The 105593-nt window shown below is 41.0% G+C and overlaps 9 protein-coding genes and 3 non-coding genes across 24 annotated transcripts in view; 6 read left to right on the top strand and 6 right to left on the bottom strand.

The window, feature by feature from the left end:
- The first annotated feature begins 3001 nt into the window (after positions 1–3001).
- Positions 3002–16987, top strand: LOC147317809 (UDP-glucuronosyltransferase 2A2-like). The gene is made up of 7 exons (XM_086315150.1): positions 3002–3134; positions 3246–4004; positions 4165–4313; positions 4458–4589; positions 11904–11991; positions 12353–12572; positions 16504–16987. The coding sequence occupies exons 2-7, from the start codon at positions 3287–3289 to the stop codon at positions 16787–16789; spliced, it is 1593 nt and encodes a 530-aa protein (XP_086171276.1). The 5' UTR covers positions 3002–3134; positions 3246–3286; the 3' UTR covers positions 16790–16987.
- A 38-nt stretch (positions 16988–17025) lies between these two features.
- LOC147317808 (uncharacterized) lies at positions 17026–30067 on the bottom strand. Of its 5 annotated transcripts, none has more exons than XM_086315145.1 (16): positions 29805–30067; positions 28053–29449; positions 27869–27964; positions 27222–27471; positions 26416–26771; positions 26184–26327; positions 25969–26083; positions 25270–25341; positions 25045–25185; positions 24803–24916; positions 24454–24527; positions 24260–24364; positions 23913–24028; positions 23521–23659; positions 17585–17705; positions 17026–17387 (listed from the first exon to the last, which is right to left on the bottom strand). In XM_086315145.1, the coding sequence occupies exons 1-16, from the start codon at positions 29956–29958 to the stop codon at positions 17299–17301; spliced, it is 3483 nt and encodes a 1160-aa protein (XP_086171271.1). In that variant the 5' UTR covers positions 29959–30067; the 3' UTR covers positions 17026–17298. The 5 variants fall into 5 exon arrangements, with proteins under 5 accessions (XP_086171271.1, XP_086171268.1, XP_086171269.1 ...); XM_086315142.1 differs by having other exon boundaries at positions 27222–27474; positions 29805–30066; XM_086315143.1 differs by having other exon boundaries at positions 25045–25182; positions 27222–27474; positions 29805–30066.
- On the top strand, positions 29394–37624 carry poli (polymerase (DNA directed) iota). 2 transcript variants are annotated; one of them, XM_086315149.1, is made up of 11 exons: positions 29394–29492; positions 30212–30461; positions 30582–30701; positions 30790–30954; positions 32049–32195; positions 32392–32628; positions 32875–33053; positions 33645–33736; positions 33819–33952; positions 35025–35245; positions 36695–37624. In XM_086315149.1, exons 2-11 carry the CDS (start codon positions 30368–30370, stop codon positions 37466–37468), a joined length of 2163 nt encoding a protein of 720 aa, XP_086171275.1. In that variant the 5' UTR covers positions 29394–29492; positions 30212–30367; the 3' UTR covers positions 37469–37624. The 2 variants fall into 2 exon arrangements, with proteins under 2 accessions (XP_086171275.1, XP_086171274.1); XM_086315148.1 differs by lacking the exon at positions 29394–29492 and having other exon boundaries at positions 29794–30461.
- Positions 37625–37852: 228 nt separating this feature from the next.
- Positions 37853–46273, top strand: LOC147317806 (ras-related protein Rab-27B-like). 3 transcript variants are annotated; one of them, XM_086315155.1, is made up of 6 exons: positions 37853–38417; positions 39166–39285; positions 40573–40658; positions 42920–43023; positions 43163–43286; positions 44412–46273. In XM_086315155.1, exons 1-6 carry the CDS (start codon positions 38391–38393, stop codon positions 44599–44601), a joined length of 651 nt encoding a protein of 216 aa, XP_086171281.1. In that variant the 5' UTR covers positions 37853–38390; the 3' UTR covers positions 44602–46273. The 3 variants fall into 3 exon arrangements, with proteins under 3 accessions (XP_086171281.1, XP_086171280.1, XP_086171279.1); XM_086315154.1 differs by having other exon boundaries at positions 39113–39285; XM_086315153.1 differs by lacking the exon at positions 37853–38417 and having other exon boundaries at positions 38453–39285.
- A 5295-nt stretch (positions 46274–51568) lies between these two features.
- On the bottom strand, positions 51569–60197 carry LOC147317805 (alpha-N-acetylneuraminate alpha-2,8-sialyltransferase ST8SIA3-like). The gene is made up of 4 exons (XM_086315151.1): positions 59684–60197; positions 56645–56767; positions 55751–56308; positions 51569–53847 (listed from the first exon to the last, which is right to left on the bottom strand). The coding sequence occupies exons 1-4, from the start codon at positions 59839–59841 to the stop codon at positions 53565–53567; spliced, it is 1122 nt and encodes a 373-aa protein (XP_086171277.1). The 5' UTR covers positions 59842–60197; the 3' UTR covers positions 51569–53564.
- Positions 60198–60543: 346 nt separating this feature from the next.
- trnac-gca (transfer RNA cysteine (anticodon GCA)) lies at positions 60544–60615 on the bottom strand. The gene has a single exon. It is a non-coding gene; the product is annotated as a tRNA-Cys (tRNA).
- Positions 60616–61459: 844 nt separating this feature from the next.
- On the top strand, positions 61460–61531 carry trnac-gca (transfer RNA cysteine (anticodon GCA)). The gene has a single exon. It is a non-coding gene; the product is annotated as a tRNA-Cys (tRNA).
- A 3394-nt stretch (positions 61532–64925) lies between these two features.
- trnac-gca (transfer RNA cysteine (anticodon GCA)) lies at positions 64926–64997 on the bottom strand. Its single transcript has one exon. It is a non-coding gene; the product is annotated as a tRNA-Cys (tRNA).
- Positions 64998–65653: 656 nt separating this feature from the next.
- Positions 65654–71697, bottom strand: LOC147317801 (cyclin-G2-like). 2 transcript variants are annotated; one of them, XM_086315139.1, is made up of 8 exons: positions 71134–71694; positions 70514–70636; positions 70249–70386; positions 69890–70140; positions 69680–69758; positions 69503–69601; positions 68233–68435; positions 65654–66492 (listed from the first exon to the last, which is right to left on the bottom strand). In XM_086315139.1, the coding sequence occupies exons 2-8, from the start codon at positions 70634–70636 to the stop codon at positions 66381–66383; spliced, it is 1005 nt and encodes a 334-aa protein (XP_086171265.1). In that variant the 5' UTR covers positions 71134–71694; the 3' UTR covers positions 65654–66380. The 2 variants fall into 2 exon arrangements, with proteins under 2 accessions (XP_086171265.1, XP_086171266.1); XM_086315140.1 differs by lacking the exon at positions 70249–70386 and having other exon boundaries at positions 71134–71697.
- Positions 71377–86178, top strand: LOC147317800 (uncharacterized). Of its 4 annotated transcripts, none has more exons than XR_015131883.1 (23): positions 71377–71987; positions 72070–72127; positions 73897–74036; positions 74354–74520; positions 74646–74755; positions 74835–75138; positions 75232–75284; positions 75530–75640; positions 75777–75858; positions 76016–76138; positions 78695–78910; positions 79051–79287; positions 79629–79797; positions 81054–81206; positions 81556–81668; positions 81886–82044; positions 83296–83388; positions 83584–83706; positions 84058–84221; positions 84521–84571; positions 84766–84827; positions 85115–85600; positions 85789–86176. XR_015131883.1 is itself a non-coding variant. In XM_086315137.1 (23 exons), exons 1-22 carry the CDS (start codon positions 71855–71857, stop codon positions 85228–85230), a joined length of 2937 nt encoding a protein of 978 aa, XP_086171263.1. In that variant the 5' UTR covers positions 71378–71854; the 3' UTR covers positions 85231–85273; positions 85789–86169. The 4 variants fall into 4 exon arrangements, 2 of the variants coding, with proteins under 2 accessions (XP_086171263.1, XP_086171264.1); XR_015131884.1 differs by having other exon boundaries at positions 71378–71987; positions 85188–85273; positions 85789–86169; XM_086315137.1 differs by having other exon boundaries at positions 71378–71987; positions 85115–85273; positions 85789–86169.
- Positions 85393–91537, bottom strand: fam47e (family with sequence similarity 47 member E). The gene is made up of 4 exons (XM_086315141.1): positions 91261–91537; positions 87355–87682; positions 87109–87234; positions 85393–86760 (listed from the first exon to the last, which is right to left on the bottom strand). The coding sequence occupies exons 1-3, from the start codon at positions 91293–91295 to the stop codon at positions 87112–87114; spliced, it is 486 nt and encodes a 161-aa protein (XP_086171267.1). The 5' UTR covers positions 91296–91537; the 3' UTR covers positions 85393–86760; positions 87109–87111.
- Positions 91538–102953: 11416 nt separating this feature from the next.
- The window catches only part of scarb2a (scavenger receptor class B, member 2a), a 16575-nt gene continuing 13935 nt past the window's right edge, over positions 102954–105593 (top strand). Inside the window, exon 1 of one of the 2 annotated variants that reach the window (XM_086315136.1) lies at positions 102954–103585. In XM_086315136.1, coding sequence (XP_086171262.1) covers positions 103463–103585 — 123 coding nt within the window. In that variant the 5' untranslated portion in view covers positions 102954–103462. The remainder of the gene's footprint in view (positions 103586–105593) is intronic. The other variant, XM_086315135.1, reaches the window with a different exon arrangement.

Genomic DNA, 105593 nt, shown 5'->3' with positions numbered 1-105593 from the left:
AAGACGACAACGACGACCTCGACCCGCCAGGACGAGGCCCCACCGAAGAGGCCATGGCGGCGGCGCGAGACGAGGCCTCCGCGTTCATGGCCTACTTCCCGCCGGATGTAGAGGACTTGGTGATCGCCATGACCAACCTGGAAGCGGACAGGCGCGGGCCCGCCATCGACGGATGGAAGCCCATGGGCCGCGTCGAGTTCGAGCCTACGTGGGACTGCTCGTGCTCGCCGGCGTGTACAGGTCCCGGGGAGAGGCCTGCGAGAGCCTGTGGGACGCCGAGAGCGGCAGGTCCGTGTTCAGAGCCACGATGCCGCTCAAGACCTTTCGAGCCTACTCGAGCGCGCTGCGCTTCGACGACAGAGAGACCAGACAGGCCGGGCGAGGCGAGGGCAACGGCGTCGGCGATAGCTACGACAAACTGGCCCCCATCAGAGCCGTGTGGGACGAGTGGTGCGCGAGGTTGGCCGCCATGTACCGCCTGGGACCGGAGGTCACCGTCGACGAGAGACTGGTGCCGTTCAGAGGTACGTGGTGTGTGTGTGTGTGCGTGTGCGCGCGTGTGTGTGTGTGCGCGCATGCGTGTGTGTGTGTGTGTGTGGCTGTGGCGTGCGGATGAGAGGAGGAAGAGGAGCGGGAACAACGACAACACTAGCTTTCTGCTGTCGTCGTCGGGTTCTGCGGCTGTGCTTTTACACGACTTTATCGTCCACCACGCTTGCACGTGTTTGTGTTCCGGCTGTGCTTTTACACGACTTTATCGTCCACCACGGATCAAGATACGGGTGGCGTGCGACGCGCGTTCCAGCTAAGCGTGGAAGATGCAAGTCTACACCGGCAAGCCCGACAAGCGCGGCCCTCCCGAAAAGCACCTGGCCACTCGAGTGGTCATGGACCTCACCGAGGGATTGACACCGGGACGCAACGTCACGTGCGACAACTTTTTCACCTCGCACGAGCTCGCCGACAGGCTCTATCGCGAGAGAGGCCACACCGTGCTGGGCACTCTGCGATCGAACAGACCCGAGATCCCCAGAGAGCTGCGCTGCGTCAAGGGCAGGGCCGTGGGCTCCGTCGAATCCGTAGTACTCGGCGGCTCCGCGGGACGAGGAGGAGGACGAGGGCCCGACACGATCATCCTCTCCTACGTGGCCAAGAAGAACAAGAACGTGCTGCTCCTCACCACCGCTCCTCGCTACCACCACCACCGCCGCCATCGCTCCGGCCCCGAGCCCCGGCCTAGCCGCCGCATCAGCGACAGCAACAGCATCGGCATCAGCAGCGGCAGCGGCAGCAACAGAAGCAGCGCAAAACCGCCCTTGGTGCTGCATTACAACCGCACCAAGGGAGGCGTCGACAACCTGGACAAGGTCGTGAGCACGTACAGCTGCAGGAGAAAGACCCGCAGGTGGCCCGTGGCCCTTTTCCACAACATGGTCGACGTCGCGGCCTACAACGCGTTCGTGCTGTGGAGGGAAATTCACCCCAACTGGATGCCGGGCAAGCTCAACAAACGACGGCTCTTCCTCATCGTCATCATCATCATCATCATCATCACATATGCCCCGTGGGGGTCCTAGCGACCCCAACCCTATCATCATCATCATCATCATAACACATATATACCCCGAGGGGGTCGCTAGGACCCCCACCCTAATCATCATACAACACACATATGCCCCCCCCCCCAGGGGGGTTACCAAGACCCCCCATCACCACCACCACCCCCATCATCATCATCATCAATACCATCCTAATAACAACACACACGCCCCTCGGGGGGTCACCACGAGCCACGCCCCGAGAACAGGCGGGCGCACAAGGGTTAAGTCTAATATATACTCTGGTAAACTATAGTACTTTTTCTGTTCTGTTGAAGAAAGATGTTGAATCTATTTAATTATTGTAGAAAAATAATTGATTTCTGTGCTTTTTATTTTTTTACGCGTGCATTAAATTAAAGTTGATTAAACATCACGAGGCGGAGGGTAGTTCCCTATTTTTTTTGCTGGGAGTCGGCAACCCTATTAGTTAGGTTGTTTAATATTTCTGGTAAGTACTCTTTAAAATACAACAATAGGGAGGATGGAGTAGGTTTAAGTTTATTAGATTGATCAGTTTTGCTGAACTATGAAATGTTTTGGGTGCAGTGTATTTTTTGCATACAGGTATAACAGAATAGCTTTAGTGTTTTGTTATTTAAAACTTGAGTATGAACTTATACAAAATGCAGCGAGATATTAAAAAAACAGTTTTATTGATTAAAAAATACACTATATCGGATTCATATCGTATCAGCAGATATCCAAATTTATGATATCGGTATCAGACATAAAAAAGTGGTATGTGCGATCTCTGGTATATAATGAGGTAAGCTGAAGTGCCATACAGCAGTGCTACACACAACAATCCTGTTGTGTTGTGGATGTTGTTAGATTTGTATTGTTTATTGTCATTTATGCTTAGAAATATCTACTCATATATGCTTAGAGTTGTATAATCAATGCCATGTTGGTAGAGGGTTGATCCTTAATAGTCTGCAAAGACTTTGTGTGCAATCCAGAGTGTTCTGGCATTCACACCTACATCCTGGGAGCAGGGGAGAGGTCCTACCTTGTTTTATTGTTTTATGGTAGGATAAACGTAGCTATGTCAGTCTTAGTCTAAGTGCGTTTTATTTAGATGAACTTCCAGACCAGCAGGTTTAGGGAAGTCATTTATGGGGTCACACACTGACACCCCCCCCCCCCCCCCCCATACACACACACACAACGCACAGGCAAGGTACTCTTTGTGTGTATGTAGACATCATATGTTAATGAACCTATGTGAGCTCAATAAAAGAACAATGTTATGGGGGAGTGGACGAGAGCGACTGGGGTCAAGCGAAGGAACGGCGCTTGTCGTGGTCCTCTCCCTCATGCATGAGTAACACGAAGAACTTTGCCTACTTGTGTCTTGCTTTTGCTGCATAATTAAATTGTCTTGAACGTTCCAGTGAATAGGTTCAAACTACAAACCTATCAGATGTATCACAAAATATACTTAATTAATAATGCCCCCCTGGAATCTGAGGCAGACAGACAAATACCCAGAAGACCTGGGTCATCCACAGCCTCCCTAGCATACTGGTACAGGTTAGAAATCAGTCTTGTTCCTTCAGCACAGTGAACTTTGCTATCAATACCTTTTAACCTATTGTGATAGCACAGTTAATAATTATCTTTCCTGATATACTTTCACCAAAGAATCAGACCACGGGTAGTTTTCCTGCTGACATTCAGACACCATGAATCTGCGTCTCTCTGCCTGCATCCTGCTGGTACTTTGTGCGACATGGAGTGCAAATGGAGGAAATATTTTGGTGTGGTACACTGATGGTAGCCACTGGATAAACATGAAGCCTGTTCTGGAGACGCTGGTTGACAGGGGACACCAGGTAACTGTACTGGTCCCGAGCTCATCAATGTACATGAACACCAATGAACCTGCCCGCTTTCACTATGAGCCCTTCAATGCCTCTTTCTCATTGGAGACTATAGAAGATTTTTTGGAAGAGCTCCTCCAATTTGTATTATACGAGTTGGATTATTTGAACTACTGGGAGATCTTCACCAGATCCGTTAAATATGTGAACACACACATTCAGATTTCTTTTCAGTATTTGGACGGTGTGGTGAAATCAGAAGTCATCATGAAGAAGTTGAAAGAGGGAAATTACGATCTTCTCTTGGCGGACCCCATCAAAGCTGGCAGTGACTTAGTAGCAGATATTTTGGGGATCCCACTCATCTTGTCCTTTCGCAGCTCCCCAGTTAATAACTGGGAGAGGCATTGTGGTCAGATGCCTGCTCCACCATCCTTTGTTCCCGGTGCCATGAGCAAACTCACAGATAAGATGGACTTCTCAGAGAGAGTGTGGAACTTTCTCTTCTACGCTCTCCACGACATTGTGATTGATCACACTTTTTGGAACGTATTAGACAGATATTACTCTGATGTCAAAGGTGAGCAAATAGACATGAAGCACTGACTTAAACTATTTGAAATCTGCTAATAATACAAGCACAGTTTTTTAATATCCCATCAGATCTGATTAAGAAAATATGATGCCTTGCATAAACTATTGGTGATACATTGATGTCCATTACTTATGCACTGCAACAGGAACTCCCACCAGTGCCTGTGAGTTGATGAGTAAAGCAGACATCTGGTTAATCCGAACCTACTGGGATTTTGAATTCCCTCGTCCTTTCCCCCCCAACTTCAAATATGTTGGTGGGATCCACTGCAGACCTGCTAAACCTTTACCAGAGGTAAGGACACTCAACTATTACCATCTGATTAATCATTACATCACAGAATATTCCTGACAGGAGCAGTGAAGCCATCAAAATGTTGAACAAAAATGAGAAAACAGCTGGTTGGCTGGTGGTGGGATAATATTTGACTTGTTACAGGATCTGGAGGAATTTGTGCAGAGTTCTGGAGATGATGGCATTGTGATCTTCACTTTAGGATCCATGATCAACAACGTCACCAAGGAGAAGGCCAACATGATAGCCTCAGGCCTCGCTCAGATCCCACAAAAGGTCAGAGGATAATCTTTGTGTCAACTGTAATCAGTTTGTTCAAACCCTGAAAGCATGGAGTAGTTTTTCATGATTTAGATAACCAGTTTCAGAATGCTCTACTTCTGAAAACCAGAACTACCAAAACTAAAACATTTTAATGACATTGCAGAGTGTGGACATTTCAACGTGCAAGTGCCCAGTTTCCATGTTATTTCCACAATATTTATGTTTGTTTTCCTAATACAGAGTGTGAAAAATCTGACTTTGTCAACAGCTGATGATTTCTAATGACAAGTTAACCTCACGCTTCAATATACAGTTAGGTCTATTAATATTTGGACAGAGACATCTTTTTTCTAATTTGGCTTTTGTAATTTTAAATGATATAACTCGGATGCCATTGTAGTGCAGACTTTCAGCTTTAATGCAAATACCTTGCATGAAAATGTGAGGAACTAAAGCATTAAAAAAAAGGAAAAAGAAAAAGAAAACACACAATCCCTTCATTTCAGGGACTCAAAAGTAATTGGACAAATTACATTGAATAAAAATGAAAATAAAATGTTCATTTCTAATACCTGTTTGAAAACCATTTGCTGGCAATGACAGCCTGAAGTCTTGAAGTCAAGAAAATCACAAGATAGTAGTGGGTTACCTCCTTTTTAATGCTCTGTCAGGCCTAGGGATGGGTATTGATAAGATTTTCACGATTCCGATTCCATTTTCGATTCTGTTTAACGATTCGATTCTTTATCGATTCTCTTATCGATTCTTTTTAAAAAAGGAGAACACTAAGTTCGATTAGCTTAGAACTTTGTTTTATATCTTCTCTTTGAACAAGATAGAAATTTAGGAGTAACATGGCCTTACAAACCCAACAGTGAGATCTTAAGAGATCCAGCCTACGGCTCTTCAATGGGGTGTCACAGGGTCCCCAGGAAAAAAAATTGTAAATGTAAAATAATAAAATAAATATTCTTCTGTAGCAATAACAAAGCATAACATAAATTATTCAGTAGCAATTACACAAGAATATCCAGTAATGTCCCTGCCTACAATTAAACACATTCACTTACCTAAAATTGGGGGCATCTGCTGTGGCAAATGGGTTCAAGCCAGTGTTGCCAACTTAGCGACTTTGTCGCTATATTTAGCGAGTTTTCAGACCCCTTGGCGACTTTTTTTCTAAAAAAAGTCGCTAAAAAAAGACGTGAAAGCGCGTATCGCTTTTACTCTCAACAAGCAGTGGGTGCTGTAACGCAGTCAGTTCTTCTTTTACTCTTTTACTCTTATGCTGTTTTGTGGATCACAAGGTTTAAAACTACTTATAAACACACACACAAAGTAACTCCACCAGAGTGCCTATTTCAGGTCACTTTTGCCGGTCCAAGCCCGGGTAAAGGAGCAGGGTTGGAATTGTGACATTAAAAAAAACAATAATTGCTAAAATAAATTTAATTTGTAGTTCTAAATAAACTCTAAATGCATTTAGGACGTTTTTTACTCACTTTATGTCTCTTCCACGATGTTATTTCTCTCTCCAACAACATAGGTTACAATTAGATTAGCATGACCAATTATGCAAATTAGGCGATGACGTCATTTAGCGACTTCTAGCGACTTCTAGGACAACCAATAGCGATTTTCCTTACTGAGGAGTTGGCAACACTGGTTCAAGCCTTTTACCACAAACTTAGTCACTGCTCAGTGACATTCGTCTATCCTGGCCTGAAAGGAGACGCTACCGGTAGACTGCAGCGAGAACTGCCAGCATCTGAGCCAGCCAGACTCTGTCTGTCTGTCTCATCATGGTCACCTAAATGCACAGTAATAGCAGGTTTTGTAATAAGGTAGATCGCGCTAACATAATATGCACTGTTAGTTGATTATTTACCTGCCGCATTAACGGGAGAGGACGTGCAAACGTTACCGCTGCTGCTGGGTTGAGATTCACGAGTCCGGAGCGGAATTAAAAACATGACATTCATTTAAGGTTATCACGTGTTTTGTGACCCCTCCTTGAATCGCTACCTTATCGTGGTGGAGGGGTTTGTGTGTCACAGGGATCCCAGGGGCTATGTTGTCTGGGGGCTTTTGCCCCCTGGTAGGGTCTCCCATGGCAAATTGGCCCTGGGTGAGGGACCAGACAAAGAGCGATTCATAAGACCCTTATGAAAAGGACACCGAGGGAACAGTTTACCCTGCCCGGGATAGGGTTACCGGGGCCCCGCCCTGGAGCCAGGCCCGGGGAGGGTGCCCAAGGGCGAGCGTCTGGTGGCCGGGCCTTAGTCCATGGGGCCCGGCCGGGCACAGCCTGAAGAGGAGACATGGGCCCATCCTCCCGCAGGCCCACCACCCGCAGGAGGCGCCATAGGGGTCGGGTGCATTGTGTGCCGGGTGGCGGCCAGGAGCGGAGGCCCTGGAGGACTGACCCCCGGCTGCCAAGACTGGCAATAGGGACATGGAATGTCACCTCTCTGGTGGGGAAGGAGCCTGAGTTAGTGCGTGAGGTTGAGAGGTACCGGCTAGATATAGTCGGGCTCACCTCTACACATGGCTTGGGCTCTGGAACCAGTCTCCTGGAGAGGGGCTGGACTCTGTCTCAGTCTGGAGTTGCCCCTGGTGAGAGGCGGCGGGCTGGAGTGGGTATCCTAATATCCCCTCGGCTTGCTGCCGGTACGTTGGGGTTTTTCCCGGTGGACGAGAGGATTTGTTCCCTGCGCCTTAGGGTCGGGGAATGGGTCCTGACTGTTATCTGCGCTTATGCGCCGAGTGGCAGTTCAGAGTACCCAGCCTTCTTAGAGTCCCTGGGGGGGGGGGGGGGGGGGGGGGGGGTGCTGGAGGGTGCTCCACCTGGAGACTCTGTTGTCCTGCTGGGAGACTTCAATGCTCACGTGGGTAACGACAGCGAGACCTGGAGGGGCGTGATTGGGAGGAACGGCCTCCCTGATCTGAACCCGAGTGGTGCTCTGTTATTGGACTTCTGTGCTAATCACAGTTTGGCCATAACGAACACCCTGTTCGAACATAAGAGTGTCCATAAGTGCACGTGGCACCAGGACGCTCTAGGCCGTAGGTCGATGATCGATTTTGTAATCGTATCAGCAGATCTGCGACCATATGTTCTGGACACTCGGGTAAAGAGAGGGGCTGAGCTGTCAACTGATCACCACCTGGTGGTGAGTTGGATCAGGTGGCGGGGGAAGACGCTGGACAGACCTGGTGCACCTAAACGCGTAGTGAGGGTGTGCTGGGAACGTCTAGCAGAGGCCCCAGTCCGCGAGGTCTTCAACGCACACCTCCGGCAGAGCTTCAACAGCATTCCGAGGGAGACTGGGGACATTGAGTCCGAATGGACCATGTTCAGCGTCTCCATTGCCGAAGCTGCTGCATTGAGCTGCGGCCGCAAGGTGGTTGGTGCCTGCCGTGGTGGTAATCCCCGAACCAAATGGTGGACACCAGAGGTGAAGGGAGCCACCAGGCTGAAGAAGGAGTCCTATCGGGCTTGGTTAGCCTGTGGGACTCTGGAGGCAGCCGACAGGTATCGACAGGCCAAGCGGAATGCGGCTCGGGCAGTGGCTGAAGCAAAAACTCGGGTGTGGGAGGAGTTCGGAGAGGCCATGGAAAAAGACTTTCGGACTGCCTCGAAGAGATTCTGGCAAACCGTCAGACGTCTCAGGAGGGGAAAGCGGTGCTCTACCTGCACTGTGTATAGTGCTGGCGGAGCGCTGCTGACGTCGACTGAGAAAATTGTCAGGCGGTGGAAGGAATACTTCGAGGACCTCCTTAATCCCACTGACACGTCTTCCGAGGAGGAAGCAGAGTCTGAGGATGAGGGGAATGACCCGCCAATTTCCGGGGGCGAGGTCACTGAGGCAGTTAAACAACTCCTTGGTGGCAGAGCCCCTGGTGTTGATGAGGTCTGCCCCAAGTTCCTGAAGGCTCTGGACGTTGTAGGGCTGTCCTGGTTGACACGCCTCTGCAATGTTGCGTGGAGATCAGGGGCAGTACCTGTGGACTGGCAGACCGGGGTGGTGGTCCCCATCTTTAAGAAAGGGGACCGGAGGGTGTGTTCCAACTACAGGGGGATCACACTCCTCAGCCTCCCTGGGAAAGTCTATGCCAGGGTGCTGGAAAGGAGAGTTCGTCCGTTAGTCGAACCTCGGATACAGGAGGAACAATGCGGTTTTCGTCCTGGTCGCGGAGCACTGGACCAGCTCTTTATCCTCTCCAGGATACTTGAGGGTTCATGGGAGTTTGCCCAACCAGTCTACATGTGTTTTGTGGACTTGGAGAAGGCATTCGACCGTGTCCCTCGGGGTGTCCTGTGGGAGGTGTTGCGGGAATATGGGGTGTCTGGCCCATTGCTACGGGCCATTCGATCCCTATACAACCGTTGCAAGAGCTTGGTTCGCATTGCCGGCAATAAGTCGGACTCGTTCCTGGTGGGTGATGGGCTCCGCCAGGGCTGCCCTTTGTCTCCGGTTCTGTTCATAATTTTTATGGACAGGATTTCTAGGCGCAGCCAAGTGGCGGAGGGCTTTCGCTTTGGTGGCCTCAGAATCTCATCTCTGATTTTTGCAGATGATGTGGTTCTGTTGGCTTCATCGGGTGAAGGCCTCCAGCTCGCACTGGAACGGTTCGCAGCCGAGTGTGAGGCAGCGGGAATGAGGATCAGCACCTCCAAATCTGAGGCCATGGTTCTCAGCCGGAAAAGGGTGGAGTGCCCACTCCGGGTCGGGGATGAGTTCCTGCCCCAAGTGGAGGAGTTCAAGTATCTCGGGGTCTTGTTCGCGAGTGATGGGAGAAGGGAGCCGGAGATCGACAGACGGATTGGGGCTGCAGCTGCAGTAATGCGGACGCTGCACCGGTCCGTCGTGGTGAAGAGGGAGCTGAGTGTAAAAGCGAAGCTCTCAATTTACCGGTCGATCTACGTCCCTACCCTCACCTATGGCCACGAGCTGTGGGTAGTGACCGAAAGAACGAGATCGCGGATACAAGCGGCAGAAATGAGCTTCCTCCGAAGGGTGGCTGGCCTCTCCCTTAGAGATAGGGTGAGAAGTTCGGCCATCCGGGAGGGGCTCAGAGTAGAGCAGCTGCTGCTCCACATCGAAAGGAGCCAGCTGAGGTGGTTCGGGCATCTGACAAGGATGCCCCCTGGGCGCCTCCTGGGTGAGGTGTTCCAGGCATGTCCCACCGGGAGGAGGCCCCGGGGCAGACCCAGGACACGCTGGAGAGATTATATCTCTCGGCTGGCCTGGGAACGCCTTGGTATTCCCCCGGATAAGCTGGAGGAGGTGGCTGAGGAGAGGGAGGTCTGGGCCTCTTTGCTTAGGCTGCTGCCCCCGCGACCCGGCCCCGGACAAAGCGGATGAAGATGGATGGATGGCTGGATGTGTTTTGTGAGCAAATGCTTTTGCATATTCGTAGTGTTTCCTCCCTTAAATTAAGTATCTACTTTGCAAGTATTGCAAGTTGCCCTGTTGTCATCCGTTCTCGTAAACTTTTGAGCGTTTGAGCCGCTTACGCGCCGTGTTTCCTGCCAGGTAAATGACGCTCCGCAACGTGGTGACGTCATTCGGGGCGACTGGAATCGATAAGGGAATCGTTTGCAAAAATGTCAAACTGTCAAGGAATTGAAACAGTGGGAACCGGTTCTCAACAAGAACCGGTTTTTGATACCCATCCCTAGTCAGGCCTTTACTGCAGCGACTTTCAGTTACTATTTGTGGGCTTTTCTGTCCAAAGTAAGAAATTAATCAGTCTGTCAGAAATTTGTATCAACAGCAGGAATGACCCCACTTTTTAAATTGCTCCTGTGAACCCATTTTTGACACCAGGAACATAAAAACACACTGTTGTGTAGACATGTCCTCACGGTTCAAAGGGTCTTTTTGATAGGAGTTACGGTTTTGGATTTAGAAGCAGTTTTTCAACAGGTGCGGTCAGGGAGATTTGACTTGGTTTTGCTATAGAGTAATAGTATTCCAGTAATTAGTGCAGGCCAACTGGATAGAGCATTCTGATTGGCCTGTTAAATCCAAGCTTGTTGTTCATTGGAGGATTTCTTTACAGCAGACAGGTGGTTCAAATCTGGGCAGTTGGAGTCAGTTGATCGAGTTTAGAATCATCTTTTCTGACTGGATGATCAGACATGAAACTATTTACCTGTCTGTAGTGGATTCACCCACAATTAAACTCATCTAACCTAATTTAATATCTCTGTTATTACTTTGACACACGTGCATAAACGCACACAGACACACACGAACACAGAGACAGATATGTGCACAGATGCAGAAACATTTTTTGCCATTTGTGATTCTTGATTTTAGACATTTAAAATACATAATTCCACTCTTCTACTTTTTAAGGAATATAAGCTGTCAACACTCATCTAGATTTGTTCTGATTCAATTTTTTTTTACATTTCACATATGTACTTCCAAGTCATTTAAAGAATATCAGATTTCAATATTCATTCAGATGTTTTCTGACTCTAAATTTTCTTTTGTCATTACTCAGCTTTTTCTAATGTGTATTTAAACATGTTGAGCTACCTTTCAATTTTGAAACTTCTTCTGTGTCAGCTTTCAACTGTTTAGCACTTTTATTTTCAGGTGAAAAATTCTCTTCTTCAGCTCATTCAGCATTTTTAACTTAACATTCAGGAATCATCACAATCCAGCTCAAAACATTCAACTATCAGCATTCACACTGCATTTTCTTCAGGAAATGCATTCTGTAGCGAACCCCCCCGAATGAAGGATGACACTTTACTGATGACGTTTTGAAGGTTTAATGGCAGTAAACCATCAATCTCACCGTAAGAGCTGGGGATGTATACATAGAAACAGCGTGTAAGCAAAAATAATCCACACTCTTACAATCGTAAACCTTATAACATGAAGTTCGTTTCAACGTAACATTTAACAAATGTAGCGACTGTCACAAAAACATCTAAATGTGTCCTTATTTATATCATAACCATACCTTGTGCCTCTATCAAGGGGGCTGCTAATGACAAAAGAAATCTCCATAGGCTCCGTTAAGCCATCACATTTCAAAACTCCCGCGACTACCGCTGAAAACTGCGCCAAAAACATTTTACAGGAAATCGTCCCATCAAAATAAAAGCTTCTACACCCGAACAGGAAGTTGGTAGTAGAAGACAGCAATGAGTGCCAAAATAAGTTGCAAGGAAAGGCATTCAGGGTTATTTACACATTCTCTAGTTTTTCTATAATACGTTGTGATATATTACTTAAATATACTGGGCTGTGAGTATACTACAAAAGAAAAAATGTAAAGTAAGAAATGTTATTTTTACAGGTGCTGTGGAGGTACAAAGGAGAAAAACCAGAAACCTTGAGTGCCAACACTAGAATATATGACTGGATCCCTCAGAATGACCTCCTAGGTACGCAAACGTGGTACCAAACACAGACTTTCTTAAATCTGCAATGACATAAATTAAACATGCATTCAACATTAAATGCAGGTTGTTAGCATTCTGTTTATTAACAAAAGGAAATTATATTATATTATATACTTTTCTAGCAGATGTGATCTTGATTACATATTGCACCCTGTGCAAATCTACCCTGGCTAATTCTTTTTCTCCAAGAGGTTGCACTAAAGATTAGTTGAATGCACAGAGGTATTAGAACGTGCAAATCAATCTTGGCTCAAAAAACTTGTTCCAGGTTCTTGAAATTCTCCTTTTTATCACATGTGAAAAACTAACTTTCAATGTCACACGGTTATTTGGCATGTGTTAGGTCACCCTAAAACTAGAGCTTTCATCACTCACGGAGGCACAAATGGGATTTATGAAGCCATCTACCACGGAGTTCCCATGGTGGGCATACCCGTGTTCAGTGACCAGCCAGACAACATGATCCACATGAAGGAAAAAGGAACTGCAGTTATTCTCAATTTGAACTTCATGACAGCTGAGGACCTAAGAGATGCAGTCAACACCGTCATCGATGACAAATCGTGAGTTCTCTGAACTATCTGCACTTTAAATTAGGCACTGAAAACAGGCTTTAAAAGGAAAAAAATGGAGCAGGCTCAGAGTATGAAACGTGAAGAATCTACCTTAAACTATTTTTTCTTGAAGCCAGCTAACACAAAAAAGCCCTGCTGAGCTGAACTTTCAATTCAATTTTATTTATATAGCGCCAAGTCACAACAGCAGTCGCCTCAAGGCGCTTTATATTGTACAATAGATCGTACAATAATAGATACAGAGAAAACAACAACAACAATCATATGACCCCCTATGAGCAAGCACTTTGGCGACAGTGGGAAGGAAAAACTCCCTTTTAACAGGAAGAAACCTCCGGCAGAACCAGGTCCAGGGAGGGGCGGAGCCATCTGCTGCGAGAGAAGAACTTTAATGACCTCTGTATACAAATTTCTGGAGTTTTTATGGTCTGGAGTTTTATGGCTTTTTCATTAATGAAAAAGCAAAGAAATGGTAAATAGCCTGTATTTATATAGCGCTTTACTAGTCCCTAAGGACCCCAAAGCGCCAACGAGCAAAATACAAGAATGGCCAACCTGAAACTAATAAATATATGTACAATATATAATAGTGTATGCATTTCTGGATGTGTATACTAAATATTTTCCTACGTGTGTGTGTGTGTGTGTGTGTGTGTATACACATTTTTACAAATTAAATAGTAAAATAATAATAATAATAATAATAATAATAATAATAATAAAATATATAAAATATACAGAGTTGAATATGTGCAAAACAAGTGGCATTTATATACAGTGTGGAGTGCATAATGTTGAAGTTCCAGTAGTGAAGCTGAGGTGTCTATGACGTGTTCAGCAGTCTGATGGCCTGATGGAAAAAGCTGTCTCTCAGTCTGCTGGTACGGGACCGGATGCTGCAGAACCTCCTTCCTGATGGAAGCAGTCTGAACAGTTTATGGCTGGGGTGACTGGAGTCCTTGATGATCCTCCCCGCTTTCCTCAGGCAGCGCTTCCTGTAGATGTCTTGGAGGGAGGGAAGCTCACCTCCAATTATCCGTTCAGAGCACCGCACTACTCGCTGGAGAGCTTTGCAGTTGTAGGCGGTGCTGTTGCCATACCAGGTGGTGATGCATCCAGTGAGGATGCTCTCAATGGCACAGTGATAGAAGGTCCTGAGGATGCGGGGGCTCATGCCGAATCTTTTCAGTCTCCTGAGAAAGAAGAGGCGCTGCTGCGCCTTCTTCACTGTTTTGTTTGTGTGTACTGACCACGTAAGATCCTCAGCCAGATGTACACCAAGGAACCGGAAGCTGCTCACTCTCTCCACAGCAGCGCCGTTGATGGTGATGGGGGTGTGTACTTCTCTGCACCTCCGGAAGTCCACTATCAACTCCTTTGTCTTTGCGACGTTGAGGGTGAGATGGTTGTCTTGACACCAGTGGGTCAGGGCGCTGACCTCCTCCCTGTAAGCCGTCTCATCACCGTTGGTGATAAGACCCACCACTGTAGTGTCGTCCGCAAACTTCACAATGATGTTGGAGCTGTTAGTGGCTGTGCAGTCGTAGGTGTAGAGTGAGTACAGGAGAGGGCTCAGTACACACCCCTGTGGAGCACCAGTGTTCAGTGTGATGGGGGATGAGGTGATGCTGCCCAGTCTGACCACCTGGCGTCTGTCAGACAGGAAGCTAAGGATCCAGCTGCAGAGGGAGCTGCTCAGTCCTAGATCCTGCAGTTTCCTGTCCAGCTTCGAGGGAACGATGGTATTGAATGCTGAGCTGTAATCTACAAACAGCATCCTCACATACGTGTCTCTCTTCTCCAGGTGTGACAGGGCAGTGTGTAGTGTCAGGGCTATGGCATCATCAGTGGACCTGTTGTGGCGGTATGCAAACTGTAGAGGGTCCAGTGAGTCGGGTAGTGCAGAGCAGATGAAGTCCCTGACCAGCTTCTCGAAGCATTTGCTTACGATGGGGGTCAGGGCTACAGGTCGCCAGTCGTTCAATGAGGAGATGGTGGAGGATTTGGGTACAGGGACGATGGTGGCCATTTTGAAGCAGGCTGGGACTACAGACAGAGAGAGGGAAAGGTTGAAGATGTGCGTGAACACTCCAGCCAGCTGAGCCGCGCATGACCTGAGGACGCGGCCGGGAATCCCGTCCGGACCAGTAGCTTTGCGTGCGTTCACCTTCCTGAAGCACTTCCGCACATCCTCCTCAGACACAGTGTGCGCACTGACGTCATCCACGGTGCGCACACTGTCCGGTCTCATGGTGTTCGCTGTGTCGAATCTAGCGTAGAATACGTTTAGATCCTCACACAGAGAGGCCGTGGTCTGCGGTGTGCTGGTTTTCCCTCTAAAGTCTGTGATCGTGTTTAGTCCCTGCCACATACTCCGAGGGTTGTCAAACTGTTGCTCCACCCTGTCCCTGTACTCACGTTTGGCTGCTTTGTTCGTCTTCCGGAGTTGGTAATGTGCGTGTTTGTAGTCCGATGTGTTCGCGGAGGCAAAGGCGGTGTTCCGTGCCGCCAGTGCCGCGCGAACATCTCCGTTAATCCAGGGTTTTTGATTTGGGAAGGATTTGACTGTTCTGGATGGGACGACATCTTCCACGCATTTCCTGATAAATCCACAGATTGAGTCTGTGTATTCATCAATGTCTCTGGCGGCCACGTGAAACATTTCCCAGTCCGCGTGATCAAAACAGTCCCGCAGCGCAGACTCCGATTGGTCCGTCCAACAGTGCACCGCCCTCCGGGTTGGAGCTTCCTGTTTCAGCTTCTGCCTGTAGGCGGGCAGGAGCAGGATGGAGCAGTGATCTGATTGGCCGAATGGGGCGCGGGGGAGGGCTTTGTACGCATCCCGGAAAGAGGTGTAACAGTGGTCGAGTAGCCGGTTTCCACGTGTGTTGAAAAGGATGTGTTGATGGAGTTTTGGTGAGACTTTCTTCAGGTTTCCCTTATTAAAGTCTCCGGCTGTGATAAACGCTGCCTCTGGGTGTGCGGTTTCCTCGCTGCTGATCGCGCTGTACAGTTCCCTGAGTGCACGGTCAGTGTCGGCTTGTGGGGGAATGTAAACAGCCGTAATAATCACTGCTGTAAATTCCCTCGGTAGCCAGAATGGCCGGCACTTAATCATCAGGTACTCCAGGTCCGGTGAGCAGAAGGATTTGACCGGGTGCACGTTCGCATAATCACACCAGCTGTTGTTGATCATGAAACACACACCACCGCCTCTGCTTTTCCCAGTAAGATCCTGTGACCTGTCCGCGTGGTGCACAGAGAACCCCGGCAGTTGTATTGCGGAGTCCGGTACTTTGTCCGATAGCCAGGTTTCTGTGAGGCAGATCACGCAGCAGTCCCGCATCTCTCGCTGGAATGAGATCCGTGCCCGAAGCTCGCACAGCTTGTTCTCCAGAGACTGCATATTAGCCAGTAATAAACTGGGTAACGGTGGTCTGTAAGTGCGCCGTCTCAGTCGAACCAGAACGCCAGATCTTCTCCCTCTGAGTCGGCGTTTGCGGCCTCCAGGGCCAGAGAACAAAGGCGTCTCAGGTGAGATGAATGGGGGGTCTGCAAACGGAGCGTCCGTGTTGCAAAACTTGAACTCCGGAAAGTTATAAGAAAGACCGTCTTTTATGTCCAGTAAGGTTTGTCGGTCGTACACAAGGAGACAAGTGCTGCTCGTGAAAAAATAAAGGAAAAGTAAAATTAAACACAGAAGAAAGCCGTTGCTTGGGGGAGCTCGCGACGAGGCTGCCATACTCGGCGCCATCTTGAAATCTTGCCCAAGGACACAACGACCGAGAATGTCCGAGCCGGGGCTCGAACTGGCAACCTTCCAATTACTAGGCGAACGCCCAACTCTTGAGCCACGATCGCCCCATAATGAATGATATTCATTTTTACAATGTTTTTTCTAATTTATACACATTCACAGGTACAAAGAAAATGCTATGCGGTTGGCCAGCATCCACCACGACAGACCCATGAGTGCTTTGGATGAGGCAGTATTCTGGATCGAGTTCACACTGAAAAACAAAGGGGCCAAGCACTTGAGGGTCCAGGCCCATGAGCTCACCTGGTACCAGTATCACAGCCTGGATGTCCTGGGCTTCATCCTCACTATAGTTTTACTCCTCATATTCATCTTCATCAAGACCTGCAGTTTCTGTCTGCACAAGTGCTGTGTCGGGAGAGGAAAGACCAAAAGGAAGGCTGAATAACAACTGAAAAAGGTGCTGTGAGTGTTGTGCCGGGGCAATATTTGTTACCTACATGAGACTTTCTTTCATGTATGTTGAGTTTCCCACCATCTTATTCTTTATGCATCACCACTGATTACTTTAATTGAAGACAGGTGTACCGATTTGCAGAAGTGTACCTGAAGTTAATCTCACATTAAAAACAGAATGCTGATTGGCTGTTGAGTTTTGCTTTTTTAAGAAAGGAAAACACAAAATTCATTCTATGCCTTTACTTGAGTACTGCTCATGAAAAGTCACCACTGTGGGTCCTCTTGGCACTACATGTGGTCAACATTTATACATATATGGAAGATGGGTTCCAAATTGAAATTTTACATACAGAACACATTAACATAAATCACACTAACAAAAAACAAACTGCCCTCCGTGTCCTGAACGAGGTTTACACAAAATAATACATTTGAGTCACAGCTAGTATTTGTCCCCCCTCCCCCCACATGAAGTGTACAGGAATAATTTTATTTCCATCATTTTTTCAATTTTCCATCTTCTTTGACTTTCCACAGCATCAGCTCCATACAGGCAGTAGCATCTTCTGCAGTGTCATGGCCACAAACTAAGGGGGGAAAAAAAAAAAAAATCTTTTAAAAAAAAATCAATGCAACTGAAGTCAGTATCTTCAGGAATAAATCTGATATCTGCTGCATGAGTCTGTGGCATTTAATGTTATAATAAGTCATATTAATAAGTCATCTTTATTTGGAATGTAATGATATTATAGTGACAGAAACCATTTGCATAGTGGTAACCCACCACTCTCTTGAATGATCCTTCTGAGGTATTCAGCTGTGAGCTTGTTGAGGGTCAGTTTGTGAGGGGGGCCCAGGCGGTGGGGAAAGACTACCGATGTATCCACCACCATCCCGTGGAGCAGCTGCAGTAAACAGGAAGATATCTCAAGCTTTTCTTATAGGTTCAAACTTGATAAATTACTCTGTTTTACTTTCAACATGAACTATAGCTACAGCATATGAACAAAATCTGGAGAAGTAACCAGTGAATCTTACTGCCCAAAACACTTAAAGAGGATATATAAGCTGAAGCTGAAATGGGGCCCAGCAGTACTTTCATGTAATACCACTTTGTGCCATAAAATGGTGCAGTGACTCAATGTAGCATGCTCTCTGCCCTGAAAGATGTAGGAAATATAATGGAGAGTCAGAGGAAGTACTGGCCTTCTAGTCAAAGGGACAGGTTGGTGGCCCCGTCATCACCACTAGATCCTCCCAGAACAACACCATGCTTCGTTCAGGAGAAAATAACTCTGGAGCAGCTTTCAGAGCAGCTTTACAGAGTTTGTCGTTTTTGTTTTGTTTTTTTAATGAGACTACTTCCCGTTTCTACCAGTTCATATATGTTTGCTAAGGTAGCTTTTTGTGAGAAACTTTTCATACAAAAACAATTCCTTTATGTGATTTGCTTAAGTCAGGGCAAATGGTGACTTTTTTTGTATGTAGCTCCCAACTTGAGAGGGGTTGGGAACTACATTACATTAAGACTTTCCAGTAATGTGCTGCCACCTGCTGGTGAAAACTAGATAAAAATTTGGTTTGGGTAATTAGAAATACAGTGGTCCCTCGCTATAACACCTGTTTTGCTGATTTTTTGTGTGTGCAATTTTGCGGGCTTTTTTTATTTTATTTTATTTTTTATTAAATTTAAACAGCACTTTGTGTTCCGCGTCCTGATTAGCTGTAGACCATTGTCAATCCCGTGCCGTGTCTGCTGTCCAGTAGAGAATGCGTTCAGCTTGTCAAATTTACATAAATCTTCAATTTCTACCAGTGTGACTAAAGTGCTGTACTTTGTTGTTTGCTGGGGAGAAAACTTACAAACATAATATCAATGAAATGTTTTGCACTGTCAAAGGCACCTGCAGGGGCCGTTGGTTTCATTCTATAATACTGGACTTATTTTTCTACAAAGGTTTTAAGTTTGAGAGTGTTTAAACAAGAGGAAAAAGTGAAAATGTTCATGCCTGTCTAAGAAAAGTGTATAAAGTGTGTAGTGAGGGGTTTTACAGCCTTAAAACATCTATAATAATTGTAAAAATTAAAGTTGGCTACGTCGCAGATTTCACCTATAATGTAACTGCCGCGATAAATGAGGGACCACTATAGTGCAATTAAGATGGTCAAAATAAAATACTTTTGGAGGACATCTGAGAGAAATGAAGTGAAATTACTGTATTATGACATTTGGACCCTTTTGTCCAAATGTCATACAAAAAATTAAATCTAGGGTATACAAGACAACCAGACCATGATGTAGTTTCAATATCAGTTGGTCTCTGTCAATTATGTGTTTGAAATAAGTTGCCGGTCAAAAGTTTAGAACACCCAAATTTCTCTATTATTTACTGCAATTTATGTTGTTCAAGTTCAATGAACAGGTTGAAATGGTACAAAGGTAAGTGTTGAACTGCCAAAGGTTTTAAATAAAAAAATTAAAAAAAAATTAAAAAAAAGGAAGAAAGGTTTCCCAAAACTGAAAAATAATGTCCATTTCAGAATTCTACAAAAAGGCCTTTTTCAGGGAACACAAAATGGGTTAATAATTTAAAGCGGTTCTACAGCAGTGGAGGTTGATCAGGCCTTGAAAGCTAGAGGTGTTCCAACTTTTCTGGATTAGTTACAACTATCCTGTCTGCATAAAAGCAGTGTTGGAACACACTGTGATACCATACCCTCATGAGCATCAGCTGAACAGTTTTGTGCTGCAGAAAGTACTGTGTTCCTACAAAAATGGTGAGAAAAAGGCAATTAACAATGGAAGAGGGACAGACCATCATAACACTTAAAAATGTAGGTCTTTCCTACAGAGAAGTTGCAAGGAAAGTCAAAATGTCAGTGCGTACAGTTTCCTTTACCATCAAAAGGCACTCAGAAACTGGAGAAAAACTGGCAGAAAGAGGTCTAGCAGACCCAAAGCCACAACTGAATCAGAGGACAAGTTTCTGAGTGTTAACAGCTGATAGGCTGCTCAAAGGACATCAGCTTCAAACACAGCTTAATAGTGGTCGTAGTATTTAAGTCTCAGTTGCAACTGTGAAGAGAAGACTTCAAGCTGCACGTTTGACAGGACCAATTGCAGCAAGAAAGCCATTGCTGAGATTTCAGAATAAGACAAAGAGGCTTGGCTGGACCATGAAACACTGCCATTGGACTACTGAAGACTGGAAGAAAGTATAATGGATTGATGAAAATGGATTTGAAATCTTGGCTTCATCACACAGGATCTTTGTACACCATTAAGTAGGTGCAAGGATCGTTCCACAGTGGTGGCATCAACTGTCAAACATGGAGGAAGTGTGAAGGTCTGGGACTTTTTGCACCCAGAACCAAAACAGCTACCACAGGGTTTTGCAGCACCATGCAGTACCCTCTGGTATGCGCCTAGTTGGTCAGAGGTTCATCCTACAGCAAGATAATGACCCAAAACATAGTTCCAAGCTACGCTAGAAGTACCTCAGGAGAACGAACAGGGTTGTAAGCTTGAAGACATGGAGTGGCCAGCACAGCCTCCAGATTTAAACCCCATCAAGCTGGTTTGGGATGAACTGGACAAAAGGGTGAAAGCAAAGCAACCTACAAGTGCCACACATTTATGGGACAATACCACTTTTTTTTTTTTTTTAATGTCCGATACCGATATCATAAATTTGAATATCTGCCGATACCGATATGAATCCAATAGTGTATTTCTTAATCAATAAAACTATTTTTTTAATATCTTGCTGCATTTTGTATAAGTTCATACTCAAGTTTTAACTAAAGCTATTCTGTTAAACCTGTATGCAAAACATACACTGCACCCCAAATATTTCATAGTTCAGCAAAACTGATCAATCTAATACACTTAAACCTGCAACCACCTCCCTATTCTGGTATTTTAAAGAGTACTCAGAAATATTAAGCACCCTCCGTCTCGTGATGCTTAATCGACATAATCAACTTTAATTTAACTCACGCATAAAAAAAAAAAAAAAAGCTCAGAAATCGATTATTTTTCCACAATAATTAAATAGCTTCAACATCTTACTTCAACAGAATTGCAGACTGCACAGATGGTACATTTCTGAAGGAAAAAGTACTAGCTTACTAGGGTATATTAGACTTATTAGTTACTATATACAGTAATGGACTTCTATACATTTTACATCAGATTAAAACTTTGGTTGTAAGATTCAGATAATTATTTATTAAAGCGAGACATTTTAAATGAGAATAAGAAAGAAAAGTATTTCTTTGTGCCCTTTCCCTGTTAATGCCCTACCTGGCCCCCCCGGCTAAACTTTGCTAGACCCGCCCCTGCACAGTAGAAAAGGATCCTGGTGCTGGTTTCCTCTTTCTGGTACAAAGTGGGCGATAAACTTACAAGAGAGACGAACTCGCGACAGAAAAGCCGATCAGCTGATTATTGATCAGTTTCATGATTGAAGAGAGGCAGTCGCTCCATATTTCGGTTGTTAAGCTTAACGTGGGAATGCTTTACAAACATCCAGAGATGAACTTACACACTTGCTTTACTTCTCTCTGGGATAACTTTCTCGGAGATGAAATGCCGGTTTGGTAGCGAGGCTCCAAATGCTCAACCTGACCACAGACAGGTCTCACACGCCACAGCCGCTCTATCACGTGACGCATACTGCTCCGACGAGTTACGCCATGTCGCAAGTTTTCTGAGGTGCTTTTGTGATATTTAATGGATCGGATTACATTTTTTATTTCTCTCCGATATCCGATCCAGTAATTTAGGTACCGATACGCAATATCGGATCGGTCCATCTCTAGAAAGAACGCAATGGGTGTGTTCAGCTGTTATATCTCCCAAAAGTGGCTACTTTGATGAGTCAAAAATTTAGAATACATTTGGGTCTAATAATTTATTCCTTGATTTCTTTTTTGACTCCAATTGTTTGTTTCTACTATGCTTTCATTTCAGACGGCAATGAGACATTAAATTGCATAATTGTCAATAAAAAATTTTTTTTTTTTTTTAAAAAACCCTGAAATTAGTATTGTAAAACCAATAGGTTTTTTTTTTTGTTTTTTTAAGAACACCCAGTAGTGTATAGCATCTTATCCAATCGAATAGCTCGGAAGGTTGTAAAGGTAACATTTTTCTAAAAACTTGAAAATCCTAGGTCTTTTCATAATAGCTGACCTCTGACCTTAATGTTGAGGCCACGGGGTTTCAAAGTCTTAAAATATTATTAACAAATTCACCTATGCATGTATTTGAAAACCCTAGGTGACTTCTTTCTTGATTTATAACATTTACAAGATTTTCAGAAAATCTGATGTTAAGGTCACTGGGATTCAAACATTCAGATTTTTAATAGCTACACCTAGGGTATCAATTTCAAACTCCTACGTTGCCTCAATCTCGAATTACTCAATTCACAAACTGTGTCCACGCTGCCTGTCCAGCAGGGTGTTGAAAATACCCCATCACTTTTTTTATTTTTATAAAACCGCCTGGGTGGTAAGAAATGCCTTATGTAGTTACAGAGTTGTTCATTCAATAAGTGTTCTAAAAATCTTTCATTGATTAATCTAAAGAGACAAAGGGAGTCCTTGCAGTCCCCATGTGCTGCACAAAGGGGAATCTAATTGAGATTCTCTCAATAACAGTTGCTACAAACTTCTTCCATGGTTCTAGTTTAAAACAAAAAGCTATCCAGATGAACCCTCAATGAACTCACTAGAACCATTACATCAGTGTCTCGGTGAAGTTAAATCCTGGATGGCCTCTAACTTTCTTAACTTCAATGAGAACAAAACCGAAGTGATAATTTTTGGACCAAGTGGCAATCCCTTTTATCAAATCGCATGCCAAAAATTTGGTCTTTTATTTGACAGCAATTTCACCTTTGAAAAACAGATTAGCTCAGTTGTACAGCAGTCCTTCTTCAAACTGAGGCTTTTATCTAAGGTGAGATCACTTTTATGTTTTAAAAGCTTTGAACTGGCGATTCATGCTTTTATTACATCCCAGCTGGACTATTGTAACTCCTTATAAGCTGGAGTTAGCCAGACCTGCCTGGCAAGACTGCAGTTGGTCCAGAATGCTGCAGCTCGTCTTCTGACACGCACTAAAAGACGTGAACATATTTCCCCCGTACTTGCCTCTCTTCATTGGCTCCCTGTCCACTTCAGAATTGATTTTAAAATTTTATTGTTGACTTACAAAGCCCTGAATGGACAGGCTCCCGGGTATGACCTCTTGCAGCCTTATGCGCCCTTTAGATCTCTTAGGATCAAGTGATCTTTTGTTTTAGCCATACCAAGGTCGAGGCTGGTTCATAGAGGCGATTGAGCATTTGCAGTCGTAGCGCCTAAGCTGTGGAATAATTTACCCCTACACATCAGACAGGCTCCTACTGTCAATCTTTTTAAATCTTATCTTAAAACTCATGCTGTATTAAAAGCCAGTAAATACAAATGTGAGTTATTTGTTCATTTATATTTGATGTTTGGTATCAATATTATCAGGTATTTTACTAGGCATTTTGTATTCTTGTACAGGACTTTAGTCAACATTCCTGTTGTAATTAAATGTGCTATATAAATAAATAAATAAACTATAACTATAAGGACTGCAGCTGTAAAATGTGGAATACGCTGTGCACTTAAAAAAATAAAAATAAACAAGAATATGTGTGAAAAGGGAAGTCAAGAAGTCACCTTGAGTAAACAGAGGTCTGTTTCCAGGCAGTGTCCAACCAGAACGGTGTCAGCATTTATGAAGCTCAACAAGGTCTCCTGGACATCTCTTAGAGAAGCATGGTGACCCTTCACATCTTCCTCACTAACACCTGAAAATCTGGACAAGTAATGTGTCACATGGGCTCTAAGCACAGCTGCACTGGTCTTGTTAGCTTCATTCCATCATCCTCATCATGTGTGTCATAAAGCAAAAAATCTTCCCCATCTTTGAAATAATGGCTAAACCTTGAACTTAGCATTGACTAAATTTCCATTATACAGAACAATTTTCAGACTGCTGCCACACTTCTGTAATAACAGAGCGAGTTCGTATAGTTTATGTAGTGCACAGAGATATATTATCACATTACCTGGTGTTATAGTCAATGACCTCATTTTCAGGTTTAACAAAGGTGTCGTATACAACTTCCAGACTCGAGTTGACCACTGTCACTCTGGATAACTCCAAACCATGAACGGTGTAGCACTACAAAAGCAAACACATGTTTTCATTGCAAACTGATTAAAAACAAAAATCAAACTTCAGAAATCTTTTTCCACACCAACAAATTCTGACATAAAGCCCATGGGCACAAGAGTTAAAGGTAGAGTATATAGTGAGGTGAGGCTGTTTATTCTGTTAGTGTAGCTTATAAAACTATCTATTTAACTGCACATTTTAATAAAGCCACATGTAAATCCCCAAATCCAACATCACCATTTCACAATCCAAGGAATAGACACCAGGACAGCTCCTGTCTGAGGGACCCCGGGAGATGGTAGACACAAACCCATCTAGGCTGAGGGCATCATGGACATGTAACTGGTTGACAAAACAAAGTGGTCCTGGTACATATGAAATATTTGACAAGAATTCCTTTAACTCAGAGGACTTTTCCTTCCCCTTTTTACCTTAAACACTTGACATCCAGGGGCTCCCATGACTCCCTGACAGCAGCTGTAGCGAGTTTCCACTCCACCGGGCACTGGAAAATTTTATTAAAGTTTTAAAAATGTACCAATGCTTAAAAACTGTTACTGCACAGCCCTCAAGTCTTCAGGTTGCTTTGAGGCTGCTGCTTACAAAAGGAGAGCTTTGAACTAGTATCAGTATGGTGCTCCTAAAAAGATGGTCTACTAGGACGGTGCGCACCTTCAAGCATGTTTATATAGCACATAGATTTAACATTTAGATGGTGAAAAGACACCAGTCAAAATATTTTATAAAATAGTCAAGAATAACCTGGTAATGGTTTCTAACCTCTATTCTCAACTCCTTTCCCATAATGGTAGTTGCATTCCTCCTTGCGAATGTGTTTGCCACTTTGGCTCACAGAGTATGTAGCACCACAGCGACAACAGATCCTCTTCAGTGCTTTTAACAAATAAAATACAACACTTAACAGAGAGAACCAACCCAGAGTCCAAATACTTTAGTCAAGCATGCCCTCTAGTGAAATAATATAGAAATACCAGGGAGCATGGTTGGATATTTCCACTTACCATCTGGACTAACTTTCTTTTCAGCAAAAAGAACTGCAGAACCACATTTCTCTGGGTGTTGAACAGGATAGTTACTCTCAATTAGCTTTTCATCAGTCAAAATATAATCCTTCAGACTCTCATACAATGCCATGTCATCTGCTGGAATAATAAAAACACTCATAAACTGTCAAAATATTTAATAATTATAAAGTCTACATTTGTACAAAGGAAACTAATGCTCACAATTTCCTTTAAACTTTGTTGGGTTAAGAGGCATGTTCCCTTTCCGTTTTTGACTGTAGACTTTGTTTTCATCTGCAAAACAAATATTTAAATGTCCGTTATATACCAGATCAAAACATCTGTTTATTATTATCTTTTTTTAAGTCAAAAAAACTCAAGATATATCAAAAACAATAAGCACAAAATTACAATTACGAGATATTCATACCAATTATAATGTGGTTTATCTAGTAGCCCATTCATCCCTTTTAACACTCTAATCAGACAGGTAATTGATTTCTGAAAGACCCTACTTGAGGAACTGTATCCAGTCCCCCCCGTAGTACATGTCCTTATTCCGAGGCCACCTATCAAATGTTTCAAGTATTTTTAGATTTCAGGAGTGTAGTATAATTTTCTTGCTAGTACTGTGAATGGGGAGATGTCGGTCCATCTGCTCTAAACAAGTACAGTTAGAAAGCAACAGGGAATTTCCTTATTTAAAGCCCTGGATAAGAATTTAAAATAAATTATCCCAAAAAGTCTGTAACACTGAATGAATTATCAATGAGTTGAACATTTTGACTATTTTATGTAATTCGGTGAACAAAAAGTACAATAATTGTACAGTGAATGAATTGTATGCCCAACATCTACAGAGATTCTGGAGATATTTTACAAACAGGTAATTTCCTACAGCTTTTTCCATGAAGTGCTCACCTTTAGCAGCAACAGTGCTTTGACTCTTCAGCCTCTTGAGTGCATTCACTGCAACACTCATATACTTGAGCTTGTTCACACTCCGATTGTACACGGTCTTCTCTTCAGCAAGAGCCTATCAACAGAAAGATCAGAGAAAAAAAAAAATACATACATATGTCTCTCTCTTTCCACACTAGAGTTTGTTACTGAGGAGGATTGTGACATATGCTCACCTTTTCAAAGGCATCATTAACATTGGGTGTCGTTTTGAGGAACTCCTCCGTAAACATGTTGACATACCGCTGTCTGACATCATGGGGCACTTTGTCTTTGGCAGCCTCACACTGCTGCTTCAGTTTTCGTTTAGCAGGCAACGGCTGTGGGGACAGAACCACATAATATTTATTAAGTGGGTTAAGCATTTCTAACTTGTACTGACGATCCAGGTTTAGTTGAAGTTCTTACCTTTGCAGAAGCTTGACCAGAATTTTGAGGAACAGTAGAAATAGTTGAACTTGAACGTAAAGATGCAGATGTAAAAGTAGAGTTTAGTAAAGGTTTGCGTGCAACAGCAGGAATGAGCACTGGTGCTGCCAGGCGGCATCGCTGCATAGGATGCATAGGAGTAACTGCATGTGGATGGTATGTTTGTTTTATAGCAAGGGCCCTTGTGTGAACCTGATTTATTGGAGTTAAAACTGGAGTAACTGGATTGGAATTGGAAGAAATGGGCACAGGGAAGGCACCGTCTGGAAGGATCAAATGCAAGTTGTTGCCCACTTCAATAACAGCTGGTCCCAAAGGTATATAGTTCACAAAAGCTATGGAACAGAAAAAATGTGTACTGAGGAAAAGCTAGTAAGAGCATACTCATACTAGACATGGTTTACTTGTACTGTGCCAATAATTTAAAAAAAAAATACACAACTTTCACAGAAGTTTAAGAAAGGATGATAGAGCTACACAGAGCAATGCAAGTATGCTTTAGTGATAAAACTTTCTATATCAAACACAAAAATACAATTTCAATGAAGTGCTTTCATTTGTTTATTGGAATGGTTTTTGTATACATTATTGTATATACATATGTACCTACATTGTTTGCACTTCAGATTAGATGCCAAACTGCATTTCATCTTTTGAGTTATACTATCTCAATGACAGTAATCTGGATCTAATCTAATTTACACGTTATCATGCTCTTGCATTTTTTATTCTTAATGTGTCTAAGAACTAAACAATCATCACTACTACTGCCAACAGATACTTACCATTGCGCACAGGCTGGAGGGTTGCAGGGTTTTGAGTTAAAACAGAAGGTGTAAACTGGGTCTCTGGTTTCTTCTGAGAGGTGGAGGAAACAAAAGCCTGCCCACCTTTAACTGAAGCAGTCGGAGTGGAGGCTCTCTGCTGAACCTGCTGGGTTTTGGAACTGACAGAGGGTCTAGAGCCATATCCTGAAGTTACTGGCTCACAGAGTGGAACCAAAACCTGCGGCTGAGGCCTGCTCTTAGCTACTGGCTGCTGCACAGAGGAGGTCATTCAAAACACATGCTTAACTTTGATTATGCAATCCTTGGTAAAGATTAGTCAACTTACATCATGTCACAACAGATCTTAAGAAAAAGGCCACGACTTCTAGTGAGTCATTATGGACATAAATGGCCAACCCTACTTTTTAATGTTCCTGAGTGTGACCTTTCATCTGCCAAGCATGGTGATTTTTTTCCCCCACATTTCTGTCATATTATTTTTAATACGTTATTCAATTAAAATTTGTTATCATTATTAAAAACTACTAGGTTAGGCTTGGGTATTAAAATACTGTTTAGGCAATAAAAACAGTGTTTTGGATTTTAAAAAAGACATCTCCTGTCTTTAAAAAACACATTTTGCTATGAGACTGGACTGTACCTACCTCTGTTTGTTTGGCTTCATGAGCCACTCTTTTCCTTCCTGGTAATCCCTTGGGTGTGACATTTACCTCCATCTTCTCTGCATCCACAGCCCCTAACTAAGAAATACAAGGGGAGAGAAAAAAATCTTTATATTCTCAAAAGAATTTCTTCATAATGAATTTGCAGTCTCTACAGGCTACTTACATGTGCACCAGGAGTCTCTTCAGTTCCCTTTTCCTCATTGTTTGCCTCCATGAAGATCCTGTAGCATTCCTCCATTGGGTCGCTGTCTGAGAGCTCCATTCCTGAATGGTTGAGCCCTTCCTCCTCCTCTTCATCAGAGCTGGAGTTGATTAATATGATCTCTTCAGTATTTACCGTCACCAAATTCTGCTCAGAACACGGTTCGGCTCCGAGTTGTGAGCTGACAGAAGTTGACAAAACATGCCGACCCTCAAACTCGCTGTTCTCCGACCCTTGTTCTGCTTGCTCTAGAGGCAGGTTAGGACCGTCAGCAGCTATTCCCTGTGTCTGTCCTGACATTTTGCTTGACTTTTTCTGGTTTCCTATCACTGCTGAGGGTGTACTTTTTTCAGAACAGCTGTGACTTTGAACTCTGTCCTGAGGCACTTGCCTGCGTGATGAGTTAGAGGCTGGAGATTTACAAAAAAGTAAATTCCTGGGTGTCTCCTGCTGATTAATTTTCTCAAAGATACTGAGCAGGTCACACTGAGGATTGTTCAGGTTGTGATCTTGTTGTTCGGGGATCTTCTCCAATACAGATTTGGTAATTTTTTGACATTCATTTACAAGGTCTTCTGGACTTTCTGCTAAGTCCACTACATTGCCACCATTTTTTAGATCTTCAGACTCTTTGTCAGCAAGTATAGTTAGTAAATCTTGACTGTTTTCAACATAATGATGAGTTTTATTTGAATCTGATGAAGACAGAGGTATTTTATAGTGTCGTGATGGAGAATCAGGTAAATTAGGTTCTTTTTTTTCCTCCGTTACCTCCACTGCTGTCACCTGAGAGGATTTACCTGCTACAGACTTAGCAGTTCTCTGACCAGTTTTGTCAGGAGAAGGAGGAACATCAATAATTAGGTCTTCACCTTCAGAAGAAACATCAAGTGCCTCCGGAGATGGTGATCGGGAAATCGGAGCCTGATACGCAAATGGTTCTTTATCAATACATGGGGCAGTGTTTTTTGGACTTTTGTCTTTTACTTGTCTACTTTTCAACTTCTGGTCCTTTGTCAATGAGCTGAAAGAGAGCAAGTCTGCAGAAAAGTTAGACAGTGGGTCATACTCCAAATCAGTCCTCGGTTTTGAGTTGTCAACCACATACTTCTTTCCTCGCTGGTGTGCTTTAGTAAAATCTGTGCGAGACGATGGCCCATAAGCTTTTCTGTCTACAGTTTTACTCTCACGCTTGGAAGCAGGCCTGTTGTTTATGCGGTCTGCTTGTACAGTCTGGTAACGTGACAGTCGCATCCGCTCTTGCTCCACCTCATGCCTTACAGATTCAATCTCCTTGTTGATCCGCTCCAGCTCATGAAGGCAGTCATCTCCACAGCCCGTATAAGGCCTCTGTTCTTCTGTTCAACGTGAATATGAAACAGGATAAGTATTTACTTAAATGTAAGTGACAGCTTGATAATTTGCCATTTAGTTTTTGTGCTATTTGATGTGTGAAGATCCTATCGTGCCCCTTTAGTGACAAAATAGAACTTTTAAAGAACACAAGGTAGATGGTAGAAGTTGTTTTTTTTTTTTAAGAAAACACTTGTCCTTACACCTGTAACGTTAAAACCCTTTTAATCGATTTAAAAGCTTCTTATAATTCCCAGGGTTTATGGGGTTTTTCTTAAACAATTAAACCTTTTTAACAGGTAAAACGGCAAGCTAATGCACAAGCTGTTCGAAGTCAGTTGGCATAGTTGAAGCACTGACCTGTGAAGTCCACTTTGGATGATTCAAATGAGACAGCAAACCAGTCCCGCGCCTGCTTTGTAGGATGTTTGTATAAACAGTGAGGCCGCTCACAACGCCCATGTTGTGAGAAGGGACAGTTTATATCAGCAAAAAAGCCCGAAGAAGGAAACATTAGCTACTTTCCGCACTTTTTTTCCTCAGATTTTTTTTATAATTAACAAACGGACGTTAGCAGTTGAAGCCTCCGACATCAGGTGACGTCAGCCTTGTTTATATACGTTGTGGTCAGGTCGCGTGACGACTGTCGAAAAACCTATTTTAATACCTTCAAATAACACAGTATTCCGTAACATTTAAAATTTTGATTTTATTTATTGTGTTTGTAAATTTAAAAAAAATGCATTTATAGAAACTTTTTTTGGTAGTTGCTGCGTTGCAGTAACCCCTCCATGTCGAGAGATGGCAACGTTGCACGTAACTGAATTGGGACCTACAATGAAAGAACTATTACGACAACAACAGCAGCAGTAGTTGTAGCAGTCTATATTTCAGCAAAATGTATTACATTTACGAGCTTTGAGATGGAAAACAGCGAGGATGAGGAGGATGAAAACGAGTGGAGGAACAGTTTCGTGGATTCACCGACACATAGCCCCCCTGCTGCTGCTGCTTCAGGTAAACTTGGAAACTTAAGCTAGGCAGTCTGTAACTGAAATCTGACAGTTGCTCTTTGCTTTCATATGACTTTCAGAGTTCGAGATATGGTAACTGTTGTACATATAATGTGTGTTTCAGGACCAAGCATCAGTAAAACGCGAGTACCTGCACACAAAGTCATTTTGCATTTTGACCTGGACTGCTTCTATGCTCAGGTGGAAATGATCAGAAACCCTGCACTGAGAGAAGTCCCGTTAGGTAAACTTGCATGCTATAAAAGCTGCAAAAGAAAAAAGTGTAAAAAAACATTTGTGCCAAAGCTTCCAAATGACTCTCATATCATCAGGTATACAGCAGAAGTACATCATAGTCACCTGTAACTATGTGGCAAGGGAGAGGGGTGTCAACAAGCTGATGTCTGTGACTGATGCTAAGGAGAAATGTCCTGAGCTGGTGCTGGTTAAAGGAGAAGACCTCACACACTACAGAGAGATGTCATATAAAATGACAGGTAAGCAGTGTATCACACCAGTGTGACATGAAAATAGTGCTCTGTAGTAAATAAAGTAATTTTTGTCGTAGTGTGCAGTATGATATTAAAGTGTACTCTGAGAAAATGAAATTGTAGTTGCTGCAATAAAAGAAGCTTGGAAGGTCAGGCTAAACATGGAGATTAAGGTCGCACCATAGCAATCAGGTTGGACTTTGGTCCACTGCAGCATCTTAATTCTTTTCTTTTTCAGCCATTCTGCTGTAGATTTGTGCTTGGAATTATTATGATGTTGATAACCCAGTTTTAGCCAGGCTTTTGCTGTATTTTGCTGTGTATGCTATATTTTACTCTAAAATACTTTGGTATACAGAGATGTTCGTGGTCAGCTCAGTGACTCCAAGATGTCCAGGTTCTGTGGCTGCAAAACAAGCCCAGATTAGCACCATGCTTGACAGCTGGTATAAGATGTTTGTGCTAATATGCTGTTTCTGTGATTTACAGCCAAATATTTCCGCTTTGGAAAAAAATAGTCATCCTTGATTTGTGCCGAATGCTTTTTATAGAGGTTGTCACACTTAGTGATGAAAAAATAATCAGCTGCATTTGATTTGCAGTCCTGTAAAAACCTTTCACATGACTGAAAGATGTGGGTAACAAGAGGGCCTTGCTGTAACTTCTTTTGACTAGCCATTTATGCCAGATGGTGACGTGACCCTTAAAGTTTATCTGGGATGCCGTTTTTCTCCGGTGACTAGTGTTTGTTTCTATGACATGGATTTATTTTCAGCTTGTAGCAAGCAAATTAGATAGTGAGCTGCTTAAAGCAACAAGATATCAAATTTTGGAGTCGGTCTCTTAAAGAAAATCATGATTTGGTCAACTTTTAAATTCCACAATTCATAATGAAAACAACCCTTTTTGACTAAACTGCTAAAATCTCTAATTCCTACATTTCAGCAATTGTTTTACTCAAGAATGTAAACTGTTTTTAACCCACTGTTTGGTTCACCACCCTGCTGGTGTTCCTTGTTGGTTATTAGAAACTAAATGGAATTGATGTTTTCATCTGATAACCGTTTGTATATATTTACCTTTTCTTGTTTGCCATCCAGAGCTGCTGATGTCTTATTGTCCTCTCGTGGAAAGGCTTGGATTTGATGAAAACTTCATGGACGTCACTGAGATGGTAGAACAAAGGCTTGCACAGCTAGTGAAGTCTGAAGACTTTTCATTTAAAGGACACGTCTACAATCATCCAAGTAAGTCACATTTGTGCTTCTCAAGTGTAGATGTACATCTGGCCCACTGAAACTGGGAAATGGCTCGTAAAAATAGCTCAAACTCGTGAGATATTTGCATAGTGCTTTCAGTTTTGTTCTTCATGAACAACTCACCTGCAGATCCTAAACTGTATCGCGTGTGCTCATACCCACAGTTTTTCCCCTTCCTGTTCAGGTGCAGATGTTAAAGCCAGTAACTACCCAAGGTTGGCTTTAGGTTCACACATTGCAGCAGAGCTCAGAGAAGCCGTCCACAGCAAACTGGGCCTGACCGGCTGTGCTGGCATCGCCACAAACAAGCTGCTAGCCAAACTGGTTTCAGGCACCTTCAAACCCAACCAGCAAACCACTCTGCTCCCAGAAAACATCAGTGACATCATGGGCTGCCTAAGCAGTGTCCGCAAAGTGCCAGGTATAGATGCTCTAAAAGATAGTTAATCATCAGTAGATGGCAGGTAGGTGAACAGAAATGCATAACATGATATGCATCGAGATTGAGTTTTAATGAAGTATAGTTGTTACACTGTTGTCCTTAACATTTGGAGCATTTTTAATTAAAGATGCTTTTATCCAAAACTCACTGATGCATTTTTGTTGTGTGTCACATGTGTTAAATATGCCTGACAATATATTTTGTGGTGCCATCTTGTATTCTCAGGGGTGGGTCACCAAACTGCTAAGAGACTTCAAGCCCTGGGATTGGTCAGCGTAAAAGACTTGCAGCTGTGTCCTCTGAATGACCTGGCGAAGGAGTTTGGAAGTCCCACTGCTCAGCGTTTGAAGAATCTGTCCCTCGGTGTTGATGACTCACCTGTTACTTGTACTGGGGCCCCTCAGGTAGGATGCGACATCTGAGATTCCCGGTATCTAAGAAAGCTAAGGTCGGGAAGCTAAATGAGTTTTTCTTTTTTGTAGCTACAACCTGCATTTTTTCTGATGATCAGCAGGGAGCGGCTGCAGTATAAAGATTTATGAATAAATGGGTGTTTGCTCCATTTATTCAGGCCCCCATTTTTGCTGTGCAGAAACTCTTGCAGTACTACAAGATAAGAAACTATTGGAACTTAATTACTGCTATCTACAGCTTATATAGTGTGAGGTTGTATGTTTTTAAACACTTCACTGATAAATAAGTTTTAGTAGTATTCAAACAAAACATCAGTGACTTGGTTTTAATTTGGCGTTTTGAGTTTAAGCAATCCAGTTCAGTTTAGTGAACCATAGTTATTTAGTTTTAAAATATAGGGAAAAAATCCAGAAGTGACCTTTAAGGAAGCAGATGAAGAGTAAAAATGGAAGTTCATAAATAATATTGATTCCTGTGTTTTTAATATGTAAATTGCCTTAGAAATCCTTTAATTCTAGTCATGTTTGATGGGAAACGATTTTACATTTCTTGGCTGCATTGCTCTCCTCTTTATGTTTCAGTCTCTCAGTGATGAAGACTCTTTCAAAAAAATGTCCTCAACAAAAGAAGTTTCAGAGAAGACACAACAACTTCTGAGCAGTCTGGTTGAAAGGTCTGTTTTACCAGCTCAAAGCTGAATCGCCACAGGGGGATGGCTTCCTTAATCTTACCTTTGGTTTTATATTTGAAAGCAGGATGCGCAAAGACGGCAGGCAGCCTCAAACCTTCAGGCTCACAATCCGTAAATACACAACGACCAACAAGTGGTTCAGTCGGGAGAGCCGGCAGTGTCCGATCCCCAACCACATTGGACAGAAGATCAGCTCTGGTATGCTCACGTGTCAGGGAGAGCTCAGAATGATATCTGTAGAGGTTTTATCAGGTTTTTAATTTTCTGTGTGTATAAATTTTTGAAAAATGTGCTTCCACACTATAGTGGTTTACACATTTGCCTAAAGAGCAAGAGTTACCCACTCTGTCTATCCCTTGTCAATAATTAAATTTTGTTTTTTCAAAAATCTTCTCTCATAAATGTTTTACAGATCCTTTTCTTATGTTCTGTCACACATGTACTGCTAAATGGTAGATCCTCAAAATAAGATCATTTCTAGATGAGCCCTTTGATCCAACATTTCAGATTTCAGATTGCTCCAAATGCTCTGTTAAAAGCTGTTTATCATCCACTTAGAGTTTTACAATGTCACTCTGAGCAGATATCTCTATAAATGGTCATCACACAGGAGGCTCCTCCTCCTTCTGCTTAACAAAGCGCCTCCTTTTAGAGGAAAAAATAAGGTTTAGTTTGAACTGTGAAGCATGCAAAACTTCTCTAATAGAGTCAAAAAATAAAACGTAGCCAAAATATTAAACAATGTATACATTTTTTAAAAATATATTTGTCCTGGCTCTCTGCCTTTGAAAACTACATCCTTTTCCCCGAGATTTTGTCAGCATTCAGCAGTTTCCCCTCAGGCTAACTATAAATGAATATTCCTAGTTTCAGACAAAAATGTCAAGCACTCACTGTGCGCCTTTACCCAACACAAACAGGCTACGCTGGGAAGGAGCTTAACCTTGCAGACTTTAGTTGCTAAAGTTGATTTCTCAAGTCAAAATCAGAGCATAAATAAACTTTTTTGATTTTGAGTTTAAGTCGGTTTACAGTGATTTCTTGCTTTTTCGCTAAACAAAAACATAATGAAAAGCTTTAGTCATCCAGGTCTGACTATAACTAGAAGTCTAGATGTACCATATCTACTGAGCCTTTGTAATATCTGGTAATGTCTTCAATCACGTTAATTTAAATTAATCAGTTAATTAGTTGGTTAATGAAAGCAGTTAAAATCAGCTCAGTTAGGAAAACTTTCCATTAAAACAGTTTTTCTCTAATGCGTCTATAGGCAGCAGTGATGATGCTGTGATGCAGCTGCTCCCGTTGGCCATGAAACTCTTCTACAGGATGGTGGACTGCGGCGCCCCCTTCCACCTCACCCTCATTAACGTCTGCTTCAGTAATCTGCAGACCAGAGCAGCTGCCGTCACCGGGAAGGGCTCGATAACATCGTTCTTTTCACAGAGCACATCTCCCAAAAAATCCCAGGCCGTCTTATCGCAGTGCCAGGTAAAATGTAACGTGGCTTGTCAACACTGTTAGATAATCTTAGTTTGATTTTTCCATAAAAAGGAAAATGAAAGGGGTTGTAATAAAAAACATAGTAAAATCTTTTAACTGTAGCCTATAAAAGTGAATTTTTTTGGATTGCCCGCTAAGGCCTTCAGAATCACTCATAAAAACTGTTGGATCTGATTTCTGTCTGATTAGGGCTGCAAATAACTTTATTTTCTATCATATTAGTATATGAATTAATTAATTAATTATAAAATGTCAAACCATAATGGAAAAAAAACAAATCAGTCACTCTTAATATGTCTTATTTTGTCTCAACAGCCCAAAGAAATTAATTTTACCTTTCTTTGTGACAAGGAGAAGCTAGGACTTGACCATTTGTACAGTTTCTTAATTTTGTCTGAATGGCAGGAATTATTTATCATTTTCTTTCATTCCTATTACTAAGCGCCATTAGAGTTGCACTCGACAATTTCAATACTACGATTTGCAGTAGCTGGATCACTGAGGATCCACTGCCAGCATCCTAATGTTATAGACACCCAGAGGATTTTTGTCCATACTCTGATGGGTCAGAGATATTGAGCCAGCCATGGAAACCATGGCACATCACTATAGGCAAATTGATGTAATGAAATCATTGGATTTCCTGTTCTAAAAATATGCTACTGTAACCTGATTACCACCATTGGCAGTACTCCTCTTTCTTATTTGGCTGTTAGGGGCAAATATTTGTGGGTTTCTAAAAACACTCCAGAGCAACTTCAGGAGTTTTTCCTGACTTAAAATTAGCCTTTCAGGGTCAAGTATGGACGTAAGCACAACTAGTCATCATATTCTTGAGGCAATAAGTGTGTGTAACCATACGTAAGAGAGGTCCGCACATTATTTCTGGCCATGCTTGAGGAAATGAAAGCCCACTTAAAATATTACAACCCCTGCGATTTTCTTTTTAGGTAGCAACAAAACGTCTTTGTTAGGTGCCAAATTTATTATTCCGAAGAAAAACTGAACTGTGTTTAAATAAGTAATGACAGCTGAAACTTTCCTTCATGTTCTGCCTCAAAATGTCATTAAAGACATAATTTATCCAGATCATGTGGTCTGAGCTGATGGGCTTTCATGAAACATGTTTAACTTGAGTGGACTTCATATGTAACCAAACTCCATGAAAACGCTGCTTTGTGTTAGCAGTGGGAAGTCCTGAAAAATGTATTTAAGGCCATATTGGCTCTACTTTAAACATCATGATCATGAAATAGGTATTAAATTAAAGTCAAAGTGGTATTAGAAGGGTTCTTAAGAAATAATTAATGTTGGTCAGTAGAAAGGCTGTTCTTTCACACTGCCCAGTGACCTAATGCAGGATTTTTCTTTCCTGGAAGGAATGTGCTAGTACTCTGAATTTCCTCACTTCACTTTTGTTCCTCTTTCATTCTCCAGTGTGTTGATTCCTCTCAGGGTATTGATATGGATCATCAGTTTGGCACAGATGGCATGATTACTCAACACAATAAACAACCCGCCATACAAAGCTCTTCTAGTTCTTCTAGCTCTGAGGCACCATTACACGGGTTAAGATGGAAACAGAACTCTGCTGTCATTGTAGAAGAGACTCGAAATGCATCCTGCAGTACAGCTGGGTGCGACCCTGACGAAACTGCTAACGCTGTGACACGGTTGCCACCCAATGTTGACCCGGAGGTGTTCAAGCTTCTTCCAGAGGACATCCAGAAGGAGCTGTTATCTCCTGCTTATGTGAGCTCCCTGTACAGCACTTCTAGCAGCCAGTCAGGCACTGATGTCCCCAGCACATCAAAAAGCAAACTTCCTGAGACACTTACAGACTCAGAAAGTATTAGTGACACAAAAGATGCTGCAAACAAGTTGAACTCTTCCAACAGAGTGACCACCGTCAATCACCAGGGGAAGGCAGGTACAAGCGCATTCCCAGAAGAAGAAGTCATGGAAGAAGGGGGTCTGTCATTCCCCCGGTTATCTGACTGCGAGTTCCCGGGAAATGTGGACCCTAAGGTGTTTTCTGAGCTTCCGCCAGATGTTCAAAGGGAGCTGATGTCTGAGTGGAAACAGCAGAAGCCAATTCTGAAGACTTCCTCATCTAAGAAACCAGGAAAAAGCTTGATGTCCAAAGACAGAAAGGCTCCAGGAAAAGGCAGCCAGGCCAACAACTTGTTCAAGTATTTCAAACCCAGTTAGAAACTATGTCACGAAGATAAATGAAAGTTTTCTTGATGTTGGGTTGTTGAACAAACTGAGCAACTTTTCTTAAGTAATTTATAACCTAAATTGACTCAGATGACCTTGAATGTCAGAAAGTTTGTTTTTCTTAAGCATTAAATAATTGATATCTAATACTGTGTGATATCTTTACCGTGTGTATAAAATATATTTTCTATCATACAACATATTATAATGGTAGATGTTCATATTAAACATGGTCAAACCATTTTTTGTGAGAGGCAACCAATCTGTATGTAGTTCACGTAAAGGAAGGGGGACTTTAAAAGGAGGGGTATACTAAGCTTTTAATCCTGCTTTTAACTGTTTAAGTATATATAGAAAAGATACAGAACCTGCCCAGCAATAAAGGAGGAAATTAACTGATTCCATCAATGATCAGTAGTTAAGCTCAATAATGGAATAACTAAACTATAACCTTAAAAATGAGTATGAGCAGAAAGCCTCACTTCAGACATTACTGATTAACCTGACAGTGCTGACAATTGATATATATTTAAAGTTCTTTTTTTTGTACCACAGCACATATAAGTGACATAGTTTTCCTTTTTAGAAATAAAACCTTTTATAGAACTTAAAAACGTCTACAGGCCGCTTTGTTTTTAGAAGCAGGATTACTTCACTGAGCCTCCAGACGTGAGGCCCGTTTTTTTGCTTGGACCATTTCCACTTAAATCCACAGACGATCCAGTGTTCAAAGAGCCCTTTTTCCTCGTAAATAACAGCGGAAAACACAAGGGTCTGTAAACACAGCAGAAGCTGGTATTAAACTCCTCCCTGGATCACATGTAGCACAGGGGAAAGGTTCAGGCTATGCAATGTACCATCGAATGATGATAGTGGTTATTTAATAAGAACAAGCGGTGCAACTTGTGAACGGATGTTTTCATTTTCTCCACGTAGACTGGTAAGATTTTAAAGTTTTAATGGTTTGTGTGTGCTGAGGGTGTAGTATTGATGTTTGGACTATTTAGAAAATTACTAAAGTAATGTTTTGTGTTAATCTAGTCAGTCTTTTTGTTAATCATTAGAGGGTTAATTAAGCAGCATCCTTGTCACTTGATTGCACAGAGTAAGATATAGTAATATCTCTTTTAATGTAGTTTTTTTTAAGTACATAAGGGAGTAAGAAAAATACTTTTAACTATTTGGCATCATTAAATGGGATTTCCCATCCTGCCTTTACTGGACTAGCCCCAGCTGACAGTGTAAGCAAAGCATTGCGATGACATAGTTGCGTCATGCACTGCTGAGCTGTCTGCCCATAGCTCTTTAAGTCAATAAAAGGACTTCTGTGTGCCAAACAAGCTGGGTTTTGCTAAGCAAAGTTAGAGAAAACTCTGGAGAGGCATTTGACTGCTCATGTGGAAGCCAGCTCCAGTCATGTGCTAGTCCTTCTCTGATCAGTGCCTAATGAGTGGGGAGTTATGACGTCCTGCTAAGCCTGTGTGATGGTCCTACAGCCTCAGACTGAGAACTGCAGCTTAGGTTGAAGAATTTAACCTTATAAGTTGTTATTTTCCCACATGTGTCTCAGCTCTCATGGTTTGGGACATGTGAAAACCAGCAAAGTGTTGTACTGTGAGCTAAACTCTGTGGCAGGTTCGGCACTCAGCTGTACAATGGCTAACTGGGACTATGACTATCTGATCAAGCTGCTGGCTCTGGGGGACTCAGGAGTGGGAAAGACCACCTTCCTCTACAGGTACACTGACAACAAGTTCAACCGCAAATTCACAACCACAGTGGGCATCGACTTCAGGGAAAAGAGAGTGGTGAGTACATGTTAATGGTATTTAAATTATAGGGAAAAAAACATTTCAAAAACTCAGTAAGGCCAGGTAAGCCTTTTACACATTTATCTTTTTAAGTATTTTATAATAATTGGCAGATAATGTTTGATACAGAAATAAGTGGCCATTAACTTTTAATAGAGTACACAACAAATTATTATTTGTCAGGTTAATGTGGGATCACTAGAGTCAAGAAAGCATTCTAGTGGAGATATATTGTAGGAAATATAAAAGAAGCAAAGATATGTTTGAAGGGATGACCCCCAGACTCCCTCCAATATTGATCCCCACCAGTGAAATCTGCATCTTTAATATCAAATGTTATTTAAAATGTTTTTGTTGTCTTTGTGTTAACAGTCATATGTGGTCTTTTTTTGTTAGTTAGTTTGTTTGTTTGTTTCACTGACTTCTTGCAGCAAGTCACAATAAATTGAGGCGTTCAGGTTGCTCTATTTTAGTAGAACTTTTCACATTTATTGAAACTATTTTAAATTTTACAAGAAAGACAAAGAAAAATCTGCAAATACTCACTGGACTAAAAAACTATCTCAATCTGAGAGTGTTCTTCTTACTTAAAACAATAATAAAGAAAAAGTATGCATATAGAGGGTAAAATTATTTTCTGGCTTCATCGTCTGTTAGAAAAAATGTGTTAACTCAGGTTGTTAGTAACATGGTAATAATCTATTGAAGAAAATCTAACTAAATGTCTAATAAACACTTAGACATGCCAAACTCGTCTTAGGGAAATAATTAAAACAAAGTAGAGAATTACAGACCAAAAGTTTAATACTTTCTTCTTGAAAAAATATAACAAAGAACAAAATGAAATCCTGTAAATCCTTAGTGAGTAAAACCACGATTTTGAAGCTGAAGTAGCAACCCTAAATGTATTTTTCCTGATGTAATCAGCTATACTGAAAATGCTAGGTTTTTATGTTATATGAAAATCTCTGTAGTCAAGTCTGTAGCCAAGAGAAAAAAGACGTCTCTATTAGCTGCTTATATGAAACTAAAACATTAGTGTGGTATTATGTTGCCAGTACAGCTATGGTCACGTTGAGTTTTGTCCATAAAGTAGACCTGTTATATCAAATTATCTATTTTGCTTGATCCCTATCATAAGTGTAACTGTGTTGCATCCGTCCACGCATCCTGCTAATCCAAAGAAATGACACAAAACGTAAAATAGAAATCGTGTAATTTGGTTTGCATGTGGAGCATTTTGAACTTTTTGAGTTGATTACTGGGCTCTGTGTATTGCTTTAGGTTTATACGGGGACAGGTGTAGATGGGGCAACTGAGAAGAACTTCAAAGTTCACCTTCAGCTCTGGGACACAGCAGGACAAGAGAGGTAATCATGAAATTTTTCTTTGTTTCATAATTCATAGTTAATATTTCATAAATAAGTGTGTGTGTGTGGAGGATCGAAGCATTATTTATCATTTTAAAACTCTTTGCACCTGATAATTAATTCCTCACACCTGGTTTATGTAGTCCGGAATGTCCAAATTTAGCTGTCAGGCACATGATACATGATGTGGTTGCAAAACCAGCTTAATTCTTCACCCTCCACTAACAGTCTTGACAGGTGGTATAAGGTGTTTGCCTTGATATACTGTGTTTGGTTTCCTCCAAGCTAAACACTATATTGTGCATTATGGACAAACATCTCTGCTTTGGTGTCATCTGTCCAAAAGATATTGTTCCTGACATCTTGTCATTTGTTCTGACATGTTCTTTTTAGAGAGAACAACTCTTGTTCAGTCTTTTGCTAATTGTATTGTCACAAACTTTCAGTGTTGGGGAGTAACGGAATACATGTGCCGGTATTCAGAATACAGTTACTTTGTTGAAATAAATGGATTACACAGCGGTCTTTTCCTGCTTTATATGTTAAGCTATGCCCTCTCTATTTTTGGTAATTCCACACTGGTGGGAACCCAAACAAATCACATTAAGAGACTCTGTCTGTGTCTCAATCTCACGACCCATGTCACCCCTACTTGCAGCCCCATACAACGATGTGAAGGAATATCTTTATTATTCAAAACATTATTTAATATGAAGGCAACAGGCAGAGTGTTACTTGCATAGCCCTAAAGAATGTAGCCTCATGGGCAGTGTAGTCCGTGCTGCAGGGAGAATGGACTGCCATACTCATTATCTGTCTGTGTGCAAGGGAGGGAGAAAAAGAAGAGTGGAAAAGTACAAGTTGTCACCGACCAGAAACGGGAGCTGGAAGCATGTAAATATAAAAATAACCACTGCAGCCAAATAGAGTGCCTGACGAGCCCAGTTGTAAGTAAGCTATTAAGGCTCGACTGTACACAGTGTTCGTGTTTTCCTTCAAAACAACAATAAGTTCAGTTGGAGCAGCCTTTCAACGCCTCTCTCTGTCTCTTGCAAAGTTGACCCAGAAAACAAAGTAAAGCTAGTTTTCGGCTATGAGCCCGACACAGAACCCGACGTATTAGCCAGAGGTCCCTTTACTACGGTTCGGAGCTGCTGACCTGTTTTATAGTTCGCTACAAAAAATGCAGCCTTACCTAATGTCCACCCTACTGTTTCTCATTTTATATTAAGATTTAAAAATCTAGTTAGTATTGGTATGGCGAGTAGCCTTCAGTAATAGTAATAAATCACACAGCAATAGTACATTCATGTAGTTGTAAAAAGCATGATAATATATTAAGTAATCCAAAGTATTCCGAATACGTTACTCTCATTGAGTAATGAAACGGAATACGTTACAATATACATTTTGGGGCTGGTATTCCGTAATCTGTTGTGGAATACATTTTAAAAGTAACCTTCCCAACGCTGTAAACCTTAGCATGCTAACTGAGGCCTGTAGAGTCTGAAATTTGGCGCTTGTCTGAATTTGTTGTTTGATCTGAGAAAGGTTGTAGGATTGTGCTAACTCACCCTTCAATGCTCCAGACAAGCAAAATGCAATAGATTCTGCATTTAAAGAGATCCTCACACTTGCTGATGATCAGTTGATTAAATGTATTTGATTAGCAGCCCCCTGCTGCTACTTACCTTCCTGTAGAAGCACTAAAGGTGTAATCAGGACTGCATAGTTCTTACTTTAGTGTAGCCACTCTGATGTCACCCACTTGTTACTGAAGTCCTATTTCTTTGAGCGCTCTCCATCATAGCTTTATGAAACCAGACACCATGTGTACAAGGTGGCACAGACTTTATCAAGTAACCCACACGTTCATAAGGTAGTGGCTAAAGCATACTCTGCTTTTATCATCATACTTAATGTTACGCTAAGACTTGAAACTAGTGATAAAGACCATAAACTGGAATAACTTTTGCTGAGGCCACTGAAAAACCAAACTGAAAGCTATTTTCTCTTCTTGGAACCAGAGTAGTTACCTCCTAGAAACAATGCAAGTAACATCTTCCATCCTTTATATACAGTCTGTGCTAAGAAAAAACAATTTTAGCCTTGTGGGTCTGCTGGGGATGCAGTTACAGAAATCCCAAACGCCAGTAGGATTCTTGGGACCATGAATGTTGTATTGTATTTAAATCCATTCAGCAGGTGCTTAGACATGTCAGTTTGACATCTGCTTTCTAAAAAATCTGCTTTTTCTTTAGGTTCCGCAGCCTCACCACAGCTTTCTTCCGAGATGCCATGGGCTTCCTGTTGATGTTTGACTTGACCAATCAGCAAAGTTTCCTCAATGTCAGAAACTGGATGAGTATGTTTCCACTGAGCCCCCTGTTCTGCTTCCAATCAATGTATTTAGTTTTATGTTGCTGCACAGATAATAATCTCGACTGATTCTGAGTTTCTTCTCATGTATGCTGAGGCTTTACGTGACTTCCTCTGTGTTTCAGGTCAGCTGCAGGCCAACGCGTACTGTGAGAGTCCAGATGTGGTGTTGGTGGGTACCAAGGCAGACGTCAGAGACATGAGAAGTGTTCACGCCAGGCAAGCCAGAGATCTGGCAGACAGATATGGGTAAGGCCTTACAAACACTGTATTAATCATAAAAATATGTCTGTACCCATAAAGAGACATAGTAGTGTACTTTCATACTTGTTTTTTCATTTTTCTTTCCTCTGCGCAAACATAATTATGGCTGCTGTTTGTTTGTTTATCAATACTGCCATGGTATTAAATTAATAACCAAACTTCATGTGACAACAGTTTACAGTTTTGTGTATGACTTTTATTGATCTTATGTCCTGTTTTATTTTTTTAATATTCAGAAGACTTATTAAACCTGACGTTCTACCACATTAAATATAAGGTTACTGTAACCTTTTTATTGCTATTGTTTTGTGGTAAATTATTCTTTTATGAATTGTTTTTACTCATTTTAGCTTCTCCAATTTTAGTAGGTCTCTCAAAAAACTTTCTCTTGGCCTTCATACATTATCACCTGATTCTAGTAACGATGCCAAGTGTACAACATAAAAAAGACATCCAGTGTGTCCTACTAGATTTCCTACAGATTTATAAATGACAGATGAGAAGGGGATAACTTTTGGACTTTTTGCTGATTTGTACACAATATCCATTATTATGAATAGATGAAAGTGGTTGCCTGAACTGATGAGTTCATTTGAGCCAGAAGTGTGAATTATCCCAAACGAGACCCCATTTTCCAAGCTGGAGCCCAAAGGGGCTTTTCAGCATGACCTACAAATACAAACTGACAGTGGGATCATTATATTTTCATAGCCTAATTGCTGAGAAAGACATTATTAGCCAAACCAAAACGAAATGACACTTTATTAAAATTGTTTTCTATCACTACTCTGGTGCCATTTTAAATTTTAAATTTAATATCATTTTATATTTATATAGCTTCATCTGGTAACTGTGACTTAGAAGTTTGTGTTTTCCACAGGTTCATGATGAGTTAATGAGTTCGGATTAGAAATTATTTTCTCTTTTCCTTGAAGATGATGGAAATCTAGTTTTAATTCTGTCACCATAAGATGGTGCTGGTCAACAGTTTTCCCTGATCTTGGATCTGTAAAAAAAACTTTTACAGCAAAGACTTATTTTGGATTGTAAAACAATCATTTTTAAGATCAGCTAATGTTTTTGGGTTTTTTTGTTCCACATTCTCCTAAGCATCCCGTACTTTGAGACGAGTGCAGTGACGGGTGCTGATGTGGACCTGGCGGTGACCACCCTGCTGAATTTGGTGATGAAGAGGATGGAGCAGAGCACATACGGGGGCCAAGGCTCAGAACCCAATGGCAGCCCCGTCTCCAGCCATGAAGTGGAGGAGGCATCTGTGAGGAGCAGGTGTGCCTGCTGATGTTGCAACCATCAGCTCCTCTTTTCTCTTTTACACCATATATCACTGCATTTTGAGATCCTACCATTTTCTCGAGATCTACAACAGCCTGTGAAATGAGACATTTGAGATCCTAAAACCAAGAAAAATATAAGCCCATACTGTACATGAAAGGAGAAGAGCTTTGGAAAGTTTCATTTAAAGCGTTATTATTGTTACAGTATAAATTCGTCTTCTAGTGTTATTTATTCACACACTTTGTATTGTCAGAAACAACATAAAAGAAAACTGCAAAATGAAACAACTGTATGTCCACTTATAAAAAACTGCAGTACTATGTAAAAGTCTTGAACCCCTTATTTCTTTATATTTTGCATCCAAGGAGCCAAACTTTCTTATTATGTTGGTCTTTACTTTCTGAAGGTCATTCAAAGTTTTTCTTTGGACACTGGCTGTTTTTAACACATTATCTGAAGAATGTTTATTTAAGCCACTTTAGCCTGACTTATAATCATTCACTGGAAAATATGCAACTCAACAGATGAGCCAGTATTGTGTCTACACATAGGAAACAACTTGGCAAATAACCAGTCAATACCCGTGTCTTTCAAGTTCTTTCTTTACGATTGAAAACTCAATTTCTTACTTTTTAAACTGCATTTCCATATATGTCTGTTTGAAAAACATTCCTGGCCCTTATTCCCATTTTCAAGTAAAGTAGTGGTCCAAAGACTTACACAGCTCTGTGAACAGGTCGAATATTGGCTCTTTTGACATGTTTGTACAAACACACCACAGATAAAGATATGGGTTCAAACAAATGCCCCAGAGTAATTTTTATAATTCAAAAAAATGATTAAAAATATAGATAGATACAAGACAGATAGAAAAAGTAAGTACACACTGATACATTTATCTTTCTTTAAGTGTAAAATTAGGTGGTTGGGTTGCTAGTGTTTTGAAGAACTTTATGCAGTGATATTTAAACATGTGGTCTGTCTTATTTAAACCTTTGACATCTTGGGTGTGTTGTTCTTTTTGTCATTGAAATGTGCGGTGTGAGTATCTGAAGAACTCTCAGACTTTCTACAGAATCCTGTGAAATCTTTTGAAATAATCATTCCACTGTAAAGTAAATCATATACCAGTGGCAAATATAGTCCCCAAAACTCAGTCGTAGTATGTGCAGGTAACTGTTGGTGCCAGTGCGTACATGTCTACTCTCCAAAGAGGCTCAGAATGCTGATAAAGACAAAAGCCTTCTCTGGGCATACAAAATCTAGGAAAGAGAAGACCAAAGGGTGCTTTCCAGAGGAAAGTCATACCAAGTGTGATGCATGATGTTGGAAATTATCTGGTCTGGGGTTGCTTTGCTGCCTCAGGTAGCTGGTAGTCAATGATTCCACTCAGTCACAGATAATATGAGGAAAGTTGTCTAAAAGTGGAAGTTAAAATTATCCAAATCCACTAACTGTATATAAAAGATGGACATAGTCTCTGGCTCTGAATGCCAATTCCAAAAGACTTCCCGTTCCAAAGACGTTTTGGGGGGAAAAGGCCCTTGGCTTTCAATAAACATTTTTTTGATTAATTTATGGGCTTGTGGCAGTTTCCAGTTATATTAAACACACCCAGAAGTTCATATGTTAAAATGTAACATTTGTGATTAAAGATTTTTGATTTACAAACTGTAGATCCTGTTGTAGTCAGATCCAACACTGGGCTGGTAAGGTGTAGTTTTAAAAAGGTGTGATGGCAATGGTGAAAATACCCAGTGTGGGGCTTCACAAGAGGACTTCACTAGCCACTTACATACAGTCTATGTGTGTCCTAAGCACCACTGCAAATCCACTCAGGAACAGTTGGAGGGTTAATAACAGTGTGAAATAGTCTATGCAATAAAACCTTTGAGCATTTTAGCATCTTGCAAATAGAGGAATCTTGCATGGAACAGTAGTAAAAACGCAAGAAGCTGAAATTCGGGGACAATAAAAATGTCTCTACATGTAAAGTATATGTGACTTTATGTGTAGCCACTATTTCAAGCAGAATAAGATTTTTGTGTGTGTAAATATATTGCAAAGCCAGCAATTTCATTTAGTTTATGTAGTTGTTGTTAGTTTACTTTTTAAAAAAATATTTTAATCTCCAAATGGGTCATACCAGAGAAAAATACTGTTTATTTGACACGTTGAGGCATTGATGGAAGGAATATGCAGGCACATAATGTATATTTATCATGGAATATAATCAAAAAACATTTACTGTAGGACATGGTTTCTTACTTGGATGATTGCTGTTGATCGAACAACCAGGATAGTACAGTCACTTACATGATTTATGACTTTTATACAACATGTACATAAGCAGCATAATGGAACAAAATCGCCATGCAGATCAAACACAAGTACAGAAATGTTAAAGGGTTGTTAAAGAACAAATCCTGTATAGTGCTCAATTTGGAATAAACACATTTAATGTTTAGGTAATGCACATCACTGTCTGGTCATTTAAACATACTGTAATGCACAAAAAATATATATTACTCTGACTGGAATACAATCATCACAGAGTTTCTTGGCATCAGCATATTTTACACACATTCTGCACATTGATTTTTAATGTTACGAGAAATTTTCTTAGAGGAGGAAGTGCCCAGCAGTATACCACTGGATATTTCCAACAAATAACTCTGAAGGAGGACATTCATAGCTTTACAAGGAAATTCTACAAATGTAGTTAATTAGGGAAATCTCCGCAAAACAGTGGCCATTAGGCAAGTGTCAGCCCTAAAAACCTCAAATGTTTGTGGGGTTACCCTAGTGTTCTGAAGCCAAAGTGCCTCAAACTTGTATTCCTTTTGCATCCAGCAGGGGGCGACTCCCTTGACTTCCTGTCCTATTACATAGAAATATGGAAAAACACCCTTCGCTCCTTCAGTCTGTGACATTTATAAACATTTTTATCATTACTTAATCAACTCAATAGTTTAGTTTTGTAAGTCATGATCAGGATATTGCAAGTCGTTAGCCAATGAAAATACATGTACGCAGCCAGATCCAGCCCTCACTTGCCACAGGCAGTCTCAAAACACCAAGGTGGTCACGGCGAAAACACTTAGCTTGAGGCTTCGTATTCAGACTTTACAAATCAGTGGAGGTGTGCAGGGCTGCCACTTTCATTTTTTATACTGTCTACTGCCATTAGTTTTCATAGAGCTTTCACAAATCAGTTTCCATTATTTCTTTTAAGCACATGGTCTTTGGTGTACCTACAAAACATTCAGTGAAGGGACTGCTTAAATTATTCTTACACATCTATAACAATCAAAGTCCTAAAATTTGGCTGTCTTTTTACAAGATGTGCAGTTTCATGGTTGTTGCTTTTAATGTCGTGACTGCACTGTGATTTAAAGGTTAGACACACAAGTTAACGATTTGAATTAGTTCGTTTGAACAAGACGAAAGAACAGACACTACATATGGTAAATGTGCATGACTGCATTTCTCTGTGTGTTAAACCTCAGCCTAAGCTGGAATTTGCAACAAGGAGCACATGTTGCAGAGTCATGGGATGGTCATGTGGCCAGCTTTTATTGTTTGGGTCCAGTCTTCCTCACCCCCATATCCACCAGTCTGTTTCAGTCTGGCACGATAAGGTGGACTGTTTAAGACCCCAGGACTATCTACAGTTATAAAAAATAAAGCTTGTTCATTTTTAAGTTGATCTGTAGAAGTTTGGTCCCATGTGGAATACAGCGTTCTTTTTAGCCTTCAAACAGCTCTCATACAAAGACACCAGTGATATTCTTAAGGAATACACCACCAGGAATACAAACAATAGCAAATGACTAAATTTTACCCTTCAAAAAGGTTGTATAAAACTAGCCTAAAAGATCTGTTAGTGCCTCACATGCATTACCACTTAAATATTTCATGCTGTTTGTACAAGATGCAATAAGCCATATAACATTCATTCATTTTATCTTGCATCACGAATATTGAATTTGATACAGTTACGGTCGGAATAAAGAAAATTTCTTCAGTCAACAAAATAGTGAAGTTCAATCGGACATAGTGGGAAACCTCAAGATCGGTTATTATTTAAAAAAGTTCTATTTCCTGATGTTTTAAGCCACACTTGAGCCATGATTTACATCACAAGGTGGTCCGAGTCTGGTAGCCCCTGGTCAAAAATGATTTTTGACATTTGTTTGTATGCTTAAACCAAGCTTGTGTTTACTAAGTGAGAATTTAAGCATACATATTGAAGCATGTTGCATAAATATGTTGTTAGTAAATAATAAATATCATAACCCACTTAGACTCTCTCATGTAACTAGCTAGCTAACATTAGCTCCCTAATGTTTCCATTTAGGCAGGAGAAAAAGAAACAATCTGAATGTGTAAACATAAACTTACAAGATCTGAAATTATATCATGTAAAAGCAAAACTACATTCCACTAAACAGCATTAAGTAGGCTAGCATAATCAACTGTGCACAACTCCCTTTAAGCTAACAGTGTGCTAACCACGAAACCGTTCAGATTTGGAAGATATGTTACAGCTCAATAATAAAGTCTTTACTAATGATGATTTGGGGTTTTTCTGTTTGGAAACGACCAACATTTTCACATATTTCCACAAGGTTGCTAGGTCAGTGCTTTCTATTTTGGCCTAGGACACCCTCGCAAAAGCGATTCTTAATCTCAAGAGTTCAATTCCTGGTACACTTAAGGTAGACATACAACTTCCTCACTGAGCATTTTTTTAGCAGTTGGTTGGTTGCTCATGAACACTTCAGGCATTTGGTTGTGTAGGTCAGTGGTCCCCAACCTTTTTTGCGCCATGGACCGGTTTATGGCCGACAATATTTTCACGGACCAGTCTTTCAGGGGTTGCGGATAAATACAACAAAATAAAACCAGTACTGGTACCAAAAAAACAAGAAGATTTATTCATAACACACGGGAAAAGACCCAGGGAAACCGAGTTAACAATAAAACCGATAAAAAACCCTGAAAACCATAAATTCCATAAATCACACCCAAGCCTCAACTTTTGCGGCCCGATACCAAACGACTCGGAGACCGGTCCGTGGCCCAAAGGTTGCGAACCGCTGGTGTAATTAACCCTCTGAAGTATTTACCAAGTACTCATTTATCCACTTAGAAGTCAGCAGGGCTCCTGAACAGGGGTAATTAACCTTGTTTCACTAAAATCTCACCAATACTCTGGGAGTAAGTAGCAATCCAACACTGCACTGCACCACATTCAAGAGCAATGCATGCTGGTGCCCAATGGCTCCCAACAGAAATCCTTATATCAACACACAAACGCAAACAAGAGAGTGTGAGGGAGAGAAGCAGAAGCCTCTTTTACTATTCTTCCTGTCAGTTTGCAGGGAAACACTTACTGTCAACCACAAACAATTATCACGTATCACTTAAAACCAACCAAAGTAACAATCCATGCACATCTGTGCTCCATTTTGCACATACCCATAGTCAATTTAGCGCACCCAGGCATCCACACACTCTACCCACTTATATAGTAGGTGCATTTATACTTACTTTATATTTCAGACTGTTTATTTAAAAATAGCATGACTGACTATTTTTCATATAAGCTTTGATTTAGATGCTTCACCTCACTCTCCCACTCCTTTCTGTAGTTTACATATGTATACATTTAACCCACTGTGGCAGCATCTTCTCACTGATATCTGACATAACATAGCAGCAACTGGAACATACAGTCTTAGTATTTCACGTCATGGCAGACAGTCCGCCATGACAATTTCGGATTAGGTCAAATACGTACACTCTTGGGTTTTGTTGTGAACTATCACTTAAAATGCATATTTTTTAAATCATCAAAAAGGATCCCAAAACAGCCTAAATTTTGTCCGACATTATTTTAACCATCAAGGTTAAGCTTAAAACTGTGTGGAAAACCCACTCTGGCAACACTCGTGCCTTTAACTGTGAAATAAATATTTTTACCTAATAACTTAGGTTTGATTAAGAGTGGTGAAAGAGCGGAAATAAATAGCTTGGCTCTTCTGAAGGATCATAAATTTTGGTTGGCAGATCTTTTAAAACTCACAAAATAGCATCTTGCATCTGCACGGGTAAATATTTTTAGACAATGTGTGAAAGATTTGCAGTTTTACAGAGTGGTTAGGTCAGGGATTACCATGTTTTGGGTTTGACCAGTGGCTTCCTGAGGTCCCAATTTAGTAAGCTAAGTTTTAAACTAGCTTAGGTACGATATTCAAACTTGGTAATAGAATAGAATAAACCTAGAATAAACCTTTATTATCCCACAAATGAGAAATCTGGGATTTAATCATGAATTGGCAAAACGATGGAGCTGTTGCTCCAGTCTGTCATGTATTTTGATAATATTTTAATTGTAAACATTGGTTCTTTTATACATGATGATAACAAAACTTGATGATCTCTTATCAGAAATTACTTGGCTAAATTTGATCCTAAATCAAGTAAGTTTACCATTACATACAGTGGGGCAAAAAAGTATTTAGTCAGCCACCGATTGTGCAAGTTCCCCCACTTAAAATGATGACAGAGGTCAGTAATTTGCACCAGAGGTACACTTCAACTGTGAGAGACAGAATGTGAAAAAAAAATCCATGAATCCACATGGTAGGATTTGTAAAGAATTTATTCGTAAATTAGGGTGGAAAATAAGTATTTGGTCACCTCAAACAAGGAAAATCTCTGGCTCTCACAGACCTGTAACGTCTTCTGTAAGAAGCTTTTCTGTCCCCCACTCGTTACCTGTATGAATGGCACCTGTTTGAACTCATCATCTGTATAAAAGACACCTGTCCACAGCCTCAAACAGTCAGACTCCAAACTCCGCCATGGCCAAGACCAAAGAGCTTTCGAAGGACACCAGGAAAAGTATTGTAGACCTGCACCAGACTGGGAAGAGTGAATCTACAATAGGCAAGCAGCTTGGTGTGAAAAAATCAACTGTGGGAGCAATCATCAGAAAATGGAAGACATACAAGACCACTGATAATCTCCCTCGATCTGGGGCTCCACGCAAGATCTCATCCCGTGGGGTCAAAATGATCATGAGAACGGTGAGCAAAGATCCCAGAACCACACGGGGGGACCTGGTGAATGACCTGCAGAGAGCTGGGACCAAAGTAACAAAGGTCACCATCAGTAACACACTACAACGGCAGGGAATCAAATCCCGCAGTGCCAGACGTGTTCCGCTGCTGAAGCCAGTGCATGTCCAGGCCCGTCTGAAGTTTGCCAGAGAGCACATGGATGATACAGCAGAGGATTGGGAGAATGTCATGTGGTCAGATGAAACCAAAGTAGAACTTTTTGGTATAAACTCAACTCGTCGTGTTTGGAGGAAGAAGAATACTGAGTTGCATCCCAAGAACACCATACCTACTGTGAAGCATGGGGGTGGAAACATCATGCTATGGGGCTGTTTTTCTGCCAAGGGGACAGGACGACTGATCCGTGTTAAGGACAGAATGAATGGGGCCATGTATCGTGAGAGTTTGAGCCAAAACCTCCTTCCATCAGTGAGAACTTTGACGATGAAACGAGGCTGGGTCTTCCAACATGACAATGATCCAAAACACACCGCCCGGGCAACAAAGGAGTGGCTCCGTAAGAAGCATTTGAAAGTCCTGGAGTGGCCTAGCCAGTCTCCAGACCTCAACCCCATAGAAAATCTGTGGCGGGAGTTGAAAGTCTGTGTTGCTCGGCGACAGCCCCAAAACATCACTGCTCTCGAGAAGATCTGCATGGAGGAATGGGCCAAAATACCAGCTACTGTGTGTGCAAACCTGGTAAAGACCTATAGTAAACGTTTGACCTCTGTTATTGCCAACAAAGGTTATGTTACAAAGTATTGAGTTGTATTTTTCTTATTGACCAAGTACTTATTTTCCACCCTGATTTACGAATAAATTCTTTACAAATCCTACCATGTGGATTCATGGATTTTTTTTTTTCACATTCTGTCTCTCACAGTTGAAGTGTACCTCTGGTGCAAATTACTGACCTCTGTCATCATTTTAGGTGGGGGGAACTTGCACAATCGGTGGCTGACTAAATACTTTTTTGCCCCACTGTATATTTTCATTGTTACTGATGGAAAATTATCCTCCTAGTCTTTTTGGTAGATTTTGGAAATGTCTCATTTTCTCAACACCTACGTAATGAAGGCCGGTAACACGTTCTGCAGTTCTGATCTAATGATCACAAAACACCTCTCCATGAATTTATGGCTTATTGTTGGAATGTTGATTATTATTCCAAAAATTTTGAAGTGGACAGTCAGGCTGTCTACAGAGAAAAAAGACACACATATATTTATATAGAGTACAATCTTGTAAACAAATACCATCTTCTAGAGCAGTGCAGATTGTCTGACACCTCGTGGGGGAAAAGGCCTGAAAACAGGAACTGCACCTCTCTGGAGGCATTAAATCTGATTACAAAAAACACTGATCTAACTCCTTCCCTGAGATTAGGCAGTGATTTCAGTGTACAGAATTGGTATACTGTTGTAAAGGTGATTAATCGATCTGTTTCAAGCAGAATTGGAAATTTACTGCGTCCCCACAGCTGAATCCCCCGTAGACTCCAGTTAAAATAGATGTCTGTTTGGCTCAAACTATTTAGCCAGCAGTCATGCAAAGGAGAATAATGAAAGCAACTGAGCTGCATGAAAGCCCCTAACTGTGGTGCTGAACACAACAGGTTGAATGAATAACAACGCTGGGATCTGCAGCTCGAGTGAGCCTGACATCTTCATGTAAAATTACAACGTGACACGAGTGTGTGTTTGCAGGATGATCATAAACTGCCTAAACACTTATCATGCTTATCATGTGTGCCACAACAGAAGTTTGAACTGAGCTGATGTATGTTGGTAATGGTCTCTGGAGTCACGTCTTAAACCATCCCGGACTCATCGAATGTCTAAGAGCAGTGCGTCAAGCTGAGTTTGATCACGCCTTCCCTGTGCAGCTTGTAGAGCAGCTTGAACTCGCTGGGCAGCTGGTGGGTTTCCTGCCACTTAGTGGTGAATTTGGTCCCTTTCTTGTCGTAGTAGTGGTACGGCAGATCCTTGCCTGTGTTGGGGTCCCAGCCAAAGGGCCAGAAGCCGTAGAGGTGGATCTCGTCACATATTGCTGAGGCCAGGGTGTACATGAGAATACCAGTGCTGAGACGCTTGGGAGAGAGGTTTTTAGTCTTCCAGTATCTGAGAAGAAAACAAATAGATCACAAATTGACTGTAACTTTGTGTTGTCTGTTCAACATTTTATCATGTGATGTACAATTAAGCACATACATGTTTGGATGGTGATACAATTTTTGTGATTTTGTGTCTGTTCACCACCACAATGAGTTTTAAATCAAATAGTCAAGATGTGATGGAGGTGCAGATTTTCCATTTTAAATCAAGCGGTTTAACAAAAGTATTGATGTAACTAAAGTACAACCAGTCATTCACCAACTAATTATAGGCCTGTGTGGTCATGGTTTTAGTGTTTGCCACACTTTAAATAAAACTATCATGTTGGTGACACCAGGGTTTCAGAAATACTCCCACAATATGCCCACATTTACATCAGTCGGTGGTGTCATATCAATGCTTTCATATTAGCGGTGGATTAAATTGGTCTTTGTACTGCCTGTGGTTCAGTTTTACTTGTTACATATTAACAAGACATCCAATAATTCTCTGATTTTTAGCTCATCTGGCCAAAGGACAGCGGCCAGGTGTCTTTCCATCTGTCCATTTCATAGTTCATAATAATTATTATTCCTTCAAGATTACCACGCAGGTTTTTGTGAGATTGCGCAATGATCAACAATTGAATGTGATCAAGGTCAAGATCACATGCATTTTCAAAGAATCACTTACTTGCTCCCAGAGTATTGGTCACATTTTAGTGAAACACGATTCATTTGTCCTGTTTAGGAGCCTCCCTGACTTCTCAGTGGATTTCAGTTCTCATTAGTTTGTGTAATACAGCCAAACAATAACAACAAAACTTATAGGTTCTGTGATTCACATATTACAATAACCTGTCAATTGTGATGGATCATGAGTCGGATGAGCTAAAACATCACTGGCATTCCAGTTATTGTTATCCTGTTTTTTCCTTTTGCATGTGCATCCTGTGTTCCTGTGTGCACTTCTTTGTCTGCATGAGTTTTGTCCTGGTCCCTCCTTCACTTATTTCTTGTTTTATTTTGAAGGTCATATCCTCAGGTGGTTGTCTGTGTCTGTGTGTGTGTGTGTGTGTGTGTGTGTGTGTGTGTGTGTGTGTGTGTGTGTGTGTGTGTGTGTTTTTTACTGCCTTCCTCTGTTCTTTTCCCAGCTTTGTTAGTGTCCCTTCACTCGTACTGTGTATTTAGTTGCTGTCTTTCCTTTTGGTTTTAGTAAGATTATAGTTTTTGCAAACCCTGTGTTTTCTCTGCTAGATTTCTGTGTTTGGGATTTATGTTAGTTTCTCATTTTGAGATGTTTCTTCATGGATTTAAGTTGTTTTTAGGCTTTTTGGCTGCCAATAGAAGCAGCCTGTTTTATTTTGTTTTGTTTCTTTTTCTTCAGTGTGACATAAACCTCTCTGTTCAGTCAATAAAGTTAGAAAGCATTTCTACACCTAACCGATAAACATTTCTCTGAGCAACAGGTGGAGAGCAGAAACTGGGTGACAAGGAATGTGAATATAAAGAGCTGCAGGAACCTGGAACTGATTGAGGATTTTGCATGACTGGTTGACCTGGGATTTTTCAGTGGATGTGTGGTTTGAAATAAGGAAATAAGGTTTTTGGTTAACAGAAGCTTTAGCTATTTTAACATTGTGTCCCATAGTATAAAATTTAAAACTACAGACCTATGATAGGTCTATAGTCTACTGTCATTTATTCATAGACTTACAGTACAGTATTGCAGTACAGTAGCATGATAGTCTTTATAAAGGCTGCAGTAAATTGTGAATTCTGATGATTATTAAGCATAATAAAAAATTCTTTATTGCGGAAATGTTTCATTTTCTGTGATAATTAAAAAGCCTATGGAAAAATCACATTGGTTTCCAGGTTTGCCTAAAAAATCCTCCATCCCTGCAAAGCTCAACAGAATCAGATCTTACTTGTTCACGTCGTGCATGATATTTCCTGGCCAGGCCAGTTCAATCTTCAGCTGTCCCTTGTGCTCCACAAAGAAATCCACCAAGGTCCGAGTTACTGTAGCTGAGGTATGAAGGAAGAAGGCAGGGATCCACAGGATGGCTCCCTCCAGTTTCTTTAGGTTGAGGAAGAAATTATTTCTGTCTTGAATGGTCAGCAGGTTATTGTAATACCTCTCCAGGATGCTGGGGTTAAAGGTGGTCAGGTTGGTCTTCTTGCCTACATCCTTGGAGTAGATGTCGGTGGGGGCAAAGTTGCAGCGGAAGACAAAATCGGCTTGGTCAATTTCAGGGCCACAGTGGCTGCCGGTAAGAATGCCACTATTTCCCACCACGGCACACATGCTGTAGTGCTTATTGAGGATGGGAGAGGTGTCGGGAAGCAGGGATTTGAAGTTGTTACTGATGGAGAAAACATACTTGTGGCTGGAGTAGTCAAAGTGCATCAGCTGGCCAACACGCACGCTGTTCTTCGTAAGGGAAAAGTTGTTGGGAATGTCGATGTAGTTGAAGATATCTTTCCTGAAAAAAAAAAAGATGTTAAAAAAAAGTCCAAAACCAATCACAGCGACTACATCCCTTTTTTTATTTACAGAATGTTACAGGCACATACATACATACATACATGCATACATGCATACATATATATGTGTACACATATATCCCATATAACAAATATGCAAAATTAGACACACAAACAATTCACTTGTTGGTTTTGAATGTTGGTTGGACAACACAAGCAAACAGAAGACAAAATGAAGAGGAAGGATGTTTTATGCTGTCTGATTTCCAGACCAGAAAATACTCAAGTTTCACAAAGAAGACAAGCAGAATTCAGTTAGGAGTCAAATCTTTTACCTCTGATGATAAAAAGCTGTCTTGTTGAACTTCCATTTGGACGGTTTTCCTTGGAGCTCTTCGTTTAGGGCATTAGTTAAGGGGATGAAAGAGGGGTCCAGGAAATTCATGGCGAACTGAGACCTGAAATTAATGTCCACAAAACATTGGAAGCTGAGTCATCATGTAATAACAGCAGCAGCTATACTGGCTGCGGTTTAGAAAGATCCAATCAGATCTGCTCCTGGCACACTTTGGTCAATCTGCTTTTCATATCAGTCCCTCAAAAGACTTTCATGTTTAGAATAATTACAGTTAAAAATGTTCAAATGATTCAACTGTTTTTTTGTTTTTTCTCTTTAAAGAGGAGAGTGGGAAAAATGAAAATATTTAGATATTTTTCTAGTTAAAACTTGGATTCATGTTAAGACTTGGGCACTAGTTTTGTATTAATAAAGGAAATGTGGAAATCACACTTAATACATTTCCATTCCCTTTATGTAAGTTACCTTGAGTTATTTTTCTGTATACGTAGTATATGGTCAACAAGTCCAGCACCTTGGACAGCTTTATGTTTGATTTAAAGGAGGCATAAATGAGTTTAGACCCCTTTGGGTTTTTATTTTATTTATTTATTTTGTAGACAGCCCCTAAAAACTATTATTAGTATTAATTGTGGTGTATTTTATTATTATTTTCTGGAATTATCTTCTAATGGTTTGTTTTCCTAACTTTTCTATTGACAGCAGTACAGGAAAGAATGAAAACAGGTTTTATGTCCAGTGTTGTTGATGTCATGATGTTACAGAGCGCTCACACACAGGCGTGGCTCGTGGCTTCTCAAGAATAATAAGACTTTTGTTGCTGCAGCAGAAAGAACACGAAGAGATAATTACGTGACACAAATCAGTGATGCAGAATTAAAACACACTTTAACTGAAATACAACAAAACATTGCCATGACTTATAAAACCCATGTGCATTATTATTTTAGTTTGTTAAAAATTTCGATTCCTATTCTGATTAAATTGGGTTTCAGTGTTTGTTTACGATATGCTCCAGATCCAGGTGGCAGCAAGTCAAAAGGATGTTACCTGTCTATGTCCTGCAGCAGCCTGTATTCAGTTTGAATATTGCTATAAAATGATATGGATCAGTTTGTCTTTCATTCACTATAACAATTCACCAAAAATGATAAAGCTGTAGCTTCTGTTTTACCCACATTCGCATAACTAAGCAGTGTGTTGTCTTTTTGTCGACAACTAACCCTAACCCCCTAACCCTCTTATAATAATTATTATATTATTATATTTTTGTCATTTTCCAGTTTCTATTTGAGTGAGGAGGATGGAGAGCGAGGGGGAGGACAGAGAGATCCTACAAGAAAAGTAAAAAGGAGGGAGCAAATAGTCAAGGTAGCTGGAAAAACAAAAGTTATTTTTCATATGCAGTTTTTCATGTAAATGGTAAATGGCCTGTATTTGTATAGCGCTTTACTAGTCCCTAAGGACCCCAAAGTGCTTTACACAACCAGTCATCCACCCCTTCACGCACACATTCACACACTGCTGATGGCAAGCTACATTGTAGCCACAGCCACCCTTGGGCGCACTGGCAGAGGCGAGGCTGCCGGACACTGGCGCCACCGGGCCCTCTGACCACCACCAGTACGCAACGAGTGAAGTGTCTTGCCAAGGACACAACGACCAAGACTGTCCAAGCTGGGGCTTGAACCGGCAACCTTCCGATTACAAGGCGAACTCCCAGCTCTTCATGGAGGCTGTTGTGCTTTCCAGTAGCACACTTAAAAAAGAGAGTTTGTATTGTATGAATTCAGAAACCTTTACATAAAAGAACTCTATTATCAGTTTGTTTTGTGTGATTTTCTAGTGTCTGTACTGAATAATGATACTTTAAATGCTTGATGATTTGGTGAACTGAAATAATGTTGTGCATGTTTCTCCGTTATTGAGTGTGTCATGAATCTCTGTGTACAGGCAGGAGATTGGACCCAAAATGCAGGACCCACAACACACAAAATACAGCTTTATTTACTGACTCAAAGGAAAGATATCAAACTAAACTAGACTGGGAAAATATAAACTAAACTTTACCGAAAGGCACACAAGGGATCACACAGCATGAGGGACGGTGCGACATGGAACATAGGGAGATTCTGACATAAATACACAGAAGGTAATGAGGGACGTGGGAACACACGGGGAGCACAGATGATGAGGGTTACACATAACAAGACAGGGAGGACACGGAACTGACAATACTGACCCAAGACGCGGACCTTAAACGCAACACAGGAAGGACACAGAGACGCAGACAGGAGGGGGGAGAGAGATCACGGGGAGATCACAGACATAACAGGCTGGGGAAACACGATAAACATGATGGAATAAAACACAAGGGGAAAAGGGCACACGAATTCACAATTAAATAAACACAAACACACAAAGGGAGACAGAGGGCAAAGACATAAGGGGAAATCTGATCAACCATAGGCTGCTGAACAGACAACTTAGGGATCTTAAGAATGCAAATGAACTTAATACAGAATGACAAAACTCACAAAACTCAAAACACTGGGTCAGAAGTCCCGGGACCATGACAGAGCCTTTGCCTGAGTTTGATAACTAAAGAGTCCGCCTTAAAAACGGGTGGATTCGATTAAAATCTGATCAATAACTCTAAATTATTCATTCTTAGACACTACACTTAGACACTATAATAGGTCATCCAATTAATTGGGTTGCTTTTGAAAGTAACGTTGTAATGTTTATTCAATTAAATGGAGGTTTGCAAATGTGAAAAGGATTGATTACATTTGGAAACAGCATACTCTATTAACATTAATTACAAGGTACTGCGTGAATGACATTATGATTGGAAGCTGAGGCCCACTTAAAGTTTGAACCTAGACAGCAAGTATATATAGAAGGTAAAGTATGAAGTCTGGAGTCGTGCACAAAAGGCCACACTGTTTACATCAACCCAATTCTGCATCTGATCATCCATCCTCATTGTGATGAAAAAAAAAATCTCACTCACCGAAAGCCTGCATGAAACATAATCCTCGGGCCTCCCATGTAGTATTTGGAGGAGGAGAAGAGGCTGTCTTTTCTCAGAGACACGTAGCTGATGAGGGATAAAATGAGCACGGCGACGCACAGAATAACCAAACCCAGGGCCTTGGCGATGCGGACCATCTTGGGAGCGTTTTCATTCCTTGTATGTAGCTGCAGCGAGGTGTTGGCCTGTGTTGTTATTCCCGGGTCTGCACAGCGCTGCCGCCCGTCTGAAAAGCACACATAAACTGGCGCTCATCGGCTCATATAATCGTGTAAAATGGACGGGTGGTGATTTTCTGCGGCTGCATGATAAGGATGCCGCTGCTCGGTCCGCGCTCATTCCTCTTCCTCTCCTCTGCGGCTCGAAACCATCCAGGCTGCCGGGTTAATCAAGGAGATGGGAGCAGAAATGCGTGTCAACACATCCCAGACAGCTCCACCGCAAGCCGCGTACTTCAGCAGCACCAGCTGCACCAGCAGCATCACCACCTCCAATCCCACCCCCTCACACTCACGCTGATGCAGCTTTCGGCACAAAGAGACGCTTGTTCGGTAATTAGTTGAATGGGGCTGGCAGAAGATTTAAAAGTTCCGAGCATCAGTCTAATATGTTAAGTCATGCGCACTGGAATTTAATCTCGATATCCCGGCAGGGCATACATTTTAGTATTTAACTGTATTTTCGTTTTATGGAGTTTTCTTACTGTACAAGACTTTCTGGGCCACCTGTGTTACTTCATCAATTCACTTACTATGTACAGGTATTGCTGTCAGATGGTAAATGCCTAACAGCCTCTAAATAAATAGAGCGGTAAATAGACTGCAGCATGCATTTAACACAGGGGGCATCCGGACTTAAACCAGAGACCTCTTGATCTGCAGTCAAATGCTCTACCAGTGAGCTATACCCCCTATTCCCTTTCACGTGTTTAAATTGTTTGTTTATATACATATATACAGTTTATCCAGTCTAACGTATTCCTGTAGTACAAACCTGATACTGTGGATTTTGATTGTTTGTTAAACAGTAACACAAACAACAGCATCTGGATTTGAACTGGAGACAATCTAAGCTGCAGTGCTCTTCCACTGAGTTATCCCCCCTGTGTATGACTGCACACAGTGTGGAACTTGAGGTCTCATCTTTCAGTTGTGGCGCTCTGGGCTTGTTTTCTAATGCATTCTGATATTTAATCTCAACACTGAAGCTCAAATGAAAAGCAGGTAAAAGCTGAGTAATTTATTAGGGTGAAAACAATCTGCGGTCATACAAATAAAGTTAATGGGTTTTATATACTGGGTTTTAACTGATTGAATTTCCTTTACTGTCTTTTTGGGGCTGAAAAGTACACAAAACAAAAGCAAGCACAGGTCAGAATTTAGAACAAAAAATAAATGCTAAAATGTGTGGGAGGAGCAGATCACCTGCTCACATCTCATCATATCCTTATTGTCACAATAAAGCCTCTGCATGTCCTGCTTCTTTAGCCAGTGTTAGCACACTGGCACACTGTTGGACGGCAGCTGACATTAAGAATTTTATCTGCCTTTCAGAGATGTTTTTACAGGTTGACAGGCAGGAAGGATTTACTTTTACTCTTTTATAGAGAGATCTAAGTGCTATTAGATTAATGAATCTGCAGAGTGTGATTTTGTCATCTAGGCAGTCTTCTAAAGGAGAACTCTTGATCTGCAGTGACCTATAGTGTGTGCCTCTCAATGACTCTCTACAATAGCAGTGCTTAACAGGGATTTTGGGGGTATATCTCAGTGGTAGAGCATTTGACTGCAGATCAAGAGGTCTCTGGTTCAAGTCCAGATGCCCCCTTTTTTTTAATATCAGAATTGCGTTTATTGACCATGTATATGCACCATGTATCACTGTTTAACAAACAGTATCAGATTTGTACTACAGGAACTATATAGATAAATACATAGATAGATATAGATATATAGTTTAAGCTAAAGAGTTCCTGTAGTACCAACCTAATACTTAAAAAGTGATATTAAAAAAAAAGGTGGCATCCAGATTTGAACCGGAGACCTCTTGACCTATAGTCAAATGCTCTACCACTGAGCTACACCCCCTACAGCAAGTAGCTCTGCATCATTAAGACTGGTTCTCAAGCGATCTACATACCGCAAAGAATGACGGCCCTTTGGTGGCCCAGACCTGGTTTGCCAGAGGTGGCCCACACATGGGCCAGCACAAGGCCAGTTTCAGACACACTGGTGGTCCTTTGCTAGCCCATGTGTGGATTACCTCTGGCAAACCTGATCTGGGCCACCAAAGGGCCATCATTCATTGCGGTATGTGGGCCATGTGTAGGTGGTGTGCAGCCACGGGCCAGTTGTTGACACACTGCTTGCCCTGTGCTGGCCCAGAACAGACAGTTGTTCTGTTCAGACAGTGAATAGACTGATTTTTATATAGCGCTTTTGTACTCTCCCAGATTACTTAAAGTGCTCTATACAACATGTCACATTCACCGACTTTCGCTTAACTGAGTGCTTCCTAACTACATTCATACACATTCACACTCTTGACATGCAGACTGGAGGAGCCAGGGATCAAACCACTAACCTTCAATCAGTTTGTAACCTGCTCTACCACCTGAGATATGGCATGCCATCGCATAAACAGTGGCATCATTGCCAGACCTGGCACACATCTGGTTGATATACACTCAGCCAAAACACCAGTCAGTCAGAAATGCCAGCTTGATGCCAGATCTGAGCCAGACCTGTTTTCTGTAGGCCTGGGCCTCATAAACCAAACCACAACCAAGCCAGATATGGCATGCCATCACATAGACAGTGCCATCTATGCCAGGCCTGGCCCATATGTGGATGATATACGTCTTATCATGCCAGAAGTCAGCCAGCAGTGCCACTTGATACTAGATCCGGGCCAGACCTGCTTGCCATGTGGCCACTAACACACACACAGACACAGTTACTTTACCAACGGACCCCTGAGCTCCTAAGTGTCCCTCAAACCTCATTCAGGGATCCACTCCTTTACTTCACTGTCACTCCCTGAAAGCTCACTGTCCTCACTTTCTGAGGACAGAAAGTGCACATTCCCTTGGTTTCCTTCCATAAAAGGTATTCACATCCATGTCCTGTAATTATGAGTAGATTGTAAAGTAAAAAACATTGACTATGATCATATAAATGCACACAAACACATCTCTACACACATATGCAAATGCATTATATTGCCTGAAAAAATTGGGCTAACTGCGCAGTGTTGCCTTGAGGCAACGAATGAAAATTAACATTTTCACAGTATAAATACATTTTAAAAAGTAGAACAAACAATCAAATATGGTTCTTTACATATTCATGCACATACAAGTATTTTTTAATATACATTTATTTCACTATAAACATGTAAAATAGTGATCTTTATCTTTGCCTCCTAATAGAGATGTCTCTCATCAGAATCAGAATCAGAATCAGAATACTTTATTCATCCCGAGGGAAATTAGGGGTTACAGCAGGCAGCACGCTAATGGCGCATGCGCACTCACAAAGGAACCTTCTGACCAACTTTACACAAACATCACATTGGGCAGACATGTCAGAAGGTAGGCTGATAGGAAAAAAACAACGAAAATACACTACATGAGGTAAGAGGAGGAGAAAAAAAACTCCACTCAGACTGAGCTCCTAGTGGGAGAACAGTTTGATAAAAGAAAAAACACCTCAGCACAAAAGCACATGACTATCAATACACCATAGAAACACGAGACAAGCAACAGGGCGGGTAAAGGGTAAGAGAGAGCCGGCGTAGACAGCGCATCCGGTCCTGCAGCATCTGTGCTGGTCCAGTTGACTGCTATCATCCCCGGTAGGGCACAAGCATCGAAGGCGTTGGAAAGGGAGGGGGATGAGTGAGTGCTTATCAGTGTAAGTGTGTGTGTGTGCGTGTCCATAGTTTAGCTGAGACAGTGTCCTTCGGCCTATCAGGCTAAGTAAACAGTCCTCCAGCCAATCCAGGTGTCCTTCATGGGGCGGGAAGAATAGTCATCACACAGTCGTTATCAGGGAGTTGTTTTGGTGGGCTCCAGCCTTGGGCCTGCAGCTGGGGCCGTGGTGTCCAAATGTTGAATATTGTTGATTTCTCCTTTGTGAGCAGCTCGAATTCTAGCACTCCGAGGCTGGTCTCTCGATCTCCCGTTGAAGAGCTGCGAGCCTCCCCATGATGGTATCAAACTTCTGTTCCGTGGTGTTGTCAGTCTTTTGATTCTGAGACCTCACAACTGCAGTGATCCGTTCCGCGATGTTTTCCAACTGTCGCTCAAGGGTCTCATTTTGAGCAGGCCTCTCTCTGATGTTTCCCCTCATACGCTCAATGTTGTTGCTTTGAGCCTTCACAGCAGCTGTAAGCGTCTCCAAGGTGTTGACCATATTACGTTCGTTGTGAGAGGTCGCACCTCGTCCCGTCGCTTCGAATCCAGCGGGCAGCCTTGTGGGGGTTTGAACAGCCGGTTCCGCTTTCATGTAGTGCAGCTTGCCCCCCCCCCCAATTAAAAGTCACACCACCTTCAACTCATCATTTTATTGGAAAGACATGTGCCTGGTGGCATTATTTGAAAAAAAGAAGGGTTTTTTTGAAGGGCCAGTGTAAAGCATGAAAATGTGGTTTGTTGCCTCAGGGCAACGCTGTGCAGTAGAGGGATAGCATGGGTTTCATACTATTTGAAGCTCCTCAAGGTACATACTTCTAAAATTAATCTTAAATTACTTTTAACGTCAGTGGTAAGAAGGACAAAACTCCATGTCAAATTCAAGCTTTAAAGAACATAATTCTAAATTTGGAGGTGTTGAACTGTCTTGATGCATTCTCAATCATCCAGGTAAGTAAATCTCCAAAGGTTGATTCTGTTCATCTGGACGTAGCGTTTTCAGTGGGAGAAACGTTTCGTCACTCATCCAAGTGACTTCATCAGTCTCAGCTGACTGCAGGTGCCCCCAACCTTATAAACAGTACCTTTGCACAATGACTGAAACTAGCTGTGAGGTCAGTTTCTTGATCATTCTGTGGGCTAGTTTCAGTCATGCCAGCTAAACAGAATTAACTTTTTGGGGTGCTCAGGCTAAGTTTTGTAGTGCATTATTATTTATAATAGATATATCTATTTGTAATATCAGCAAGCCAAAATACTAATTCGTCACAGATTATTTCCCATAGCAACATCTATTTTGCTAGAAGAAGGGGGCATCCGGATTTGAACCGGAGACCTCTTGATCTGCAGTCAAATGCTCTACCACTGAGCTATACCCCCTTATTGATGTCACCCTAAACTATGGAATCTGAAGGCATCACGTGATTCTGTGACACAAAACACAGTAAACACAAAATAAAAAGAAAAAAAAGCTAAAAATACAGAAAACTCCCCTCAAGGGCCGTGATTCCACTTTTAAACACGCAAATAAACAAACCAGCAGTTCAGGGTTACGTCTAAATTTGGACAATACTGAGCCTGTTCCCGGTGTAGAATCTTCACATCCACATTAAACAAATATGTAGAACTGCTTTCTTTCAATATTCTTAAAAATTTAAAAGATTAAATTAAAACCCTTTTCTCAGTCTTTCAGTTATCTGCCACTTCTCCATGTCATGCGTTGCATGTCTACTCTCTCCTATAGCTTTGTTCTTCTATTTTGTCTCTTCTCTTTCCCCTCACCTACTAGCCCAAGACAGCAGCTCTCTTCCTGTTAAAAGAGAGTTCTTCTTCCCCACTGTCCGAAAGTGCTGCTCAAAGGTGATCATTTGAATGTTGGGTTGGGGGATTTTTTTTTTTTGCCATTATAAGGGTTGTAGGGTCTTCATAATACACTTTGAGACAAAAACAAATCTAACTGAATTAATCTTAGAGGTCAAAATGATAAGACTTGACAAAACCTCAAAAAGTAAGAAAATAAAAACAGAACAAAACACTTAAAAAGTATTTTTTTAATTGGAGGGATTATTACTGACCTTCCAACATATTTCACATTATATCTTAATACAATACACATTGAGCACCATGTTTTTTTCTTATTTTTTTACATGTTATGTACATTTTTTTAAAATGTTTTTTTCAGTAAGCTTATCTTGGTAAACATGAAAACATTCACTGTCACATATTAAAAATCATCCATGCATTTACAGGCTGGTATTTTCCCACCACAACGTCATATATTTCACATTAGAATAACATTTGTTAGTTAGCACACTGACATCTGCAGAATACTGTGAGTATGTGTGGCATATAATATATATTAAGAAACAATAAAAGGATGTGGATGTGCTAGTGTGTTAGCTGGTACTCAACAGTGAAGGTGTCTAATTACTGACATCCTAAAGTTGTTACTTGTGCCTCACTAGTTTTCCTGGAATGTGTCGAGTTTAGACACAAACAGAAGACATTCACATGTATTGCCATTGAGCTGCCGAGATATTGCAAATTTCTATTTTGCACTATTATGATATGTTTTTGTTTTTTAGTTTGTTTTACATCAGAATAACAGTAAAATGAATTAACACAGGCACTTAATAATCCAAACCCGTCACTTGGCATACATACGATACACGATACACAAGTGAAACACACAGGTCTGCCCTGAAATCTGTTACAGTTCAGGGGACAAATACACATCTGGTGTTACTGCACAACTGGGAGTCGTTATTCTCTGCAGTTGAGAAAAGTGGAAGGGAAGAAGGCTCCTTCACCGTCGCTTCCTAACGAGCCGCATGGGCTGTCCTCTTCGCAGCTCATGTCCTCACAGGAGTCCTCGCTATGAGACAAGACAGCATTAATACTCAATGTTTCCTTTGTTTAATCGTTACAACCCTACTTACAGTCATTTTGAATGGGATTTAAGCAAAGTCCCACTCGAAACAGCACCAGCACCGTTATTTTTATAGCATTTTCCAAATTGACTTTGATTTCATTGGTTACTGCTAGATAAAATCTTAATCTTGAACAGAATCTGTTATATCTGATAGAAAAACACCTAGAAGCTTTCCTGATTTGACCTAAAATAAGGTTTTAAACAAGCAGCAACCTCCGCAGCAGAAAAACTGAAGTGCCTCTCGTGGCTGCGTGAAGCTGATGGTGGAATTATGGGTGTGGCTGCCTCACACAATAGGACAGTGTCCCATCATAAGCAGCTTTAGCCAATCGCTCTGCCTCACTTTGGTTAATGTGACTCAGTGAAGTGGAGTCTTCACTGTTCAATTTTAGTGAGTAATGTTCTACATTTTGATGCATGCTCAGCCAGTCAGATAAAGCAATCCCAGAAAGTTGAATCTGTTCATCTGGACACGGCGTCAGAAAACATTACGTCCAGATGAACAGAATTAACTTTCTGGGACTGATGTTTTATCATATTTGTAGGTGACCTTCTACTAATAATAAGATTTTTGGGTGTGTGTTTCTGTCTACAGTTTGTAGATGTAGCTTCCCTGCTAGTGTGAGCAAAAAACATTCAAAAAGGAATAAAAGAGAAAACATATTTGATACAGCGGTTGCTAAAACCCTTAGAATTCAGGTTCAAAATGCAGAGTCCTAACTCACAGAGTAAAGTTAGTCTTTGTTTTTATTTTCCTCTGGAAGTTTCTACATTTCTACCACCATCTTTGCTCTCCAAGAGCCACGCCTCACTCTTTTAATGTTTCTGGTTTTGGTTTAGTAGTGAAATCAACTAAGGGAATAATGAGTCCAGAGTTCTATTAATGCTAACCATAACCTAATTGAAAGTTAATTGAGAATAATTCTTCTTCAGCACATATTTAACCAATCATTTTTACAATTCTGCTGTAAAATTAGAACTTGAAAAATGACGTTTTGACTTTTCTTAAGCCATTTGTACACAGCGGTTCTGCAGGCTCTAACCTGCTGGATCTTGAAAAAACAAAACAAAACACACACACACACAAAGTATGCATGTTAGTACTAATATGTGAAGGACAAATTTGTGTTATCTGAATGCAGCTTTACAGATCCTCTTACAAAGTAAATACAATAAGCATGTATGGAGGCTAGGTGGAAAAATAAAAGGCGAATCTATTTTTTCACCTGCTGATCCAGCTTATCATCACTTTTTAATACAGTTGCATCCATAGAGCACACATCTCTTTTTTAGGGCATGTTTTATTGTGAGAATTGTGTGTCAAATTATGTACACTAGAGAGAGTCAATATGCAGGACAGAGGATCAAAGGATAAACATAGCAGTCTAACATAAACTGTATCCTAGTATAAAGTCCGTGCGATGTTAGATTGCACTGATATGAGAAGAGATCGGCTAAAACTCCTAAGCGTTCATTGCTATCGACTGTGCTGTTTCCTGTAGTTACCTCTTCTAAACCACTGCATTCCATTAATGTGAATACATTTGCTGTGTGCTACACATGAGCTGTGGAAAATATTCTGACCTGATTTTACCATAATTATCCCATTTAGTTTTCCAAGGAGCCCAGCACACCCGAGAAATCATTATAACACAAAGAAGGTAGAAAAGATTAACTATTAACCTCTCGCTTTCATCCCAGCTTCTCTCGGGAATAGTTGGCAGACCGGGCACACTGAAGTGACTAGTTTGGAGATTCTGAGCCGTCCTCCTTGACACGATCCAAACAAGCTTTTTGTTGTCTGGTTTGTTGCATTCGCTCGAGCGGTACTCCACCATGCACTTGGCCACATGTTCCTTCCAGTGGAGTAGCTCACTGTCACTGATCTGAAGAGAAGAAGAAAAACAGGAAACATCTGAGAGGTTACAAACAGGAATGGCCTTAAAATATATATTTTTTAACAGTTTTCCCATGCACTCTACATGCATTTGGCCAGGCAACAATAAGTAATTTTACACATTTTACAGTCTCCGCGGGATTACACCGGCCAAACTGCAAACAAGTTTTCTGAACACAATTATCTTTAAAAATATAACAGGCTACGTTTACACACCAGATACAGGTGCTTCATCTGGGGGAGTAACATTTACTCTTGACTTTTGTTTATAGGTTAGACTGGATTTTTAAGGGTTTTAAAAGCATATTAGTGGTCACCATGTCTCTAAGGGAGAGACTTTGTCTGCTGCTTGTAAATTTTTCAGTTTTAATAAAAATTAGACTTGTTTTGCAGTCATGTCTGGTCGCACCGTTTCTGTTTGGACTTTCATGTTGAGTGGGGTGAGACAGCTCCTCCAAACACAGGGATAGGTGAAACAAAGACAACATGTTTTTGGCTGGAGACAGAAAAGTTGGTGCCAAACGAGTTGGAAGAAAAAGTCTAAATATAAATAGCTTCAAATTCTCATTTCACAGCTATGATAAGACTACAGTGAAACTGCCAAAACATTAAAAACCACAACATCAGGGATGTGGAAGCTCATCTGGCTCCATCACAATTCCCGAGTTGCTTCCCATTGAAAGAAAAAGAAAGAAAGAAAAGAATTAAAAATGTGACCTTGACCTTGGGCAAAAGTTGGGTGAAGACGCATTAGGTGATAATTATGTGCAATCCTGATTAAATAATGACCAATATTGTAGCAGGAGTCGCAATTCTTGTGAACTGTGAACAGATGCATGGATGGATGACGGACTCCTGACTCATAAGTACATTAAACCTTCAGCTCGATGAGCTAAAATATCATCAAACAAAATTTTTCTTGTGAAAAGTACACTATAAAAACTAAAAACTAATATGATAATACCCTGATAATACCCTTGTTACTAATATATTATGATGGAATAATACTGACTGTTTGAGAGAGGATTTAGCTGCCGCACCCTATTCTCTTCATACCTTTACATGTCTTTGGAACTGCTGGACAGTCTTCAACAACATGACTGACTGGGGGGCTTCAAATTCCTGAGCAATGAGGGCCAGCGCCAGCACGGATGGCTGTGAAGAAGAACAGATTAATTAGTCCTGATACTCCAAACTAATGCTGCTATGCTGTAAAAGTGTCACCTTGCTTACTTTTGCTTTAGAGAAAACAAGCCGGCATAAGCAGGCTTTTAGCTGGGCTTCCAGTCTCCCAATGCTTGGGATCTCCTCCCTTAAAATATAGAGGGAATCCTAATGTGATCTGCTAGTACAAGCCTCAGTCAGCAGTAACTATTTGACCAGCTCCAATCAGTCTGGAGCAGCATTAGCAACAAGAAAAAGTAAATACAAAAAAATATTTACCTTCCAGCAGACAGGGATGTGAAGGCGGAGTAGTAGAGGTGTAGAAAGGTTAAGGCTGTCACTGCTTTGGGCTCCACACTGAGCTTCTCTGAGATGATCTTCTCCATACGACACAGGTCTGACACGGTGAACTTGCTTTGGCTGATGCGAATAAGCTCATGAGTGGGTGAGACATTGCTTTCCTCCTCAACCATTTTGGCAGCAATGTGAAGACAGCAAACTCCAATACAGGGCAAATGCTTAGGCTGCACCTATCATCAACAGAAATGAGCCAAAATCCAATGAATCAAAGTCAAAGGAGACTAAAGGGCATTAAACATGCACAGTTGCAGTCTTGGCGTTTAACTTGGAATTCTTACTTTCATAATGGTGAGAAATCTATCAAGTAAATTGACAGCTTGAACAAAAGTTTGGGTGCAGTAGCCAAAGAAGCTGGTCAGGCTCCACAGTTCTTCCACTCTGGTGTCTCTGCATTTTGCAGATACTCCGCTGTGATTCTACAAATGTACCACTATATATTAGAAAGGCATCACTGAAAATAGCAGTCATTTTAGCAAACACATATGCCTGCAAACACAGCTTTAAAAAAAACTCCACAAAAACAAAAGTAGGTCAGTGGGCTACCTCTGTGGAGGCAGACTCCATCAACTTCAGGCCAGTCTCCCTGGGAAGAAAGTTGTACTCTGTCGCACAGCATGACTTCAACTCTTTCAAGAGCAAACTGTCAACGTCCTGAAGATCCCTCATCTGGAAAACAACACAGTGTAATATTTGTATCCAAAAGACTGTCAGAGTAACCCTATGTTGACTGTAACTGTTGCCTCCTAAACCACACCTACAGGCTGTCCGGTATCCCTACGAAAAAATAAATAAATAACTAATCTGGTATATAACCTGACGATCGTTACAATATTATAAGTGATTTATTAAGTGAATGCATAAAATATGCCGAAGCACAACTACTAAACCACCACCAAATCGAAGTAGATGTAGATATTTGAGCTAAATGACCACTGACCTGAAACTAGGTCACCGGGCTAATCCAAACAGGGAGATGATTTCATATTACAGAGTTAATAGAGCTAGGCTATTTCCTTCTTTTGGGTTTTAGAAATTGTGTTTTGAAAAACAAAAACATCAATAATTGCCAAAAAAAAAACCCAAAAAACATTCGGGGGCGTCACCCACACAAAGTACTCCAGCGTAAGCTAACTTAGCTAGCGCTAATCAAGCAGTCGTTTTACCTTGCCCAGGAGCGGAAGGCGTGCAGGATAGTAACAGCTCCGTGACTTCAATTTAGATTTCACTCCTCCATGTTTCCATTTTGATTGGGATGATTGACGAGAAATAATAAAATAAGACCTCGATCACCGTCGAAGAGCGACGACCCCCTCCCCGCCGCCCGTAATAAACAAGCAGCTCCGGACCTGCTGGGGAAAACTACTTTAACCATCATGCATCTCTAGAAACGCAACGTCTTGCCTGTTGGCGTCACAAAGTGGCACAAAAAGGCGCCTGTTGGCGGTGACAGTCGTCGGCAGTACTTATGTTTACGGTTTACGGTCACTTAACCGATAAACTTGCAGTTCATCGGTTCTGACTTTCACATACAAGTCTGTCATTATATTTTAACGGTTACACTCAAAGACCGCTCAACTACGTCGGCCAAATTAGCTACGGATTAGTGATGGCTCTTGTGGCACGGCTCCCAAAGAAGAGCTGGCTCTTTTGGCTCCCAATTGCTCTTAATATATTACCATCTGTAGCCTCATATTTTATCTTTATTTGGCAAATATGATGGGAGTTGGCTCTTCCAATTAGAGCCGATGCTTTTGCGCATGACACGTCACTACCACCGATGCTGTTTCCATGGTGATGAAACTGCGCGCTCTAGCAACTCGTTAGCAGTTGTCATTTCCAGGTTCTTGTAAATGTCTTAATCAATGACTTGACATAAAAAATGAGATGTCTTCCACGGGGTCCCAGCCCTCTGAGCCCCAGAGCTATAGGCTTTCCATCAATAGTGGCACTAACGTTTTACGATACCATTACACAGCGAAAGATAGAACAGCAACAGCGGCAGGAACTGGAACCGCTGGTAAACTAAATAAGCAAAGTATTGCCTGTTAGTATGCTAAACTTTGTTTCAGTAACTTGGACGGTTCCTATTTACTTTACAGATCCCCATGATGGCCCTCTTCCGTTGAGATTCAACAGTGTGACACTGGAGGAGCTGAGGTAAGGTTCCTCACCATAACTTAACAGCTTTTGCACTGAAAAAATGACGCGCACTACGTTTTTTGTCCCAAAGATGCTAAAGGACAGACCCAATGAAAGATAAACATTAAAAAAAAGAACTTAGACTTGCTTCTTTCACTCTATTGCACTGTATTGAACTGAAAGGTAGATCATGCATGTGCCACTCTTGGATGGACTGTTATAATTCCTATTAATCCGGCTGTTCTAAAAGCTCCCTGAAAAAGCATCCAAATCATCAAATCGTCATCCAAGTCACAGCAGCAAGAGTATTAACAGGGACTGGAAAGAGAGATCGCATTTGTCCCGTGTTGGCTCCCTGTTGAAGCCAAAATTGAATAGGGAACGGTTCTGGCTCCGTTCCTCTTCACCATCTACACTGCAGACTTCTCCCACAATTCCACCCAGTGCTTCCTGCAGAAGTTCTCTGATGACTCTGCAATAGTCGGCCTCATCACTGATGGGGACGACAAGGAGTACAGAGGTCTGACCCAAGACTTTGTGGACTGGTGCCAGCTGAACTACCTCCAGATCAACGCCAGTAAAACCAAGGAACTGGTGGTAGACTTCCGCAGGCACAAGCATTCTCCACTGCAACCACTGAACATCCAAGGTATGGACATTGAGGCTGTGGACAGCTACAGGTACCTTGGTGTTCATCTGAACAATAGACTGGACTGGACTCATAACTCAGACGCCCTCTACAGGAAAGGGCAGAGCAGGCTGTACCTGCTGCGGAGACTCAGGTCGTTTGGAGTGGAGGGCCCACTCCTGAAGAAATTCTATGACTCTGTTGTGGCTTCTGCTATCTTTTATGGCGTGGTCTGCTGGGGCGGCAGCATCTCTGCTGGGGACAGGAAGAGACTGAACAGGGTGATCCGAAGGGCCAGCTCTGTTCTAGGATGCCCTCTGGACCCAGTGGAGGTGGTGAGTGACAGGAGAACGGCGGCTAAGCTGTCATCCCTGATGGACAACATCTCCCACCCCATGCAGCAGACTGTGACAGCACTGAGCAGCTCCTTCAGTGGGAGACTGCGGCACCCACGGTGTGGGACGGAGAGATTTCGCAGGTCTTTCCTCCCCACTGCTGTCAGACTCCATAATAAAGACTTTAACTGATCAAGCACACACATCCATACATATGCAATAATACTAAGTGCAATAATCCTTTCTGTCATCGTTGTATTTTTACTCAGTTGTATATAGTATTTGTATTTGTATTCTATTTTTATCTTATTGTATATTTATTTTATTTTATTCTACTGTATATAGTATTTTATTTTATTCTATTCTGTACAGTTGTGTACTGTATTTATTCTTATTGTATTCTAATTTTTGCCTCATAACTTTTGCACTGTCCACTTCCTGCTGTGACAAAACAAATTTCCCACGTGTGGGACTAATAAAGGTTATCTTATCTTATCTTATCTTAATATCTTAGAGACCTCATAGTACCATATTATCCTAACAGAGCACTTCATTGTAAGACTGCCCTGTCAGGCTTACTTGTGGTTCACTGTGCTTTAAGTAAAGTGGGAGGCAGAGCCTTCAGCTATCCTCTCCTGTGGAGCCAGGTCCTGGTTTTGATGCATGGCAGTCTTCCTCACAGCTTTAACGATTAGGCTTAAAACATTCTGTTTTGATCAAAGAAAATAAATCAGGCTGTGCTGCAGTGGGTACCATTAGTAAACAAATCTGAACTGAATTCACTGTATGAGTTAGTCTAAGCCTGAGCTTCTATGTATTGACAGTGATGAGCTTGATCGCCGCACCAAAGAAACCCAGAGACTACAAGAAGAGGTGGAAAATGCAACTAAGGTGGTTCTGGAGAGATTTGGCGGCAGCTGTAGGTCACCTGGACAAAGCTGCCATGATATTAAACCTCATATCTGTAAGTACAAGTGTTTCCACACATCTTGTTTATGCCGCTCTAACTTGAAAGATGGGGGGGAAATGTGTTATCTAATGGCTTATTTATTATTGTTTTACAAAATCCAGAGTAGAATAAAATGGCTGAAAACTAAAGGCACAGAAGTACTGAAGCTCAAATTCTTCTAAGCTATTTGGGTCTCAGAAAATGTTTAAATCCAAATAACTAGCATGCATACACAGATATGAAGGGAAAGAATTCAACATAAACAAACACCCTAGCTTAACAGTGACAGTGTACGCTCTGAGTGTTTTAAACATCTGTTGCTGTTTTGGCAGATGACTCTCCTGGAGATTCCTCCTTTCTTCCAACCCACCAGCAGGCAGTGACTCAGCCTTTGGTCTTTGGTCTAGCCCAAAGGGACATCAGCTCTCCTGGAAAGCAGGTGTTAGAAAATGCAATGGATGACTGCCTTCAGCAGCTGTCAGACTTGCAGCTCAACAAGGTTCATATTTTATTGCAGCCATGAAATCTTATGTAATAGTTTGGTCATGTGTGATGTTAATAGCAGAGGAGGGTAGTGCACTCTCTGCATTATGTATCTTTTATGTTTCATCTCCCCAAACACAGACAGTTAATCAAGCTGAACAAGAAACATGCTGTCCTCAGAAAGCCATCACAAACCTGAAAACTGAGCTGCATAAAGTCCAGATGGAGAATGATGCCCTGTCTGACCTGAGGTGAAAACACAGATACAGTTCTACATATATAAAATAAAATGCCTGAATCACTTTGACCCACAAATCTTTTGATTTATAGATTAAAGGATTCGAGGAAACACGTTGATCAGATGGAAAAGATGCTGTGCTTGTTGGAAGAGCTTCAGAAACTCAAAAGGTCGAGGGACAAGAAGCTGCAGGAGATGGAGAATGAGGCGGTCGCGCTTAATAGGAAAGTTGAAACATTGGAGCAGACCATAAAGGAGGTGTATCATACATTGGATGGGAAACAATCTGAGCACTCAGTTACCAGCACTAAACATGAGAATCGCAAAACGCAGCAATTTATTCCTAATAAGGCAAATGTGGATCTCAATGACAAGCTACAGGGGAGGCCTTTTTTGGTAAGTGATAGCATTCAGTAGAGTACAATAATGGGTGTATTTTGCAAAAAAAAATATGACTCTCATGATTTATTTCTTTCTGTTTCATATCAGTCAGAAGAACAGATGGGGAACAAGGAATACAGTGGAGCAATTGAACAAGAAAGGTATATCATTTTCCTAACTAATCAGTGAATTCTGTCATTTACTGAATGTCAACAACTGCCCATCACAGATTCTTAGAGCTGGGTTTGTCAAACCTGTTGTACAAAAGCTAAAGATTTTCCATTCACTCACACGAAGTACAAAGTAAAGCAGCAAATTTACATCAAAGAAACAAAGTAAACTTAAAAAGTTGCTGTGCCCTACCTTAACCGTGTAAATAAACCCTGTGCAAAATGTGTCGACTTAGACTGGAACACCTCATTTCAACTCTTGGCCAGGAGATGGCGATGTTGACTGATATACTGAGCTCATCGAAAGACAACAGCTTCAACTTGTGTGCCAAAGTGGAATTGCTCAAGTAAGTGGCTGTGAAAAAATGTCTTCTTTTTATTATTCATCAGATAGTTTGCAGTGATAACTCCCTGCTGGTTTCTGTATTACTGTAAACCTGTCAGACAATATGAGAAGTATTCACTCATGATTTGTATACCCAGAAAACTCACCGTGAGACCGCCCTCACTGCACGAGTATCAGGCCAGAGAATTGGAGTCAACCTTTTCCAGCCTTAAAGATAAGGTAAAGATGATGTTGAAAAGATGAAGTTATTAAGTAAGGCACATATAAATTCGCTTCTCTGAACTGTGCTGCTTGGATGTGGAGAAGCAGCACCAGTAAATGGCCAGTATGTGCGTCTTTTTTATGTGGTTTGTGAATGTGTTTTGTCATGTTGTAGGTTTGTGGTCTGGAGCAGCAGCTAAGTGAGGCTCAGACGCAGCTCTTGAGTGCTCAGCAGCAAGAAAAAGACAAATCATTGCAACAGGCAATGGAACTTCATTCTCAGCTTAAACAACATAAGGTGTGGTACCACAGTTTTGCTTCTGTGCATAAACTGTTATGTCGGTGTATTAAAGTACAGTGGTTATGCCGGATTAAACTTTGTGTCAAGTTTAGGTAAAATTATGTAATTTATTTAATCTGCTTGTGAAAATTCTTTAGCTGTAGGTGGGAGTGGTCAAAGACAATTAGCAAAACCAGAAGGAGGCTTTTTATAAATGGATGGGTTTTAAGGTTACTAGGGCAGTATAAACTGAGCCTGTACCACCCCTCTTGTAATAACTAATATTTTCATACTGTTCTTATGTACTGCACCGCCATCTATACAATAGGGCAACAATTTCCTTTATAGCAACTGAAGTTTGAACATCCTGACTGATCAGGTCTTTCTGTAATGCCAACACTAGAAGGCTGGAGTTCATTGTTGCTGTGAGGCAATATGTAAAAAACAATGTAACTGGGCATGCAAATTACAAAGCAACAACACTATCCAAGAGACCTGGGTTTTTTTCTGTCTTAAAGTTAGCCTTTGGGCATTAGCTAAGGATGGAAGCATGATCATTGAGGTAATGAGCCTGTGTTACCTCAGTTAAAAGAAGTCTGTGTATTTTCCTGTTATTTGATAAATAAAATGTGTTGCCAAAGGCTGAGGAAAGGAAATACAGTGTTTTTTATACAACTCTGGTGATTTTTCAGTCACCCAAACAAGCTATTTAGGCATACACTGGTCATACACTGGGCAACTGCTATCTCCCGCTTGGCATTAGTGTTGTGTAACGAATAAAGTTTTTTCCCACATGCCATCTAAAGACACAAAAGCTAATTGGACTCAGTAGTTATCATTTCCAGTTGGCTATTTAGCCCATGTGGATTCAACAAGGTTGCTGTTAATTTTGGCCTCATGATTTACTATACTCACAATCTTACTATGTAAGGAGCAGTTCTCACCACCATAATCCCTGTCCCCAAGAAACCTAGGATCACTGGACTAAATGACTACAGACCCGTGGCTCTGACATCTGTGGTCATGAAGTCATTTGAGCGCCTAGTTCTCTCCCATCTCAGGACCCTCACGGCCCCCCTCCTGGACCCCCTGCAGTTTGCATATAGAGCCAACAGGTCTGTAGACGACGCCATCAACATGGCCCTACACTTCATCCTGCAGCATCTGGACTCCCCAGGAACCTACGCCAGGATCCTGTTTGTGGACTTCAGCTCTGCCTTCAACACCATCCTTCCAGACCATCTCCGAGACAAGCTTTCCCAGATGAATGTGCCTGATCCCATCTGCCGGTGGATCACTGACTTCCTGACGGACAGGAAGCAGCATGTGAGGCTGGGAAAGAATGTCTCGGACTCCCGGACCATCAGCACCGGCTCCCCTCAGGGCTGTGTTCTTTCTCCTCTGCTCTTCTCCCTGTACACCAACTGCTGCACCTCCACCCACCAGTCTGTCAAGCTAATCAAGTTTGCAGATGACACCACCGTTATTGGACTCATCTCGGACGGGGACGAGTCTGCCTACAGGAGAGAGGTTGAACGTCTGGTGTCCTGGTGCAGCCACAACAACCTGGTGCTGAATGCCCAGAAGACAGTGGAGATTATTGTGGACTTCAGGAAGCACACAGCTCCACTCCCCCCCATCATCCTGACTGACACCCCCATCACCTCTGTGGACTCATTCCGCTTCCTGGGTACCACCATCACCCAGGACCTGAAGTGGGAGCCCACCATCACCTCCGTCATCAAGAAAGCCCAGCAGAGGATGTACTTCCTGAGGCAGCTGAAGAAATTCAACCTGCCAACACGGACGATGATGCAGTTCTACACTGCAATCATCGAGTCCATCCTCACCTCCTCCATCACCGTGTGGTACGCTGGAGCCACTATCAGGGACAAACAGAGACTGCAGCGTGTTGTGCGCTCTGCTGAGAAGGTGATTGGCTGCAGACTCCCATCTTTGCAGGACCTGTACACCTCCAGGACATTGCGGCGTGCAGCTCGGATCTCAGCTGACCCTTCTCACCCTGGACACAGTCTGTTTGACCTGCTCCCCTCAGGCAGGAGGCTCCGGTCCATTCGCACCAGAACCTCTCGCCATAAGAACAGTTTCTTCCCCTCTGCTGTTGGACACATGAACAATAACCATATGACTGTTCCCACCACTAACACATGACCCTACGCTGTGTTCACTGCATCATTCCATGTTTGGCACTGATCACCACCTGCACTCATGTATATATCTTTCAACGTAGCACTCTTAATTCTTATTCTCATGTATATATCTCATGTATATCTCATGCACATATCTTTCCACGTAGCACTTTTAATTCTTATCCCTACTTTTATTTTTTTCCATGTCTATTTAAGTGCTATTTATGACACTATGTTTGCACTGAAGCACCGCAGCAATTTCCTAATGTTGTAAACCTGCTCAACATTTGGCAATAAACCCCATTCTGATTCTGATTCTGATTCAACGTTCAGAGAGGGTTGCCTTAATGTGTAAAATTCCAAAAGATTATAATTTTTGCCCATTCCAGTGCAGGCAACTCACTGTGCTTCCTGCTTTATCCAGAGGTGCTGTGACCAGCAGCAGTGTGAGCTCCAGGAGGGATTAAAGGTCCTTCGAGGGCAGCTGAAGGTGACTAAGGAGCAGCTTCACCAAGCTGGGGAGGAGAAAACCCGCCTAGAGGCCCTGCTGGAGCAGAGGGACCACGAGGGAAGGAAATCCCAGGAACTCCTGTGGGAGAAAGACAAAGAATTCCACTTAAAGCAACAAGAAACTCATCAAGTAATACACTTAAGAAAATGTGTTTGTGTCAGGTGCTTTTTTTTCTTTAGAGAGAATATTTTTTAATTTTTTTTATAAATTTTTTTGTGGGGGGAGAGATCACCATTTTCAGTGAATTCAGGCTTAAATATTTTTTTTAGCATCTTAACAGGTTAAAAGAGGCTCAGAGTCAGTGCCAGACCCTGCAGATAGAACAAGAGACATTGAAGCTGAAGCTGAGTGACAGAGAGAAGACGATAGATCTTCTAAAGTTCCAGATCGAGAGCAGCATCCAGATGACAGTCCAACAAAGCTGCACCATCGATGATCTTCAACAGGAGAACAGCCTCCTCAGCAACCAGCTCAACCAGCACAAGCTGGAGATGCAGCAGCTAAGGGTCAGAAGCAAGTATTAGGTCAAAACACATTTTTCCCTTTCTTTTTTCCTGTTGACATGTCCTAATGCAGGGGTGGGCAATTCCAGGCCCCGAGGGCCAGTGTCCTGCAGGTTTTAGATCTCACTTTGGGTCAACACACCTGAATCACATGATTAGTTTGTTACCAGGCCTCTGGAGAACTTCAGGACATGTTGAGGAGCTAATTTAGCCATTTAAATCAGCTGTGTTGGTTCAAGGACACATCTAAAACCTGCAGGGACACCGGCCCTCAAGGCCTGGAGTTGCCCACCCCTGTCCTAATGCCACCTTTTCTCTTTTTTCTATTACCATTTGCCGGTAAGGCTGAGGTAGATCGCCATAAGTCCCACCTGGCTGCTGTAGAGCATGAGAGACGACAGCTCGAGGCCTCTGTGGCTGAGCAGAGCCAGCGCATCCGGGAGGAGACTCTGGAGAAACAGCAGCTTACCACCCAGCTGGAACTGCGACGTGTGCAGTTAGTTAGCCTTACTAGTGAGTTGAATGTACCCTGTTTCACAATCAGTGAAATAAGGTGACTGGTTAAAGCGTAGTCTGATGAAAGTTTAAAGATGCTGTTCAGCTGATTAATGATGATTCTGTTGACAGTAATGTTTAAGTGATCTGTGGTTAACACAAATCTGCCATTTCTCTTGTTATTCATTCCCTTTAAAGAAAACTGTGTAATTAACCAAATTGTGGTTTAGGAGAATTGTTTACACCCTTACTGTATGTGACATGCAGTTTGTCTCACACTATGCAATAGAATATCTTAAAAAAGGCTTTAGGTTTTGTAAGAGAGGCATTCCACTCAGACTTTGAGGAGAATTTAGCAAAAGCATTGTAATCTTGGTAAGAGTCTGATTTCCAGGGAGAAAAAAAGCTGTTTAAAAACTTCTCTTTGGGAAAAGCCAGCAAATAGATTAAAGTTATTACAGTTACATTCAGGTGTTAACCAATGAAATTGAATTTAATTTAGATAACACTCAAAAATACCTTCATAGTAAGCACAGAGAAGTGTTTGAAGTTTTGTGCTTGATTACCTTGAATGATAGACCCTGACTCTGTTCTGTTACTGAGTGGAGACATGGATAGTTATTTATGTGTTTGTTTGTTTTTATCTTTCATTTTAAGAGGAATTCCTGTTGAAATTAAATCTCTTTTACCAGGGTGACCTTGTTCCCTTGCCCTCATTACAGTACTAACCTAAGTATCAGTGTCCAGGTTAATATAGACATGTCTGAAATGTGCTGCCTAGAATAGTAAGCTGGCAAAGTACATTTTTACTGTATTCAGGGTTTTCCTGCACATATCAACGACCCTCACTGAAGACAGCTTAATTTTCTCAATTTTAAAACACATTATTTCTTATCAAATGGACAACAACGACAGGAGAATGCAAAACGTTTTGTTAAGTGTAAGAACACTGTGTAAACCCTGTATAACATAAGCTAAGCATCCATCTTTGGGTCGTCTGATACCTCTAATCAATAAACTGCTGAAGTCAAGCCTTCCATTTACCAGGAATTACTGTGTAGACCATGGAGGCGTTTCTCGAAAAACTTTAGCTCTCCTGGCTTTTAGTCTAATCAAATTATCTTCTTGTCCTGCTGTGTTAAGAAAGCAAAGAATTATGTTTGGTATGTTTACACTGTTAACCAAGCCCTTCTGTTGTGGTGTGTGTTTGCTTATGTGTTACCGTCTATTTCTCTCTCTGGACGTAACACGTGTTTGTCCGGGCACGATTTCAGAGGAGCACAAGGAGCTGCAACGGCTGCACAGCTGTAAGAACGAGGAGCATGAGGGTGTGGTGCTGAATCTTCAGAGTCAGATAAGGAACGCCCACGATGAGCTAGATCAGATCCAGAGCACCTTGGGGACCCTCAAAGGGGCTGACAGACATGGTTTGATCAATGTTTATAATTTAAAATGCAACTTAATTAAAAGTCTTCATGAACAAATAAAACTCTGAGGAACTGCTTGTGATTTTCATATATATTTGGTCAGGTGCACAGATTACAGTGAAGTACTTTCACGTTAGCGACCTTTAGTATCACAGAGACATTTTGCATTTCAGAGAACAAAAAATTTAATATTAGTGAAATGTATTCAATTCACTTTCTGACCTCCTGTGCTTCATTTCAGTCTGAGAGATGTAATCTGTAATTCCCTACCCTGTAATCCATCCTAAAGAAGAGCTCTGTGATTATTTATGTTGCCATCTTTCTGTCCCATGGTTTGACTCCACTTCAGGCCTCCAGGTAGCCTTGGACATGCAGAAGGAGATCACTGGCAGGAGAGAGCAGGTGGACTTGATGCAGAGCAAAATTCAACATCTGGAGGAGAAAGTGGAGAAGCTGCATCACGTGAGCTTTTACCATGTTAACTTTTGACAAGTTAGCTCTTGATGACATAGCAGTCAAAATGTCTTAATCAGTAGTCTTCAAATATGCAACACTATACAACTGTTTTTTTGGGGGGTTTTTTGTTGCTTTTTTGGCAGTTAATTTTTCATACTTTTTCCAGTTCTTCACATTCATCTGAAGTGAGATAGGCATTACTCCATGTTCTCTTCTTGTCCAGGAGAAAGACTGCCAGAACTTGGAGACCGAGCGTCAGCTCCAGGAACTAACCTTCGTCAGGGAGGAGAAGAGACAACTTGCTAACGAGCTGGAGGTGCTTCGCTCCAAAGATCAGCAGTTAACAGATAGGATCAGTGAGCTGGAGGCAATCCTTCACAAGGTGGCATTCATTTACACTTCATTTTAGTCATGACACAATTTTTGACACCTGCAATTTTTAGAAGCGTGAATATGTTGGTGACTGCCTGAAACATGCAGAGGTTTGCGTGTAAGCAGTGTGCGGTGAAGAATAAATGTTTTAAAATACACTTTCTCCTCAGGGGGTAACTGTTTTCTTTTTTAACAGTTTCCCCTGTTTGCTTTTTTTTCCTTTGCTGACACTGTTTAATAAAATCATAAAATGCTCTTTACTCTTCTAATTATGGCCTGAACTTTACTGGACCATTGTAACACCTTGATTCTTTTCTTTTCGGCCATCCTGATGTAGATTTGCTGCTGTGCTTGTGATCATTGTCCTGTTCCGTGACACAGTTACGGCCAAGCGTCAGCTGACACATATATGACCACATATTTGATTTTAGAATACTTTAACATACAGAGGAGTTCATGGTCGACTTAATGACTACAGGTCCCATGGCTGCAAAACAAGCCCATTTCATCCCTTTGACTTGGCATGAAGTATTTAAGCTGATAATGCTCTGTTTGGTTTTGTGGCTGTGCATTATGGCCAAATGTTTCCACTTTGACTTTGAAGAACATCGTTCTAGAGGTCCTGTGGTTTGTTCAGATTTCACTTAAGCTGTGTAGCCTGTTCTTTTTAGAGAGAGAGGAAGCTTTCTCCTGGAAACCCTTCCAAGCAAGCCATACTTGTTCAGCTTTCTTCAATAGTCATGCACCGGAACATTTAACATGCTAACTGGCCTGTAGAGTTGGAGAGGTAGCTTTTGGGTTTTTTCCTAATTCTCTGAGCAATGCGCAGTCTGATGTTGCTGGGGTATCCATTCATGGGACGATTTTGGCATTGTGTTAATTAAACAGCTGAATGCACCAGACCAAGCTGCCAAAATTCTGGTTTTATACAGGTGTTCAAGTCTGATGATTAGAAAATCCAGTGCATTTTGATTAGTAGCACCTGGCTGACTCTTATGGAAGCAGTACATAATCTTCCCCATTTACATGATGGGCCCACATGCTTCTGTTAATGTTCATTATCCTTTTTAAATAAAAATTAATTAAAAGATTCTACAATTGGTAGCATCATACTTTCCTGTTTCCCAAAGAATAATTGTGTTCCTTTTGAATTAAAAGTTCAAAATTTTATAGAGACAAGTATAAAAAGGAACTTTGTCAGTCCTCTTGTATCTCTGTTTGTGTCCCAGTGTGACCGCAGTTTCTTTTTGTATTTCAAAAGATGTCGGAGAGCTTTGCAAACTGTCAGGATTTTATCCAGCTGCGGGAGCAGGAATATTTCCGCTTAAAACTCCACCATGCCCTCCACTTGAAGGTAAAGCTGTTCTACATAATTAGTAGGACAGAGCTTTTTTATAATCAAGAATATGCTGTATTCTATGTCTGTGTATAGAAAAAAACACAATAAGTGCTCAATGCTAAGGTTCTCAGCTGTGTGTTAGGCTAGGCTATAATTTTTAAATATTGCACATCTTTCAGTGGGAGACATGACCACATTTGTTTTCTGTAGGAGCTCCAAGGTCAAAATCTGCACACAGCTCTGAAAGTGTGTCCACCTGATCTGGACTCCCTGATCCCATCTGCACACACTGCTCCACCTTCCTCCCAGCATGCCTTCAACGCCAAGATCAAGGTACAGTGAGAAACTCCCTATATCTCGCCTATCCCTCCTGCTTTCAGTCTGTCAAGTGCTTGTGTGAATCATTTTATTTGGCTGTACAGACACGAGACATCTGCTCAGCCTTTGAATTGCATTCCTGGAGCTGGGAAAGAAAACAGACTGTAAATAATTTCAACACAGGGTTGAAATGCTATTTGTGTTGGACTGCGGAGACAGTTTTATGTGTTTTTATTGATTTAATTCAGATAAAAGAAGACTGTCCCATATATTTTGATTTCACTGTTAAAAATGAACATTTTAATAAATATATTACCAAATATCACTTCATTTACATTGTCATGCACATCTTTTTGGCTGCTGAAGTCAAGGAGGCAGCTGGAGAGCCCCACTTGTGAGCTCAGATCTCTTGACAAAATCCTGAGAGGAGGGATTTTGGAGAACCCTGGACCACACACCGATAACAGCACCACTGGCAGCAGCTTCCACAGGAGGAGGTCTGCACCAGAGAGAGTACACAGAACCGCATTGTACGTCTGGCTCAGTTCCCACACACCCCAAGCATTAGCTTTATTCTTAGGCTGACTTAGGTCACATATGGAAATCATGTGATATTTCTAAGTGAGCAAGAAATCATAGATGAGCCCTGCGTGGTGAGTGCTTTCACTGACCACACAGTTTCAAAGTCTATGTTGTAATATAAAATGTAAAAAAATTGCCTTTTATCATTCAAATGCTTGTATGTACCCAAATTTCTGCTGTACTCTCATACGCTCTTGTTATATCTCACTTTACCCATATTGTAATATTTCTTTTGTCTGTGACGCAGAACTGATCATTGCGATACTGGCTACAAACTGAGGAGAAATACCTTCAGCAGGTAGGGAAAGTGCCCCTTGTTTTTGTTTTTCTAAATATTTTGCATGACTTTGTGAGTGTGACTTGCCCTAAGGCTGTGAGATGATCCCACCATATAGCCATGTGACCTGTTACCTCTCATGAAAGGTCCTGCAGTGTGCTACAGGCCTGTAAAGCAATGTAATGAATCTCTGTTTGCACACACACTGTGTACAGCGAGCTATGTTTCCTGAAGACAGCTGAACCAGATGAGAAAATAATCAAGTCCTTCAGTCAGAGTGAGTTTCATAAGCAGTTTTTATTTAATATATCTAATTTCTTATTACTAAGCATTAATTTATTTTATTTTAATTTAATTTTAGACCTGCAACAGTTTCTTATCACTATTAATTGGTCTTGGTTGTTGTTTGGTTAAATACGCAGGTTTTTTTAAGTTACTGAACAAGAAAATCATCAAGAAAATATTTAATAGATAGTTTAATAGATAACTCTAGATAATGCAAGATAGAGCAGTTTAATAAAATAAGATTTGGTTTAAATCTGTAACAGACACTCTGCTTTTTAGGCAATTTTATATTAATACCAGAGACTGCAGTGAGGGATACTTCCTCACCACCGCTACTCTCACTGGGTCGCAGGTCACCAGTCCACTCTCTCCTGACCTCTGACCCCAACAACTAACAGAGACACGTCAAAATGCTTCTGAACCCCTCTTCTTTTATCAGTAAGTTCTTAAAGTTCTTAATGATCACAACTGAGCAAAACTGAGGTCATTCAGACAGTAGTCAGGAACAAACCAAACTGATTTGAACACTTTTACTTTGAAAACTGTTTCCTGCTGTTGATGATAGTTACAGTTACATTGTTTTAAAAAACATGTTACAAGCATTGTTCACTCTACATCGATATCATGACATGAGTCAACTGTTTGTACAGATTGAGTCATTTATAGTTTATTCTTTTACTGGAGAGATCAAGGCAACCATTTCAGAGTCTTTGAATGTGTAGGAAAGGCTGAATAACATCAACAAGAAGAGTCATGTAGTTAAAGGTAAGTCAGTAACAGATGAAAAGACTTTTAGGTGTGACAGCAGCTGAAATCCAGTTCTGCGTTAAAGGCTATTACACTTGTCCTTTAGCATCTCACAGCATCTCATGCTTAACATTCCATTGTGTTTCTGATTGATCATAATCTGTCAAATATCATACCTTTATGTTTTTTTCTTTTTTGTCTTACAGATGCCTCATTTTTCAAAGGTCACAAGAATGAACTCTGACAGCAGAAAGTTTTGAAAAAACAAGAATTTCACTCACATGTACTGTACCAGTGTACCTCCACATGTGATGTGACAATAAAAGTGATTTGATTTGATTTGATTGATTTGAAAAAACAATCAGCTGTATTATCATGTTTAAATAAAGTGCTTGAAAAATGTGAAGTCTCTTAATAATTATTTTATTCATAGCATAGATTTATAATAAATTTACAATAAAAGCTGTGATTCAAGTAGTTGGGACACATGCTGCCCATACAGTACATCTAGTACAGTTGCGGCTGCTTTTAGGGACTCTGGAAATCTTCTGCCATCCTTTGTTTATAAGCACTACTTAATTATCCATATTTCCTTTATATGATAACAAATATACACACCTCTTGTTATTGATCTTTATCTTACTCTTCAAAAAAAGGAGATTCTTTAGAAATAAAGTCATACTTAAACACCCTTGTCCTTTGTATCCTCTTGAGCTTTTTCCATATACAAACGATGTGGACCTACCACACAGAGGTCTTTAAATCCAAATATTTTGTATCCTCTTCACTCTTGATGGTTTGTGTTACTTGCCATGAAACCAGCTGTTTGTTACGTTAGACGGGAAAGGACGATGGGTTTTCTTGAGATTTGTGCCAGATCCAAGTCCCCATTCTATCTCTTGTTTACATTTTAGTTCAGCTACTTGGACCTGTTGCCAGACTCTTGAATTTGTTTATTTTTGCACATAACTGTTTTTTTCCTCCCCAAGTAAAAGATATCAAAATTTATATTTCACTTATATTTGTGATCTGTACTGAATTTTGTTCTTGCTTTGGAAATATGAATAGCCTTCCTGGTTGGGATTTTATACAAAAACCTGAGAAGTTGCTGTGTGCTTGAATGGGCACAATTGGTGGCAAACAGACTTGAAGGAGGAGCACCATCAGAAGCATTCATCCTGCAAAAGTCAAACATAAGTATCATGTCATTATAATAGTTATTTTGTAACTTCTGCGAAACAGTAATGTGCTCTCTTGTTAGTTTGTTATCTCAAACTGAAAAGTTTGAGATAACAAACCTTTTACCAGGAATCTCCTGAAAACTATACTTTGATGTCCTTACTTGTGTTCAGTTTTACTGAGACCAACTGGTCTCTCTTGATACTCTTTATATGTGTTTTTTTATTATATAGAAGGGTTTCTTGGAGTTGGATTTTGGACATCGTGACTTCTCTGCATTTAAGCAGAGAAGTCATGTTGGGCATTACTAAAATAGCCAGGTATTTCTAAGCTGCGTGTGTACCTACATTTTAAGTTTGGCTGTTTCCTGTTTTGACCTCCTCCTCTGCGAGGTCTTCTGAAGGTGCAGGAAGTGCAGAGGCATTGCTCACACTCAAATCTGGGTCCAAAACAGCCACCACCCGATTAAATAACTAGAGAACAATAAGACCATGTAAATATGTTTTAACACAGTGTGAAGGTATTTGCCTTCATTCAGGCATCATTTATCTGCCTAACCTGAAGCTATGTCATTCTGGCATAGAGGAGCTTACTTCAGGAGTCAGGTGATCCTTATAGTGAGGGTACATAGCCAGAGGGTGCTGCTTGAGTTTTTCCTCTACAGAAGCGACATACGTACTGCGAATCTGCTTCTGGATCATCTGCTTTGAGAAGCAGGCATGCTCTTTAGAGATGCTCTTTCTAGGCGTTTGACTGGAGTTGTGCTCTTGAGTCCCCGGGAAAATAAGAGGTGAGACTCCTGTGTAGACCCCAGGTGTCACTGATGAGCAGAGACTGGTGTTTGTGAAACGCCAACACCTGATAGATGACAGCTTGTTATCCGGGGCTTTAAGATACTTTGCTTGCAACCTTTCCCTGTACCTGGGGATTTAGAGAAACGTAAAAACTTTGTGAAACAACATGAATACAACCCAGTAAAAGCGAATTTGTGTTGTTCAGAGAAACAAAAGCAGATATATCAAAGCAGACACTCATTGTGCATTTCCTGCTGAACAACACAGATATTTTTCTAGAAGCTGTTTTTCATATTCTGTTAAGAAGAAGGTTGAAAATGTGCAATTTATATATATCACAACAGCAGTTGTGACAGAAGTGTTTGCCCCTTTCCTATTTTTTTGTATGTTTGTCACAATTAAATGTTTCAAATTATAGAATTTAAATATTGGACAAAGATAGCACAAGTAAACACAAAATGCAGTTTCTAAATCGCGGTGTTTATCATTAACCTCCTATGACCTGGTGTCCACATAGGTGGACATCACATTTTGGGTTGTCTAGAACAAAATACTAAATTTTGCTCTACAAGGGCCTGATATCCACTTACAAGGACATTATACTGCCAATGTCCTATCGAAATTTAAAGCGAATGTCCTCATATGTGGATCTTATTTTTCTCAGAAACAAAAATCAGGTAAAAAAAAAAAAAAAATCGCGTAACTCTTTGTTTTTATATTCATCAGGTCCCAGTCAGCCCAAATAGCAAAGAGAAATTAAAGTCAAAGTCCTGACCTGAATGCAACTGAGATACTGTGGCATGACCTTAAAAAGGCGGTTCATGCTTGAAAACCCTCCATCATGGCTGAATTACAACAATTCTGCAGAGATAAGTGGGCCAAAATTCCTTCTCAGTGCTGAAAAAGACTCTTTCACAGTTGTTGCTGCTAAGTTGGCCCAACCAGTTACTAGATTTGGGGGGCATGTAGGTTTAGATATTGTTTTCTCCCTTAATACTGTCATTCAGAAATTGAATATTTTAATTACGGTACTTGTGTTGTCTTTGTCTAATATTTAAATATTTTGGATAATTTGAAACATTTTTGTGTGACAAACATACAAAAAATAGGAAATCAGGAAGTGATGGTGGAGAGGAAGATGCTCTTTTTAACAGGAAGAAACATCAAGCAGAAGGAGGAAGTGAATGGAAAGACACAATGTATTAAACACTCTCATAGTTTATGAGAGAATGCTGTAGTGGGAGTGGAGAATAAAAGACATGCAGTGCATCGTGGGAAATCTCCCAGCAGCCTGACTGTATAGAAGCCTAACTAAGGCATGGTTCAGACTCACTTAATCTAGCCCTACCTATAAGCTTTAAAACAAAAACTAAAAGTAGGTAACGTCTGTCTCCTGATCATAGACAGATAGCTCGTTCCACAGGAAAGGAGCGTGGCAAGTGAAGGCTCTGCCTCCCATTCTACTTTTAGGAGCTTTTCTAAAGTTTGGTAATGTGAAGTCTTTAATATGTCATGGAGCCTGGTCCTTCAGGAATGAAACTTTTTTTTTTTTTTAATTAAAGTGTCTCATCATGTAAGCAGACACTTTTTGTGTATTTGAAAAGGTAACATGCTTCTGCTTCACATACTTGCACTCTGTTCTCTGAGTTGTCTTTATATTTACCTCTGCCAGCTAGACACTTATGTAGTCTGTACTAACTCCCATGTCCTTCTTTATCTGCTCAAATGATAAAATGGTTTATTTTTTAAAAAGGCTTGATAGTTTATTTATTTATTTAATTATTATTATTATTTGCTGGAATGGAATTCAACAAAATGTTCTTGTGTTTAGACTTTTTGATACTGCAAAAACATTCTCCTACATGAACACCCTTATCTGTCTTTCCAAACTTTTGGCAGTAGCAATATCATATTTTGTAGCATAGCGCAGTTTAAAGCAAGTTCAAGTTTCAGATTCTTACTGAGGGAAATTGGAGTAGTCTGGTGTATGACTTTTACCAGTTTCAGATATATTATGCTACAGTCTGCAAAGAAAGCAATGTTTACTTCTGGTAGTGTGACCTTTATAAGCTTTCCAAGGGTATTATTAGTTGTATGACAACTGTATTCATCACCTTTGTTAACTAAGAGTCTCCTTGGTTGTTCAGATCTTTATGAAAAATTCAGGTGAGGAGTGTCCGAGTTAATGTGCCATAACATTTGCATGATGTCTACAGAGACAATATATGCGAAAATCTATCAACAAAGACGGTGTTAGTATATCTTGTTGGGGATTAAAAATCTTATTTTGGGACATAGCCAGCAAACTTTTCAAGCACTCTCTATCTAACTTGAAAAAATGTTATTGTTTATTTATTAATTCTTGTGGCATGCCAGCATTTAATCCTTTTACCCGCTTAAGAACAGTGGCATTATATTTTGTTATTTGTGTTTCTCTAGTTCCCTTAGATTACCTGCAGACTGGTGTTGTCTTATTATTTATTCTGTACTGTGTTCTCAATCTCAGAGATATTGAAATTCTTAACCAGGGTAAAGCGTCCAGCTGTGTCGCCTCTCTCTCAGCAGCATAATGGCATACATCAACCCCCCCCCCACTTACATGCACATCTCTCATCCTTTAGAATATAAATAAAGATATAAATAAAGCAGCTCAGTGACAATTTTAAATAGCACTCTTTCCATGTGTGCGGTGATGTAGAGTACCATGTTTGTCTTCTCTAGTCCTGCCTCTCCCTTTTCCTCTTCCTCATCTGAATTCTATGTATTTCTCAAGTCTCCTCATCCCTGCCCTCATACTTGTTCAGGTTAGGTGGGCAAACACAGGAAGTAGGTCTAAGAGGCAGCATCAGTGATGGTGAACAATATGTGGACATCATATTTTGGGTTGTCTAGACCAAAATACTAAATTTTGCTCTACAAGGACCTGATATCCACTTACAAGGACCGTATACTGCTACTGTTCTATCAAAATTTAAAACGAATGTCCTCATATGTGGATCAAATTTTTCTCAGATACAAAAATCAGGTTAAAAAAGAATCTGGTAATTCTTTGTTTTTACATTCATCAGGTCCCAATCAACCCAAATAGCAAAGAGAAATTAGGAGGTTAAACCAGTGCAATGGTCTGAAAAGTAAAAATGAAATAGGTATTAGAAATGCATACATAAAATACTGCCAATAATACAACTAGGAAAAATGCTCTTTGAAGCAAATTGTCCCTCAAGCGTAGAAGCAAAATATGAGTAGGAAATTAGTATTTTATGTAACTGTCCTATTGTAGCCATTTTATAATATTATATTTTATTGTTGAACCTATGTGAGATGGAGTTAAATTCATTAGATAAGCCCTTATGTTACTTATACGGTGTTTTATACGCATAAGGTTACTCAGCATATAAATTAACTGGAGCATGCAGGCCTGCTGCACTGCAATACAACATTAGCATAAAGCTGAAATAATTTTACTTGTAGATGAGTAAATGCATTTATTGCTGTTTGCCAGAAATAAAGCAGTCTGAAAGGGGATGTTATGTATTAGTTCGATTTCTATTTACAAGTAACATTAGTTAACACTATTACATTACAAGTACATCTTTTTAGACAGTGCAATGACACTTCTCTTAGCAGTGGTTAAAAAGGGCGAATGCAAATATTTTCTTGTAAATAAAAGAAAAAGTACAGTAAAAAAAAAATTAAGTGACTTACCAAGGAAAAACTGGTTGTTTGGTTTTAGACTCCATCTTCGTAAATATTATCTGTTAATGAGTTTTGGAAAACCCCACGAAAAACAAGCGTTACGTTTGCTGACTCGTGACGTTCGACGGCGGTTTGTTACTCAGTAACTATGGTAACAGCGGAAGCCGCAAAAACTCTAGTTAATTTGCTAAAACTGCTAATTTTCATATGAAAGGAACCCAGGTTAAAATAACTTTTGCTTTCATTATGTCTCCGCTGTGTCACATTTAAGGTGTACAGCAAACAAGTACCGACGAGTATTTGTTTATTTTACCGCCAAATCCAAATACCCAACCTATGTGTTTAATTTGCAGTGAGCGTGTTGCGGTGTTCAAAGGGAGGAGATCACAACTTTGTTCCCCAGTAGCAGGCAAAAAAAAGATAAAAATCAGAAACACTTGAATCACATTCTGGACAACAGCTTTATGGCCAATGTCTGCTTTCTGTACGACAGAAATAATAACTGAATAACCTAAATGTTTTACTACAGAGCCAAAACTGTCATTAACACTGTGTACATCTAAAGTCAAGCTTAACCTTCTTTTCGACTGAGTTGAGCAGAGGGTGCATTTTCCGACACTCCGCAAATGCATCTCATCACCGGCCCAAGTCGTGGATGTGATGACTGATTTCATAGCGAAGTTGAAAGAGAAGCTTTCTGGTCGGTTACATGGACTCGTGGTGTTGTAACAGTGGGGGGCTTTGCGGTGAGCCCTTCCACTGACGAGTTTTGGACTGATGTCAACACCCACCAGTTTCCTAACATTAAGAAAGTAGTAGTCGTCATGCTCGTTATGTTTGGGTCGACATACACATGTGAATCAAGCTTTTCACGTACAAACTCGATAAAAAAAAAAGCAGCTGTCATTGTTCACTGATTGACAGTCCTCTTCACCATTGTCTTCAGTTTGCACTGACATCTTATAAGCCAAGTCGCTGCCTTATTCAGAAAAAGAAATGTCACTTGTCCCAGTAAGAATGCCAGTGTAACTAATCTACATATCAACATAATGTGGGTGTGTAACAAGCCATGCCTAATCAAAGGTGTTGATTTAAAACAAACCTATGTCCCCTCAGTGTGGATCAGTAGATGTTGTTTTCATATGTGCTACTGCAACTACAAAGTCAAACATATCTTTAGATACAACACACATCTCCAGTAGAGATAAGTTGCCTAAAATCCTTCTGTGTTTCCCAGGATACATTTGTACTTGACTCTTAAAGCATACTTTCCATATTTTTCTGCTAATGTGAGAAATTGTTCAGATTGTATAGAAATTAATGACAAAACCTGTTGTTTAGAAACATGGCTGTTGCTGCCGACTGCATTAAATCACATGTTGCTCCCTTCAGGCCTCATGAATTAGCTAATTAGCTCCAGTTTAGGTCCCCGGACTCTCCTGCTGTTTAAACATCAGGGAAAAGACTGCTGGGACAGAGAGACTTCTGTTTCCCCTCTTTGAGCTCTGATGATCCCTATTTATAGAAACAAACTGAGTTAGTAAGCTGTTCAAATGCAGTCAGTGAACTGTCTAATGCGCAGTTTCAGTTTTCTTTGCCAGCAACACAGTCCGCTTGAATGCAGCCATGTGACAGTGACACCAGAAACCTGCCTATGTTAAAATGTACACAGGTGCATACAGTACATGGCCCCTTTGCTGATGGAGCAGCACCTGGTGTGCTCATACTAAATTAAATTTGGTGCTGAAAGCAAGTACTTCTCCATAGACCTTTTGGCTGGAGCTATGTACCATCAGCTGATGGAAAAGGCAACCACTAGACTGGAACAAATTCTTAGCATTTAAAAAATGTGCTGGAATTTAAATGTCAGCAAGTATAGCGTTCAGTAAGACCAGTGTTGGAGCTGATACAGACTGTGAATGGGTTGTTTGTCACTTTAGACACGATGCATCAGCAGCAACACTGATCAGTAAGTGGTTGGTCATAAACATCTTATGCCTAGAGTTATAGCCGTAGGTAAAGTTTCACTTTTGCAACTCTGCTCCACCCAGAAGGTGTCCTAAAAGCTTTTTCTGCATACATCAGTCAGATTGAGTGGCATTCAGTGGACTGCAAAGGTCAAGTGTCAGGTCAGAGTGTCCTCTTCCTTCGTGCTTATGACCTGAGTTTTCTGTTGCATCAAGGGCGTAGATTTGGTTTTGGCATTGGTGGGGACGGACGATTCAACCACCGAACCCTGCCCTGTTTCTTTTTTTTTTCCTTTTCGTCTTTGCTTTTTGATAATAAAAAAAAAGGAGAAATATACTTGCCTACATATGCTATTCTACGTGCTTTTAAACCATTTAAAATTACAATTCATAGTTTTATATGTGAATTATATAATGTTAAGTTACTATTAAACAAATGACTAAGTATTTTATACTTTAGTTTACTTCAACCATATTTCATATAAATCAGATATCATACAAAAATAAAAATAGCTTAAAATACAGTCATGACAATAAAAGAATATGACTTTAAGGACTTAACAACATTACTTCAGTTATATTACACCAACATCTCTGATACATTAGCACTAAGGGAACACTGAATGACCTGGTGGTTTTTGTCCATAAAACTACTCATCTAAGATTAACACAGAGTAAAAGATCTCTTAGCAAAATTATGCAACATTTTAGGCACACTATTGCCCCTATCAAGTCAGTGAGCTGGGGTGTTTTACTCTAAACATGAACTACTGTTACAGCAACAGACATGGACTACTGGTGTCCCATACAACAACTCAATGTCCACTATGTGAAGGAGCCAAACACATGCCTTCTCCTCTCATTAACTGAGATAAACTGCTGGCATATTTGTTTTACATCTATACTGTCCAGTCTCTCCTGGTGCACATGGTAACACGTTATTCATGGTTACATACAATTTTAGACTGATGTGGGCCAAAGCCTAAAACGATGTGCCGGAAGTTTGCTGTTCTCCCCGGTTCAGATATTTGAAGTTTGCACAGCTACATTCTCGCCTGAAAATTTTTTAAAGTTTATTTTGCAACCCAGAAAGAGTAATAAGAGGGGCACTGAAAAACGGGAGGGTTGGCATGTATTGCCTTGCATTGCCTGTAACGTTATTATGATGGACAGGTTTTATGAGTGAACTTGACTTTAAGTGACTTACAGGTTTCTTTGAAAAATACTTTCTTATATCCAGGTTCTTTTTGCTGCCATCCTCCTCCCCTGCTCGCAGCGCAGGATTGCCGCTGCTAAAACTAAACAGAGCTCCCTGAAAGGCACAGCCAATCACATTGGCCATATTTGTCACATGATATAGGACTCCAGTAGAGAACGTAATTTAACTCTTTCTGCACCGCTGGGTGAATGAGACGTTGACAGATCGCCTTTTTTTTTTTTTTTAATTTCTATCTGTTTTCTTTTTCTTTACTCGAAGAGATTAAATTATTGGTGGGGACATGTCCCTTCCGTCCATGCCAAATCTACGCCCTTGTGTTGCATACAACAAAATTGTCACCCTTACTAATTTTTAGCATAGTTGTTGACTTTTGAACTTTCCAGTTTGTGTGTGGCATCACTGTGACACTGACAGCTTTGACCTGCTGTTGGCATTTACCTAAAATGTGTTTTTTACTTTTGTCTGTAAGTGCAACCAAGCTAACTGTAGTTGGCATCAGAATATTTTCCATGTTCCTATCTCAGACTTGAAGCACTACCTGTCTGTCTCAAGGGCAGGAAAATTCAGTCATCTCTGCCTTTTTAGGCTGCCTTTTACTTCTTTGAAAGTTTTATGTCTTATTTAGTTTCTAGTGCTGCTTTTAGGGGCTGCAAAGTCACTGAATACTGATTTCTTTCTTTCTTTCTTTCTTTCTTTCTTTCTTTCTTTCTTTCTTTCTTTCTTTCTTAACTGGGAACATATTTTCTTGTTTAATCTTTTGCCGGCAGTGAGGAAATTCTTGAAACCATATGCACTCTAAGTTTTACATGCTGCACCTTTATTCTCCAGAAGAATTTCCTTCCCATGCACTCGAACTTATCAAGTTGTTTGACAATGACCAATTGCACTGGCGTGAGTGGACATTGTCTGCAAAGAGCTCTCTAAATGGTTGGACGGAGATGGCCTGACTTTAGAAAGTTCAGCCCCATTTGGAAAAAAAACAAAACGTCTTGGAGCAAACACTGGGATGTGGACCAGTGTGTCTACAGTATTTACACATTCAATCTTTAAGATACTGTGTGTGCTGTGATCTGTGAAAGAGTCATTTGTTATTACATTACTGAAACAAATCCTACTTTCATAAATTTATCTATAAACAAATCCAATACAATGGTGAAGTAATAATTCAGATGAATTGCTTAATTTTCTTTATTTTTTGGGAGGAGGGGGGTTATCTTGGCCAGATATGTCAAAAGTAAAAAGAACTGATTTTATTATTTGTTCGATTGCATGCATTTATATTTATTTTGTTTATTGCACAAATGCACAATAAAATAAAATTTAAAAAACAACAGGTCAACATTAACTTTCCTCCAGAGAGTTTCTATCTTTCATCAACGGGAATCGGAAAAGTACAATTGAGGGAAACTATTACAATAAATAGGAAATGTTGTTGTTTACAGTGAAATCAGAGGGGTTGCCAGCATGCTGGCTTTCCAGTTATAAAGTCTTTGCTGCCAATTTTAACAATGTTTTACAGCCTTTAGGATGTTGAGCAACCGTACAAAACAATACACCAAAGAGGATGTGCAAACCTCCCAACATGCTCTTTGTAAGGAGTACAATACATCTGTTGCACGATAGGTCATCGCTCATCTTCAGGGTCCTGTGGTCAAGGTCCTGTCAGCCTTTGAGGGAGTGAATTTCTCTGAACTTTACTCACACTTTGTCATATAACCACCTCCACATCTAAAGTAATGCTTTTAAAGCAGTGGTTACTGCTTTTTAATGGGAAAAAAACACTGACCATGCTATTTTTCTATATAAATATTTTTGTATTCATTTTTATATTGTTTTTAATGACACCTGTTTCCAGTTAGGCTGTATCTAAGAGAATACATAATTCAGGGTGCAAATGACAGTTAGTTTCAGCATGGATAAACACTGGAATTCACTTTCCATAAGTTGCTAATAAATTCATAAATTCAGTCAATAAATTGTAATAGGACAATTATTCATCACAGTCCCAAATCGCAGAGAGGCATTAGCAAATTGCTGATCAACAAGCTGAAATAATAAATGTCCTTATATTAATCAAGTTGTTCATTTTGCCTGGTATTAAATAATTTCTTATCACCCCTACAAAACAACTATCATTTTCCGCTGCCTTTCCAAGCCATCCTGCAGTCCCGCAACTTTTACTGAGTGAAACAGATTGTGGGCTGGATTTGTCAGACTATGCCTAAAGCACAATGCATACATTGTTGCATGACTTTCCTCTAAAGCCCAGAGACTAAGCCGGGTCAACTCAGTATATGTTTAAACCAGGTGAAAACTCACTGATTATTTCTCAGCCATTGTGATGTAATGTGAGAGAAGCGCCACCTTGAATTCTTAAATTAACGCTCTGGAACAAAGAGTCACTGGCTCCAGTTAACAAAACACATTAAGCTGAATGGTGGGAAATTAGCCACACCTAGGCAGACAAAGAAATACTGTGGTCAGTCCATCACTTAAACTCAGATGAGAACACGCATTCATACAGTGAGAAAGGAAGATTGTCTCTTAGGTTGCACTACCTAGTAAAGTAAAAGTACTTTCATTACATTTTTTTTTAATTACTTTAAAAAAAAATGTAAAACTGCATTAATTTGTCACTTTTTAAGGTGGAGCTAGTCCTGTGGTTTTTAACCTAGAAGTGTGGCGCTCTTCAGAGACTCAAAAACTACTCACTTAATCAATAGACTATTGATGTTTGATTGGAATTGTGTTGCCTGACCTTTCCTGCTGTGAACATGAAATCTCATGAGAAGTTTAAATGAAACTGAGTCTTTGGTGGAATTGCTAAAGCTGTATACTCACCAGTACACACATTTAGGAACTACTAGGTCCATGTTGAACAGTATTTCTATCTGAAAAATAGTCGAGTCAGAGTATTAAGTTGCAGAAAGCACCTAAAATACTTCAAAATTGTGTGCTTTCACTGCTGTACAGGACATTGTCTTTGATCTCTGTGTTGCTTCTTCAGCAGTTATTGGATTTCTTCTCCGATTACCTAACATTTATTTTTCCTGATACAGCGCACTTTCAGTCACTGTGAGTCCGTACAAAGAGAACGAGGAATGGATGAAATAAATTTAGTGTTCAGTCCTCTTCCCATAGTACTTTATGGCTCTGTTTGCATTAAATTACCTCCAGTGAAATTTTCCCAGCACTCCTCACAAGACCCCATGCCCACAACTATGCCTGTATATCACGGCTCGAGCCTTACAAAGGCTGTCTCTGCCTCGCTAGTATCGTGACTTAATGTTTGGTACCAGGCTCCACTATGGTGCGGCCCTATGTCAGCTTATGTCAAGCAGTATTTACAGAAGGAGTTAATGGTGTTTCTGTTGTGTAGTTTTAAGGAGGGAGGTGCAGAATACAGATGATAAGATGTGCCTGGTGGATGGTGTGGTTGGTTTTTACTTTTTGAATCTACAGAAAGTACATCGTTTCTGTCAAGTAAAACTATACCGTGCTTCTATTTTTTTTAATAATTAAGAAAAGCTGCCTTCATTTTGTTTTATTACCAAGCAGCTTTAACATTGCCTGGGTTAAGTAAACGGTTAACCATCTAACCATCTAAAAGCTCAAGTTATCTTTTTTTTTTTTTAAGATTATGTTTAAAGGGTGATGTAGACCATGCTGCTGTAGTGTTTAAGAAGTCCCTGATGGTTCTCACAGCGTAACAATATTGTGTTTTTAAACAAACTGCCACAGCTTTGTTTACAGTTATTATAACGGAGTTTATCATTTTAGATTTGACATTTTACTCCATTCCAAATGAGAGTCTGGGGGATATTACTCCATCTTCTGAGAGGAAAACTGAAGATGAATAAAAACAAGGAAAGCAAATAAGATTCCTTTAAAATTCTTTCCAAACTCAAAATCACACTTTCTCAAATGTTGCATATGAAGCAAATTAAACCTAAAGTCTTTAGACCTTCAAGTATTCTAAAACATTTAGATTACTTGAACAGTTAAACTGTCATTTTACTCATGCTAGCATGACTAGTTTAGAGACTTCAGTGTATGGTAGACTGAAATATCCCAGCAATTTAATTAAGTTTACATTCGTGGCACCCATAGCATAAATAGCTTTGGTAATCTCCCCCAGTTTTCCTAGTTTTATTCGGTACAATATACTGACAACTACTGGTCCTCTGATTTCACATCAAGCTCAATCATCAAGTCACATTTCCATTTTTTTTCCCAATGTGTAATATCTGCAACATAACCAAAAGCATTTACATCAGCTCAATTCATCCATCCGCCCATTGTCTTAGCTGCATATCAAGTTCAGGGTTGCAAGACGCAATAATTAGCACATAAAACCATACAAGGCTACCATACTGAACTAACAGGAACACAGTAAACGTCAGCATGTTAGCTAAAGTTATGAGGATGTTAGCATGCTGATGTTGGCATTTAGGACAGTCTTAGTTTTCCATTTACAACGGTCTTAGTTCAGACACACCTCTTTGTCCCTGTTTACACGTGAAGATATAACCTGCAGCTACTTTTGTGAAGTTGTGAGGGTGTTGGCTGTATTATTCGTACAGTGCTGCTGATGAATACACTGAAAATAAAATTCAGTCTAAAGACGTGAATCATTGTTTGCATACCGCCTGTGTTATCTGACACCTTCTTTATCGGCTAAGATGTGTTTACAATTGGCCTGTGAACAAATATGAGACAGGATTTACTCTTCAGCGGTGCCCATACTTGCAATAGAACCACACTTAATAACAACTTTCTGTTCACAATATGAGACTAAACAGGGGCCAAAGAGTGACTGACTCTAAACTGACTGACTCATTATAATTGTTGGGCGTGTGAGGTTGGTGACCTGAAGTTGTTCCCAGGAAACAATGTGAAGTGAAGTCCCGTTTCACCATGTAATCACGGACCAAGCTGCCTCTGCAGAATGACAGATACGTTCATAGAAGACTTTCTTTTCCAAAGTCATGAATGGCCATTTGTTTAAAAATAATAGGGCTTGCTGTTCAACCACATTTGAACTTTAGCCATGTCTTCAAAGCACAAACCAGAAGCTATTGGTGTAGCCCTGTGGATTGGGGGGGGGGGGGGGGGGCTCAAAAATGTGTCAGAATACAGTGAATGATCTATGTGGGCAACAGACACTAGTTTGAAGAACTTGTCTGAAATTATTTACCCTACAGATAAGAGGCTTCTTGTTGGGGCATGTATAAATAGTTTCCTTTATCTCACCATAAGCCCCATTATTTGCATAAAACAGTTTTTTGTCAGCTTTCAAAGTTTGATGTCTTCTGCCTCCAACAAGTCCAGCAAGAAAAAAATAAAGACATCAGTGTCGCTCTGCTGACCGAACATAAAAAGAGACCATTACAAAGGTTGAACTGTTTTACCCCGCTTCACCCTCCCAGCCTTTCTTTTGGCAGAAACAATGTTGCAGCATTACTTGTTATCCTTCCCCCCTGATGATTTTCTGTAGCATTTTTTACTCCGCTTGTTTGAACAGATGCTGCCCCCTCCTGTAGCCCCCATCCTCTGGGATTGCCATGAGGCTCAGCACAATGAGGTAACACTCAATTTCATTAATGGTGAGAGTCCGGTCCAGTAAGTTCCTTCCACTAACAAACATCAAACAATGTATATCTCTTCCTAAGAAAAACCTGTGCTCTTTTGTCCTGTTTTATTTATGAATGGATTATGAAAAAGGCCGCTGCATGACCTTGCTCACCTTACAGGCTGTCCATTACTGCATAGACAGCCTTTTATAGCAGGGTGAATCCTAACCTGTTGGCCACCGACCAAACATCAAATAACATCTAATCAATAACAAACAGATTACTCAAGAGATTGGATCTCTTTCACAGGGGTCATTCAGATTTCACATTTATTGCAGAGAAGAGCTGCAACCACTGGGATAAATTTGTGAATGGGTGATTGAGCTGGGAAGCAGAGTCAGATTTAGCCAGGTTTTTCTTTTTAATGTGTAAACTGGTGTCTGCACTGGTATCTCCTTTACAGCTGGTGTTGCCTGTAAATAAGGGTGATGGTGGCTCACACTGGCCAGTCCTGTTTCAGCCTCATGCTGTTTTCATACTAAAGAAATGTCATCTCTGACCTTTTCTGATTAAAAACATCATCACATTTCATACAGACTCTGCTAGCACAAGGTCCATTTTGAGAAGAACGTTGTAAAATACCAAAAGACAAACATTAGAAAAACTACAGAAAACTTCAGGAAAACGTTGAGAAGAATCTTATTTTCACGAATTTCATCTGGTCATAACACATGGCTGAAAGTTTAACATATTTAAAGTGAGATTAGTCAACCCTCCTGGCATTGTTTTGCAACAAGTGCTACCTGTTTATCTCTGTCCCTACTTCCAGGACTAATTCATACATACATACAGAATCAGCATTCACATGAACAGATGTCATGTGAATACATGTACAGCAGTAGAAAAGGGTTTTAAAGTGCTGACCCAAATTATTCAAGTGCAGCTGCAAAGTTCATGGCCCTGGAAAGTGATCAGTGTCCCCACAAATGTCATCATATTTTGAATGTTTAAAAATAGTAATTGGTGCAAAGCCCTGCATACTTAAAAACAACATGACCTTGTGTAAAACCAACTAAAAATGTATTCTGTAAAATACCAGTACATGTAGTGTGCCTTTACTGGAAGGAGCTTACTGAGAAAATAGGCCTTCAGGGCCTTTTGATGAAAAGTTGCTCAATTACCCTGTTTGTGGAACTGCACACACGTAAGCATAAGTATAATGTCATGGTCCCCTTACATTCCTGTTCAGAGAAAAAGGGTGTGACAATAAACTTCACATGTACGAGGCTGATCACAGAGTGTAAACAGTACTACATTAGGTAAATAGCAAGAGAGCATGCCAGGACAGCTTCTCATGATGGGTGGTTATCGAGCTCTAACATCTTAACTGTTAGAACAAGCATGAAGTGGGCCTGCACATTTATAAAATGGGCAATAATCCATTATGCATCAAGAAGGAGGTATGAAGAAATAACTCTTTAATTTTTTACTTCCACACAGCTATTTTTTCAAACATTTTATTACTTTTAATTAGTTAAACTACACAAATAAACTTACAAACAAGGAACTTCAGGGAACACATTTTTAAATCATTAAAAAAAAAACAACTTGTATAGTCCTGGTGTTGTTATGTTTAATGAAACATGTCTACAAACAAAAAATACCAAACAAAACTGATGTGTTTCCTCGGGAAGTTAAAACTGACAATGGCTTGCATGCCAGTCATTTTAATTGTTCGTTTTCAAGTCTCTATATATAGATATATAACTTACAAGAAGAACCTCAGACAAAAAACAATATGAATCCAGGAAGCTCCTACTCAAATAATTTCCCAACTACACAAATACACTGATCTATTTAGATGCCCCAGTGTGTGTGAAATCAAGGCTTTACAGCTCTTGCACATCCGCATGTAACTAAACCAAACATTATTCATTGTTTTGTTTTAAAAACAGCTGTACTTTCCTGTACGTGCTCTATAAAGGTCATTCATACGTGCTTTTAGTGTAGTTAATAAAGTAAAAACATAAATTTTTCAACACGATCTTTTTTTGCTTGTATAAAAGACCTAAAATATTACACTTTTGCCGGTACTTTGCCTCACGATAACTGTGCAATACAAGCAATAAATCTTCCACATTCTTCTTGTTCTCCACAGCATCATGCGTGGGCTCAGCCGTGTCCTCACAAGCCGCTGAGAATCCACTTTCCTCCCGGCGGAGAGCGTCACATCGTCCGGTTCCCCCTTTATAGAAGCCCCGCCCAGAAATCAGTCGATGAATTCAACATCGTACTCACCAGCGTCTGACCAATCAGCGCCTCGAGGGGGTGGTCTCGAGACGGTGGTCCGGGAGGACGATAACCAATGAAAACGTGTGCTGGTCGGACAAAGGGCTCGCGTCAACAATCGTTGGTTGCTTGAATGGGACATTATTCATGTCCACGCGGTTCGTATTTAAGGAGGTAAGATGAGGCGAGCTAGCGGTTTCCGTATAAAAAGTAACGGGTCCTAGCTGTCTGCACAGTTGATGTGATGTGCCACGAAGCGAGCTGAAGGTGTTTCCTTCCCAACGTCACTTTTCCCAAAAACGGTTACCGCCAGTATGTGCGGTGCAGCTCGGTCCCAGTAAGCTTGTTAAAAAGTCACCGGGTGTCACACTACCGGCGGCGTGTGGATGTGCACGCTGCTGCCAAATCATTCATAACCCTGGTAGCACTGGGTGTACTACTGCCAGCTCATGTTTCACTGTGACTTAAAATATAATCACAGTTGTTAAGCATTAACTCAAAGACAAGCTGTCTGGGGTCATCTGGCTACAACAAAAGCAAACAAAGTGTGCGCAAAGACGCACAAAAAAATCGATATATAGAGAAATATAAAAACATAAAAAAGAAAGACAAAATAGACTGTTTTTGGTGTGTACGTGTTTTGCTGTGTTTTTATGTGACTTCGGTCTTGTAAGAAAAACATCATCACCGCTGTTTCTTTCTCTTTGCACACGCCCACCGCCCCTGCAGCCTACCCAAACGACGCTGTTCGCCTGTCGCCTGACCGGGTACATTAATACGTAGAGCAAGGGGAGGAGGAGGTCAGCTCCTTTTCTGTGTCCCGGTGTACCGAGAGCTGCCGTTTCATTTCATCACCGCCTCCGAGCAGCTCCGTTTTCTCTCTTTCTAGGTACCAGATTTTAGTAGTATCTGGTATTTTAATGAAGAAGTGCCAACATTTTTGATACATATTTCCACCTCGCCTCTGCCTGACTGGAGCTCACGCCGGAGCCGTTAAGAGAGAAGTTTAAACCCTAGCTGCTGCTCAGGAGACTGGGGTTACACCGTCCCACACCTCCCCTTCGCCGTCTCTAGTTGAAGATTTTTGGAGAATACCGTCCAAAAGTTTTCGTTTCTTTTTTTTTTCCTGTGTGCCAAGAGGACAGCAAAAGACGCCCGGCAGCATGACTCGGAGATCCTGTGCCATTTACGCCACCGGCTTCATCTGCGCTCATCTCCTGATAGTGGGAATCGCCCTGGTCGTGGCTCAAGTCTTCCAAACCATGATCCACAGCCGCTTAAAAAAGGTGAGTTGAATCTCTTAAAAAAGAAGATTTCTTTACGTTTTCGGTTCATTTGCCACTCTTCACATATGTCACACACGAGGGGTTCAAATGTTAGCGTTTCGTCTGCAGTAGCCAATCATGCACCTACAGCATCTCACCTGTGATGGCACATGCAGGGTCACACGACCGAGTAAATTGTATAGATTCAACTGTTCACGTTATTATGGGCTGTTTTTTGCTGCATTCTGTCCCTCCAGCGATGCGGGATGAACCCAGAGCCTGCCCACCTTCACGAATCCGCAGGATCCGAGGCTTATACTTTGTTTAAGTCTCCTTATAATGCTCTGTGATTTCGAGGGTTTTGTTTTTTACAAGCTTCAATTAAGACAGGCCATTTAACGTGTTTCGGTTTGTTTTAACGTTTTCCACAAAGACCGCTGTAGGTAGAAATCCCCTGTAACTCTCACAGTGAGGGGGAATATGATGAGGTGAGCTTGTCATGACCTTATCTCATTTCATAATGATTCCTCTTATTTGTTGGCTACCTTGAACAGTTTTTTTTTTCTTTTTTTTTTTTTTTTTTGCATCAGTTTGCTTATATTAGATGCGGCTGATTTTGGGGTGAAATGAGAGAAATATATAATCTATCATCAGTATATCATTTCATAACCTTTCCAGTACCAGTCAATGACCTGATGGCACATTTCTATTCATACAGGCACCATGCACTGTCTTTTTCAGGTGTTAGGTTTCTGAGAGGGATCATCAGTGGTGGTGGTAGTAGTAGTAGTAGTAGTAGTAGTAGTAGTAGTAGTAGTAGTAGTAGTAGTAGTAGTAGTAGTAGAAATCTAGTTTTGGGGGGTGGTCTGCAGGTCTGGAGGGATATGGGGGGAAGGGAGTCGAGTGAGCGGGCAGGAGAGACTGAGAGTGGTGGATCTATATCTCTCTTTGCATATTGTAGAACTTGTCATTCTTTCTGAAAATCAAGCATCCAACTTGTATAAATCAGGCAAATCTGCATCTATTTGATTGATAAATCCTCACATCTTGCCAAAGATAATTGGCTCTTTGGTGAAGTAGGTCCTTAAAATACAGCTGCACGCAGTCCAATCCTGTACATTTCTTAAATTGCAGCACTGCTTTATTTTGTGTCTTTGCTGTGAGCAAAATTTTTCTTGTGCAATTTTATCTGGGTAAAAATTACTCAACATAAATGCTTAATTTTAGTGGGTTTCAGTTTTGTGTAGTTCACTTGAGAAATAACTCAGGCTAAACATTTGTGTTTTACTGTATTTGGATTCAAATTTAGACAGAAACAGCTTTTGCTTCAAAAACCTGCTTTCACCATTGCACTTTTGCAGTTAAGTGTCTGCATGCTTGCGGACTGGTGGGGCATTAGGGGTGGGTCAGCCTGAACCATGAATGTCTGCTTTTTATTGTAGTTTAGGACATGGATGGGGTGATGGAGCAGGGGTGCTGCCAGTTGACACCCTCTCTCAGATAAACCTGCTGCTCTCTGCCCTTTAAAATGCCTCACATTCCTCTTACTGACACAAATTGTGTTGAATGCCATCTGCAAATCCTCATCAGTACTTTAAAACCTTTCTGCCTTTTCTTTCCTGCTTCAAAAAAAATTGCATCTTCATGTTAAGGAGGAAAAGGCTAAAATCAGCTCAGCAGAAAGGTTTAACATTCTATTTGTTTCAAGTTGGTGGCTCAATAACAGCTGCCTCACTGACATGGTTTCCCCTTCCTGGGGTTAAATTTAGGTTGGGGTCGCATTTTTTTTCTCTCATTCGCAGTCACGGTACCATCCCAGGGGACCCAAATTAAGAGAGTTAGTCAAAGTTCATCAACAGGGGACCTAATTCTGATGTGGCTGGCGATTACATGAAATGACAGCATAGCTAATCCTCTTTCACCACAGTCTTCCCGTTGAGTTAGGCTGTCTTGTACGCGTTGAACCAACTCCAAACAAATCTATCTAATCTGACTTTAAATTCGTCTCTTTGTAATAAGAAGCAGCCGA

The sequence above is a fragment of the Aulonocara sp. 'chitande type north' Nkhata Bay genome, linkage group LG12, assembly GCF_057382095.1.
Source record: "Aulonocara sp. 'chitande type north' Nkhata Bay isolate Kocher_YH1m ecotype deep benthic linkage group LG12, A_spYH_male_GT1.1, whole genome shotgun sequence".
Taxonomy (NCBI): domain Eukaryota; kingdom Metazoa; phylum Chordata; class Actinopteri; order Cichliformes; family Cichlidae; genus Aulonocara; species Aulonocara sp. 'chitande type north' Nkhata Bay.
The sequence above is the reverse complement of the archived record's forward strand: the minus strand, read 5'-3'. Positions and strand labels throughout refer to the sequence as shown.

Coding starts and splice junctions, on each gene's coding strand:
- poli (XM_086315149.1), top strand. CDS start 30,368: ATGGAAAACAGCGAGGATGAGGAGGATGAAAACGAGTGGAGGAACAGT. Junction 33,737..33,818: donor CTGAGCAGTCTGGTTGAAAG/GTCTGTTTTACC, acceptor ATTTGAAAGCAG/GATGCGCAAAGACGGCAGGC. Junction 33,953..35,024: donor TGGACAGAAGATCAGCTCTG/GTATGCTCACGT, acceptor ATGCGTCTATAG/GCAGCAGTGATGATGCTGTG.
- LOC147317800 (XM_086315137.1), top strand. CDS start 71,855: ATGTCTTCCACGGGGTCCCAGCCCTCTGAGCCCCAGAGCTATAGGCTT. Junction 79,288..79,628: donor TGGAGATGCAGCAGCTAAGG/GTCAGAAGCAAG, acceptor TTTGCCGGTAAG/GCTGAGGTAGATCGCCATAA. Junction 81,207..81,555: donor CAAAGGGGCTGACAGACATG/GTTTGATCAATG, acceptor ACTCCACTTCAG/GCCTCCAGGTAGCCTTGGAC.
- LOC147317808 (XM_086315142.1), bottom strand. CDS start 29,958: ATGTTTCCTTCTTCGGGCTTTTTTGCTGATATAAACTGTCCCTTCTCA. Junction 25,186..25,269: donor AACAAAGTTTAAAGGAAATT/GTGAGCATTAGT, acceptor TTATTATTCCAG/CAGATGACATGGCATTGTAT. Junction 23,660..23,912: donor GTCATTGACTATAACACCAG/GTAATGTGATAA, acceptor TTACTTGTCCAG/ATTTTCAGGTGTTAGTGAGG.
- LOC147317809 (XM_086315150.1), top strand. CDS start 3,287: ATGAATCTGCGTCTCTCTGCCTGCATCCTGCTGGTACTTTGTGCGACA. Junction 4,314..4,457: donor CTGCTAAACCTTTACCAGAG/GTAAGGACACTC, acceptor GACTTGTTACAG/GATCTGGAGGAATTTGTGCA. Junction 12,573..16,503: donor ACCGTCATCGATGACAAATC/GTGAGTTCTCTG, acceptor ACACATTCACAG/GTACAAAGAAAATGCTATGC.
- LOC147317805 (XM_086315151.1), bottom strand. CDS start 59,841: ATGGTCCGCATCGCCAAGGCCCTGGGTTTGGTTATTCTGTGCGTCGCC. Junction 56,768..59,683: donor ATGTTTCATGCAGGCTTTCG/GTGAGTGAGATT, acceptor CATTAATTTCAG/GTCTCAGTTCGCCATGAATT. Junction 53,848..55,750: donor ATCATGCACGACGTGAACAA/GTAAGATCTGAT, acceptor TTTTCTTCTCAG/ATACTGGAAGACTAAAAACC.
- LOC147317806 (XM_086315153.1), top strand. CDS start 39,037: ATGTGTCTCAGCTCTCATGGTTTGGGACATGTGAAAACCAGCAAAGTG. Junction 43,024..43,162: donor CAATGTCAGAAACTGGATGA/GTATGTTTCCAC, acceptor TCTGTGTTTCAG/GTCAGCTGCAGGCCAACGCG. Junction 43,287..44,411: donor GATCTGGCAGACAGATATGG/GTAAGGCCTTAC, acceptor CATTCTCCTAAG/CATCCCGTACTTTGAGACGA.
- fam47e (XM_086315141.1), bottom strand. CDS start 91,295: ATGGAGTCTAAAACCAAACAACCAGTTTTTCCTTG. Junction 87,683..91,260: donor AAACAACCAGTTTTTCCTTG/GTAAGTCACTTA, acceptor CTAAATCCCCAG/GTACAGGGAAAGGTTGCAAG. Junction 87,235..87,354: donor AGGATCACCTGACTCCTGAA/GTAAGCTCCTCT, acceptor ATTGTTCTCTAG/TTATTTAATCGGGTGGTGGC.
- LOC147317801 (XM_086315139.1), bottom strand. CDS start 70,636: ATGAGGGATCTTCAGGACGTTGACAGTTTGCTCTTGAAAGAGTTGAAG. Junction 70,141..70,248: donor GATTTCTCACCATTATGAAA/GTAAGAATTCCA, acceptor TGTTGATGATAG/GTGCAGCCTAAGCATTTGCC. Junction 69,759..69,889: donor ACATCCCTGTCTGCTGGAAG/GTAAATATTTTT, acceptor CTATATTTTAAG/GGAGGAGATCCCAAGCATTG.